Source organism: Canis lupus, chromosome 3 (genome assembly GCF_048164855.1).
Source record: "Canis lupus baileyi chromosome 3, mCanLup2.hap1, whole genome shotgun sequence".
NCBI lineage: Eukaryota > Metazoa > Chordata > Mammalia > Carnivora > Canidae > Canis > Canis lupus.
In genome coordinates this window covers 74831986-74973270 of record NC_132840.1, presented here as the reverse complement: position 1 = coordinate 74973270, position 141285 = coordinate 74831986, and the positions used below count along the sequence as shown (strand labels likewise).

The 141285-nt window shown below is 55.6% G+C and overlaps 1 protein-coding gene and 1 non-coding gene across 2 annotated transcripts; one reads left to right on the top strand and one right to left on the bottom strand.

The window, feature by feature from the left end:
- Positions 1–69533: 69533 nt before the first annotated feature.
- On the top strand, positions 69534–133969 carry LOC140631115 (nectin-1). The gene is made up of 6 exons (XM_072822365.1): positions 69534–69714; positions 117604–117954; positions 118502–118804; positions 119209–119326; positions 120730–120881; positions 129671–133969. The coding sequence occupies exons 1-6, from the start codon at positions 69636–69638 to the stop codon at positions 130216–130218; spliced, it is 1551 nt and encodes a 516-aa protein (XP_072678466.1). The 5' UTR covers positions 69534–69635; the 3' UTR covers positions 130219–133969.
- A 4486-nt stretch (positions 133970–138455) lies between these two features.
- On the bottom strand, positions 138456–138526 carry LOC140631308 (small nucleolar RNA SNORD47). Its single transcript, XR_012028946.1, has one exon. It is a non-coding gene; the product is annotated as a small nucleolar RNA SNORD47 (small nucleolar RNA).
- Between the last annotated feature and the right edge of the window lie 2759 nt (positions 138527–141285).

The window sequence follows — 141285 nt, the reverse complement described above, 5'->3', positions numbered from 1 at the left end:
GAAGCTCTGTAAACAATTTGGATACCACGGCCCCACCCCGATTCCGATTCTGTAACTCCGGGATGAGGCTGGCTCACCCACATTTTTTTTAAAGCATGCAGGTTTTCATTCAATAAACACTGATTGGACATCTATTATGGGAAGTCCAGCATGGATACTGGAGCCACTGGGCTCTGGGTGGCCTCAGGGGCTCGCTGCACCCACAGAGCATCACCTCACTTGTACACTGACAGCTGGAAGGAGCTAGATGTGTGAGGAGCAGGATGGTGTCACCCTCATCTTCTGTGTGCTGCAGAGGCTGGATGGCCTCTGGGGTCCCTGCCACGCAGAGAACCAGGGTTCACCTGTGCCTTTCACATGTTCTTCATACAGGCCTTTCATCTGTTTCCTGGCATCCCCAACCCCCAACCCCCAACCCCTACGTCCCTCTACAGCAGAGCCAAAGCTTCCGCCCTTCCAGACTATCCCCTGCCCCTGGGAGAGGGCCCCGCTTAGGGGGTGTGGCCCCCCAGGCCTTAGGCACGTTGACACCTGAGTCCCAGGCACCCACTGCTCCCCCCACCCCTTGAGCTCTAGCTGTGGAAGGCAGGAAGGAAAGCAGGTGGTGGCCGTCGCAGCACCAGCCTGTGAGTTAGCGCTGGAAAGCAGCTATGATTGCAAATTGATCTGTTGTGCACGGAGCTGGTTATCGAGAAGACAGAAAGGAAGTCGTCGATACTGCATCACCCACTGGGATCCAGAGCCTCTCCCTTGGGCTACCTGGGGAGGGAGAGAGAGCGCGGAAGAGCTGCTCCTGCATTACGCGGAGTCTTTGCAGGGCCCTGGGGAGGGAGGGTGGGACCCCAGGCTCAGTCTCCTTCTCTGCTTCTGGGGAGCCCTGAGCTCTTTCGTTCTTCTTCCAGAACTGGCTTGCAGTTCTACGTAGAACAGAAGAGCTAAAACAGCAGATAATTTTAATTTATTTCCATCCAGTTTATTAATTCTGTAGTCTGATGTGGGTCTGGGAGCAAAGGACGGACCCTTCGCCATCATTCAGCTGGCTCAGGGGCATGTGTTTGCATCTCTGCAGTGCTGTGAGGGCAGGAGGCTGGGAGGCTGCTGGCACCCGAGGCCCCGGGAAGGGAAACCCAGCCTGGGCTGCTCCTTTGGAAGCTTAGCCGAGGCGCAGTTCTGTGAGGAGAGCACTGAGAGCCGGTCCTGCCAGCAGCACCGTGAGCCTGGGTGCTCTGGGTGTTCCTGTCCTAGCACAGTGCTACGTCAGGTGCTGGAATGGCAGCCGGACACTGGGCCAGAGACCCTCTGGTGCCCAGATTTCCCCTTCCCCTTGGGGTCTCTGCCTGAGTATGGGCCACCCTGGCCCAAGCCTGGCCCTGTGACCCTCCCCTTAGGTCCCTATGGTTCAGTCACACAGGGACCCAATGGTACAGGCACAGCCCGAGAAAATTCACACCCCAAATCCCAGGAAGCCGGGTAATCAGACTCACATAGCACAGTTGGCTCATTGTCAAGGTGGAGGCCACTACGCGACCCCTCCCTCCGGTCCCCTCTGCCTCCACTTGAGCTGCAGTCACAAGCTTTACGCCCAGGCTTGAATGTGAGGCCAAGCTCTTCCTGAGCCTGGTCTCAGGCAGCTCCCTTACCCCTCTCATGCGGGGTTCTTCATCTGGGCAGTGCCAGGGCAAGCACCTGCTCTTGGAGGTTCAATGAGAGTTAAACCCCAAGCACAGGCCTAAGAGCACAACACACACCCAATTTCTGATGGCCTTTGCTGTTCTTCACAAGACGCGTGCCACCTTTAACCCCTGCTGTCCAGAAATGCTTCCCAGACACCCAAGGTCCTGCAGATCCATGCAAGTGTCCCTTGTGCCTTGGGGAGGGGGGCACTTCCCTGTTCAAGGAGGACCTCCTTCTTCTGATGACCCCCTGCCCGTGACCCCCATGTTCCATCAGGGGCTACCCCCATACTACCCAGTAGGGCGGTATTTTTAAATAAGAGACCCAGCCACTGCTGTCCACTGTGTGGCCATCTATTGAGTATCCAGCCTGCACTGAGCACAGTGTTTAGCCATGAGGGAGAAGCACTGACATGGGTTAGCCCTGCTCTGGGGGCTCCGGGCCACACGGAAGGAGCTGAGTAAGAGCTGCTGGGGTACAGCTGAGGCACCAAAAGAGCCAGATCATTGGCTGAGAGAAGGCTTCCAGGAGGAGGTGACGTTTGAGTTGAGGCTCAAAGGATGAGAGAAGACTCTCCAGGCAGCTAGAAGAGGGAAGGGCATTCCAGAAAGAAGCCAAAGCTCATGCATGAGGCTCCTGTGGCCACATCCTATGAATCCACCTCCTGCTCCATCACTGAATTCGATCAACGGCTATTGAATATCTACTACGCACCAGGTCCTGGGCAGGGGCTGAGGGGCTGGAGGCAGAGGTGGTGGGCACTGGAGATTCAAGGGGAGTCATCTGAGGTCCTTTTGTCCAGCAGGCACCAATACCCAACAGACAGAGAAGCAAGCAATGTGCAGAGGGAAGTGGAGGGGGAGGATAGCTCTGATGGGACGTGGTGAAAGGACGGGGATTTGGGGAAGCTCCTGGGAGAGAGTGTGGCTCTCCTGGGGCTTGGAGGAAGGGGGGACTGTGACAGGTCCTGGGATGGTGGGACCACTGAGTAGTATAGATAGTCCATACCTGACTTCAAGTTGTTGACGAAGTTGGGCAAACCAACACCAGTTTCCATGGGATAGCCATGGCCAAACCAATGAGGGGGGACGGAATAAAGGCACATTTTATAAATGTGTTGGCAGGGTGTTGGGGGGGAGGAGCAGAGGTACTACCCACATCAAGGTCCAAAGGGAGCAAATAGTTTCTGAAATGACATGAGGAGTACAGAGCTTCAGTCAGGGGACATGGCCAGTCCAAGGCTTCCCATCCCCCACCCCAGTGGGGGTCTGATCGGTGTCTCTGATGCTGCTGGAGCCTCCCCATTGGCAGAACCAGGGGTTCCAGGAGCACAGGATCAGCCTCCCTGGGACAGAGGGTGGAGAGTGGCCTGGGGCAGAGCACATGAAAGCTACCTGGTACCTGTTCCATCCCCGACTCTGAGAATGTTCCCCACAGAGTGGGGTGTGATCATTACAGTCCTAAGGACCCCCCAGAATTCTCAAAAGGATCAAGTGAGATAACGAAGGCAAGAGGTACCAAGAGCATTGCTGTTCCTCCTGGTGGGTATCGCCCTTCAGTACCGATGCTTTCAATGCTGTTAAGGAGATCATTTCACAGATGAGAAGACTCAGGTTCAGGGAGCTTATGTCATCTCTCTCTATTAGTCAACTCCTTGCTCTGCAAGAGACAGAGGCCCAGCTCAAACCAGCTTTGGCAAAAAAAAAAAAAAAAAAGCAACTGGCTGGTGGAAGTGAACTGTCCAGGAATAGATGTGGTTTCGTTGTTTCAGGTACGGCTGTATCCAGGCTCTCAGTCAAGGTTATTAAGTACTGTTTTCTCTGTCACTTGCCTCTGCTGTCCTGTGTTGGCTTTATTCCCCAAAAGAGTCTCCCCAGGCACACACAAAGCAGCCTGGGGTACACTTCCTTCCGCTCAGCCATGCCAGAGGAAAGAGGGCCCCTTTCAGAATTTCCAACAGACGTCCTCAGGCTGACCTCCCCAGCTCCGGACGGATCCCTGTGGCCAGGGTCATATGAGCTCTCAAGCCAACATGGCTGAGAAAGGCTGGGAAAAGGAAGAACCATCCAGCTGACTACCCAGAGCGAAGAAGATGGCAGGGATGGGACCGCCCACCCAGGGGCCAATCTGACTTCCAAGCTCTTTTTGGTTGGGTTTTCTGTTGTTAGTTTGTGTGCATTGTTGGGGGTTTTTAATGCCAGGGAGCTGATGAAAAGGCACACAGAGCACGGGGAGGGGGTAACTAGAAAGGCCAAGACAGCTGTGAAGGGTCTTGAGTCCTCAGCCGAGGAGTCAGGGCTGGTCCCAGCACCTGGGGTCTTCAGGATCCCAGCACTTAACTGCGGGGTGGTGGCCGCAGGAACAGCTCGGCGTCCCTGGGGATTGGAGGGCTGACCTATGCGGACACATGCCCCGAGGAGTCCTGGGCAGCAGCCAGCAGGCCTGGAGGGCGAGGCCCGGAGAAGCTAAGGCCCAAGTGTATGTCTCCTGCCTCACTGGCTCACTCCCCTTTATGAGCCCTTGCACTGATACACATGAAGCACCAATGTCACCTGGACCTCCTTTCTTTCTCACTTAAAGTCCTCCTTCCCCTCCCCATGAGGGGAGCTGTGCATGTGTGTGTGCACGTGTAAGCATATGCACAACTGTGTGCACAATGGCCCATGGCAATGGGTGTCACCATCCCACCTCCTCTCTGAGGTGGTGACACCCATCTGGGGACAGCAGGGGAGAGGGCATGGGGGCTCCTTGGCCCGGCCTCCCTCCAGCCCAGCCTCCTCTTTCTGTAATGGCTGGTTTTTTGAGGCCAGGACATCCAAAGAGAAGATGGGGAATGGGATTTCAGGTGAAAGTGCTTCAGGTTCAGAAGAGAGATTAGACAAGGAGCGAGAACGACGGGAGATGGGATGGCTGAGAAAGAAAGATGGAGAGGCAGGGTCAGAGGCGCAAACATGAGGTGCCCGGGTGGGCAGAGCAGGGGCCCGACGTGGCCAGGCAGGCAGCCAGAGGGAGAGGACACAGGAAACGGTCGGGTCTGGGGCCCAGGAGGCTGTGGGCAATGAGCATGTCTTGGCTTGGACTGGGGGACAGATGGCCCCCCAGCCTCTCTGGCATCGCCTCCCCCCGCCCACACTCCCCCTTCCCCAGAGGGCCGAGTTCCAGTACACAAAGCGTAAATGGACATGACAGGGCCCCTGCCCCTCTGGGCTTCCTGTCTCACTCCCAGCTGGTGTGCTTGCACCGCGGCCAGCCTCCCCTGCACTTTCCTCCGAAGGGGTCAGCATGCCGGGCTCATCTTGGGGCCCCACATCCCAGCCATATCCATCACCGGAAACTGGGTGCCAGCATCAGAGCAAGGATGGCACGCTGCTCACCCAGGGCCCTGAAATCCCTGCTGCCCTGCCATCCCGGGAGCCCCTCACCCTCAGGGGTATGAAAGGGGCAACTTTCAGGTGTGAATGAACCTGCTGCAGAGTCTCTGTTCCCTTCTGATGACTCTGGAGAAGAAGGAGCTGGACCAACACGGAGGCTTGAACGGGGTTTCCGGAGACTGCCCGCCCCAGAGATGCTGCTTCCCACGTACACCCGTGGTCCCCGGTTCCTGCACTGCCCACTATTCCAGAGATGCCTGGTCTGATGGGCACAGGAGGCTCACATGACTTGGGCCCCCAGCACCTCCCTCTCTACTGCCTGCACCTGCAGGCCTCTGGCCAGTCCATCAGCTCCGCCTCTGGGACCATGGTCAGTGAGCTGGGCAATGGGGGTGGGACAATCATCATTACAAGCCCAGGGAGTCCCCAGACCAGGTGCCAGAAAAAAAAATAGGTGGATGGGCATCTCAGCCCACACTGCACCCCCAAGGAGGAGGGAACCTTACAATGTAAGCCCCGCTCTGTTCTGTGACTCACCAGGCAGGATGGGGCGTAATCCCCGCTCCATCTCCATCTCCGCCTTTCTAGAAACGGATGCTTCATGAATTTTGCATCAGGTTCAGAGGCAGGAGACATACGGCAGACACTGCAAGACTGTGCTCGTGTTGTGCTGAGGACTGTGTGCGCGCATGTGTGTATGCACACGCACCACGTTGTGCCCGCTCCTGCACACCCTGACCCCAACACCTTAACTCTCATGCACACAGTCCGCGCATCCCTACAGAGCTCAGTCAGAACCTCAGAAGCCCTATCACAAGAGCCACACACACCTCCTCACACCCTACCTGGCACGCAGGTGCACGCCAGCGTGCAGTCGCACTCAGACTCGGAGGATACACTCCCAGACTCGGCAACAGCCAAGGGTTCCTCCGTTGAACTTCCTCCTCTTATTCAGTGCAGATCCACATCTGAGCCAACACAGTCACACCCACATTCCGACATCCACCCCACCCCGAACACCCTGCAGACGTTCCCACCCCCGTGACTCACACCACTCCACATTTGGGATGCACACTCCAGAGGGTTCGCTCTGCCTTTTTCCTCTATTCATTTAGAAACCCTGGAAAACCACGTGTATGTTTTCTGCCTCCATAGCATTCGTGTAGATTATCTTATTTCTTCCTCACCACCGCCCCAAGAACTGGCATTAGGATTGCTGCTGTTACGGTTTGCGAGGAGATGGCAAGGAGTTGGGACTTCCCAGGGCCACATGGGTTGTGTGGCGCCCAGATGGGCCTGGATCCCAGCCTGCCTGATTCCGACTACTCGGCTTCTCTTCATAGACTTGTTACTAGCCTACCTGACGCCTTTGAGCAGACTAGGAAAAGGTGCCCCCTCCAGGCAGACACAGCCCTGTGGCAGGGTGCCTGGCGTGGCAACCAGCCATGAGCTCAAGGTCAGACCCCACTCACCCCCCGGCTGGGTGCCTGGGTGCTGCTGGGCCCCTAGACAACCGCACCAGGCAGCCCTGCTCTGCACCCCCCACCTCTCGAGGGGTCCCCCTCTACAACATAGCCCTCTCTAGCCCCTGTGCCTGAGGCAAGGCAGTGCCCTCTCCCCAAACCACCTGTGGGGCACAGGTCCTCACTTGACTTTGACCCCACACCACTGGCCCTAGCCCCAGGATGCTTCGGAAACCCCGTCTTGCGGGGACCCTGGGGGAAGTTCCCGCAGTTGGCCCCAAGACCCACGGCCCCCACCCTCATCCCCACCCCCACACCGGCCTGGCTCCCTTCTCCTCTTCCCACGTGGCACCAATGTCCACGCACAGAGGTGACTGAGCCCCTTAACTTCACCTCCCTCCGTCTTTCCGGGAGCTTTCTGGGGCTCTGCATGCTGTTTGGTAAATAAATCGAGGGCAGCGGGAATAATATACCTGTCAAACAGCAGCCAGCTTCCAATTTCCGCTGTCAGCCCTGCCCGGCCGCACCACGCAAAGCCTACTGACACGCTGCCACGAGCAATACATTCCCCCCAGGTCCCCGCAGGTGGGGGGGGGGAGGGCAGGCCGTTACCAGGGGACTCCCCACCAGTCAGTGCCTGCTGCAGGGCAGACCTGCAGAAGAACTTCCCATGCAAGGCCCGATAGGAGACAGGAGCTGAGATAAGGGTGGGGGCTGTGTGGGAGGGCAGGGAAGGCAGAGCTGGGAGGGCTCTTAGGGTGACCCCAACACTACAGGAATATCTCCCCAACGCTGGTCCTTCCCGATATCAGGCAGGCTGAGGTCCTAGGACGTGCGGCATCGGTAGGATCCTGGCGGAGGGGGAGGAGGCGGTCTCGGATTCCAGCCCTCTGCCCCTGCTTGAGCTGCCACTGCAGGTGTCGAGAGGTCAGACAGGCTTCCTTCCAGAAAAAGCAGCACCCAGTTGGACCATGGCAAGCATTTTAGTTAGGAAGTCCTTCCTCTGGTCTAACCTTGCTAACTGCTTCCCCTGCTCTGATCTTGAGGAGCACATCAGCGAAGCTTCACCTTCCAGGGCCTTCTGCTACCCCACACCCCTCCCCAGCTCCCAGCCGTATTCCCCTCAGAGAGAAGCTCTGTCTGTCCTCCTGGGCCTTCAGAGCCTGCCAGTCTCGCCTCTACCCTCCCCAAGCCTGCAGGGTCCCTTGTCACCGGCTCAGCTGAGGGGTCCTCATGGACACGGCCCTCCCTGCATGCTCTCAGGGCATCTAGAACTTTTCCACACTCATTCCCTTGGGGTCTCCAAGCAGGATGTCCCCCTCACTGCCTTCTCCCTCATGTCAGCTAATTCAGGTAGGCGATGCCCTGGAAATTGGACTTGGGGGCTGGGGCTGGGGCTGGGACTGGGGCTGGGGCTGGGAAGCAGAGGTGTTGCCCAGGCAGGTGACATCCTGAAGATTGCTCATCTGTCTGGGTCTAGCGCCCTAAAGGTTGGGGCCTGGACCCACCCGGCTGATCGGTGAGGATCAAATGCAGGCAGCACTTCTCCTGGAGCCCTCTGTTGTTAATCCAAGGATGATGGAACATCCTCTGGGCTGCAGATCCTGACCCCTCAAAAGGCAAGCCACTGACTCAAAACACTGCTGCCCTCTCCCTACGCAACCCCCCCCAAACAATGTGACCACTTCAAATCAGGCCGAGCACTGGGCACGCGTGTACCCCAGGGAAGTCCTCCCTCTGAATCCCACACCCTCACCCTAGACCACCAGGCATGGAAGGGCTGGGAGAGTTTCTAATCTGACTCCTCATCTTTGCAGAGGAGGAAACTGAGGCCAGGGAGGGTATAGGACCCGCTGAGCAAGTGGAGGGAGCTCAGGCAAACCATTTACCTTTTCTGAGCCTCACCTGTAAAATGAACAAGGAATATGCGTGTCATAGAGCCACCAGAAGGTACACTCCACGGGACGAGGATTTTTCCTTGCCCATACCCCCACTGCCAAGAATGAGAGTAGGTAATTTTTCATTGAAGTATATTTGACATAAAACATTATATAGATTTACGTTGTATGGTATGTTAATTTGCTACATGTATATATCGTAATATGATCGCCCTTGTAGTGATACTCAGCAGTCCCACCATGTTATATGATCATCATTTTAGAGTAGGTACTTTTGGTAGTAAAGGTATCTTTGAGGTGAAAGAACAGAAGTAATTAGTAGGTGCTTATTAAAGTAGGTGCTCCATCAAGGTCACAGCCAAGCTAGCAGGAGACGCAGGTCCCCTGACTCCTGGCACCAGACGCTTTCCACACCTTCTCTGCCTCACCTGCGTGGCTTCTGTCCCCCTACCCACTCCTCAACCCTGCACCCCAGCCCCTGACCTTTCCTTGAAGAACTGGGATTGGGGCAGGAGACAGGGAACCTCTCCACGAAGGGGCTGGCCTGAGCCAAGCCACCAACCCCCTGTGCCACCAACCCTGTGAAGAGCAGAGACAGAGCAGCGGGATCAAGCACATTTGTTTCCATGTTGTGCAGAGGAACCAGAATAAACACAAACAAATTTGGCAACACAAGCCCAGGATGGGCCGGGCCCCCTCCACCCTCCCTGCTGAGCCGCTGCTGTTTGCTCTTGGTATGAGGATGAGTAACTCCTAGCCACCCACCGAGCTGGGAAGCCATCCCAGCCCCAGCCTCCCGCGCAGACCCAGGGGGCCTGGGAGGCAGGAGACCCACACTCCTGCTCCTCGTTCTGGGGCCCTAGAGCCTCCAGGGGAAAGGCTTTCCCTGGCTGTGGCCTGTGGGATTTAGGTCAGCCCCGCAGAGGCCCCCTGCCCCTCCGTCTGCCGCACGGCATCCAGAGAGGTTACGGAGCGTCATCAGTCGGTGGGCAGGGGGCGTGGGGGCATCTGGTGGATTTTTGACCACTGGGGGTTGGTTAAAGAGCTGTCCCGCCAGTGGCCCCCATGAATTAGCTTCTCAGGGCTGGGCTGAACCTGGGATGTGGCCAAGCAGGGCTCCCAAGCTCACCCAGAGTCCAGACCAGGAAAAGAGGAAAAAAAAAAGAGGTGCCCTCAGCATCCATGTTGGCCACTGCTGGCACACAGGATGCTTTCTCCTGGTGTGTCCTCATACCCTTCCCATTTCCCTCTCCCTTTTGCAAACACACACACACACACACGCACACGCACATGCACATGCATGCATGCGTGCACACACATGTGTGCACATAGTAAGATCAACTTCCCCAGGGCAGGAAGCTGGTTGCTGCCCAGGGAACAGGGGTGGGCCCTGCTGGGGATCAAGGGTGCCCGGGGGATGAGTTAGGCAGATGTTGCGACAGTAGCCTGCAATCTAGAGTTCCATGCACCGCCCCCACCCCAATACTGCCCCAGTGGGGGCCATGCAGGCTCTGGCTGTCAGAAGGCTGGAGGACTGAGCAGGGGCCTTCGAGTGCTGTCCACACATATGTCCTTGAGCAACCCAAGGAAGGGAACCCCCATGAACTTGGAAGCCCTAGTTGCCGCACATGTGTCTGTCCTAACCGTAGCCCCTCCCCGCATGTGCACACACACACAGTGCCAAGGAAGAAGAGGATCTGGATTAGACAAACAAAGAACTGAAGCTGGGATAGAATCAGGCAGGGCCCAGAGCAGGGCTGTGCAAGACGTGCCTTTGTGCAACACACACAAAGATGCCGCACCACTCAGCTGCAGCCCGGGCAGGGCAATCCACTTTAATTATTCTTGGGGATACCACTAAAGTGCTGCATCCTCCAGGAAGCCTCCCTGGGTCCTCTTCTGCCCCCCTCTGTGCAGGGCAAGGCTGAAGCACCACATATGGTATGGAATCTACTCAGAGCCTTTTTCTGTCTTCAAAAGAATTGTACACTCAAGATACTCATGTATGCAGACACAGACGCACCCCTGTGCTCACACACACAGCACACTCTGCCTCCTTACCGACCCAGATCCCATCATTCTACTGACTTGTCAGCATCAGTGTGAGGGTGCTAGCTTGTGAGGTGACCAAGTGTGGCCTCAGTCATCCCCTGGTGTCCACACACTGGCTCCTGGGGCGGCATGTGATTAAGGACACAGATGGGAGAGCAGACAGCCTGGGTCTCCTTTGCCTGACAGCTTCTAGATGCTTCTAGCTGTGAGGTTTGGGACCTGTCCCTGCATCTCTGGGCTTGGGCTCCTCTTCTGTCTCTGGGACCCTAGTAGGATCCGCCTCAGAGCATGATACAAGAATTAAATGAGATCACGGTGCACAGCGAGCCTTCGGTAGTGGTTTTTTTCATTATTGTCCCTCTGTAACGGGTTCAGAAGATGATGCAGACAATGGCAGATTCCAGCTCAAGAAATCAAGAGGGTTTTTTGTTTTTTTTTTTTTTTCAAAATGTCATCCTCTAACTCAGGGTAGGACAGTAGAAGCCTGGATAAGCTCTGTGGGATTGCCAAGACCTGGGACATACCTGGGACAGTGACAGTCCCCACGCCAGTTTGCTCCAACTCCCGCAGAGAGCTCCTCCTTATGCAGAGCACAGAGCAAATGGCTCCAGGCGGCTCTGGTTGCCCTCATGCCACATATGCACACCATGTGGCCTGTAGGACATTTGGTGGGGCACTAGGGGTGAGGGTGAGGGGTGGAAGAGTGTGTAGCTGGAAGGAGAGAGCAGCCCTGGTGGCAAATGCCAGGGCCCCATAGAGTCATGCCAGCCCAGCCCGAGGTCACATGCATGACCGCAGTAAAAGCAGGGCTGGGCTGGGGAGCATCTTGGTCTGACCCCAAGATGCTCCCCAGCCCGAGACTCCTCGCTGCTTAGGCCTCGGGCCGCAGCTCCGCTTTGCCTCCCTCACACGGTACAAGACTAAAAGCCATCAAGTGTAGGATTTCTGAATCTGGAGACCACAGTGAGCCTTCTGGGAAGCCTATGAATTCCCACAAACAGTGGCAAACGTGTACGTGTCCAGACACACATGCCACTGGAGAGAGAGACAGTCTGTTACCTTTAGCAGATTTTCAAAAGATCTAGGACCCCCCCAAAGCTACAAACTGCTATCCTACACTATCAGTTAAGGAAGAAGAACCCCCCAAAAAGCCATGTCTCTGCCCTGCGGACAGGCTGAGACCCTCAGCTAGGGATGCAGAGCAGACCCAATGCTGAGCTGGTCCCCCGCTCCTCTCTGCCTTTCTGGAGTGACAGCCTGTCCCCGTATCTTCCCACTCCCCCCGCACACACTCACGCACCCGCCCCTGCAGAGAGCACGCAGCTCCCCCACCAGCCATCCTGCAGGCCTCTGTGAAGGGCAGAGGAGAGGGAAGGCCTCCTGGTCAGACCCGCACCCTGCCTGCCGCCAGGCGTGGGAGCAGGGCCCAGAAGTGGGCACAGCCGCCGCCTCCCGGCCCTCCCCGCCTGCCGTGGAGAGTGATGAGTTTATCTCCACAGGACAGAGAGGTGCGTCTGACGGCAGAGATGACTCGGGCTGAACTCGTCTGTAAGGAGGCCCCGGGGGAGGGCTGGGAGAGATGCTATCGCTCCTGTTTGTCAGTCAGTCAGGAAACGGGGCTCTGTGCGGGCGCCTCCTGTCCCCTGCTCCCCCGATGGGTGCTCAACCTGGGACCCGGGGCCCCCGAGGAAGCTGTGAGCATCCCATGCAGGCACCTGGGCACCGGGGGGCCTGGGGAAATGGGAGATGAGAACTAAGTCACCCAAACCACCCCCAACACTACCACCCCTAAGAAAAGGAAAAATCAAAAGAAGCAGCAGCAGCCGCCAGCCAGCAATGCCCACTGCACTGCTCCGGGTCCTAATGCTCGAGCAGATCTCTGGAGCTCGGGAAGCGTCAGTGCTTTAGGGGTGAAGGATACATTCTGGAGAGAAGGGACACATCTAGACCATCCCCGTGGGTGTCCCACGGGACCAGTCTCCCTCCAATGTCAGCACTGGCACAGGAGCTGTGTGCATCTCCCCTGCGTCTCCCCAGCAGCAGGGCCCATGAGGCAAGTCCGGGGCTCTGGGCTGCTCTTCTAGAAAAGGGAAGGTGGGGCCTAGGAGTAAGGTGAATTGGGGACCAAGGCCCTCACCTTTGGACAGCCCAGCTGATCTGTGCAGTGACATGCCTGTCATGAATCAGGGGCCGAGATGTCATTTGGGCTCCTTAGGTGGGAAAACTGAAGCCAGACAGAGGGGTGACCAGAATGGGTGTCTGCTGACCTCCCATCCAGGCGCCATGCCCGGAAGGAAGAGGAGGTCTTGCCAAGTGCCAGCCACTGTGGCCATTCAGGACTCATCAAAGGTGACTGTGGTGGAGGGGCCCCCAGGGCTGCTAGAACCAGCAAAGCCTTCCTGGAGGAGGTTCCCGAAGTAGCTCCTGAACCCCCCAAGGGGTTCTCTCCCTTGTGCCCCATCTCCCACCTCCCACCAGGCAGCGGCCCTGGCTCCCCTTTCTCCGTGCCGCTCTTCAGCCTGCCTAGTGAGCAGCCCACCAGGGGGAGGCTGGGCAGTGCTCGGAGCCCAGGGCTGACCAGAGATCCTGGCAGCCTCCACCTGGGCTCTGGAACATTCCAAAGACCAGCCTCCCCTCCTGCAGCCCCCCACCCCCACCCTATCTCGCACATGTTCTGGAGCAGGAAGCTGTGTGTGGCGAGGCAAGGAGCAAGGTCTCTATGGTACTTGCTAATGAAGCGGAGTCAGGCAGACACTAAACATCTCTGAGCCGGTTTCTTTATCCGTGAATGAAATGGAGGTGTAATGATCACCTTGTTTCGTCGTTATAAGAATTAGAGATAGTGCATGTAAGGAACCCAAAACACCCCCCAGACGCTCCATGAATGGTTATTACTATTATATTGTTGTAAATCTCTGGGGAGAGAAAGCAGACGTGCTTCCAACCAGGCAACCCGACATGGAGCCAGGGCTGCGGGATGAAAGCCATCAGGAGGCTGGGACACATCCTTCAAGATATCAACCAATGGCTGAGACCAGAGCTCTTGCTCCTTGTCCAATGTTCTGATCACTGCTCAGAGCTAGCTGCCATCCTGAGCCTACCCAAGGGTAGACGATGACCTTCTCACTAAATTCCCCAGAAACCTGGATTTTTCTAATCCAGAAGACCACCAGAAGAGAGGCTTCTTGGGAGAAGACAGAGTAAATCAGGAACTCAACAGGAGGACACAGGTATCTCTACCCTAAAAGGCACAATGGGGAATGAGTGCCTGTTCCCCCTCTTCTAGCCCTCAGACAATCCCCCAATTCAGAAACACAGCCAGGCCTCCTGATTCTCCCTACACAGGAGCCATTAGCTGGGCACCAAGGAGGCAGGCGTGCCTGGGCACAGCGGATGCCCAGAGAGTCTCGGGGCCTGCGGGAGGGGTGGGTAGTCACACCTTGAGGGGTGATGAGGGACGCTGAGAACACAAACCCTGAGCCAGGTGCTCTGAGAAGGCACCCAGAAACAAAGGATCCCAGAGGCCAGGCACATCGCACACCCATCCCCTGCCATCGCCCCCAAGGCTCTGAGCTTCTCTCCCAGCCCTGGCCTGTCTCCAACCACCCCAGGAAGGAATACAGGTGCCAGAGGGGGGCCCAAATCAAGCCCTCCTGATGGGAGGCCTTCCTGATGGAGCCTGCGTCCTGGGGCCTGGGCCCAGCTACAGCACCGGCCCAATCAGGATTCCAAGTGGGACCTCTCGGCCCCTTCCTCAGCCGGGCGCACGTAGAACATGATAAGTCAGCCCCCTCCTGGAGGGAAATGAATAAAGACCCTCAGCCCACTAGGTGTGGCAGTTTGGGTACAAGGGGGGTTCTTGTCCGTGCGGTGACCAAGTTATCCCCTCTGGGTCTGTTTGGACCAAATAGGCCACTTTTAAACTTTTTTTTTTTTGAGCATTAGAACGCTTTAAAAGATAAATAAATTGCCACAAACAAGATGACTTCCAATGGAAATGCATTCCCTCACAGTTCTTGAGGCCAGAGACCCAAAATCAGCGTGTCAGCAGACCCACACTCCCTCCTAAGGCTTCAGGAAAGAGTCCTTCCTGGCTTCCTCCTGCTTCTGTGGCTCCAGGCCTTCCTCGGCTTGGGGCTGTGTGACTCTACTCCCTGCCTCTGCTTTCTCCGGGCCTTCCCCATGCCCATCCTCGGTGTGTCTCTTATAATGACACTTGTCATTGGATCAAGGGCCCTCTCAGGTAATCCAGGATGATTTCACCTTGAGAGCCGTTAACTTAATCACACCTGCAAAGACTCTTCTTCCAAATAAGGTCACATTCATAGGTTCTGGTGCTTAGGACATGGACATATCTTTTGGGGGGCCACTCATTCAAACCCACTACAATGATCTTATTCAAAACCCTATTACATTGTTCCTTAGCAAAGGAATGGAGTTTGAGACAAGGATGAAAGCTGGAACATTATCCCCCTTCTTCTGTCTTTCCAGCCCTTACTCCTCCTTCCCCCCTCAGGGCCTCTCCAAGGAGAGCACAAGACACCCAGGTCCCCTGTGCCACGCCATTGTGCCCAGCACAGCGCCAGCACAGGCGGAGCCCGTTTGGCAGAGCCTGGGTGGGACCTGAGCTGATCCACTCACCCGGAAGGTGCTAATTGAGCTGATTAATTGAGCCAATTACCTCAGTCTCCCAGGAGGGCTGCGAGCAGGCTTGGCTCCTGGGGACCAGGTATGAGGCTGCAGGATGGGCTGCAAGAGGGAGCCAGGCCCGAGGGGGTGGAGGCTGCACTCAGTACCCCCAGGCCTGCCCACCTGCCCACGCTCAGGACGGAGGATCACCTGATGTCCACTAGAGCAAGGTGAGGTTGGACCGTTGGGCAGATCCAGGAGAGCTGTCTGAAGGGACAGCAGGGCTGGAGCAGATGCAGGGACCCCAGGACAGGAAGGGGGTGCAGGAGGCGAGTGAATGACTCCGTGGAGAAATGAATTAGCCTTTCCTGCCGCACCTTCTGCTAATTTTGGAGTGTGAATGGAAGTGAGCGTGAACGTGAAATACGAATCATCATTGCGGAGCTTTTAGGACGTGCAGGAACGGTGCAGATTGCCTTCCGTCCTTCACCTGGGCCAGTCTTCACGGCCATCTCGAAAGCGGCCACCTTTGCTGTCATTGTCACCTTACAGAGGAGGACAACGAGCCCCCAGGGGCTGCCACTGGGCTGAGATCACACAGCTGATGCATGAGGGAAGCAGGATTCAAACCCGCACACCCCCCAGGCTGCAAAAATTCTGTGGTACGTGGCCTGAGGTACGCATGGGGCTTGAGTGCCTGAGCGTGGCAACAGGAATAACCTGGGGACCCGAGTGTCTGTGAGCTGGCCTGGCTGGCAAGGGCATGCGGGTCCTCTCACCGGGGACCAGGGTCTCCACCCTGGGGCCATGTGCCCCTACAGGCCAACACAGCCCATGGAGCTTGAGGAGGAAGCACCATGGGCGAGCCTAGGGGGTGCACAGTCTGCTCCGGTCGCATCCCGGGGCGACATCCTGGCTTCCCTGAACACAGGCAGTAATCCCCCACTTACACGCTCCCCCTCCTCGTTCGCCTTACAGAAGCTGGAGGGCTTTCAAAAACACTCAAATCTAATCATTTTTGTCTTGTTTTGTTTGTGCAAGTGGTGTGTTCCTTTATTTGGGTAATAGAAACCATACTCCTTTCGGCGAGAGGGAAAAAAACGCTTTTTTCAAAAATCAGCTTTATCGACACATTTACACTAAAACAAAACGCACCCATTTCAAGTGTCTAAATAATGAATGTTGACAAATACATATCCCTGCATGACCCTCAGCGCATCGTCCCAGAAAGTACTCTCACACCCCTACCCAGTCAACACCCTGCACCCCCACGCCCCACCCGAGGGGTCCCTGATCTGATTTCTATCACTGTGAATTAGTTTTGCTTTTTCTCAAATTTCATATAAATGGAATCATTTTATATGATCCATTTATGATCTTATTCAAAGAGCATTGATTCAAAGATTCCATAAATGGAATCAAAGAGTATGTACTCTTTGGTGGCGGGTTTCTGTCACTCAATAGCAGGTTTGGAATCCCCGCCCCCCCATCGCTACACGCCTCCCACATGCATCCGTCAGCCGCTGGTTCTTTTTCGTGGCTCCGTAGTTTGCCAGTATATACACATCACCATTTTATCTAAACACCAGATAGCGGGTGTTGGGGTTGTTTCCAGTTTGGGGGCTATTATGAGCAGTGCTGCTGGGAATGTCGTATGCAAGTCTTGTGCACACATAGTTTTATTTCTTTTGGGTAAATACAGCAAGTGGAGCAGAATCGCTGGCTGTGGTAAGTGCCCTGTTAACGTTATAAGAAATCTGCCTAAACTGGCCCTTAGGATAAATTTCGAGTCTCTTAGCCTGGCCTTCAAGGCCCTACATGCTTTGGCCTCATCTTCCCTGCCTTCACCTGTGCTTACCTGACATATGTCAACCTCACTCTTCCTTCTTTACAGTACCAAGCTTCTTTTGACCACAGGACCTTTGCGTGTGCTGGTTCCTCTCCCTGAAGTGCTTTCCCCACTCTGTTCTTCAAGTCTCATCTCAGGGAGGCTTCCTAGCCATCCCCTGCCCCATCTATATGGTGCTCCTCATGCCTTCTCAAGGCCCTCTGTGCTTTTTCCCTTATGACCCGCATCACGGTGTTAATTACACATGATCATGTGTATGGTGCATGAGTGTGTGTTCACTATTCCTCTCCTCACTCAACTCTAGGCCTGGGAGTACAGGAACCATGCCCCCAACCCCTGTGTGCCTGGCACAGTACCTGACACACAGAAGTTGCTCAATAGATATTTCAGAATATTAAATAAAGGAGGCTGAGCTCCAAGGCCCGCAGGCCTAGGACGGGGCTCTCATGCCCTGCTGAGGAGCCTGGGAGCCCATTGCTGGCAGAGAGGCCCAGGCAGCCAGGCTGGGCAGCAATTTCGCCCCAGATCTGATGACTGACCAGGGTGGGGGAGGGAGGGAGGGAGGGAGGCAAGAGAGGAAAGAGAATGACTCATCTTCAGAGACACATGGCAAGGAGAGAGGAAAATGCAATTCAGCAGCTTCTTGACCTTTCCCTTGTGTGGGGACAAATGCGCCAGCCCCAGTGAGCAGGGGGCGGCAATTAGGTACTCCCGGAGCCAGGGAAAACATTTTGCTTTGGCCCACGAGCAACAGCAAGAGGGATTTCTCAGACTCAGACAGGAGACATGTTGCCCACCCCCTTCATTCCCTGTCTCTGCCACTGCCCCCTTGTCCCCAAGCACCCCCCGAATGGTGGCTGTCCTTACCTAACCCCAGGGGCTGTGTGCAGCTCTGAGGCTGGGAGGAAAGGGTGCCCAGGAGCATGCATGGTTTTCGTCCAGAAGGACAGCGCAGAGGCAAAGGAACCTTCCTTTTCAAAAGGCCAGAAGCACATGGACTCGTGGATCCCAGGGGCACTGTGGTCCTCTGACTAAAGCATCTCTGGGAGAAATTCTCAGAAATCCCTTTTTCTGCATGTGGAAGTCCGGCCCACACAGGGGAGAGAGGGCGGACCCAGGAGCAGATTGTGAACAGGGGAGGGCTGCTGTAAGGGCAGGAGGGCTTTGTAGGAGCTGAGGCAGCGCGGCCTCCGGCTCTGGACTGTGTTGGCCTGGCTCACTGAGGTAATTCCCCTGTCCCTAAATACAAAACCTGAGGGGTTGGACAGGCTTTCAGCCTAATGGGGAGATGGTCTGAAGGCCTTGCAGGGCCACAGGTGCTAATGGATGCGGCCCTCCCTCCGGGGTCATCACCCAGAGCTTATCTCTAGCAAATCTGGCTTTTAACTTCTCACTGGCCAAACCTCCCCCTGTGGTTCTATAACCTTTTCTCCTTCACACAGGGAGCAGTTTACAGTTCTTGAGAGGCTCTGAGTCGGTTTGCGACCGACCGGGGGACCCCCGCCCCCATCCCCTTAGTATACACCCAAGAAAAAGCACACTAGGCCGGGGCATGTCACAAAGGAAGCAGTCAGGACCTTGACCTTCTCAGCTGCCAGAGCCTTTGAGGGGCAGCTGAGCAGAGGAATGAGGCAGCTCGGGGAGCTCAGGGGCCAGAGCCAGGGCTATTTGTGGAGCTCACCATTTCTCTGGATTCTTCAGGACATATTCACATTAGGGTGCAGGTTAGGAATAGTGGCAGCACAGATGGAGGATGTGAGGACTTCCAGCGAGCTGGGTCCCCTCTCTGACAGTCCCTTTCCTGATCCTAGAATGGGGACAGGAATACCAACCTCGGAATTAAATAAGATAACTATTCAAAAAATGGTAGCTCATATTCTGGATAAACCTTAAATACTGTCATAGTTTGTCTTTTATCCTCATATTTTAATCTTCACATTTGTAAGGCGTTTTATGTGAAACACTTTCCCATTTATCATCTCATTTTATCCCTGTAACAATCAGGAAAAAATACTTTTAGCTCCATTTTACAGACGAGATAACAGAACCCCAAAAGGGTTAAAGAAGCTGTGCGAATCTCACAGGACTTCATGAATATGCAAAACCAGAATTAAAACCTCCTGACATTGAGCCTGAATTGTTTACCCCACTGGACTTCTGCTTTGCTGTGCAAATCTCTGCCTCCTGGGATCCACTGGGTCCAGTGTGTGACCTAGCCGCCCAAGGAACTCTGAAGACTTTGTGGGACCCATTTCTTCCAATTGAAGGGAAGGGTTTGGGTGGACACAGCTGAAGGTCCTCGGACAATGCATAAGCCTGGGAGAGGAGATGGGGGTGAGGCCGAAGCTGCTACTGGGTTTGAAGCAAAGAATTTTCCCCCAAAGAAGTTTAGGAGGGAGGCTCATAGGAGTACATAGGAAGAAGATAACACCCACCGGAGGCTAGATAGTAACACCAGACCCTCCTCCCAGCCTCCCAGGTGGGAGGTCTTAATACAGCAGGTCAACGGTGGGAGGACCCAAGAGTGACCTCGGCCATTGGTTCTTCCCATAGCAGAAATGGGAAAATGAATTAAAGTTCTTCCCACAACATGTCAAACACCCGAGGAAGACAAGTATGGAGATGCATCAGTTGTCCATTGCTGGGTAACAAATAATCCTCAAACTCAGTGGTTTAAGCCCAGAAATATTTATCACATCATAATTTGTGAGGGTCAGGAATTTGAGAGGAGCTCTGACTCCGGTTCCCTCATGTGGTTATAGTCAAGGCTGCGGGCACCTGAAGGCTTGACTGGGACCAGGAGGCCTACTTGTAAGGTGGCTGGTTCATGTGCTGTGGCAGGAAGCCTCAGTTCTCCCCATTTCCTCATGGCCTTCCTATGGGGCATGGCGTGCCAGCTGCCTCCCGAGAGCCAGAGGACAGTCACAGGCAGTCGCGGTGCTTTTTCTGACCTAGTCTTTGGACTCACACTCTATCACTTCTGTCTTATTCTATTTGTTAGGAACACATCTCTAAGTCGCTCAAGGGAGGACTCCACCTTTTAGAGAATTTGTGGACACATTTTAAGCCACCACAAAGGATGAAAGACTGCCAGACAGGCACAAGGTGCTCAGGAGACCCAGGAGACAACCCACAGGTGAGGAGCAGCATGCTAGAAGTGCCCCAGCCACACCAGAGAGTCCCCCTCACCCCAGCCAGAGTCCCCCCGCTGCTGCCCTCATCCCACAAAGGCTTGGGCTGCTGTGAATCAAGGGGAGCAGGTGCTGTGGGGCAGTAGCTGGGGTGGAGGAGGGACAGGTGTGCCAGAGTGTGGTGGAAGCTCCCTACACTCAAGAGCAAGGACGTGGGGGAAGGAGAGATTGGGGCGTGGAAACCTACCCCTGGTCCCAGGCTACCCTGCCTGCAGCTGAGGGGAGGAGGGTCCAGCCCCACCCTGCAGGGGTTACAGGAAGGTGGCTGGGTGCACCCTTGACCATGGTCATGGCTCTGGAAAGGAAACTGCCTTCCACTGGAGCCTGGCTGGCCACGGGGCCAAATTTAGGTCCTACAAGGTGAAGGCTGCTTCACCCAGCTTCCCCTTCTACCAAACCTGCCCGCTCACAACCCTGGGCGGGCAGCACCAGGTACCACGGACCCCTGCCTGCTGGCATCGTACAATTGGGTCAAAAGTGGACACCTGACCTAGCAGGACCCAAGTCACTGGCTGACCAACAGCCAATCAGATACACTCTTTTAAGATTTTAGCACCAAGGAGTCCAAAGCCTGGGAGTCAGGTGGGACTGGCCCGGAGCTGGAGGTCAGGCAGTCCGGGCAGGCTGGGGGAGGTGGAGCAGCTATTTTAGGACCATGTGTCGATGAGCAAGCGAAGAAAGCTGATCTGCAGAGTAAGGCAGGAAAGTGGAGCTCTGAGAGCAGCAGGGATGCGACCCAGCATGGCATCAAAGCGGGGAAACAGGCAGGACGGGAAGTTGGCGGGGTTCAGGCACTTCTCCCCTCTCCCGAGGCCCAATGTTCTCTTGGAGGGGGTCCCAGGAGGCGTCCTTGCATCCTTGTGATAAACCCTCCATTCCTGAAGTGAGCATGCATGGTTTATTTCTAGACAATCAGACAATCCTAAGAACTGAAGGTGGAGGAGGAGACAGAGGGGCCATGTCCTCGTTGCCACCCCACCAAGAAGAGCCTTGGGGCAAGACTGTCACATTCACACACACACACTCATTAAGTCTGGGGAATCCAGAGAAACAGGACGAGACACCGCTCGACTCATGCACTGTGATGTTTGCTTCTGCACCGTCATCTCCGTTCCACCTTACGCTCCCTGTGGCTGGTGCCCAGCAGCCATGAGAACCAAAGTCTGACACCACAGGCCAATGATTTTTCTCTCCATCCCTCAGGGCGGAGGTGAGCAGGAAAGAGCACTGTTCACAGAGGGGGAGGGGGAGCTGGTCGGCTGGTGTTGGTGCTGGCCTGGGCAGCAACGCGAGCAGCGAGTGGGAAGTGGAGGGGCTGCGTGGACAGCCTGAGAACACTACCTCCCACGTGCATGGGCTCCTCTTGCCCTGAGAAAGTGCAGCATTTGGCTTTAAGGCAATGCAAATTCCTACCCCAGTAACCACATCCACCCTCAAATGCAAGGTCAGTAGAATGGACTTTTGAATTCTTCAGCAGTCCTTTCAACAAAACTTCACTGAGCCGTTTCTATAGGCCAGGCCCTGGACTGGGTACAGACTTGAAACCAACCCAACCCCTGTCCCTGGGGAGCTTACCTGGAGGGCACTCATTCGATGACGCATAGGAAGGGGCCTTCAGCAGCTCATGGGAAAGATGGGCAGACTTTCCAAGCATGAGAAGGACATTCTGGATGAGAGAATGAGGCCGTGGTGGGAAGACACTTGACGGGGATCCAGGAGATCTGGGTGGCAGTTCTGATTGTGTCATTCATTCAGAAGATCCCCCTACCCCTCGCTGGACCCCGGTTTCCCATCTGTCAACAAGGGAGGTTGACTTAGCAGCTTGGGCATTAGAGAGTCTATGGTGGCAGGTGCTGGGGGGAGGGGAGGGTTGGGGAGGGGGCTTTTACACAGCTTGATAGCATTCAGTGGTTTCCCAAACAGCTTGCCTGGGCCAGATGGGCAACTGCCCCTAGACCAGGCCAGGGGAGCCCCATCTGGTAAGACTCAGTCTTGTTCTCTCTGTTAATGCATTGTTAATCCTGAGTGCCAGCCTCTCAGACCGGGTCCAGGCGTGAAGGGATGGCATGCTTTATGACCAAGAACCTAAAATACGTTGGCAAGGACTAGGGTGCCCTCCAGGCAGACTTCCTCATTTCCAGCGAGGTCACTCACACTGGTCGGAAAGCAAGAAGACACCAATAGGCTGCTTCACCCTATTCCAGCTGACCAGGCTCCCAGGACGGGCTCTACGATTCTGTGCCAAAGCCTACTTCTCAGCAAAGGGGGCAATAAAGTTTATGATTATGTTAATCTGCAATTTCCCTGAAATGGTTTGGTTTCAGCCTCCCACAGCCTGACCACCTTAGGGAAACACAGACAAGTAACCCCAGGCCTTGTGCCAGGAACAGAGGCCAGCCCAATGTGACTGGTATCAAGGGTGTCTTAGGGGGGAATAAGACTGGAGGGACTCGTTGAGGTGAGACCATGGAGGATCTTGCAGGGCCAAGAAATTAAGTTCCAGGGTAGAGGAGCTGTTGATGAGAGGCGAGCGTAGGAAGATCTCCTGACAGCAGTGAGGGACATGGCCCAGCATCAGGGGTGAGAGGAGGCTCCTAGTGGTTGGGAGAACACGTGGGTGGGGCCCTGACCCAAACAGAGAGAATGGGGACAGAAAGGAGCAGGGGCCAGCAGATGGGAAGGATTATGCAGGAGGAGGAACCCACAGGACTGACCAGAAGTTGGAAGCAAAGCAGAGGTAGGAAGGGGACAAAAGCCTGGGAAATTTTTGGCTTTCCTTCCCAGCGAGGATGCAGCAAATCACACACCTAGAATCACAAACCATTGGAAGACTGGTCTACACGGCACAAAATACCTACCACTCAAAACATCAGAATGCCCCCAGATGCCATCTGGCCCCCGAATATCTGCAAAAATATTTTTCTGGCCCCTATTCTGCTTTGTGCCTAGATGCTTGCTTGCAAAGGGCATGAGCGTAATAGGGCTTCTCTGCCCCCAGGCTCCAGGGTCTCTCCAAAGCACTCTGCAGGAAGGCAGCCAAGGGCCAAGGTGCTGGGTGAAGGGGAAACCAAGCCCCTTGCTCTCATCTGAAGCCACGCCGGTATTTTTAGCGCTGCAATCAGCATCAGGCCCGCCTCTGGATTGGTTTCGGGCCGCCTGGGCCGAGCAGGGATGTGAAAAATGGAATGGCGCACACTGCAATCAGCGGTGGCGGATGGGGGCACCCAGAGGGACAGCAGCTGTGGCATCTGAAGCTACTGGCCCCAAGCTGGCAGAGGGGAGCCTGGCAGGGGGCTGGGGGGGGAGCAGCTTCCCGGAGCACATGGGGGCCCTAAGGTCATGCTGTCCCAAACCTGTGATGCCCCAGAAGCCTCCAGGTGTCAGGCCCCTCCCCGAAAGCGCTGCCTCTACCCCAGCTCTTACTGCTCCAGAAAGCCCAGCAGGAGCAGCACACCCTTCCCCTCCCTGCGGGCCTCTCTGCCAAGACCAACTCTGGAAGCCAGGGGGGCTCCGGTGCAGGGGGAGGGACCGCAGAGCAGTGGCCCAGGGCCAGAGGACAGGGAGCATCAGGAGCAGGGCAGGGCAGGACACGGATGGCCCATCCCACCCGCTGGAATCGGGGAACCAACTGTTGCCCCCTCTGCTGTCCCCCACCGCCCCGTTCCGGTAGGAAGCAGGGCAGCACTGACGGTTCCCTGACAGGCCCTGTCCCTCCCAGGCTGGGGACGCATTTGGCAGCTGGGCACCACGCCTACCACATTGAGCCCCGGGGGGCCTGGGTTTTAAGGTATGTTTAAAAACCACTCTGTGACAGCTTTAGGGCCTCCAGCAAATGACCCTCCCTCTCTGGCCTTGGTGGCTCTGTGTGTAAGATGACAACAGTGGGCAGCAGCAGCCGGCCAGGTGACCTCAGATGCTTCAGAGGTCCCGGCCACAGCCTCTGCTCTTCATCTCAGAGCAGGGGACTCCTGGCCGGGGCAGAACTGGGGCCCCAAGGACGGGCTGCACTTGGTGACCCCTTCCGGAACAGGAGCCCAGAGGAGGGGCTGCCAGGGGATGGTGGGGGATCATTAGCCTGCCCACCCAGGGGCAGAGAGCGCTCTGTGAGGGTGCAGAGGGGACAAGGAAATGGGTAGGGAACTCAAGAACCCAGGGCACTTATCAAAGTAGCAGGAATCTAGAGGCCATGCACCCTCATTTTACACATGCTGGCCTTCAAGGTGACAGCACTGGCGACCCGGCCAGCATGGGCCTGTGTGAAGGCAAGCATGGGACTTCCAAAGGCAGGAGCCAACCCCCCTCCAATCCACATCGGAGGTCCTTCAAGTGCTCCTTCCAGGGGGGTCTCCAGAACCCCGATTCACCCCAACAGATGGGCTGTGGGGCTTTGCAGCCATCGGCCAGCCTGCATGCAGGAGCGTGGGGGCTGTAGAGTTTATTGAATTCTGTAGGAGCATAAATCTGCGTCAACCTTCCTCAGAACAGTGTTCAGCAGGCCGACGTGCTGTCCTAGGAAGATGCTCCGCCACCCACCCTACTTCCCAGCAGGACAGATTCACACCCGACCAGCTGGGCGCCTCGCTGGAAGGAGGCACCTTGACAGGTCATCCCTTCCATCCCCCTGCCTCACCGCCCTGGCCACAATCATGCCAAGTCAGCGTCTCCTTAACAGCATGCCCTGGACAAATGCACTCCATAGCTGGTTGGCCCTGCAGATGTCCAGCATCTGGAGGAGTCTCCTGCCGGGCATGAGGAGCGCGGCCTTCCCGGCCAGAACCAAGCTGAGCCCGGGCTCCTGGAGCCGAGGGCAGGACAAAACACCCCAGTTGATCCCACTCATCTCTGGCTGCCCTGAAGGCATCACATCCTGCCACCTGGAAGGTGAGGACCACACCCAGGGTGTGCAGATGAGAGCACCCCAAGGCTGGCATATGGCCACGCCCCGCTGGTCACCACGGTGTGGGCTGGTGGTGAGCTCGTGATTCCTCAACAGCTCAGAAGGTGGGATGAGAACCTGAGTCTGACAGCCTCGGGCCCTGCGGCCTGCCGAGGGCTCAGTCCCCCACCTAGTCCTGCAGATGCCTGGGCTGAGTCGGGGAAGGCGCGGGGAGGGGGGACAGCAGGTGGTCCTCTCTCTGTCTGCTGCTGCTGCCACTCAGTCTAGGGGCCCCGGGGATGCCTGCCTCCTGGAACAGCAAGAGAGGAGCCGAGCTGCCTCTGTGCCCGGGCTGGCCTGCTGGACACCGGCCGGAGTGACCACTGCCCTCTCTCGGTCCCAGGGGGCTGTCCGCTGAGGGCTCAAAGGCTCCCCCTGCCCCCCGGGGGGCTGTTGGCTGTAGGAGACCAAGAGAAGGGCTGGTTGGGACTCCGCAGAGGGTAGAAAGAAAGAAACTGCATGAAGAAGAGCAAGAAGATTGGCATCTCTCCACAAACAGCTAAGGGAACAGTGGCTTCTCCCAAGAGGCAGGAGCAGCCACCTCGTTCCAAGCCAAGGAAGCATTCAGAGCCGACAGGGAGGAGCCCCAGGAGGGCGGTGGGACAAAAAGGGATGGGAAAGAGAGAGGGGGTGGGGGTAGTAATACTGCCCCCATCTTTTCCATAATGACATAGAAACCCCAAGCACTCTCACTATTCTCACCCTCCTAGGAGGAAAGAATTACTATCTCTGCCTCATAGACGGGAAACAGGCTCAGAGAAGTTGAGCAACTGGGCCACCATCACACAGCCAGTGCTCAGACCCAGAAGAAAACCCCATCCCTGATTTGGACGTGAAGCCATCAAACACTCCAGTCTGTGAGTTCATGCCCTGTCCTCCCAAGAGCCCTGACCAGCAAGCAGCCTCAGCCCCAGCCCCCAGACAGTGGGGTGGGCAGTCCCATGCAGTTCATGTGGGTGAAGAATTGCCCCACTGTGCTCTTCCTCTGCAGTGAAATGCCCTGCAGGGTGCCTCTGCCTTGGGCCGCTGGTCTCCCATGTGAAGGAGTCTTGGAAAGTCTGTAGGAAAGATAGCAGGAGGACATCCTGGGTCCCATGTGGGAGGCCCCCCAAATAAACTCCATCTTGTATGATCTTGCTCAGGAAAACGCAATGGGAAAATCCAGCTGCATGGACCAGAGTCACCTCCCCGCCCAGCCTTTGTCTTCACCCACAAAGCAAGGGAATGAGAGGAGAAGGGGATGGAAGCAGGAGATCCCAGAGGCCCCGCCCAGCCCTGACTCTGTGAGTCTGGAAAGGAAGAGCACTAGGCCACAACTCCATCCCTAACCTCTCCCTCCCGCCCTCCCCGGGCTCATGCACCATCCCTTAGTCGACCTGTTTTGTCATCTTTCTCTGCCTTCTCTTGCGTTGGCCCACTGGTTTCTGCCCCTCTCTGGTGGCGTTGCTCCAACTGAGGGTCTTGTGTAGGGAAACCCTTCGTGGATTCAAAGAAGGGAGGGCTCACATTGTGAAAGACTGGCTAATAACTAGGATCTGTTCAGTAGAGAGGACAGAGCTGGTCACTGGCTCTGTGCACAAACCGTTAGAGGGAGAAGAGAAGAGGGGACCTGCCTGCTGCCCACAGGGACCTCCTTTTCTAATGGCATAGACAAGAGCCATCCAGAAAGCAAAGAGGAAGCTCACACTGGCATGGGGCCCAGAGACAAGACAAGGCCCAAGACAAGACAAGGGCAGAGAGGCAGACGGGAGAAGCACCTGCCCTAAAGACCCTGTGGGGACCAGAACATTCTGAGGCCCAGCCATTCCCAGGACAAGATCCACAAGTGATATAGAGCCTTCCAGCAAAGGCTTGGGGCAAAGGCAAGGGAAGAGCCAGACCACCAAGGCTGAAGGGAAGGTGCTAGAGCCAGGTCTGTTTTCTGTGTCATGCCACCCCAGAAGCCTCTCCCTCCTGGACACCATGGCAAGCACAGTGGCATCAGATGCTCCTGAGCAGAAAGACATCATCCATATGTCCAGTATGGAGACCCAGACCCCAAAAGGACCTGGACATTTTGGGGGCAGTAGCCTGCACCTCCTGTGGTATCAGATAGAGGGGAAAGAGACGTTTCTGGTTTTAATGGCAAAGTTCGGCTGCACGAATACAAGGTACGATAGAACCCGCTTCTCAGTAGAATGTGGAAAACAGACTCTGAAAACCAACCTGAGAGGAGGTAAGAGCGTGATGAGGCCACTGAACCATCTAAATGTAAGTGTTTTGGGCCGAGCCGCACCAGTAGAGCAGTGGCCAGAGGAGGAAGGTCACGGTCTCGTGCTGCTGACATTCTGTGCTCAGTTCTTGGTCTCCCATCATGAAGGGACCCTGACAACCAGGTCACCTCCACAAGATGATAATCAGAGTGTGTGTGTGCGGGGGGGTGGGGGGGGACTTGTCACATAGTTAATTTGACAAACGCTTCTGTAGCGTTATACCCCCAGCACACCGCTAACTCCTTGTGTCCTCATGAGGACTCTGTGTGGCAGGTGCTATTTGCAGCCACCTGTGGGGAGAAGGAAACCGAAGCACAGAGAGCTTGATCAACTTGCTCAAGATCACTCCCCAGGTAATTGTGCAGTCAGGACTCGAACCCAGGAGATCTGGCTCAGAATCCTTGCTCTAACCCCAACGCTCTGCTGCCTCCCTTATAGAAACAGCTGAGAAGAAACGGGGGTCCTTAGCCTGCAGAGGAGAAGACCCAAGAGTGGGAGGCCATAGGGGTGCCTACGGTGCAGGCGGTGTGCAGGGACAGCGCTGGGGGCACCAGACAGCCGCCTGGGCATCCGCAAGTGTTCTGGGGGCAACACTAGTCCTCATTCCTCTCATCTCCACGTTGTGCTATTCTCAGGCCTCTCTGCTCTCCCACCATCCAACCCTCTAAGGGGATTGTGGAATCTCAAAGTGGGAAGGGACTCCCTGGCATTCTCCTGCTTGACTTCTAACTCCTGCAGAATTCCCCTTTGCATCAGCTGAGCTGCAAGAGCACATTAGTCTTGGTTACCCCTCCACTAATGCTGAGCTCAGTACCATTCAAGGCACCTATGCCAGCAGTAGGTGGGCGATTCCATTAGAACAAGAGCTTCTCAATATTCTGGGACAGATTGTGGGGGACGGGATGAGGTGTGGAAACAGGAAGAGGTGATACAAAGTAGAATGTAGGGCCATATAGGCTGAAATCTTTCATGCAGAAGGAAATATAGCACCTTCTATTTGTGGGAAGCCTGAGGTAGCAGGTTATAGCCTTCTGCTGCTATAGAGAGGAAGCAGAAATTATCCCCCACTTTTACAGGAGCAGGTGACAGAAGCACAGAGGACCAGCCCCAGCTGAGTAAAGAACAGGAGAGATGGAGTAGGAACCCAGATTCAGGCTCTCAGGGGCTGTCTATCCTGTTGACATCTAGTGAAGTGGCCTGGGTGGTGCTTTATGCCAAGTGCACTCAGGTGGCCTGTTCTCAGTGCCAAAAGTTGGCTAAATGTGCTGTCCACTCTAGCTGGGGCTACTGAGCCCTGGAAATTCAACTAGTGTGAATTGAGATGTGCCCAAAGCATAAAACACACCACAAGATTTGAAAAAGAAGAATGTAGAGCATCCTATTAATAAGTTTGTAATATTGAGCACATGTTGAAATGACACTATTGGGTTACATAAAGTATCTTATTAAATTAAAAAAAAAAAAAACTGCTTGGGGAGCCCAGGTGGCTCAGTGGTTTAGCGCCGCCTTCAGCCCAGGGCCTGATCCTGGAGACCTGAGATCGAGTCCCACGTCGGGTTCCCTGCATGGAGCCTGCTTCTCTTTCTGCCTGTGTCCCTGCCTCTCTCTCTCTCTCTCTCTCTCTGTGTATCATGAATAAATAAATAAAATCTTTAAAAAAATAAAAATTAAAAAAAATAACTGCTTAAACTATGGCACCCGAACACAGAACACAGAACCAAGACACACATACTTAGAATACAAAGTCCTTCTTAGTGCTAGGGGTCCAGAGAGTCAGAGCTCTGGCAGTTCAGGAGTGAGAGAGCTGTCTGCAGTCTGAAGGAAGGGTTGGGAAGGGGTAGGATGGTGGCCTTGGGCAAAGCCCTGGAGGATGGGTCAGAAGTCGGCAAATAAAAAGAGGGACGAGGCCTACGTGGTGTGGGGAAGCGAGGCACACTGGGGAGAGCGGCACAGTTGAGCAAGGAAGGAGCTTCCTAGTGAGAGCAGTAGAAACGAATCAGGGCAGGGAAGACGTCTCCCAGCAGAGGCCCATCCAGGGTCCTGTCTTTGTTCCTCTCGAGTTCCCCCTCCAGGCTTCATTCTCTGTGCTCTCTTCCTTTAAGACGTAGTTAATAACTAATCATTGAAGGGTGCCTACCATGGGCCAGGTCCTGGGCGAGGTGTTGGGGGCACAGCAGTGAACCAGAGTTACTTGGCTCCTGTCCTCAAGCTTACCGTCAAGAAAGCAAATGGGCAAAATTTACCAGTGCTTGTGCACTGGCCTCCCCAAATCCAATTCTAGCAATTACCATTCTGGCCACATGTCCATGAGCCCCCCTCCTCCTACCCCACTCCCACCGGAGGGAATAGCCCAAACTCCAGGACTCCTAGACAGTCAAGTCTTCTTAATATTCAGGCATGAAAGCCAGTCTACCCAGGAGCCCAGGGACTCAGGCTTGGGTCTACTGGGAACTGTTGGTGTTTGGCACCCATGACCACCAGACTCACAGACCTTGGGGGAGCGGGGGCACTAAAAGGCATGAAGGACCTTCCCACCTTCACAGCCCACCCCCCAAACCCAGGGGTGAACCCTGTCCAAGGTGCTGAATTCACAGAGAGGACTGTCTTCTCCTAAGGGAGAAGATGCCACCTGACTCTACTACTCACATACTTCTCAAGAAAATGGGGTCCGTGGAGTTTAGTTCATGCTCTCAGATCTGCCAGACCTGAGTTCCCAGTCCTTTCTCCTCTGATCTAATCTCCCCCCTCAGCCAAGTTCACCAAACCACCAGGCTACAGAGGGCAAAAAGATGGGGGCTGGGCCCAGCCCTCTCTCTGAACCTCCCAGCTTGACACAGAGGAAGCCACCAGAAGCAGGAAAAAGCAACCTTGACCCTCCTGAGTTACATGACTGCTTAGGACTCCCCAAAACATAAGGGGACATGAAGACCCATTGTCATATTCCACAAGTCAGAAACTAGGCTTGGGGTTATGTGTATTAGTACCAGAGGCCTCCCTACACAGTCTGCAGCTCTCTACCCCTCTCCCTGCCATGCACACATACACATGGACACAATGGAAAGGTCCAAGGACACAGAACACTGCACGGAGCTTGCCTCCGTGTAAAAGGCTCGGTCACATCCCAGGCCCTGTCAGTAGGCTGGTAGCCCCATCCAGTCACTATGACAACAAGACCCATCACTCATGGAGGCGGCTGGGTGAAGCTGCTCAGAGCTGGGTGTTGGGAGAGACCATTCTCATGCCATAAATATCCTTCACTAAAGACCTTTACCCTTCCTTACCTTTTACCCTACAGCTCTGAACCCTTCCATGACCATGTCCCTGCTTGCAGAGGAGAAGAAAAGTGCAGCAGGAGAAATGAAAGCTAATTTAAGAACAAACTCTGGGATAGGAATCAGGAAAGACCAGCTTGGTGTGACCTTGAGCCAGTCATTTTTTCTCTGGGCTCCATCTTACCCTTCTAGGAAAGTGAGTGATTGCTAAGGTCCCTGACAGCTTTGACATTGAAGGCTCCAGGGTTACGTGGGCTTGTCTTCTGGAGCCTGGCACACTGACAACATGCACATCAGAGCCAACATGAGCAACATATGTGCCCAAGGGTGGCAAATGTGTCTATAGGAAATCAGCCTGGCACTGCCCTCTATGGGAACATGGAAGAACACAGCCCTCCCCTGCAGCCCAGGACACCCCGCAGCATCTCCCCATACACACTGTGAAATGAGAACAAATGAAAGAGCCTGGCGCAGTGCCTGACCCAGAGCAGCTACTCCAGAAGAGCCCAGTTTCCCCCCCTTCCACTCTCATACCTTGAATGTTTATCTCTTTTCTTAGAGGATGGTGTGGACAAGGGAAACCGTAAAGAGGAGGGGAAGGACAAGGTCAGGGAGACTGGGAGAGTAGGAGGGACCACAGCTGCCATCATTAATCACCTTCCCCAGTAGCCTGTGTCCTGTGACTGAGCACCTGTGACACTGATAAAGGCTGCTGGAGGGATGGAGGTGACACAGTCATATGCAGGATGTGATTGCATGGGGGAGGAGACGGCAAGGTGGATTCCTGCTTTCAGGGTTTGATCTCAGTTGGAGACACACACACACACACGCATACACACACACGTTGCCATTCTGCAGGCTGCAGAGCCCCCTCCTCCTGCTGCCACCCCATCTGTGCTCAGGCTGCAGCCCCCTCTGTCTACTCCCCATGGCCAAGCAGGACAAGGAAGGCAACCGCTATTGAATATTTTACACGTTAAGAATTCTATGAAGCCAGGTGCATTAGAGGGGCAGGGACTGTGTAATGAGGCAAACTGGTGTAGTAGAAAGTGCATGAGGTGACCGAGGACCCATCTGCCCTCTCTCAGTCCTCACACAAGACCTGCTTGCTGAATGAGTGGGCATCAATTGGTTCCTGGCAAACCTTGCTACCAACTAGCTGTGTGACCGCGCACGGCTCACATCCCCTCTCTGGGCATCGGTTCCATCATCTATGGAATGACTGGGCTGGATTACAAGATCCCCAAAGTCCCCTCTGGCTCTAATAGTCTGTGATTCTCTGAGTCTATAAGCTATCTGCACGTCCCAGCAGATGGCCAATAGCAATAGTTATTGGTTGAGCTGGTTCCCACCAATTCCCTGTAAGAAATGAGCACATACAGCAAATGCTCTTTTTGGTTCCTATCCATGCAACAGCCACTGTTTATAATTAAAATTCTGAATTATCAACTGTTTTCATTATAAGCAAGGAAGGGGAGAGCAGAGCCCAGCGGAACAGAATTGCAGGTGGGCTCTTTATAACTCCTTTGTTCTGTGTTCATCATTCCTTCTCATCTCTGAACATCTAAATACCTCTCTGGCTCTCTCCCTCTCCAGCACCCCTTCCCGTTCAATATTACAATAGACAGAATTCTATTCAGGAACCCCGAGATTCCCACCTCCTTGTGTATCCACCCTGTATAATTCCCTTCAGTGTGAGAGGGACTCGTGGGTATCGTGAGATAATTAAGGTTTCAAATAAGTTGATTTTTGAGTTAATTTTAAAAGGAAGAGTATCGTGGGCGGGCCTGACTTAATTCGGTGAAGGCACATAAGAAAGGAACTGGGCCTTCCTGGGGAGAGAGAGACCGCTCAGAGGCCTTACAGAAGTCAGCCGCTGTGAAGTGAGTGAGCCCGTGTGAGCGGTACATGTCAAGAAACCGTGAGCTGCTTCTAGGAGTCAAGAGAGTCCCTTGGATGACAACCAACAAGCGAATGGGACTTCAGTCTTACAACCACAAGGAACTGAATTCTGGTACATGAGCTTGGAAGAGGGGCCCAGGCTCCAGAAAGGAACGCAGGCCAGCCAATACCTATATTTGAGCTCCATGAAACCCTGAGCAAAGGACTCGGCTAAGGTGGCTTGGATTCCTGACCCACAGAAACTGTAAGATGATAAAACCGCATGTTGTTTTGAGCTGCTGGGTTCGTGGAAGTCTGTTACCCTACAATAAAAAGTGAATAGAAATATCTAACCAGATAAAACTTCACACCAGCACCTGGTAACAGGGCATTGCCTGGATCTCTCTCCCATGCCAGGCACAAGTTGCCTGCCCACCCTGCTGTCTGGCAATTGTGTTAGACCCCGCCCTCTGACCCCAGTCGCTGAGATGAGGCCACAAAGACAAGTGGCTACTCTATGCAGGGAGGTGCTGCCTTCTCCCATATGAAGGGGATGACATCTGTCCAGTCCAGTGCCAACACAGGATGGCAGAGACCACCCCAGGGGACAAGTGCCCTTCCATTTCTCCCAGCCAATCTGGTAATGGCATGCAAATGACTCCATCAGCTTCCAGGCCAATTGACAGCCAAGCCATGCGTTATATAAATTGCCTCCGGGAGGGTGCTCACTCCCACCCCCATAACAGAACACCTTGCCACCTGGTGCAGGTGCCTGCCCTCTGCCCTTCCTCCTTCTGTGCTCTCCCCCGTGCCCCCCTCTCTGCCTGCCTCACAGGGCACCAGCACTTGCTGCCTCTGCCTGCCATTGCTGCTTTACTGCAGTGGAAGCCTCATCCAATGTGACACCAGAGGGCAGGGGGACAGGGAACCCAGCTGAGGCTTTGGAATGTGCCATTCCAAGGCCCAGGGAATGAGGATGGGGGCAGGCCCTCTCCCCTCATGCAAGCACCCCTCCCACTACAGGTCCCCCACTGCTTCCCTGACGCATGCAGGTTGACAGTGAGTCAGGAGACCTTCTGGTGATGAGCAAATCCTATGGTGCATTCTTAGGGCCTATAGTCTCTTCATCCTTCCCATGCCCCTCCCCTGAATCTGCCAAGAGGACAGCTATCCCCAAACCCCTGAGAAAGGCAGAATTGCAGGTGGGCTCTTTATAAGCCACCATTAATGATAAGTGGTACCACCATTAATGGTAAGTGAATACTTACCCAGAAAGAGAACCATCTAGGAGCAAGATCAGATGTTTGATCCACTTATTAGGTGATGTGGTAGTTGCTGGGCAATTTACTTAACCTCTTTCACCTCAATTTTCACAGGCATAAAATGGGAACATCCATATTACAGTGTTCTTAGAAAGATTAAAATTAACCTCTATTCGTTCCACAATTATCAACTGAGCCAAACAAACATAAAATCATTCTCTGTTCTCCTGGAGCTCAGTTTTATGGGGGGAAAGCCTAAACAAAGTAAAAAAATTAAGGGAAAAAACAAGAACATATCATATAATGTAAATGGCTGTACAAAGAATTAAGAATAGAGTGACAGCAGACTACTGAAGCTCATTCAAAAAGAAGTAAACTGAATTGCCCTCTATCTATGAAAGAAATTGAAATTGTAGTTAAAAATCTTCCTGCAAAGCAAAATCCAGGGCAAGTAGGCTTCACTGGTAAATTCTACCGAACAATGAAGAAATAAATATTACCAAATCTACATAAGTCCTCTGGACAATTAAGAGGAGGGAGTCATTCAAAGCTCATTTTATGGGGCCAGCATTACTCTGATACCAAAACCAGACAAAGACACTAGAAGAAAGTTGCAAACCGATATGCCTCATGATGATAGATTCAAAATTTCTGAACCAATTTTAGGAAATTTATCCCAACAATATAGTAAAAGGACAATACATTGCAACTAAGAGGACGATATCTCAAGAATACGGAGTTGGTTTAAAATTAAAATATCAATTGATGTAACTCACCAAGGTATTAGACTACAAAAGAAATGCCGTAATAATCATCTCAAAAGATGCAGAAAAAAGCATTTGACAAAAATTCAACACCCTTTCTTTTTTCTCTTTTTAAAAAAAAAAAAAACATTTTATTTATTTGAGAGAGAGAGAGACGGAGGGAGAGGGAGAAGCCTACTTCCCGCTGAGCAGAGAGCCTGATGCGGGGCTCAATCCCAGGACCCTGAGATCATGAAGTGAGCTGAAGGCAGATGCATAACCGACTGAGCCACCCAGGCACCCCTCAACATCTGTTCTTGATAAAAAGTCTTGGTGATCTAGAGACTGGGAAGGAACTTCCTCAAATTGACAAAGGAAGCCTCCAAAACTGAGTAATAATGCAGTGGATATCCTATTTAATGGTGAAAGGCCAGAAAGGGCTCAGGCTGGGGCAGGAGCCACACAGGTGGGAGGATGGAGAAGGGGTCAAGGGCACATGCTCGTGGGCAGGGTGTGAGGTGGTGAGGTGGAGGCTGGCTCCTGCCTACGTGCAAGCAGCTGGCCCTGGGGACGTGGTGGCTCTCTGATCTCCACACACCCCGTCAGCTCTCTCTCACCTGGCCAGCCCAGCGTGTCTAGTACAAACTTGATGTCACTCCAGCTCATCTTACTGTGATTGCTTATATCAGCCTCCCCTCTCTGGACAGAGATTTCCTCCTCCAACCCCAGCACCTAGTACAATACCTGGCATGGGGCAGGTGAACAATAAATGTTGGTTGAATAAATAAGTAAGTAAATATATAAATGGTGAATTCACTAATTAATTCATGAGTGTGGAGCAAGGGAAACATTTCAACTTGCCTTGGCCTCCCTCGCTAATAGACCTTCTGTCTTCCAACCCAGGCCCAGCAGACCCCCAGCTACCACCCTTCTACTTCAGCAGCACCCCCACCTTCTCTCTCTACCCAGAAGCGACAACCACGTGGCCAGGCCACTGGGCAGTCAGTGCTGGCTGACTCCTGGCGGCCGGCAGCAGGGCCTGACCTAGTTTGGAGCTGGCCGAGGTTGACACTGCCACAGCAAATGCAGCTCCTCAGATGGGCTTAGTGTGTTGGGCTCTGAAGCTGGATTCAGGCATGGATGACAGAAATTCGGATGGAGCAGTATGGGCTCTGAGCCTTGTCTCACCCTGTCCCCCAGGGAGGGGTGACGGGCCTTGCGGAGGGAACAGGGATCAGGGAAGACTCCTTGAGTCCATTGATTAGTTTACTAATTTGTGCATTTTCCAAACATTCTTTTGGGCGTGCATTTTCCATTTATTAAAATCAGCAATGTAGGTCAAACACAGAGCTATTGCCAAGGGTCTCGAGGTGATTAAGACATTGTCTCAACCCTCAGTTCCTCGCTGTCAAGAGTCAGAGAGAAACATCAATGAACAACTGAAATAAAAGCAGATAATAGTTACAATGAAGATGTGTGCCTCACTGAGTGGCATTTCCGTGGAAGGAGAGGCCAAGAGAGGCCTCACAGTGGAAGTGGATCTTGAGAGGAGACACAAAGGACGAGGAGCATCTCTCTAAGTGATGAAATTGGTTAACAGTCTAACGTGGCAGAGGGTCACCATGTGCCAAGGTCCAAGAAGAGAGTGAGTACGGCGTGTCTGGGGTTGCACTGGTTCCCATGGCCAGAGCACGGCCTCAGAGGAGGGAGCAGGGCAAGGCAGGGCTGAACCATGGGTGGACCACAGGCACCGAGCTCAAAAGTTAGATGTGGCCCTGTTAGCTATGGGGAGTTTGAAGGTTGGGAGCAGGGAGGAGACATGGTCAGCATTAGCCTGTGGAAGCTTCATGGGACAAGGGAGGAGGACAAGGATGTAGGCAGACAGAGCAGACTAGAGTCTGGATGAGCAAGGATGGGGTCTAGGGTAGTGCAGCTGGAAAGGCTCAGGTCAGACCCACAGATCAGAGTTAGGAAGGCCTTGAGAGGAGAGGAGGGCATGTAGCCAGCCCCCGCACCCTGGGGCTCAGCTCGCACCCAGCTCATGCTCTCTGCCTCTCCTTATTCTGAGTACCCCACAGAGCCAGATGCCCCAAAAACCACTTTATTCCTCAGGGATGTGGCTATGTGCCCTCTCTGCTACCCCCTCACTGCCCAACCCCACTGTCCTCAACCTCATGCTACACAGAGGAAAGAGGGGGAGGTGCAGAGACAAAGCAGAAACCAAGCCAAGCAGAAGGAAAACCCTGCTGATGGGCCAGGGGCTGCTAGGCATCCCTATAGGACTAATGGGGTCTTCTCCTTTTGGGAGACAAGGTCTAAATTTTTGCCCCACTGCAGTCTATCCTTTTATCCAGGCTTCGGTTCGGCATCACCTCTGAGCTGAGCTTACAGACAGGGACTGATGAGTGCTCAAAGCCTGGAGTCTCCCCACCAAACCAGGAAATAAGAGCCTGGCCCCCTGGGAACACCAGATGGATGTGTTAAGGGGTCAAGACTTCCTTCCCTCAGTCAAACCCTCAGCCCCTAGGAAGTGGCATCCCCTAAAGGCTGGGCATCCAGGAGGCCCTAACTGTATCCCCAGGGTTCAGAAATGCCATGACTATGGCATCCAGCAGGAGGAAGGGAGAGAGGGGCAGGCTCCTGGCTGGAGGGAGTGGGTCCTAGAAGCCCACTTAATGCACTATGACACCCAGGGCCCCATGGCAGCATAAATATTCTATGTCATGGTAACTGAATCTGACATCTCCTCTCTGGCACCCCCAACGAGTGCTCCCTAGTCATCTCTAGCCCTGGACCCAGGGGTCAGGACCAGGCAAGGGGGCCTCCAGCCCCACTGTCATGGCAGGTTTCCATTGTGGGAGCAGGCCTGCCACTGCGCCGGCACGGAGGTGGAGACGGAGACTCTCCCAGGCCCGTGGGTCAGCTGGGACAAAGCCGCACAGGAGCGGGAGAGGGACCAGGAGAAGACAGGACCATTGACACAACTGAGGCAGGTGAAGAAAGGTCATTTGGTGTGATAGAGCCCTGGACTGACCTAGACCTCATCCCAGCTGGGACACTCACTATGGGCAAGTCTCTTCACCTCCCTGAACCTCAGTATCTTCATTTATAAAGGGGGTAAATGATATCCCTAGCATGTAGGGCTCTTATGGAAGACAAAGTAGATACTGATGGGAGAGCTCATTGAAAAGAAAATGCTAAACAAAGGCTGGTCAAGGTTAGGAAGAGATGAAGCTAGGTCCTATAGCAGTATGAGTGGCAGGGTAGGGGACAGCCAGTCTAGGCAGGAGAGCCAAGTTCTCCACCCCAATGAACAGAGGTGGATATGGGGGCAGGGCTGAGACTGCTGTGCCCATCTGGCTCCATCCCCAGTCCAGGGGGTTCACCCTCCCCAAGTCTTTTTTTTTTTTTTTTTTTTGGATTTTATCCATCCATTCATGAGAGACACACAAAGAGGCAGAGACACAGGCAGGGGAAAAAGCAGGCTCCCTGTGGAGAACCTGATGTGGGACTAGATCCCAGGATCCCAGGATCATGACCTGAGTCTAAGGCAGAAGCTCAACCACTGAGCCACCAGGTGCCCCCTCCCCAAGGCTTAGTACACTGTTCCTTCCCATAGTCTTCCTCAGCCCTCACAACTAAAGAGCAAGCAGTGAGCAGGCATGGAGTGCCCCAGGGCCACAGACACCCATCACTGAGACCACTCACCAGGGACCTTTCTGATGGGCAGCTTTAGAATCACCTTGACCTTCAAGAACCCAACCATCCTTCTCAGGGAAACCATCCTATGAGTTAAAACATACCAAGTGGAACTAGGTAACCAAGCTAAGTACTCACAACATGTCCAGTAGTAACAGTGACAGTAGTTACGAGCATTTGGACAGCCCTCCCGACCTCACAAAGCACCTCCTTGTGTACTGACCTCCTTCATTCTCATTGCAACTCTAGGAAGTCGGTGCTAAGTTATTATCCCCATTTTTCAGGTGAGGAAACTGAGACTCAAACTGTTGCCCAATCTCACACAGCTGTGTGGCAGTGGAGCCCAACTCCGAGCTCCCTCTCCTGCCACCATAACTAACCAATCAGCCGAGACCGCCTGAGCTCCTGCTCAGGCAGGGGTGCAGGCATGGGGGCTTGGGGCTGCCCGTGATACGAAGATGCATGCAACACAGGCTCTCGGGGACAGAGCAAGAAGCGTGCAGCAGTGCAGCACAGAAGGACACCACTGAACACCAGGAAGGGGCTTTTGCAGTGTCTCAACTGGGGTCCCACGCTGCATAGATGAGGAAAGCGAGGGTCAACAGGCATATTCTGCAAAACCCGGGAGAGTAAGTATTTTAGGCTTGGCAGCCACATATGTCTTTACAGCGTCTTATTCTTTGATTATTTTTTATTTTTTACAACCCACTCCTTTAAAAATGTAGAAACCATTCTTAGCTTGAGGGCTATCCAAAATAGGCTGGCTGCAGGCAGGATCGGGCCCGCAGGCTATCATTTGCCAACCCCTGTTCTAGGGGATCACACATCCAGTTGCTTCCTGAGCTGGGGTTCAATCAACCAACCAACCAATCAATTCTTTGAGCACCTGCTATGTTCCAAGCACCATGCCATGAGCTGGAGGCACAGAGAATGTCACATAGTCCACGGTCTAAGGTTGGTGACAGTAGGTGGGTAAGACGGACAGCTAAGGAACTCATGTCACCTCCAATGTGATGGGAGGCTGTGCCGCACAGATCATCTGGAGCAGGGGCTCTCGTGTGCCCCGCCACCCCACCCCACCCTGCATGGTGGTGGACATTAATCTCTATTTACTTTTCCATGACCTTCCCCGCCAGGTCAGTGTGTCACATGGGGGCAGTGACCTGTCCGTGCTCTTCACAACCCCATCCCCAGCACCCAGGACAATGGCTGGCAGACAGGAAGCAATATTTGCTGAATGAATGAGTGAGTAATGACAACCGCAGAGCTACGGCTAGCGTGGGGTGGCTGGTGAGAGCTACCAGAGGAACCAGAGAGACTCAAGGATTGTTCACCCTGTCCCCCTCAATCGTTGAACAAAGTGGGCTGATTGAGGCTAGAAATACAGCCCCAGGCACCAGAAGCCTTCTGCTCCATTCTCTCTCCACCCCCCTCGGTCCCCCCCCACCCTGGGCCTCCGCTGACTCACAGCAGCCGCTAATCACACCCCAGTCAAGCATGCTTAATTAAGCCCCAGTTACCCACAGCCTCCTAGCAAGAGGAAAGATGGGACTCCAGTCGCGTGCCGGGCCAGAGGGGGCTGGGCCGGGTGTGGGATTGGAGGGGAGATGCGTGCAGAAGACGCAAATAATTCCCAGGGAACCTGCCATAAAAACGGTAATAGTAATAAATAATACCAATGATGCTGCAGACGTACAGAGCACCCACTCTATGCCGGCGCAGCTTTAACACGTTCTGTGTATTAACTGAAGCCTCCTCATAGCAAACTCGTGACATATCTCCATTTTACAGGGGAGGAAAATGAGGCTCAGAGCAGCTGCGTGACTTGTCCAAGGTCACACAGCCTGGAAGTAACAGAGGTGAAAGGACTCCCCTTTTCCTGTTTTCCATGTTCAGAGATAGGAAGGGCTACGACGTCCAGAGCCCTGACCCTACTGCCTGGTGTCCTGGGCTCCTCCAGATAGGAAAGCCATCCCAACTCATACACAGGGAAGCAACTCCATTTTTAACTCAACTCACATTTGTCATGCACCTACTATGTGCCACGAGGCCCTGGAGACAGGAGTTGAAGAGACGGAGTCCCTCCCACGGGGAGGAACACACATGGCCATTGTGGGAGTAGAGCTTCAAGTACAGCATTAAATGCACATCCTGGAGCCTGGGACTGAGGCTGGGGTAAAAAAGTAGCCTTTATGGAGCACCTACAAGTACCAGACACCAGTGTTATCACACTCTTACTTTGCCTTCATAAGCTATAGTTGCATACGTGTAGGTGGGGCCCTCTACATTGCTAGCGCTACTGGCACGAGAGATAACTCCCCACTAGACCATATACTCCGCGACACAAACAACCAGGAATCCCAGCATTTGGCACAGTGCTGAGCGTAAAGTTCGTGTTCAGTAAGCATTTCTAAGTAAGTAAGTGAGCATTTCTAAATAACCTATTTCCTGCCCTCAAGGAACTTGTAGCCTCGGAGGGGAAATAGAGGTGCAGACAGATGGTTGCAATTCGGTGCAATGAATGCAACAGGAAGGAGAAAACACAGGGTGCGTGGCGGCAGGGAGGAGGCATCCTCCTGGAGCAGGGGGCTGGGCACTGCATCCCAGAGAGGCGGATCCTGCAGCCAGGTCTTGAAGAAAGAGAGGGAGCTTCCCAGGAAGATGGGGGTCCTCGGAGATGAGGGCACAGCCCTGGAAAAGCATGGAGGTGTGGCCCACCAGCTGTGTTTGAGAAGCTTCAAGTGGCTTACTGAGGCTGAATTATGGGTGCGAGTGGGAGTGGGGAGGGAGACCAGAGACACAGCTTGAGGGGGGCTGGACCAGATCTCAGAGGGCACTGCTGCCACACCAAGGAGACTGGGCCTCACTCCTTCAGCAGCAAGGAGACAAGGCAGGGTTTAAGCAGTGGGGTACTTGATGGGTTAACTTCTGTTCTAGAAAACAGCCCTGGCAGGGGTGTGGAGAACATGTGGAAGCAGGTGAGCTTGGGGCAGGCCGACTGGCCAGGAGGCTGGTGAAGGATGCTGAGTGTTCAAAGGCAGCAGAAACAGTAAGGATGGGCAGGTGGGCAGGAACACTACATGTACAGAAGTAAGTGCCCGTGTGGCTGGGAAAGCAGAGAGAGGCCACGTAAGCTCATAGAGTCGGCCTCTCCCACCTGACATGGGGATAAGATGGTCCACCCAGCAAGTCACCGTGAGCCTCCACGAAGCAGCAGAGCCACGCTCGGAGGGAAAGAGCAACGCTGGGCTAGGAGCAGTCTCCTGGCCTTACGACCATACCTACGTGCCCGAGACATGTGCTCGGCAGCGGGGTGGAGCATCCAGGTCCTCCGTAGGACCCCAGGTCCCAGGCAGACCAAACCCGCTCAAACCTGGCTGCTCTTAGAGTCTTCTTTCTGAACAACGAAAAAGCAGCACATTTACTCATTCATCTCACAGAGCCCACGGAGAAAACAGAAGCCACTCTTGGCCTTCAACCAGAGGGATTGAAATCAGGGATTTGGTTGGAAGGTAACAGAAGAGGCGGGACAACCCAGAGATGAGCAACAGTGGGGAACCACCACCTTCCACCACCTTCTTCTGGAAGGGGAAGGCGGTGTTCCAGGAGCCCAGGAGCTGAAGCCACCAGACAGAAGCTGGAAGCACCGCAGACCCGCCAGAGGAAGCTGGCCCACAGGGGGCTCTTCCTCAGCAGCCAAAGAAGAGACACAGGTGCTGCAGAGCCCTGGCTGGGGATAGAGAGGGAAGAAATACCCCTGCATTTCCCCTCCTCCCAAGCTCCACCTCCTTCCACTGCCTCTGATTGGCTGGATCTACCCAGAAGCCAGTAGGTGAGGGAGTCTGGGAAATGGAGCTCCCTGGCCACAACACAGGAGCCAGAAAGGCAGGAAACGGATCTGGGAGCAACAGGCAAATGACCAGCACACTCATTCATCCTTTCACTCACTCACTCACTCACTCACTCACTCACTCAGTCAACACTGATTGAACACTGGGTGGTGGGGAGATAGTGACAAATGAGAATTCTGGGTCCTGTCCCTGCTGAGTTGAAAGCCCAGCAGTCCCTGGACTGTCCCCCTCCATGCCCACGGCACCTGCTTAACTGACCTTGGTGGGAGGGGTTGGTGCAGAGCTCCATGGGGCCCCTGGGAAGCTTCTAGTGTGCAGAGTAGATGAAGCTGGGCTCTGCTTAGGATGTGGATTTGGAGGAGCAGGAGCTCAGTGGCTCTGCCTCCGCCCCAGCTGAAAGCTCACGGCTCAGAATGAAATGTCTCCAAAAAGGGAAGAAAACCCTGAAATCCCACTGTTTGTCTTTGGAGCCTGGGAAGCGAGGATCTAATGAACATGAAACGTGCGGGCTGCTCAGAAGTTGTCTTTGAAACCTCCCCAGGCCGGCTTTGTCAAGGAGCAGCATTGCCTTTCAAAGCTGCCTGGCTCCAACTCCCCTCTCCTCCTTCCTCGGTAGCAAGCGGCAGCTAATTAGCCGGAGATGTTAAACGCTCCCTAATTCCTCCGAGAAGTCCCCAGGCTTCTGGGGGACTGGTAGCAGGGCTGGCAAGCTGAGTACTTCCACTCCCCCCCCAACCCCGAGCCAGCCCCTCCCCTGCCAGCGTGCTCCCCACCTGGGCCCTCCTGGGTCTCCTCCTCCTCCCAACCCCATCACACCGGCCTGTGCAAGAGCACCACCCCTGCGTCCTCAAGTCCTGTCCTCTGGAGTCCAGGTCCGCCTCTTCCAAGAAGACACCCTAGATGTAGCACACGAGTGCTGCACTCTAAGTCTTTGCTCTTATCGGGGTCCTCCTACACACCCCTCCCCATTCATACAGGCCTGGGGGCTGCCCTCACCGCCCACCCCTCTGTGCAGCCTCATTGAAGAAAAAGAGCTCTATGCCAGCCAGACCCTGAGTATTCACGCCAGCCCAGGGGAAGGAGAGGCAACAAATGGGCAGGAATATTCCAGAGCTTCATCATACAGACCGCTACAGATAGGTCACCCAGAGTCATAGCCTGACCATAATGCCATTTTCTAAGATCTGGGCTAAGACATGCCCCAGTCTGGAAGGCAAGGGGGTTGGGCTAGCTCAGTGCTCCTCACACTGGAACACGTACCAGAATTACCTGAGGGTTTAAGCATAGATCACTAGCCCCCCCTCAGCTCTCTGATTCAGCCGGACCAGGGTGGGGCCTCCTGAGAATTTGCATTTCTAATAAGGCTGCAGGTGGTGCTGCTGCTTCTGGACGGCACTGGAGAGCTCACCGGTAGATGGGTGGATTTTAAGCTGTATTTGTCAAAGCTCCAAGGGATTGCAGGCAAGCTCGCTCCCTGAAGGGGCATGTGGGAGTGCGGGTGGGGGCTGGGGGATGCTGAGGAGGCTGGCCGCCAGCCCCCACCCACCCTGCCCTGAGCGGTTTGGCTTATCAGTGTTGTTTATTTGCCTGCCCAGGTAAGAGTTGGTCAGAACCGAGGTTCTGGGATAACTGGGTGGCTCAGTGGTTGGGCGTCTGCCTTGGGCTCAGGGCGTGATCCCGGAGTCTCGGGATCGAGTCCCACATGGGGCTCCTTGTGGGGAGCCTGCTTCTCCCTCTGCCTGTGTCTCTGCCTCTCTCTGTGTGTCTCATAAATAAATACATAAAATTAAAAAAAAAAAAAAAAAAGAACCGAGGTTCCATGCTTTAAGTGAAGTGTTTCAAGACCTGTCCACTACATTAAGCAGTCAGGGCGGTCCCTTCCAGCACTGACTTTCCAGGGTCCCCAGCTCATCCCAAGCCCCCTTTCAGGTCTCTGCTATTTCTATTTCTATGTAGGCCTTTCATTTCTTCTTACAAGGATGGGAGCAGCAAGAGCAAGGCTGAGGATTTGGGTCTTAACTCTTAGGAAAGTGTTGTGGGGATGGTGGGGAAGCTGATGGGTGCACGGGTCATTGTCATCGGGAGGCACATTTCAACCCAGAGATGCAGCTCAAAATGGTGTGATATGTGTGTGTGCATACATGTACATGAACACACACACACACACACACACTTGTGCTTGCAGCCCCCACCCTGCAAAGGGCCTGAGGCCCAGATGAGTTGGAGAAGTTCCTGGAAAACATACAGTAGCTAAGCTGCACTTGGATGTGTGCATGTGTGTGTGTCTTCATGTTTGCATGTATGATGTCTGTGCATACAAATGAGTTAAACTGAAAGAGATTTTAATTGAAATGATCAGGGTGTAGACAGATTCTAAATAGAGCAGAAGTCTCCTAGAATCTCAACATTTTGGAATGAAACTAAAGACCATCAGTTCCAAACCCCTCATCTGATGAGAAACTGAGGCTCCTCTGGAGCTAGCACCAGGGTTCTCTGACTCCTGGGTCAGTGCTCACCCCCCGCCATGTGGGTGTCAAAGCCTCTCCCACGCACCAGAATGACATCAGCTGAAATCAATGAAACATCGTGGCAAATGGACAAAAATGTTCACAGAAAAGAATCCAAGGCAAATAAATCCCTTCCCAGCACTGCCTGCCCCCACCCACATAGCCATTCCTCAGCCAGCTGCTCCCGGGGATGCCATTGGCAGGAGGGGGTCTGCCCAGCCCTGCAGCCTCAGGGGTGGTAGGGAGTCTGCAAAGAGAACCGTGAGGAGAAAAACAAGAGGAAAAAGAGCCCAGACCCATTAAAAATTAATGGGGTTCTCCGGGACCCAGAGATGTGCATGGATTGGAGAGAAAGACCAGCTGAGAAGCAGGGGCGAGAGACAGAAGGCTGTGTGTATGTGTGTGTGCACGCACGTGTGTGTGTGTGTGTGTGTGTGTAGACACTCAACAAAGATCATCATACTGTGTGTATGTTTGTGCAAACCCGAGAGAAGCCATCAGATAGCAATGCACTATGCAGGCTGAGGTGGAACACACACACACACACACACAGACTGGATGTGGGTGGGGGCTGGGAACAGGAGAGCCAAGGTGAGTGCCAGGAAGTGAAGAGCCCTCCGAGTGAGGCAGGGCGCAGGGCTTTTTGTGTCTGATGGGATGTGTGACAAAGGACGATGGAGCGTGTCTGTGCATGTGTGCAGTTGGGACCTGCCCCAGGGACCTAGAGGGACAATGAGGAGAGCAGCCCATGGCATTGCACAGCCAGCAGCCCGCAGGACCGGATACCGCTCAGAGGTGCTCTCACCCTTCTGGCGACCAGACAGCCTCCGGGGGGAGGGGGGGGCAGCCCTTCCCTGGACAGCCTCCCCTGTGGCTGCTCAGGCCCTCTCCTGCCCTCACCTCCCCTCTCACCACCCCACCCCTCTGCTCAGGAGTCTCCTTCTTCCTCCCCAGGCATGAATGTCCTTGGCATATGACAGTCTCCAGCCTGGGACGAGCCTCTCTGCTCTCGGTACAGCAACTACCAAACACCTGCCCACTCCACACACCCACTTCTGTCTCCCAGCACCAAACACAGGCCTTGAGTTATACGACCCACCTTTAGATTTTGTCTCTCCCTCTTATATTGTGTGACCTGGGACAAGCTACTTAGGCCTCTCTAAGCTATACTTTCTTCAGTTTAAAAAAAACAACAACAACAATAAAGTTCTGGTGAGAAACAAAGGAGATAACATATGTGAAGCCCCTGGCACTGTGCCAACCATAAAGTAGTTACCAATGTTTTCCAGTGTCTCTGGCTCATGCTCCCAGGGGTAGGTTTTTTGCCTCAGAGCTCTAGGGACTTGCCAAATGGCATCACCTTCTTGAAATCCTCAAACTGGAAGTGACCTTAGAAGTCACCAGGTCCAGGCACCACCTCATGCCCACAGTACTCACAGAGGTGTAACATGTATTAATAATGGATCCAGGACCAGAATACAGATCTCCTGCTTCACTACTATCAGCCTTCAGCTTTCTGCCTTCAGCCAGAGACAGAGGATTTCACAGTGGTATTCTTGGAAGTTTGGCTCCTGCTGGTCTGAAGGTGACACTGAGACCCGAGGTATGGGCAGAGCAGAGGGAGGAGGAGAAGGAGGATGCTACAGAAAAGAGTCAGGCCTCCCTCCAGAGCCCTGAGCAATTCAGCTCTGGCCCCGGACTTGCATTCCCACTTAGTAAAGCTGAAGCTCTGCAGAGAACTGAATCCCCTCCCTGCTCCCCACACTGGCTATTTTTTTAAAGATTTTATTTATTTAATTTATTCATGAGGGACACAGAGAGAAAGGGAGAGAGACACAGGCAGAGGCAGAAACAGACTCCACGCAGGAAGCCCGATGTGGGACTCGATCCTGGGACTCTGGGATCACACCCTGAGCCAAAGGCAGGTGCTCAACCACTGAGCCACCCAGGCATCCTCACCACACTGGCTCTTAAAGGCAATTTAGTGTCCATCCATGGTCCCTCCCATATGTCTCTCGAGGGGGGTAGCCCCCTCAAGGAAGTGATCAAAGGATTTCCCCTAACCACACACGGTCCTCTCCCTAAAAGAAAGGATCTCAAGTTATTATATCTTTTCCACCTCATGATATTTCTGTAGCACAGACTGGTGCCAAGGAGCCTACAAACTTAGCCCTTTATCCCAGCTCTGTGTCCTTATCACACCTCAATCATGGCCAGCAAGATCAATAGTGCTAGGGCCGGCTGGACTGTGCTGAAATATGCCCCCTCCTAGAGGACAGAAATCCCAGAAGAGAAGCTAAAGCTGGCTGCCAAAAGAACACCAGAAGTCACATTTCTCGTGTTTGTTCATCAGGGTTCCTTGGACAGAAGACTTGTGCATGGGCAGGAGATGACTATGGCAGGGGCAGGTTTGGCCAGAAGAGAGAGCAAGACATGCCAGGAAGCCAGCAGCTGGGAAAAGGAATGCTGAAGGGATGCAGGGATATCAGGCTGGAAGTGGGTATGGCGGGGGGTGGGGGGGTGATGGGTAGAAGCATTTCCACACTCACCTTCTGCACCTCCTCCTTGCAGTGATAGAACAGTCCCCAGACCCCGACCCCATCAGCAGGGTTTCCAGGGATGGAGGAGGCCTGGGAGGAGGCAGAGACCAAGACAGGGAATTCGGGATTCATATGTCCATGCCCGTCTCCTGGCACTTCCTTAATCCTAGACAGAGGGAACCAGGAAGCATGGCAAGCTAGAGGCCCCATGTGCACAGACGCCCCCTGACCTGGTTGAGGAGGAGTGGACAACAGGAGAGGACTTCCACCAAAAGGCCCTTCACAAAGGCCCCTGGTGGCTCAGTGGTTGAGCACCTGCCTTTGGCTCAGGGCATGATCCTGGGGTCCTGGGATCGAGTCCCACGTGGGGCTCCCTGTATGGAGCCTGCTTCTCCCTCTGCCTGTGTCTCTGCCTCTCTCTGTGTCTCTCATGAATAAATAAATAAAATCTTTTTTAAAGAACAAAGCCCTTCACGGATCCCCTGTCCCTCTGCAGATAAGCAGGGGCCAGTCATGTTGTGTTCCTCAGGACCACGTGGCCACATCTACAGGAGTCACGCCATTCACTCCCTCCCCCAAGACCCATTTGTCCAAATGTAGTATACATTATAAATATGTAACGTGGCTCATCCATCCGTTCTTCAGAGAGCCAGTACAGCATCGAGCTAAAAGCATGGACTCTGGAGCCAAACTGGATGGCTTGAATCCCAGCTCCACCAGCTGCATGACCTTGGGCAAGTTACTTAACCTCTTTGTACCTCAGTTTCCTGATCTGTAAAATAGGGATAATATTAATAACTACCTCATAAGAATATTGTGAAGTTTAAATGGGTTAATATATGTCAAGTACTTAGAATAATGGCTGGCAGATAATAAAGGCTAAATAAGTGCTTGATGTTTTTATTATTTCTTGAGTCAGCAAAATGTTGCTGAGCACTGACTACTATTTCAAACCCTTGGTGAATTTAAATTTTAAAAATTTCACAAAAACCCCTAGGATCCCATGGTAAGCCATCCAAACATGGCTTCCACTCATAGGGAACTTACATTTTAGGGAGGGAGACAAATATTCAATAATTACTAAAAACAAAAATTAAAAAGAGGGGTGCCTGGGTGGCTCAGTCACTGGAGAATCTGACTCTTGGTTTCAACTCAAGTCATGACCTCAGGGTCATGAGATTGAGTCTTGGGCTCTACATTCAGCATAGAGTCAGCTTGAGATTCTCTCTCTCCCTCTGCCTCTGCCCTCCCCCAACTTGTCCTCTCTATCAATCAATCAATCAATCAATCAATATTTTTTTTAAATGAATATTTACAGGGTGCCTGGCTGTCTCAGTCAGTTAAGTGTCTGTCTCCAGCTCAGGTCATGATCTCAGAGTTCTGGGATGGAACCCCACATCGAGCTCCCTGCTAAGAGGGGAGCCTGCTTCTCCCTCTGCCTCTGACTCTCGCCCCACTTATTCTCTCGCTCAAATAAATAATAAATACATGAAATCTTAAAAAAAAAGAAAAGAAAAAAAAATTTGAAATGAGTATTTACAAACTGTAATAATAGTCATAAAGGCAAAGGATAGAGAACTCTGAGAGCATGTAACAGGGGATCCCAACAGATTTGCAGGTCAGGGAAGGCTCTTTCAGGTGTGATGTTTATCTCTCGCTTCCCCTCTGAGCCTGACCACCCTGGCACCACCACGGCCATCAGCAGGCGCCCACCAAGGATGGAGCCCACCTGTGCCCTTCACGGGTCTGGCTGCAGTGTGGTATCCACTCACTCTCCATGTGAGAAGCCCAGGCAGGGCCGAGTCCCCTTCACCCTCTATCACCACCACCCCACTTCTGGACCTGGAGTGGCCTGGGAACAGAACCACAAGTCCTGCTCCGATTCCTCACATCTTCCAGCCAGGAGCAGACACTCCTCCCTGTGGGATTTCGTGGCGAACTCTGGCCACTCTGAAGGTCACAACCATTTGTCAGGAGTCCTCCCTTCGCCCTTAGAGACGGTCCTAAATCTGACCTTCAGCCAGGAAGACGAAGCAGTGTATCGCTCCAAGTCCTTTACAGTTCATTCGCAAATGTGTTGGGCTATCATGTAACCATCGCGGCATCTCTAGGAAGCCAGTACTGTTATTATCATCATCGTACCTATTTCGTAGATAAAGACCCTGAGGCTCCCAAAGGCTAAGCCACTTTCCCAAAGCCATTCACCATTATTTGTGGAACAGCTAGGACTCCAACGGAGACCTGCTTGACTCCAGAGACTGCAGTTTGAAAGCAACAGAACACTGTCTTTTTTAATAACATGAGTAATAATAATGCATGTAATAGCTAATATTTATAGAACACTGACTACGTGGCAGGTGTCATGGTAAATTGAAATCACTCAACCCGCATGATAACCATCCGAAGTAGGTGCTATTGTTAATCTCATGTTACAGCTCAGGAAACTGAGGCACGGAGAGGTTAAGCCAGGTCCCCAAGGCCAGTCAGATGAGTCCCGAGGCAGAGACACCAAGATAAGAGTCACAGAATGGTGGAGCTGGGAGCAGCCTTAGCAGCCTCCCACTGAAGGCCCAGAGAAAGGGACAATCGGCCATGGCCAGCCCTCTCTGCAGGGCACAGGCCCATCTCTGCCTTCATCACAGGGCATGGGGGGACGGACAAGGGTGAGGGGGCAAGGATTAAAGCTCACAAAGGACCCAAGAAGCTGGAGAATTATTTTTGCATCTGTCCTTGTGCCTTCAGCACCAACCTGTCGCCCCACCACCACCCTGCTCCCTGCCCAGATGCCATGAGGTCTCTACTACCTTGGTCCGCACACTTTCTGAAACCTTACTCTCTTCTTCCCTGGGGAGAAAGCAGAGGGAAGGGTTTGTTCAGGAGCTGCCCACGGGGGCGGGGAAGTAGGGAGCCCTGGCCTCCGGCTGGGTGCTGTGGGAGCCCAGAGAGGAGGTGGGAACAGCCAGGGGGCAGATCCAGCAGCCTGCTGCCCACTCCACAAGGTGACCTGCCATTGTTGCTCTCCCTCCCCCAGACCCACGACGCTTGATTCTCCAGAGGCCTTGTGTGGAGGACAGAGCTGAGCAGGAAGAGAAAGGAGCCTGGTATGCAGCTAGGAGGGCCCCAAGAAGGATCCTGGCTCCAGCGTCCCTGGGGATGGGAAAGCAGGGCCCGTGGGGAGTTAGAGAGAAGGCTGCGGATCCTGTTGAGGTGATGCCCTGCCTCCCAGTTGTTCAGAAGCATCTAGACGAGGCCTTGTGCTGAGCTGGCATGTTTCTGCCTCCCAGCTGGACCACAAAATAGAAGGAAACATCCATAAAGTTCCTGAGCCGCCTCTGTGGCCGGAAGCCCTGCCAAGGGGCTGCTGGTTCCCCCTCTAATTGGTCTTAATTTCCATGATTTGCAGGTCCCCAGCTCACGGAAGGCCCATTCCCCACCATGATGGATGGGCAGGAATAGTCAGCCCAGTAAGCCAGCCCCCTCGGGCTCTGGGCTGATCTAGCGGGGTCCTATGGGGTGCAGGGCAACCTAGTCCTCCAGCCAGGCTCACCCAGAGCCCCGAGCCCTAGGCCCACAGGAGCACGATCCTTTCTCCCAGTTAACCGCTGCAGGACAAGGCCCATCCCCTCACACACGCAGTGATGGGATATGAAAAGAGAATGGGTTTTGAACCCGGGCTCAGACTAGAGATCTGTGCCACCCTCCTGAGAGCCCCTCCCAGGGCCCGGCACAGGGTAGATGCTCCACAAACACGTGTTGCTCCACCGCTTGGCTGATCTGGGGGGACTTGACCTTATGCCCTGTCCAACCGGCACATCTGCCTCTTCCTCTCTGGTTCTACTTTTGTCACAGTGACTCAAGTACAACTCTGGAGGTGAGCTGCCTTAGTCTGAATCCCAAACATATTAATACTGGCAAGGTAATCTTGCACAATCATTTAGCTTCTCTATGCCTTGGTTTCCTTCTCTTTAAAATGGGGGTAACAGCACTCCCTACTTCACCAGTCCATGATATTAAAAAAAGTGCAAGTATGCTCTGCTAGCAGAAAAATAGGTCCCCAAGATGTCCATGCCCTCATCCCTGAGACCTGAGACTGTTATGTCCCATGGCAAAAGGATTTTGTGGAGGTGTTTAAGATATGGCCCTTGAGATGGAGAGATTACCCTGGATTATCCAGGTGGGCCAATATAATCACACGAGTCCTTAAGAGCACAGAATCTTCCCTGGCTGGGCTGGGGAGAGATGGGTCAGTGGAGGAAGCACGTGGGAGATGCAATATTGCTGGATTTGAAGATGGAGGAAAGCACCACAAGCCAAGGAATGCAGGGAAGCTATAAAAGGAAAGAAAATGGGACCACCCCTAGAATGACCAGAAAGGAATGCAGCCCTTCATGCACCTTAATGTTTAACCCAGTGAGACAGACTTCTAACCTACAGAACTACAAGACTAATTTGTGTTGCTTTGAACCACTAAGTCTTAGGGCGCCTGGGTGGTTCGATTGGTTAAGCATCTGCCTTTGGCTCAGGTCATGATCCCGGGGTCCTGGGGTTGAGCCCTGCATCAGGCTTTCTACTCAGCAGGGAGTCTGCTTCTCCCTCTCCCTGTGCCCCTCACCCTACTTGTGCCTTCTCTCATGTGCACTCTCTCTCAAATAAATAAATAAAACTTAAAAAAAAACACTATAGCTATCTATGTTCACTTATTATAGCAGCAACAGGAAACTCATACATCCTCGTGTGTGAGCACTTAGAACAGTGTGTGGCATGTCGTCAGAACTCGATGTCAGCTCTGCAATACCAGTATCATTGTCATCATCATCACCACTGTTACAACACGAGGCAGAGGACACCCTGTGGCTTCCTTCCACCCCCGGGGCAGCTGCCTCTCCAGCGTGAGCCTCTCTGAGCCAGGATCACGCTCAACTAAGCATTGGAGAGTAAATGTACGGCAGCTAGGGAGTAGGGAACAGCCTCGAAACACAGTGTCACTTGCCACCCTGTGAGCAAGAGATACAAGATTGGCCTGCCTGTGATGCCTTTCTACCAGTGGGTACCCCCAGGAGTGTGGGATGGGCCAGGCTGGCCCAGGCACGAGGGCACACCTGCAGTCATCACTGCAGAGATGACAACACCGGGCAGGGCTTTCCTGTGCCTGTTCCATCCCCACAAACACCAGGACAGGCCTGGCCATTCTAACAGTCTGGCATCCAAAACTTGTCCCTGCTGTGCTGTGTGCAAGTGGGGTGAATGACTGAGCTAGCTAGACGGCAGGGGACACTTTCCATTGTGAAAGAGCATCAAATGCCAGATACGACGATACTTCCTGAGCAGCTGTGGGCCAGAGGCGAGGTGGCTGAGGAGGACGCATGGTCCCCAGAGGCCTGGTCTGTGATCAGCAGTGGGCTCCCCCTCACAGAACAAGCTCCCGTGGGGGCTCGTCCCTGAGTCCCCTCCTGCCCTGTCACTCACCCAACCCAGCAAAAGTGAGGCTTTCCCCTTCCCAGAACCCCCAGCCTGCAGACCTCCCCATCTGTCTCACCACCCCAACCCACCCCACCCCCATTCTCCTCCTCGGTGATACCCCACAGTGTCCCTGGGTACCAAGAGGCCTCAGAAATCTATCCCTACCAGATCCCCTTCTTCTCAAGAGCCAATGAGGCCCAAAGTCTTCAGCCTTGGGCCAGACTAAGCCCAGTATAGGCACCAGGCTGCCCAACATTGTCCACAGACTGCTCCCTCTCAGGCAACGAGGGTCACTTCCTTCTAGAGCCATGGACAAAAGCACTGTGAGGCAATAAGCTCCCTGAGGACAGGGTCCACACCTGTCTATTGAGCACAGGGGCAGGCCCAGGCTGGACCTCCATGCGCTGGGTAAGGGAATGCCTCTAAAAGTCTGCAGCCCTCTCACAGGGCCCTGGAAAAAAAAAATCCTACCCTTCCCATCTCCCTGGAAAGGGGAGCTTGGCACAAAGAGCCACTTCAAAGAGACCAGCTGCTTTGGGGGGTGACTGGAGACAGGAGTGAGTTAGGCTGAGGGGACAGGGAGAGCCACCACTCCCAGGGGTACCCTGACCTCAGCCCAAGGGCCCACCCCCTGTGGTCGCCCACTGCCCACTGACACCTCCCTTTCTGTCTGAAGATCAGCTTCCTGCAGGTGATTTCCCACTGCCCCTGTTCAACCAGCGAACCTCTCTCTTCCTCCCTCCAGCCCCAACCTATAATCTCATTTTTTGATAAAGAGATTCCCTTTACCACCACCACCCCAGCTCTGCGTGGAGACCTGGCAGGGTCACTACAGACCCCTGTGGTACCTTTGCACAAATTAGGAAAAAGTACCTCTTTCCCCAGGTGGACACAGGCCCCACCAGTGCATGGCCTCGTGAGAAGAGCCTAGGCTGGATTTTAGCCCCCATCTACCTCTTCACCAAGGGTCCTTGCACAATGCACAACCTGTCCACCTGTGCACAGCAGCCCTGTTTGACAGACTGCAGACAGTATACCCACTGAAGGGGCCTGATAGACCCCCACACACCCAGTCTTACCCCCTCATTTTAGAAGTGAGGAAGTGATCACTTCTCGGCCTTTTGGCTAAGATCAAGTGTAGAAGTGAGGATGTGGACACCCGAAAGGGCAGAGTAATTTATCCAAGGTCACACACCAAGCTGGTAGCAGACTCAAGGCCAAAGATGCAGGTGTCCTGATTCCCAGTAGAGTGCTTATTCCCTCAGCTACTCTACCCGTGCCTCACTCTTGGGGACAGATGGCAAAGCCAAGACAGCAGGAGAGCTCCTGAAAGAGGTGCCTGGGGAAGCCTTCCTGCACTAATTAGAAGAGAAGTGATAACCTCATCTCAAACTCTGTCTAGACATAAAATTGAACATAAAACTCTCTGAACCGTGTACCACCTAACCCTTGGATGGTGTGCAACGTAAATACAGATCATCCCCATTTATTTCCCATCCACCGACCACATTTATCCCATGCTACTTCACTGTGAGCATGTCCCCTATGTCCATCTAGGCTTGATTTCTTGTCCAGAGTTCCCACTAACCTCTAATCCTACTGAGCCAGAAATGCTGGTGAAGACACACACACACACACACACACACACACACACACGCACGTGCGCTCTTTCTGTCTGTCTCTCTGGGTGGTGCTTGCAATTATAATGTGACCATTAAGCTCACGCATAACCAGACCTCCTGGTTTTGAGACCCGGCTTTGCCACTTCTTGGCTGTGAGATTTTAGGCAAGTGCCTTAATTTCTCCGTGTCTCAGTTTCCTCTTTACTACAATTAGATAACAGACATGACTTCATGGAGTTTTATGAAGATTACGAGCGCGGATATATATGCAACACTTAGCACAGTGCCTGGCTAATAGCTGGCACTCAGCAAACATTGGCCGTAACTATATTACCTTGCTATTTCTTGATACTCTGTCCTGGCCCTGTTTTCCTGCAATCCAGGGCGGGAAGGGCGGTGGGGAAGGGTCTAGGTTTCTTGGCACAGTCTCCAGCTCATTATTCCAATGGATAGAGCAGGGATGGACTGCCTTGGTAAGTAGTGAGTTCCCTGTCACTGGGAGCAATCAAAGAGAATTCAGATAAGCATTTGGCGTAGATGTAGTGAAATGGGGCAGGGGTGGGGCAGAGAAGTCTCTTCCAAAATCCCTTCAAACCCAGATGGACTGAATCTGGAAATAAATCCACATCTCTAGGTACCCACATGGCACAGCTTTGCCCACAAATGGGGGCACCCATACAAGGGCACACTCTCCACAGCAGCTTTGGGGACTGCGGAGGAGCAGGAGCCTCTCAAACCAAGCAAGCCGGCAGCCCAGCCCGGCCCCTCCCCCAGGGCCCAGCCAATTCCTGTGTACACACAGGTATCCAGGTGGCAAGCAGGAGCTTTGAGGGAGGCACCAAGTGGGATTTCAAGGAGACGGTTTCCTGCCACTCCCAGTTCTCTGTTTACAAGCACCAACTGCCAAACCTCCCCCCCCCCCCAGTCCCCACTGCTGCACCAGTCCCAGCTGTAGGACTCTAAGACAGGATGGGGGCAGGGACCAGGGACCAGGGACCCAGCAGGGCCAGGGACCCAGGGCAGCCCTGGGCGGCGCTGGCCTCTCGAGGGCCAGGGGGCCGGGAATAGGGCTGCTGGGAGAGGTAAGGGTTTCCTGATCACAGAAGCGATGGAGCTGGAGTTTGTAGAAGGCTCAGAGCCCTGCCTGGCGCCAAGCCTCAAATCCAGTTCCACCCTCCAGGAGCAGGCTAGGAAGAGAGACTCGGGGAGTCCTGGCCAGCAGAACTCTTCGCGCCCCTGCCTTCCCGGTCTCCCACCCCACCTCGCCCGGCCCCCAGCACGTCCTCGGGGTGCCCTGTGCCATCTATTAGCCATCCCACAGAGAGGATGGGGGCTGACAGCGCAGCGGCGGCAGCGGCGCGAGCCTTCCTATCAGCCCGGGATGCGTTGCTGCACCGTTGCTGCACCGTATTTGTCTTTGCAGCAGCTGCGACAGCGGTTCTTCGTCCCTAACAATATTGGCTTCGCCTGGTATTAAAAAGGGCCCCTAAGTGCCACGCACATCTTTGCGGGGGGGCGGGGGGGAGGAGAGCACACTTAGGGGTGGGGATGGGGAGGGAGGCCAGCCTCTGGGATGAGCCATTCGCTGCAGCAGATTAGTCCAGAGGTGGGTGGTGGCTGCAGAAATTGGGGGGGCAGAGAAGGAGGGGGCGAGGCGCAGAGCTTTCCCCAGGCCCCGCAGCCGGCTCGCCCCCCCCCACCCCTGCCCCCGCAGAGTGCTGGGCGCTGCAGGACGCGCGCGTGTGTGTGTGTGTGTGTGTGTGTGTGTGTCCGCGCGGCCCCTCCAGCTTTCCTACCACAGCCTGGCTACTCTTCCCAATCAATGGCCTCTTTGTGGCCGCGGAAGGACGGGAAGGACGCCGCGAAGTGCGGGGGGGAGGGGCGGGAGGCCGCCTCGAGGGCGCCCGGGGCGCGCACCCCACCCCCACCCCCCCGCGGCTGCCATCGGGGCCCGGGCTCCCGGAACCCAGCAGAAGCGCGCTTCCCCGGAGGCTGCACACTCTGTGCACGTAGAGAAAGGGGCCGGAGGGGCGGTGGCCGGCCCCCCTCGCCCCCACTCTGAGCGGCAGGACAGTGGTCGTCCCGCCGGACCCGGGAAGACCGGGACGCGCCCTCCCCCGGCCCCAGGCCCGCTAGGTGGCGCTGGGCAGTCGTGCTGCTCCAACCTGGGGCAGTCCCGGCCGCCTCGGAGGCCTCCCGGGCACCTGCAGGGGGGCTGGGGTGGCAGGTGCCTGGGCGGGGACCCGCATGGGGGAGGGGGTGGAATGAGAGCAGCGTCCCTCCTCGCTTGGGCACGTCTGTCGGATTTCCTCCACACTCGGTGGCGCGTCCTCTTGCATCTTGAAGGGCTAGACCCCCAGTCCTGGAGAAACTCACGCTCAGAGACACAGGAGATGCTCCCAGGAAAAGTTACTCCGAAGGCCCAATGAGAAGCATAGCCAGTGCTCTGAATTCAGAAGCAGCCACGGAACAAGACAGCAGGGACCTCTGAGAGGGGTTATCTGAACCAATCAGGTGGGTGACAGTCACCAATTCCTTCTGGCGCTGGGCGCTGGGCAAGGCTCTGAGCACTCAGTTGTGGCCTCCTAACAACCCCTGCCCTCAGAGAGTTTGTGGACTCGTGAGGGAGAAAGACATCGGACTGATAACTAAACAAATAATCAACTGACTTCAGCTGTTCCAAGTGCACAGGTATCTAAAGATTTAGAGCGGAATATTCCAGTCACCCTGGGTCACCTGACCAGTCCTAACCAGGGTTAGAGGTAGGGAAGTTGCATTATGAAAAACATGAGCCCGCTTCCCCTTAGTCCAAAGTAAACATAAGACAGTTGCCTAACGTCCAAAGCACAATCGAGGTCAGGGAGCCTTTTGCCCTCCAGGTAAACTGAGAAAAAAATCAACATTCGCTGAGTGCTGAGTTCTACGTGCCAGGCATGGCTGGCGTCCTCTCCATCTTTACTCGGTGAAGTGTATGCGAAGCCCACTTTACAGAGGAGGAGACTGAGTCTCGGGGCGTTAAGGAACTGGCCCAAAGTGCCAAGAGCTAGTCTGTGGCAGAGCGAGGATTTGAACCCACAACTGCCTGAGTCCAAACCCCACACCTCCTCTGCTATAAAGTGCTGCCTCTGGGACCCTGTCTGGATGCCCTGCCAAAGGCCAAAGCAGGGAGCATAGAGGAGGAGAAAGAAAGAGAAAGGGGCAGAGCAGGCTAAGAAGTCACCAGATTGTCCCCCCACTACCCCCTATTCTTCACAGCCAGCCCTTTCTCAGCATCTCCTGACCAGACCTCCACCCGCTTAACATTCTGCTCAGTTTCCACTCCGCTCCAACTCCAAATGTTTATCAACACATGCTGTAATGTAATCAGCTCCTGGGAAAATACACACCAGGTAACGGATGCTGACAAGAGTGTCAAACAGATGTCCCCTCCCTGCCCCTCCCTCCCTCCCAGCCAGAGCGGGCACACCCAAGAGGCTGAGGGAGTGCCTCCTGCCACGCCACCCTTCCAGCCCTGGCCGAGGTGCAAGGAGGCCCTCCTCGGGAGACTGACTCCGTGGAGCCCGGCAGCACACCAGGCTTGGTGCAGGAGGCTTCACACACCTCATCTCATCTGGTCCTCACTGTGGCAGTGTAAGGGTGGTCTTAATGCCCCCATTTGGCAGATGCAGAAACTGAGGTGCCAGTGACGATAGACCCCGAGTGAAACAACAGCAGCAGAAGCAAAAGAAGGAAGATCACGCTTCCTGATGCTTGCTACCATTGAGGCACCTCCCCACAGAGCACAGGCCTTTGAAGAAAGCTGTCCTTGTCACCTCAGAGTTCTTGGATCTCATGCCTAAAAGGCCTGGCCCCCATGGAAGTGGTAGGCCAGGTGTTAGGGGACTGGCAGCCTGTTCCCTGTTTCTGCCCCAGCCAATTGGAGGCAGGCTGCTGGAAGTCCCACAGGCTCAGGACTGAGCAAGGAGGGAGGAGAGAGGAGCTCTGGGAGGAGAGAGGAGCTGGGGCAGGGGTGGGGGGGAACTTTCTTTGGTCTTTTTTCTCCCCCTTCTCCAAGAACCAGAGCTCATGGGCCCTGAGGCCCACCCAGACAGAGGGGAGAGGAAGTGCACAGAGTTGGGGAGCATGCAGATGGGACGGGCTCCCCCCACCCCAGGACCTCAGTGCCCTCCCAGGATCAGCTGTCGGAAGCGGCAGCCCTAAAGGACATCGGTATTTGCTTTTCCCTCCAACGCGGTCAATTGCTCCTTTCATCTGACTGAAGTTGTAAATGAGACTTTATGGGATTCCTAATGATGGCGGTTTCCCTTTATCAGCCTCCAATTCCCACTTCTCAGCCAGAGTTGACTCCGGGAAATGTTTTGACCAGGAATCCAGAATCCAGCAGCAAGCCGATGTCCTGCTTGCTGCTTTGTACAGTGCAGTGGGAGCTGGAAGTTGTCAAATAGCCGCCCCCCCCCTGGGGAAGCTCACTGCAGAGCAGTCAGATCTGGGTTCCAGGCCGCCTCCCAGATGGTGTACTTCACCTCTCCCGCTTCTGCTTCTTCAACCATAAATGTGAGGTAATAATGCCTGCTCCACCCACCTACCTCACCGGGCTGCTGTGAGAATCAAATGAGATTATAGACCTGAAAGCCCTTTGAAAAATATAAAGCAATCGCCCAACCTGGTTTTGCTATTATTATTATTATTATTATTATTATTATTATTATTATTATTGTTGTTGCTGTTGTGATTTTGTGTAGGTGCAACTGGGAGAGCAAATTAGAGTAACCTGTACGTCTAAGAGAGTGAGCCTGCTTTTGTACATGAGAGTGTATGTACCAGTTTTACAAAAGGAGTTCTTGTGTTTGCACCTGCCTTGAAAGGAGTGTCTGGGGCAATGTATGGGTGTCTATGAGTAAATGGGGACATGGGCACACATCCCAGTGTCTTAATATAATATCACACTAACACATAATAATATGCTACCTTGATATAGGGTGTGCGTCAGCATAGGTGTGCGGGCACCCATGTGAGGCTGTATATGGAGCATTTGCAACATATGTGTGTCAGTGTTGGATGAATGTAATGTAATGTAGGCCTCTTCATCTCATGCAGGCAGCAGGGAATCTCTCCGTGGGCTTGCCTGAGTCTCAGTGATAGTGTGGGCATAAATGTCAGTGAATCTGGGTGTACGTACGCCTGCATGTGTATGCATGCACACCCATATGGGTACACACCCACTTCTCTGTTCCTGGACGGATCGGTGTAATTGTTCAGTATTATCAGCTGCCTGGGCTATGTGAGCCCCCCCGCGTGCCCTGAGCTTATTGCCACGCAGCCATCAAGCCCACACATACATTGTGGTGACAGCAGCAGGCTTGGGAGAAGGGCGCCACTCTGCTCTCTAGAGTCATAGTCTGTGCCAGGCAGTGCCCCCCACCCCCGCCTTCGGCTATGGGAAGGTACAGATTGACTATACCGGACTTGGAGCCGCAGGAGCCCTCGGCAGATGGGCCAGGCTCAGGGACCTTGGGAGCAGGACAGACAGAGCTGGCACCTTTAGGTCCGGACGACCTGGCTATAACAAGCTAAAGCTGGGGACTGGCTCAGGAATGCCGTCATAGCATAATACCAGCTGCGGCTTAGCATGACACCAGTTGACTTCCATGTGGGGTGAAACACCCTTGCTCTGTTGCACCCCCACCGGGGCTCCTTGCTGCTCTGAAGATTGAATCCGAACTCCTTCAGACAGTGCACACGACCTAGCACGCACCTCCCGGCCCCTTCTCCCCATTTCCTCCGGCAACGCACCAGGTCGACCCAACTGCTCACAGTCCCACAATGCACCTGGACCCTTGGGCCTTTTTGTTGCCTTCCCCCTGTCTTATTTCTCCATATAATATCCCTGGCTAGCCAGTCCTTGCCCCTCAGGGTTCAGTTCACCTCCTCAGGAATGCTTCCCTCACTCTTCCTGACCCCCTAGAGTAGGGCAGGGTCCCTACAACTCTGACATCCCTAGAGATCCCTAGATTCCCCTATTATGCCACCTCCTTATAGAGCCTTTCTTCCCCCATTGACTTGGGCCCCAGGAGGGAGAGAGCATGTCTTAGTAGTTTATGGCTTTATTCCAATCCCTAGCATGGCACCCAGTCATAGGTGCTCCATAAACATTTGATAATGAATCATTATTAAAGCCTCGTGGGGCACAGTGGTCACCTTGAGTCCTCCACATTAAATCACAGGGTACATCTGCATGGGCTCTTGGTCTGCAAGGCTGAGGAGAACTGCCCCCTTTCCCCACTCTGACTCCTCTGTTCCATCCCTCATTAATAAACCTCACTTTTCCAAATGGAAGTGATCAAGATCATTTTACAAATGAAGAAACTGAGGCACAGACAGGGCGGCATGGCTCACGAATACGATGACCATCCCCCTAGTTTGCCCAGGACTTTCCCAGTGATTAGCACTGAGAGTCCCAGGCCCTGGGGACCCCCTGAGTCCCAGGCAGACTGGGAAAACTGGTCACCCTTGTTGTCCACAGTTAGTAAATGGCAGATCCAGGATGCAAACCTGGGAATCCTGACTCTAAATCATATACCTCCTCTCTGCAAGGCTGCCCCCCGCAAGGCTCCTCAAAGTGCAATGAACTGCATGGGCATTGCCTACCCTTTGGATGTCATATCTAGGCCACTTGACATCCTGTTGGAGCAGCTGTCCCCAGAAACATGTGCTTAAGAAGTGCAGGACATTAATATTAACCTAAATCAAACATAATTCAGAAGCTCATTTCTGGAGAAAAAGCACTTTACGTAATATAGGGGGAAAGTAAATCTAGTATTAAAGTAACTTTATAATGATGGTAAGTAAATTTTAAAATAGAAAAAACTTCACCCGCAAATTGTTTTCATTTCTCCACGCTGACCTCCCACTTTTCTCTCTACAGGTACATCTTTTTTACAGAATTGCAATGCAGTGTACATATCACGCCTCTTTTTAGTTCACACTAAAAAGATTTTCCTCATTCTGGATCCACCATGTCACTAGCATCCCTCATTAGCCCAGATCACAGGGAGTCTGGGCTCAGGGTTGCCTCCTTCCCCCAGGACTCCTTCCTCAGCAGGACTTCCTAACTCAGGGGCCCAGTGGGGCTTCTGGGGGGTTGCCATGTGAATACTATCCTGTGCATGTGTGCCATGTGCAGAGGGGGATAGCTTTCATCGAATCCTGAAAAGGCCTGAGGCCCAAAGAGGTCAAGACCTACAGCTCCACAGCGCCCTAGAAAAAAAACGTGAGGCCTCATCCCCCACGGTCCTGGGGCAAGTGTCCATCACCCCCTTTCTCTGCATGGCTGGGGCTGACCCCCGATCTCTGTTCCTCCTTGACAATCAACTCCATTTCTTGACTTCCACGTGGTCCTCCCCCCACCAGAAAAAAAAAAATCTGGTTCCTCTAGACAAGCAGTGCAGCCTGATAATTATCCTGACCACGACACCCGCCCACTCCCAATTGAAGGCACCAGTGAAAGGAAGGGAGTGGGGGTGGGACACCGAGGGAGCGTCTTCTTCCTCTCTCTCCTCCCTTTCACCTTGGGTACACTGTAGGCGGAAGCCTCCCCAGCCCCCTGCCCTGTCTCGGTCTAAGCTCTCTGGTCTATGCAGGTCCTCGGCAGAACCCTCTTCCCCAGAGCACTGTAGAGTTTTCTAATATTCCCAAATCAGGAATGCTGCCTCCACTCCCATCCAGAACTCCTAAGGATTGTGGATGTGATGATTTGCAGGGATGCATTGAGGACCTTCTGACCAGAGGCAGGGTGTAGACTAGTTTGCCTTCTGGATCCTTTCTTTCTGGAGAATTGGTTGGTTCAAGGTGGAACTGGGGCCTTCTATCATCACTCAGAGCTCCCGCTCCCAGAGCCATGGAGATCCCTGGGACACCATGGTCCATGAGGGAGAGCCTGGCTGCCCTGTTAGCCATCCTGGTACCACTCTGATAGGGCAGATCGTTGTATCTGGGGTGCAGCTGTGTTCAGCTGATCCATCGTCCCCAAGAGCAATGGCAGCCAGGGCAATAGGGAGGCTCTGCAGTGATCTCTGTAAGAATAACAATAATTAAATGTTGCTAAGCACTGTGGGATACACAGGCACCATCATAATCACCACAGCTACCAAGGTGATGATAACAGTAATTAGGTGCTGTGGTTTCCCACTGCCTGGGGTGAGGTTGGCCTGTCAGGTTAGGGAAAGGGGCACCCATGCCAGTGAGTCCTCTCTGGGACTGGCTGGGGCTTGGCCATACTTCCTCTAGGGGGTTCCTCCTCCTTTTCTCTCTCTTCTCGCTCTCATCCTCCAATGACCCTAGACGGGGTACCAGGATCACAGGAAAGGGTGACCCCATTGACCATATCACCCTAAAATATGTTCAAGTTTCTCTTCTTCTATCAGCAGATTTCTGGTTATTGGGACATCTTGGGGACGTCTTAATAGGGCTCCCTTCACATCAAAGTGAGCTTTATTAACCAATTACTAAATGACACAGAGGGGCCTGGAATATGGCCGGGAGGGGAAGTCATTATTGTATTGACTTTGGGTCTTGTCCAAACCCAACAGCTGCCTCTCTCAAAGAGCCCGTGGAAGCTGAGGGAGGGCTCTGGGACAGTTTCCTGGGGATGGCACCCTCCTCAGGGCTCATTTCTGTCTGGTCCCTGCCCCCAGCCATGGGGTCAGTGAGAACAGGGAGTCCATGTGCCTGTCCTCCAAGCGGGCTGTCATTTCCTGCAGTCATTAGGCCTTGGAGCCAGGAGGAAACATGAAATTCATGTGGGCCACTGTCCACGCCAGGGCAAGAGTCCCACAGCCAGCAACGCCAATACGTGGCCCCAGGGTCTCAGTCTGAAAAGAGACAGGGAATCTATCCCATTGACGTTTCCATCAACAGTCTTCCCAGACTAAACTAAATCTCCTTCTCCCATACATATGCCCACTGGCACTGCTTCTCCTTGAGGAAGGCACACAGACTAGGCTGGTTCCTCTTCCTTCAGGGTGGGGAAGATTGCTATTCCCACCTCCCTTCCACCTCCTTTCTGCCTCCTTTGGCCCTTCCCCTTCCCAAGGTGTGAAGCCACCTCTCTCACCTCTGGCAGGTAACTTCACCTCCAACCTCACTGCAAAGACCCGATCAGATCGTTAACTTCTCTGATCTCCACTCCAAAATTTCCATCCTCACCTCCCTCCTCACATTCCCTCCAGGCTCAGAGAAAGGCTAGGTCCTTTTTTTCCCCAGGCTGACTTCCACTCCTGTGTCACACCACCATGCCCCCTCCCGGGGCCTGCTCCGTGAAGGGCACTCTCTCATGTTCTTACACTTGTTACTCCAGATTTCACTGTTTGCTCGCTCTTTTCCCTCTGCCTGCAAAATGCTCAGTAGCTTCTGATTTCCCAGAAAAGGGGGGGGAAGTAGCCCCTCTGTCTCGGTTATGCTAAGCCTCACTCTTTTACTCATTCTGTCCACCATCAAACTTCTCCAAAAGTACCTGCTGCCTCTCCTGGCCTACCTCCCGTTTGCTCCTCCTGCCACTTTGATCTGGGTTCTGCCCCGACCCTACTGCCAACACCACTCTCACAGGTCAACCGTGCTTCTGCCACCATTTCCAAAGCCCCCCTCCCGATCCCCGCCTGCTTTCTGCAGCATCAGACACCATTGGCAACCTCCTCCTGCAAGAAATTCTCTCCTCACTTGGCTCCCATGACAACCCTATCTCCGCGCTCCCCTCCTCCCTCCCTGACCAGTCCTCCTCTGCCTGTCCTACCCACGATATTGCCAGATTCATCTCCTGAAAGCCCAGTTCCAGCAGCTCCCCAATAAGTGGTTCTCTGTTCAGAGACCTTCCATGGCTCACTGCAGCCTGCAGAAAAAAATAAATCACGGAGTTTGAAATAATGCAACTACAGTCAACCCTTGAAAAACACGGGTTTGAACTACACAGCTCCACTTATACATGGATTTTTTTTTTCAATAAATACAGTCCAGGGCTGCCAATGTATCTCCTCTTCCTTATGATTTCCTTAATAACATTTTCTTTTCTCTACATAATCGTAAGAATACAGCATATGATACGTGGAACATGAAAAATGTGTGAACCGACTGCTTACGTTATCAGCAAGGCTTCTGGTCAACAGGAGGCTATCCGTAGTTAAGTTTGGAGGGAGTCAAAAGTCATATGCAGATTTTCAACCATGCGGGAAGTTGGCGCCCCTAACCTCCGTGTTATTCAAGGGTCAACTGTGTGCACAGTACAGAATATATAATGCAATAATATGTCAGGGGGGGTCAAACTTTTTAAGCAGCAGAATCCATTAAGAAGAACCTTCCTCAAAAGTCCCATGTTGAAAGAGCATGAAAACAAAGTGCTCTCTAAACATGGCTCTTAATGAGGCAGAGAGCGAGCGGGGAATGCAGGCAATTCTAGGGCTTTCAAAATGCAGTCGGAAAGCCACTGAACAGATTCAACTCTCAGTCCGAGATGAGATGAATGAAGCCCAGAGAGGAGAAGCGATTGGTAGAAAGTGGCACAGGGTGCGAGTTAGTCAATCAACGCATTTTCATTGAGTGCCCACCAAGTGTCAGGCACATTCGAGGTGTGGGGGATGGAGCAGGCAAGGAGCCCAGGAGGGAAAGAATCAAGCCTTATAAGCAATTATGGAAGGGTTACAAGCACGCAAAGGGAGCTGTGAGAGCAGACAGGAGGGGGCGCGCCTGGTCTAGAGGGCACAGTGGGTCACTCTGGGGAAGTGACACGGGTAAACTGAGCCCTCAAAAATAAGTGTCTGGCCAAAAGAAAGAAGAGGAACATCAGGGCAGATTGAACAGCATAGGTAAAGGCTAAGGATGCGAGTTCGATGGCCTCACAGAACCTCAGGAAAGCCCCGTGGCTCCTCCTCAAAGCCCTGGATCTGGGTGAGACGAGGCCTCCCAGGCCCCGAGGAGGACTGGCCACGGGCCTCACAGGCTGGCAGGCCAAGGAAGCCTTCTCAGGTATTGGGACTTGCTCATTTGCATTAGGACACAATCCACCGCTAAATGCAAGGTGGTACTATGGATCGGATCCCCTCACCGAGAGCAGACGTTAGCAGAAAAAAGGGAAATCCAAATAAATTCTGTAGTTTGGTTAATAGTATTAAACCAAGGCTAATTTCCTAGTTTCGGCAAATATGTGATGGATCTAGAAGACATTAACACCACGGAAAGCTGGACGGAGGACACATGCAAACTGTTCCATCTTTGCCACTCTTTGGTAAATCCAAAACTTACTACCAAGCAAAACTTTTAAAGATTCATATATCCCTCTGGCACCATAGCAGAGGAGGGCAAAACTGGACGCGGGGAAAGAAATTTCAGGTATAATGATGACTGACCCTTAAACTGTTCGGTACGTACACCAGACGCTGTTCCAAGCACCTCCTGTTGCTCAACTCATTGAATCTTCACAGTTCCATGAAACAGGTGCTACTATTTCCCTTCATTTTACAGTTGAGAAACCTGAGCACAGAGAGGTTAAGTCATTTGCCCAAGGGCACACAGCTAAAGCGGGGGTTTAAGGATCCAAATCTAGGCAGTCTTGCTCCAGAGTCCCATGTGCCTGACCGTGACATTTTACCCCCACCTCTCGGTGTACAGAGGATCCATGGCCAGGGGGTGTTGCAAGGATTGGGCAGAAATTATGAGCATGTGGATAGTGCTAACAGTAGAAACAGGGCAGTCTTCTAGACTTACTATTGGAAACAGAATGAACAGTGTTTGCTTTTGGGTTAGAAGATGGTGGCTGAAGAAGAAGAAGCCAGAATGATTCCTAGGCTTCCAGCTTAAGAGGAGGGACCAGAGTCTCATCTCCTGACCCTTGGTCCTGTGCTTCTTCCCGCCACTGGAGGAAACCTTTCAGGCCTTTTGCATTCTGGTTGCACTTTGCAGTCGCTTTCTCCTACACATCCCCAAAATGCAAAAACAAAACCCTGCAATGTCCACCGTCCCCACACAGGCCCCCGGCCTCTCCCATCTCCATGTTCTCGTACAAGCTGTTTCCTCCACCAAAATTCTCTCCTTGGTCTCCCTTGGTCCAAATATGATCCACCCTTCAGGGCCTCGGGCACATGACACCTCTTCCAGAAGCCTTCCTTGCTCTCCACAACGAGAAGCACTCACTCCTTCCTCTAGATGGCTGGGTCTTGGGCCTGCCTTTGGCAGTGACCAAGCTTCGTGCTCTAATATAGTTATTTGAGTAAGGTCTTGGTTGTTCACTTTTGTACCCTCAGGACCTCGCATGGTAGATACTCAAAAAGACATCTGTTTACTCTCTGAGTAAACAAGCTCTATCTTATTTTCCTTTGTGGCCTCCCTGACTCTCTTTCCTATCTGCTGTAACCCACCACACACACACACACACACACACGCACGCACACGCACGTGCGCGCGCACACACACACGCATCCAGAGCTGGCACCTATGTTGGTGTTTTGCATGTTTTAGGGCTTGTTTAAAGGTCATGCGTGAATGACCATACTATCTCATTTACTTGCTCTCATCTTCTCCATCCAACCCATCCCAAGGCAGCCACGACAACCTCCCAGACGCCCTCTCCGGAATCTCATTTAAGAGCAGATCAGAGAAGCCTTACCCAACGATGAAGAGGTGAGGGAACATGAACAGGAAGTAGTGGGTACTGGTGCTTCTGCATTTGCCCCTGCAAGCCCCTCTGCTCAGCTCCTATGATGTGCCAGGCAGAGTCCCAGACCACGGCAATGAACCAATGCGGCTGTGGCCCTTAACTCAGGGGCCAGAGGGGAAGTGCCTGGCCGCTGGACCGGGCAACCACAAGTCAAATTTGATTGGACATTCCCCAGCATAAAACCCTCCTTGTGGCTCCCTGGCATTCACAGATCTGCGGGCCTCTCCTTCCCCCAAGTCCTAGGCTCAGGCTATCCCCTGTTTGTGGGTCCTACTCATCCAGTTACTGCTTTCTGCCTTTCCTCATGCGGGCCTCCCCCCACCTTAAATCCAGCCCCCTGAATGCCTCCCCACTCCAGCACATATCTGTTAGATGACTCACCCAGCCCGTGTCCCTTCTCCCCAGAAGCCTTCCCTGATCCCCATCTCACCCCAGGCTGAATGGGGCACTTTCTCCCAAACCTATCAAATCCCGGGTGCGCACCTCCGCGATACACGACACACATTAAATACTTGTTTATAACATCTGTTTCTATATCTGTTTTCCCCCTTAGCACCCCAACTAGACTGTGTGCCTTTAGGGCAATGACGGTGTCTCTACATCCCCAAGCCCGGCACCCTGCTTGGTACAAAGAAAGCTTGACTACATGTGTTAAATGTAAAAGATGTGTACGTGAGTGCACAAACATCCATGTGAGTGCCAAATTAGACCACTTCAACAGGGAAACAAGAGACACTCCAGGGCCAGATCCCCAATGGTGAGAAAGTGGTCCTCCCCTTGCCCGTCCTCCTTCTGCTCCTCCTACACCCAGAAACTGGAATGTATGTGTTATCAGAAGCTGGCCCTTCCCCTCGGCTCCCGCCCGCTGGACAAATGGCAGCAATGGGCAAAGGGAGCGTTATCTGGCCAGGTATCTGGGGAGATCTCCCTAGTAGGAAACCGTCTGCCTCCTCCCCTCCCCGGGGTGGAGGATGAGGGCAGGCGATCCAGAGGGAAGGCGCAGCGGGCAGGCTTGGGGCTGCCAAGGGCCCCCCGAAGGGCCCAGCCGCCTTGGCAGGAGGCCAGCCACACCCGGATGTGGTGGGTGGTGAACGGGATGGGGCGGAGAGTCCTGCCCTGGCGAGGACACTTGACTGGATGGGTCACTTTCGCGGGATTCTTGCAAATCGCACAAAACCAAGGTTCTGGCAAAGGGAGCAGAGCTCGGTTTCCCGCTGATTTCAGGAGGGGAGGGAGCTTCCGTTTGGGGGGGGGGGGTCGGAAACCCTGAAAGGGAGCGGCGATCAGAAAAGACCTTCGCCTCTGTGGCTGGCCCCCATGTCACGGACTGTCGCCCACCGCGCCCCCCGCCCCCATCCCCGGCTTCCCCTCCCCGCAGCTTCCGCTCGGTCCCGCACAGCTGCCTCTCCATCCAGCGTTCAGGCGACGCGGCCAAGAGGGGAGCTGCAGTCCAAGTCGGCCACTTTCTGCCCCGGTGCCCCCGGCGAGCGGCCTTCGCCTCCTCCCGGCCTTTGTTTCCGCATCTGTAAAATGGGGCCAAGGCCGGGGCAGAGGGCCCGCGGAGGCCCGTGCAGCCGGACTCGGCCGGATCCAGCAGTCTCCGGCGGCGCGCTCGCCCCTCCGGCGCCCCCCCCGCCCCATCCCACCCCCACCCCCACCCCCAGCCCCACCCCCACCGGCAGCCTCCCCCCGCGCCGGCCGCTAGGGGTCACTGCCTGCCTTCGCCAGGAGGAGCAGGGCGGCTGGCCCTCCGGCCCTTCCCCGGGCGGGAAGGCGGCCGAGGGGCACCTCCCGAGCCCGCGAGCCGCCGCGGCCCCCGCCGTCCGCGCCGGGGTCGCGCGTCCGCGGGGGGCGGGGAGGGGCGCGCGTCCGGGCGGGCCGCGGGGGGTGGCGGCGGCGGCGGCGGCGGCGGGGGCGCGGGCGGCGCGTCGGAGGCAGGAGGGTTAACGCTAACCCCTCCCCTCGGTCTGACATCACGGGGAGAGCGGCGGAGAGGCTGGCGCTCGGCGAGTGAGAGAAAGAGCGAGAGCGGCGAGCGCGGCGCGGCTGGGCGCCCGGGCAGCTCCACAGCGTCGCGGGGCCGGGGCGCGGGGCCGGGGCGCGGGGCGCGGGGCGCGGGGCCGGGCAGCGCGAGCGGCGGCGGCGGCGCGGGGAGGCGGGAGGCGGGCGGGTGGGGGTGCGCGGCGCCCCGGGCTCGCCCTCCGCGCGGAGCCGCACCGCCTGAGCCGCCGACCGCGCGCCCGCCCTCCCGCCGCCTGGGCCGCGAGCCCGCCGCCCGCCGCCGCCGCCGCCGCCGCCGAGGACGGCCGGCCATGGACGCCGGCGACCTGCAGCCGAGCGGGAGGGTGTGAGCGCGCCGGGGGCCGGGGGCCGGGGGCCGGGGGCCGGGGGCCCGCGCCGCGCAGCCGGGCACCGGGCAGCCGGGCGCGCCGGGGGTGGGTCCCTCTCCCCAGCCCGGCTCTGCGTGGAAGAAGAGGGCGGGGACCGGCGCGGGGAGGAGAGCGGAGGAGGAGAAGGGGCATGACTCGAGCAACTTGCGGCGGGCATCCTCCGAGCCTCTGAGCCGCCGGCGGCCCGGGGCCCGGACTGCGGCCGCGCCGCTCGCGCCGCTCGCGCCCACCCGCCCCGCCCCGCCCCGCCCCGGCCCGGCCGACGGCTGCGGCTGACCTGGATCCTCGCAGCGCCCGCCGGCCGCCGGCGATCGGCCTCCGTCTTCCGGGCTGGCTCGTGGAGCGCGGGGAGCGCCGTCCTCGCCGCCCCGCTCGCCGGACCCCCGGCCCCCGATGGCTCGCATGGGGCTTGCGGGCGCCGCCGGACGCTGGTGGGGACTCGCTCTCGGCCTGACCGCGTTCTTCCTCCCAGGTAAGCGCGACCCGCCCCGTCCGATGCCTTCCCGGGCCGGGAGCTGGATGGCGGGCACGGCTGGGTTATCGGCGGAGAAAGGAGCCAGAAAAGTTGGGTCACGGCTTAGGTAAGGGGGCGCGGGAGGCTCGGCGGAGAAAGGATGGGAAGCCCAGCTGCCTGCCCTGCAGGGAAGCAGGCGGATGCTCGTCTCCGTGTAGCCAGAAAGCACTTTCTCCGCTCAGTTTTTCACAAAGATCATAATATGTAATCGCGTTCTATTTATTTAATAACCGGCCCTCAGCCCGGGGAGCAGTTTGGAAACCCCGCATGTTACATAAATGCAAAAGAACCACGGCAGTTGCGGTCCCGGGGTGGGAAACGACAGCCGGGGAGGGCGGGGGGGCGTCGGTCTCGGGCCGGCGGGCCGGGGCCGGGCACGGCTGGGGGGCTTCGGCGCCGGCCCCGGCCCCCTTGCCAGACGGCTTCGCGCGCTCGGGCCCCCGCCCGCCCCACGCAGCCCCACGCGGCCGCCGGGAGCCGGCTCCTGCGTCAGAGGCAGCTCCTCGCTCACCTGCGGTCGCTGTCCCGGGGGGTGAGGCCGGGCGGCGCGGGCTGCCCCCCCCCCCCGCCCCCTGCCCCGGCCCTGCGCGGGCTGCACCTCGCCTCGGAACTCCGCTCCCGGCGCGGGCCCCCCCGAGGAGGCGCCGGGGCTTGGTGCCAGCCAGGTGGCTGCGTGACCCACTTTCCCGAGGGTGCCCCGCGTGTCCTTCCTCGAGGTGCCGGCGGCCGAGGGGTTAACCCGACGCCCGACCCTGGGGTGGCCCGCGGTGGCCCATCTGACGGGTGGGGTGGGGGCGGAGGCTGGGACCGGCCCCGGCGTATTGTGCTGGGGAATGAACTGGAAAATGCGTTTAGGAGGCAAATCCGACCGAGTCCCCTCGCCTGGCTTTAACCCTTTGTGTCGGCGGGAAGCTGCCCTGCTCCCTCGGCGGCTGGTGACCGGTGGGGGTGGGGGTCCTCCAGCCCTCTGGGAAGAAACCTGAGCCGGTCTCCCGCCCGGGCTAGATGGGGCTTTTAGGGGGAGGGAGGGGGTTGGCTGGAGCACGTGGTCTGGCCTTAGGGTGGCCGAATTAGGGGCCGGAGTACAGAGAGACCAGCTCCCAGTGGGGCTAGAATATCGGATCTCCAGCGCCGCTGGCAGCCGCGGGTTGGAGATGCTTGCGATGCTGCAGACTCCGCCGGGCTAGTGTGTTACCCAGGGGCCAGCCTGGCTGCCCAGTTGTGGGGCTGGGGTGCACCCCTGGAAGGTACGAACCCGGCCCCGTTCGATTCTATACCCCTTCCGCCAGCAGCTCGCTGCCAGGGCTCCACAGATCTCACTGAGTGGCAGATGGCATCGAAAGCACTTTGTGGAAGCTGGCACAGCGGTGCCCCCACCCCTACAGCCTGTGGGGTCCTGTCCTGCTAGGTGGGGGTGAGGGGGCATACAGGGAGCACTGCCCACTTCAAGGGGCCTGACTGAGTCCCTCCCTGGCCAGGGTGGTCATGGTGACCCAGAGGTCTTCCTCGCACACTGGACCTCCTGGGAAGCCAGCGGGAGCTCAGGCCCTAGCTAGGACTCCTCTGACCACTGGGGGATTGGGCTTCTGGGAACCCTTAATTGCACAGTGTCCACACCAGGATTCTAGGAAAAAGGAGAGCTTTAGGGGAGCTCTAGTTGGTGGCACACCAGGGGTTAACCTAATTCTGGTCGGACAGAGTGGGAAGGTTTGGGGGGAAAAGAATGCACTCACCCCCATCCTCCCCTCCTTTTGTTATTCTCTTCCCCCAGTTTTGTGATACATAGTGGTTAATTCCTTTGGGGGGGGCAGGAAGCCAGCTCTGCTCCACCCCACTCAGGAAGTGGAGTCAGGGAGAGATGGCACTCTCACCTGGCTCAAGTGTAGACACTCCTGCCACCAAAAATCCAGATTGAGGAGATGGGATGCAGACCAAGAACCACAGCTCAGACAGGCACTTAATGAGCGCTCCTCGATTGACTGTCATTTTTATGGCTGGCTGGCATCAGGGGCAGCCAGAGTTCCTCGACTCACCAGGCTCCTGTACCCTGTGCCTCTTCCCCTGGTGCCCCTGGAGAGGGAGGCAGGTGGGTGAGGTGGTGCCCATATGACACTTGGATGGAGGTTGGTAGGCCCAGAAGTTGCCTGCCCGCACCCGGCTTTCCACCACCCGCCAGCTCCTGAGTGCTCACTGCTGCTCCTCTCTGGGGACTTGCCAGCCTGATGCTCTTTTCTGCGTTCTCCTGGGCCAGGTCGGGGAGCATGGACCAGTGAGCAGAGGACCTCTCTGGGGGAAGCAGGTGGGGGCAATCCCCAGTGTGTGTGATAGCCCCCTGACTAAAAAGAAAAAAAGCCTCCCAATCTGGCTATTGACGCGTAAACACAGAAGTGTGTTTTTACAACACAGATTTTACCAGGCTGGATGGTGAAGCCCCACAAGCTTCTGAGATAACAGTCTGTGGTTCCTACAGGTCACCCCAGAGGAGAGGGCCAGTGGGGCCTGGGGACCGCGCCCTAAAGAGGGCCAGGAGGAGCCCTGGGGAGGAGGCAGGGAACCTGCCTTAGAAGCAGGTGCACAGAACTGGTGTCCCACCTACACCACACCCTCCCTAATTGGCTTCCCCAAACCTTTTGTCTGGAAAGAGAACACACACCCCAGGTGTCGTGCACACCCTCAGAATACCTGTCGGGCCACAGCACACCCCTTCTCTGCAGTCTGTACAGAGCTCGCAGAAGGTGGTTTCCTTCGAAACTCGGAGTGTCAGAGCTGCTGGGCTCTTTCCCTCTCTGCATTTCTCAGACAGTGATGTGCTCAGGCTTGCTGGGCAGGACATTATGGCAGAACCAATTCTGCTGGCCTGGGGATTACAGCATGTGTGAACAGCAATCTCAGTGCCCGTTTTGGAGGCTGCGCTATGGAGAGTGTCTCAGAATCAGATTCGAGGCCTAATAGTCAGCTGGAGGGGAGAAGATATTGCAGAGCCTGGGCCCAGCAGCCCCAGCCGAGCAGCCTATAAAGCATCCCTGAGCCTGAGTATCTGTGTCTCAGGGGGCCGGGTGGCCCCTTGTTGCCCGATGCTGGCCGAGACCATCATCCGTTCCCTTCAAGCCACTTAGTTTTGCACAATGGATCCACCTCGTTGGCCACTTCCTGACCCAGGACCCAGCTGAATGCTGCCAGGATGGTCACACCAGCCAGCCGAACCCTAGTGCTGACGGCCGAGCCAGCAGGCCCGGCGCAGAGCGGTGGGGTACGGGCAGTGGGTCTGCCCCAGCCGCTGTCTATGATACTGCCATTGTTTAGCAGCTGACTAATGTTCATTGTTCGGCACAAACAGAAAACACCCAAGGGAGGTGTGAATAAACCTTCGATTTTCCTGATTGTATCTTTCCTGGTTAACCTGGTGACTTGAATGGCTCCCTACCCGGGGGAGAGACAAGAGAGGGTGCCTGTATATTCCCCTGTTTTACTGATGCTGTGTGGTGTCGTTTTGTTTGTTTTGAACTTTGAATGTTAGCCAGTGTGCCAGGCCGAAATGGACACTAGCTAGCTGTGGGACTTAGGCTATAACGTTTCTGACAGTCTGCATATTGTCTCGCCATCAGCGTCGAGTGGGTACACACGCACACACATGTGCAAGGCTTTGTGCGCTTCTGTTGGTTATCTACAGTTCCTCGTGCCCCTGCAGACCCATGGGCATGAGGGCAAGGAGGGGTTGTGCACTGGTATGTGGGGTCAGCACGGGACTGGGACCATAAATATATATCAAGTGTATATTTACATATAACTGATTTCTGACGTCTTTCCAACTAGGATTTTGTGAGTAGCTCTGAGCCTTGGTAATACCTGTGTGGATGTCAGAGTGTCCGAGAGGTGATTTTGGGAAGAGACCTAGGATTCACCCTCGGCCAGTTCCTTCCAAGATGGGCTGTTGGGTCCTTGGCGGGGGGGGGGGGGGGGGGCAGCCTATACACTGGTTGCTTTTCCTATTCTGTCCTTGGCTTTAGACTGGGTCTCCACACTCTCACAGGGAGATGCTCACCTGGAGAGACTTTGCTCTCTTGTCTCCCTGGCAGAGAGCATCTGGGACCTGGTGCTAACTGGGGCCTGGCTTGCCCCAAGGCTTCTCAAGATCCCTGCAAGGCTGGGAGGGGCCCCGGGAGATAGGCTTTCAGCTACTGATTTGGCATCTTTGTTTCCTGTATGAGTACCTGGGGGAAAGGCGATCTTCTAGGGGGAAAGGTGGGCACATTCCAGGCATTTAAAAAGGGACATGAGCGTGGATTTTTGGTCCCCCGTAGATAGCCCTGTAGAACCTTATGTGTGTCCGGGTCAGCAACATACATGTGCCTGGAAACACCCTGGCTTGTGCGGCAGAACTCAGGAGCCCCCTTGGTGGGAGAGGAAGAGGGAATGAGGGGCGTGGAAGAGCCCAAGACCCTGTGCCCCAGGATGGCTGGTTGTTATTTCTCCCCACAATGCCCGCCCCTCTCCATAGAGACCAGGTCTGCATAGAGACCAGGTCTGCAGAGCCAGCAGCAGATGTGCTGGCTGGGGCAAGAGGTAATTTAAGATCTGAGCAGGGATCACCTTGCAGAGGGAATGCCCTGAGTTGGAGATAACACCCTTTAGACCAGTTAACCCTTGAAGCTCTGGATTCCATTGTGCTGATTTGGGAGATGGGGAGAGAGAAGAGATGGGAAGAAGACAGGTGAAGCCTAATATCCAAACCCTGACCCATTCCACCAGGAAGGGTGAACTTAGTGCAACAGGAGACACCCAGCAAGGACACAAAGAAAGTCTTCCTGACAACAGGCTATAGGCTCCTTAGGCCAATGGATAATCCCAAGGTTTATCCTTGGGGCGAGGGGTGGGGAGGGGGGTGGGGGTCATTGGTATGTATTCTCAGTTGCTCATGGGATCTGTGCTTTTATGGTCTCTAGGGCGGGGCAGCAGCAGTGGACCCAGGCCCTAGTCAAGAGAGAATGGCAGACAGCTTGGTTCCTTTCCCTACAGCCTGGAGAGTACCCCATCTTGGCCGCCCAACAAAGTGAGACAGCAGAGCACAACCAGGTGGACTGGGTTTGACTCCCAGCTCTACAAATTGCTAGCTGAGCAGACTTGGTTAAGTTTACTTCGTAAGCCTCAGTTTTTCCCATCTGTAAAATGGGTTTCTGTTAATACAGATTTCAAAGGAGGTTGTAAAGATCAGATTGACCGTGATGTGTGAAAAGTGCTGAGCGCATTGCCAGGCGTGTGATAAATGGGCAGTGTGGTGATAGCTCCTCCTATGCTCTATGCCTTTCCTCTGAGTGATCCTGGCCCCCTCTGCCTCTGCCAACTGGGCAGTGCCACCTTTGTACTCCCTCGAGAAAGTGCCACTCAGCTGCCTGCCCGGTGCTGACCTCACTGCCCTTGGCGCCGACCAGGAGGTGCTCCATGAGCTCCTGCCTCCACCTGGAAATGGTGGAGGAGGCCGCAGCGTCCCAGGGGCTCAAGTGGCCTGGTGCGTTCCAGGCACCTGCAGGAGAATGACCCTGGTGGTCGTGTACTCTCGAGCAGCAGGTGCTGTGTGGCCTTTGTTCTGCAGCATGTCACCAGGGGCTCTCCCAGGCACCCGCCTCACTCCCTGGCTATGGCCCAGCTGGGCTCCATTGCCCATCTGGAGCTCTGGCTGTGGTAGAAGCCGGGGCTGGCAGGGAGGGCCTGGGACTCAGCCCCTGCTTCCCTTCAGAATTCCGCATTTGGGGGAAGGGTGGGCAACGGGACCCTCTCTCCAGCAGTCCACTCATCTGGCAGGATGGCACAGCCAGATCGAGAATCCCTTCTGGCGTCACCCCCTTCTTGCTGCTAGAAAACCCTCTTCCAGTTTCTCCTGCTGCAGATGGGATCCTTTTGCCACTAATAATAAAAATGTCTGTGGCACTCTTGATAGCTCATGGTTCCAGCTGATCCTCCCGGTAACCCCATGTGAATGGTATTCCTGGTCCTTTTACAGAGGAGGGAAGTGAGTCAGCTTAGTAATTTGCTGACCACCTCAAGCCAGTGTGGCCACGTCAGGTGCCAGGTCTTCTGACTCCAAATCCTGTCCATGAGAGAGATGAAACAGGCTGAGATGGACACATACAGCAGAGGTTGAGCCAGGCCATGGGATAAAATGTGTCCAGTGAAATGGTCCTTCACTTTGCCAGCTACCACCACTCTCCCCCTACAACAAGCTGGAGCTCCCTGGGGAAGCGAGGGATAAGTTGAGGATGTAGGTTGGAGGGTGGCCCAGCCAGAGCTGACCATGGAGCAGCCCAGGTTTGCACCACAGTACAGGACGCCCAGCTGTGGGAGGGAGGGGGACAGGGGGAAGGATGTCCTTCTGGAACCTAGAGCATCACCCACTGGAGATCTGGCCCGAGACATGGGCAGGGCCCTGAGGGGTGAGCACGGAGCCCCAGGGCCCAGGCAGTCACAGAGAGAGCTCGTGGACTGGACTGGGCCACAGAGGGGGAAGGGAGGCAGAGATTTGGCAGGCAGAGCTGACTCCCTCTCCTGGGCCACTCCCCACCCGGCTCTGGTCTGCACAGACCCCAATTTCATTCCCAGTTTATGAGGAGTCTCATTACCAAGCCACAGACAATAAAACCCGCCCGGCCACTCTGGCCCGGATCTCATTAGAGGACATTAGTTCCGCTGGCTGGTAGCTCCACTGGGACACAGCTGCAGGCGTGGCCCAGGAAGCTAAACAGGCCAATAGCCATGGGCACAAGAATGTCCCATTGGGAGTTTGAGTTGCATCTCTGGGCTTAAATGGAGTCCCGCCTCGAAAGTGTGCTCCCTTCCTCGAAGCTGGCTGGAAACACTCCTTCCCGCCCACTTGAACCCCCAGTTCTATCCCCTGCCTGAAGGGGAGAAGGACACAGCTCCCTCCAGGGCTCTTCATGGGAGTCCGCTTTGTTTGGCAGGAGCTGGCCAAGAAGCTCAGCGAACCAGCATTCTGGGGAAGAGGGACTTTGGGGGACAGCAGCCCTCTCTTATCCCTAGGTCTGAGAGACACATCCTAGTAGCGGAGTCTGGACTCCTCACAGCCACCCTGGCCTGAATCCTGGCCCATCTTTCTGCCTGGAAGGTGGGGGTAGTGACCTGGGGACCTCATGGTAGAAACCTTTTTCAGCCCCTAACGATGCCTTTGTGCCAGCTGACAGCCTTAGCAGGGGCTTGCTGGTCTCACATCCTGCCGAGGTGGAATAACTTGCCCACAGTCCCTGTGATGGACTGCCAAGGGCGCCATCTTGGGGCTCTTCCCACCAAAGATGGGATTATTTCTTGCTTAGCAGATTCTGGTGCCTGTTGGTTAACAGCCAGTCTCCTCTCTGCCTGCACCTTCCCCTCCTGCTTTATCTCTCTTCCCCCACCATCCTGCATACACTGGTCACCAGAATACCACCAGGGCTCAGTGGATGTCACCAGGAAAAACAAGACCAGAGCAAAGGAAAGCTCACGCCTTCTTGGACCTCAGTCTTGGGGAGGAAAGTGAGCAACAGGCCTAAATAATTGATTCTAAGGGCACACGAGCTCACTTGTGTGCTCCCATGGAAGGTCACACAGGCCAGCCCACGCTTGGCACATGAGCTAGTGTGCCCGCCAGATGAGTCAGGGGAGATGGGAGGGCCAATCTGTTTGGGCCGACGTGAGGCAGCCTTGCTTGGGAGGAAAGGGGTTGGAGACCTGCACGGACTCCTGGAGCTCCCCGGTAAGGCCCTGGTCTACAGCTGGTCTGGAGTGCACACCCCAAGAGGGATTGGCTGGGCCGCCTCTACATGCTCCATTTTCTGGGCCCTGAGCAGTGCCCCAAGCACCCCCTCCCTCAGTCCTGGTGGCTTGTGGGCAAATGCTGGCAGCTGCCAGGACAAAGGAGGTTAGAGAAGGTGCTCAGAGCCAAGCCAGCCTTGCCACCACTTGATGTGGGCCCCACCTCGGGAGGGGCTGCTTGCAACGCCCTTGCTCCTAGGACCATGGCAGCGGCCCCTGACTCGCGGCTCTCTGGCTCCCATCTGCCCACACGGCTTCTTGGATGGACGTGCCTAAAGTCCGTGTGAGAAAGACACTCACAGGCCCAGGAGCACCTGATGGCTGCCCGCTGCCTGGCTCATCTCACGGTGGTCCCCCGCATGCCAGGCCTGCCCAGCCGCACACCTGTATTTATGCCCCATGTTTTCCCATCTCAGTGCCTTTGCAAATGCCAGCATTCTCCCCCAAAGTTCTGCATACTTCCTATATCTAAATACTGGAAGTGAGGGATGTCTGGGTGGCTCGGTTGGTTGGGCATCTGCCTGGGGCTCAGGTCATGATCTCAGGGTTCTGGGATCCAGCCCTGCATTGGGCTCCCTGCTTAGCATGGGGAGCAGAGGGGTCCACTTCTCCCTCTCCCTCTGCCCCTCCCCCCCTCTCGTGCTCTCTCTTGCTCACTCTCTCTCTCTCTCTCTCTCTCAATAAATAAATCAGTCTTGGGACGCCTGGGTGGCTCAGCATTTGAGCATCTGCCTTTAGCTCAGGGCGTGATCCCAGGATCTGGGATCGAGTCCCAAATCGGGCTCCCTGCATGGAGCCTGCTTCTCCCTCTGCCTGTGTCTCTGCCTCTCTCTGTGTGTCTCTCACGAATAAATAAATAAATCTTTAAAAAAATCTAAATAAATCTAATCAATCCAATCAATCTAAATAAATAAGTACATACATACTGAGGTGAGAGCCACTTCTGCATGAAGCCTCCTGACTCACCCCCACCCCCCCAGCTGGGGATAACCTCTCCCATCTCAAAGCCCCCTCACACTTCATCCGTGCCACCCCGTGGCACTAACCACTCTTCGTCTTGCTATATGGTTATTTGGGCCTGGGATTTATCTTCTCCCTGAGACCGAGAGCTCCAGAGGGACAGGGTCTGTTACTGATGGATCTCAGTGTCCCCGGGGCCTAGTATAGGGTTAGCCACATCATGGGCTGCTAGTACATGCCAACTGAATACACGGTTGGTTGTTTGGAGAGTTGATGACAATGATAGTAATAACAAACTTTTATTGAGAGCTCTTGGGTGCCAGACACTGTTGTAAACATCTTACATGTAATAACTTATTTAATTTTCATAATAACTCTTAGTCTCCCTTTTTTTTTTATACGTGGAAAGATGAGGCCCTGCAGAGGTTAGGTAACCTGCCGGTAGTCACACGGTTAGTAAGTGGCAGAGCCAGGAAGTCGGGCCCAGTGTCCATAATCATCCCACTTAGCTAAGCAGCCTCTCTCCTGTGTGGACAGGCGATGGAGACAGACAGCTTACCAAGCGTGGATTAACATAGGACCTTGCTGGGCACCTGGGCGACTCAGTGGTTGAGCGTCAGCCTTCGGCTCAGGTCATGATCCCGGGGTCCTAGGATTGAACCCCCATGTTGGGATCCCCACAGGGAGCCTGCTTCTCCCTTTGCCTGTGTCTCTGCCTCTCTCTCTGTGTCTCTCATGAGTAAATAGATAAAATCTTAGAAAAAAATAATAAAGCATAGGACTTTGCATCCAGAATGCCCACCACCCTGCATATATCACTTATACTCCTCCCTTTGATGGTGTGGGGTAACCTGGTGCACCCCTAGAGCGTGTGGGGAGTTCTTAGAGCTTATCATCAGAGTCTCAGTGGTCCTTTCCACTATATCCTTCCAGGTACTGGAAGTGCAATCATTGCACTCCTGGTGGATCCCACTGCAGTCACTGTTTCGTCTTGGGAGTATTGATGTGGCTATCTTGGCGAGAAATGTCTCGATATCATCATTCTTTCATCCCCTGAGCTTTGGGGGATCACTGGTGCCACGTGGGGGCCTCCTCCCATGGTTCACAGTGAGACTAGGGCCAGGTGTAATAGCTTCTCCCAAGAAAGCCGCCTGGAACTACCCCCAGCAGGCATTCCCAGGCTGCTCCTGGGTCCTGGGCGGGTCCAGAGCTCAGCAAGCTTGATCCTTTGCCAGGGTCCATCCTCAGCTTCTGGAAGGTTCTGGCCTCTCTTGCCCACACCCGGAGATCCCAAAAGATGGCAAGGGAGGGGCCCTTATCTGGGGAGGTGAGGAGGATATAGGGTGTTCACCTGTACTGGCTTCTTTGATCCCCTGGGATGAAAGGGCTGGTGCTTCCTCTGCCCCAGGCAGGTTCAGAACGGGGAGCTGGGGACAGAGGCGTGCCAGCCACGCAGCCACGCAGCCTCGCAGCAGGGGTAAAGAACTATCCCAGGGAAGAAGGTCGTGGGAGCAGAAAGATCAAAAACACTTTCCAGTGTTGTGGCTGAGGACTAAGTGACCTCCAGATGGCCCACATGCGGATTGTCCTCTCGACGGTGACCCAGGGCCGATGCTCCACTCAGCACACCCTGACCCTGCAGGTCACCACGCGGGCTCGGGCCTCACAAACTTGCTTAATTAGGAGGGTAACTGGGCTGCAAAACAGTCATCTGATATGTTTCGACGCCAAAGAGAAATTCCTCCTAGACCCTCTGCTGTTCTAGATTATCCATGCTCCGTTAGCTTGAATTACGGTGGAGCCTCTGCGGCCCAGACACAGGCCAAACTCTGTGATTGGTTCCTGGGGCTGGAGTCTGCCCCGCGCCCAGGAAGTGCTCGGAAGCAATAGTAGAATGGAGGACTTAAGACCCATGTGACCCCCCGTGCAAACCTAAGGAGTGCACAAAGGGTCCCCTGTCGCCTAGAGCCTACAGATGCCCACCCGCGCTCTTGGGCCAAGCCACTTTCCAGCCCCTTGGGTCAAGCACCCTGCAAGAGTTTTGAGTCAATGGCAGAAGCTTTCTGCAGTGGCTCCTGGGTAAAAATTGGAGCAGAGGCAGGGACAGGCTTCTCCCGAGTGTAAATAAGATCAGAGCAGAACAGCCACACTGCACTGGATTATTTTATTATGATTGCCCACCTCCCCCGCCCCCCGAACTGTCCTCATCTCATTGGCCTAGATAGCTACATCTCTCAGAATGATGGATGGGCCTCCTCTCCCTTCCCAGGCAGGGTGGCCAGCCCTGCTACGGAGACACCCTCCTACCCGGCCCCTTCCCAGATTTATTCCCTGTGTTTATGGTGCCCAGAGAGTAATCAGTGTCCTGGGCCGGCTGAGCACTCTGATTATCTCCGCTCGATTGATGGATGGGCCTTTGGGGAACTTAAGCGACAGTCCTTGCTCCCTGTGCCTGCTCCTGAACACCCAGCACCCTCTCCAATCTGAATCACCTGCCAGGAGTCAGATGATGGGCCTTCCTGTCTGTACTGGGGTGGGGGTGGGGGACAGGGGGAGGAGGGAGCCTGCAGCATCCCTAGCACCCACCTCTTGGCACTGCGGCAGTGGTGGTGGCAGTAACTGGGAAGAGTCTCTGTGGCTCCCCCTTCCCTCCAAGGAGCCTGGAACAGGGGCCGACAGGCAGTTTGCCTGGGAACCAGCACCCCCTGCTCTGCCCAGAAGCACCCTGCCCGGGAAATGGCTCGATTCCCCTCTCCCATCCTCACTCCATCACTCCTACCCCCTCTGCACTTGTGTACACAGCTCAAGCCGTAATGATCATTTGTGCTGCTTTATGTGTTTCTTTACAAGTGTTTTTATGTCCTCTGTGTGTGTATGAGAGAGGTTTATGGTTTGTGCGTGTGTGTGTGTGTGCGTGCGCACGAGAGAGAGAGAGAGAGAGAGAGAGAGAGAGAACATGAGGTCACGTGCTGTGTGTGTGTGTGTGCAAGAGGTGCTGTGCTGTGTGTGTGTGTGTGTGTGTGTGTCTGCTCCTGATTAGACTCTGATTGCCATCTTTTCCCCCACGGAGGTGGGGGGCCCTCACCCAGTTGGGAGAGGCGGGAGTGGCAGAGGCTGGGTACTGGGGGGGGGGCGGGGGGGGGAAGAGGCAGGCAATCAAAGATGATGACTGTCCATGGCAGGGTCTACACTGCCCCCCAGCCGCCAGTTACAGAATGCAGAAGGTCAATCTTAGATAATTGTTTTGTCTATAGGATCACAAACAACTGGCTTGACTATTTTTTTCCCGGCAAATTGAATGCACTGTTTGTTTTGAAGCCAAGTGGTCTCTGTCTCTTATTACTTACGTGGGCCCATGTGTATGTCTGTGTCTCGTCTTCTCTGAACTTTGGTTCCTTCCACTGGAAGGCGGGCACGTGATCATGAGAGGTTTAGAAGAGGTAAATGGTGCGTGTGTGTGATGAGCACAGTGCCTGATACGGAGGGAGTCTTCACACCACTTGGTTATTATCAGCAGCTGTTGGCCCAGGGAGCCGACATCTAGAGGAGGGTCCGTTCCCTGGGGCTGGGCGTCCCTCAGCTGAGGTCCTGTCACCTCTCAACTTGGACAGGGTGCATCACCCACTTACACCCCTGGGCTCCTGGAAAATCATCTCCACCTCCAGATGGTCACCAGAAGATGCCCAGTGGCTCTTTGGAGCCGTCCCATGCTCCCTTTTTAAAGAGTAGCTGGAAGCGAGAGTTCTATGCCCTCAACCAAAGAACCCCATGTGTAGGCTTCTGGGTGCCAGCACTTGTGGGAATCCCACTGCCCTGGGTGTGTTAGGGCAGGAGGGGTAGACGGGCACCTTCCTGCACTCACTCACCAGTGTGGGCACTGGTGCCTCCTGTGGGCCCCGCACTGAGCAGGGAGCAGGGGCTGAGCAGTGAACATAACTTCCCTGGCCTCCTGGAGCTTCCAGTCCGATGTGGGATGTTATCTGTCCTCCAGCCTCACACACAGTAGGTGACAGCTGAGGGTGCCATCTCTAAATGCCTGCAGGACAACAGCCTGGCTAGGAGATGTCGAGAGGAGCTGGGGCCCTTGTAGGCTTGTGCCCAAGTAAACCTGTCACTTCCTAAGGCTTCCCTGCTTGGCTCTGGAGGAGCAGGTGTGACAGGGCCGGGACTGCATTCTCCTACACCCTTAAAGGCAGGCTAAGCTTCTGAGCCCATCTGTTCCCCTCCCATCCCCTGGTTTGGGAAGAGCCTCCCAGCTGGGCTGTCATCCCCAGGCAGGGGATGGCAGCAGAGCAAATAATGTAACACCCATTCACTTAAAACCCCTCAACCGCATCCCTACCGGTTGGTTGAACATCCAGCTTCAGCATGAGTACCTCCAGTGACGGGGAACTCACCACCCTACATGGAAGCCCCCACAGCTCTGACTGCCCCAGATTCTTCCTTGCACGGAGCTGAAATCCGCATGCCTGGAGCTTCCACCCGCTAATCGTGTTTCTGTCTCCTTGGGATCGTGTGGAGCGCATCTGACCTTGCACATGATGTCTCCTCGGCGCTTAAAGAGGGTCTCCAGCTCTCACTCTTCTCTCCCTTGAGTGCTTTTGACCAAGTCTGACCCACATTGGCCATCTTGGGTGCTCTCCATGGAACCAGGTTGTCTAGATCCCTAGTAGCTGAGGGGGGCCCCAAATGACCCAGGTTTTTTGGTCTAGGGTTCCCCAGCCACTACATCCATCCAGGGATCCGGGAAGGGGCAGAGCGGGCTGGCCGCCTTCATGCTTCCCTACCTCCAACTCACCCCTTCCGAACCCTGTTTTCCTTTGGATTAACAATAAATTGCAGTGAAAGATCCGCTTATCTCCAGTGGGAATTAAGGAATTAAGTTGGTGATGGGGAGAGAAGGGCCTGAGAAAGGGAGCATATTGCACAGATTCAGGGCATAGAGAGGACAGTTGGGGGAAGGGGGCAGCGGGGAGGGGTGGAGGAGCAGGACCCTCTCTCTGCCTGCAGTCTCTTAACTCTAGAGACTGTGGGAGCAGCCCCTCATTCTTCCAGCAGCCTGTGCTCTGATGGGGACGGGTGGAGACCAGTTGGAATGGGTGGGGGGCCCCGTGGGAGGTAGTGCACCGCACCCACGTGGCGTGATCTCCTGGCAGCCTCTCCGATCGCCGATTAGTGCTTTGTGACACGGGGCAGTGGCTCCGTGCATGTCGTGGCACTAGGAGGGCAAGCCAGGGCATGTGGCAGGGTGAGGCACCCCGCTGTCAGCCATGTGCTGTCGTCCACCACCCTGCAGGCAGCTCATCACTCCATCCAGACACTGAAATGACCCTGGGGCAGACCCCGGTGACCCACTCTGCTGCTCTGATACTCAGCCACAGATTCCGTGGCCAGTGCTTAAAGGACTCTTTTGCCCCTGGAGAGTCTGGGCTTCTCCTTATCCTAAAGGTAACCCAGAAGCCTCTTTCCTGATCCCCAACATGCCTCTGCCCTATTCAGCCCAGCACCCCTGCCCTGAGCCCAGGAGGCTCAGCTTGGAGCCCCTTCCCCCACGCCCCCCAGGCTTGCGGCTCCTAGCCACCCTCCAGCCATCAGACCCCTCCCGCCATCAGACCCCTCCCTTCCATTTCTCTGCTCCTCTGGCCTCCCCTTGCCAAATCCTGAGGCTGAACAGGGAGACAGATAAGGCCCAGTGCTACCCTCCAGAGGGTGGGGTGGGGGTTGGGGTTGGAAATGAGGAGATGGATCCCAAGGACGGAGGAGGCTGCCTTTGGGTTGTCCAGACCCAGCCCAAAGTGTAGTTTCAATCACTGTCATCCCAGTGTCTCCCTGACCCCTTCCTGAGGTGGGGAGTAGGGTTGATGTTCAGGAGCAGCAGCCACCAGGGAGGGCACTGGAAGATAAAGAGCAAGGCCAGGCTGGAGATAGTTTCTGGGGGAGGGGGAGGTGCAGGGAGGCCTAGGGACGCTGGGGATTCGACCCTGGCGGATGGGTGAAGCCAGAAATGGGGTCCTCAAGTCCAAGAGTCTAGCTGGTTAATAATTAGTAGCTCTGGTTAATCATTGGCGGTTTTCCCCAATTTCAGCTCCCTCACCCCCCACCTCCACCCCTGCCCTGGGCCGCCCCCTCCCCCAGCTGGTTTCTGGTCTCCAGAGCCAGGGTGGTATTTAATCTTCAAGAGAGATTAGTGGCCTGCTTTAGCTGGCCTCCCCCCACCCCACTCCCGCCCCACAGGCTCTTTGGATGCCCCTGGATATTTCCTGCTCAAGAGCAGGCCCTGCGACCACCCCAGAAGGCATCCCCAGCTGCTCTCCTTGGCAATGCCACTGACCCCTGTTGACTCACTTGGCTGACCTTGCTGCTGGCCAGGTAGGGTGACCCTGCAGGTAATGCTTCCCTAATCTGTTAGGTGGGGTCAGTTAGTCAACAGATGTTTATCTGCATCTGTACTTTAGCTGCCAGGTACTTTATTGTGTTGAGAAAAAGTACTTTAAGCAGCTCAAACTAAGGCTAAAGGCTTTATTCAAAGGCAAATGTGCCTCAGGGGGCACTTGCAGACCAGGTAACTCCCCCAGCAGGAACAGGGTTGGAGAGTCAGGGTGAGGAGCAGATGAGGCCATGTGTCCTTGAGTTTGGGCTTTGGGGTGACATTTTCATCCCTGACTGCTAGGAAACTTGCTCTTGTGTTGTGCAAGCTTCCATGCCTCTCCCTCAGGATCCCTGATGCTGTCCTACCCTGATGGCTACCAGAACAGTTCCTTCTAGACTTGTTTTTAGAAGTCGTGTGGTCAGGAAATAGGGAGATGGGAAAGGAGGCAGGGTCAAAGCCAGGGAAACGGGGAGCCTCTTGTGCCTGTTTTAATTCTTTGCACGAGCTGGCAGTGAGGCACTGTCCCCAAAACAGGTCCTCCCTGCTCTTTGGACTGATGCACAGAGTGGTCCAGAGAACGTTCTGGGCGATTCAAGTGTTCACAGGGCTGTGAAGGGGCCAGCAAGGCCCTAACCTAGGAGAGGCTTCCCTGGAAGTGACCTTGAGGCTGAGACCTGGAGTTGGAGCAGAAGTGGCTGCCGTGGCAGAGGGTGACCAGGGCAGCCTGAGGGTGGCCACACATGGGCACCCATGGAGGACGATGGCATCTTCTAGATTGTCTCCTGGATGGGGAATGGGACCCCTTGGCCATGGAGGGGCCTGGGAAGGCCACATGGAGGGTTTTGAACTTAAGGAACAACCCCCCCAATCTGTTCCATCCAAATTCAGCCTCGCCTGCACCCCAGGCTGTCTTTTCTGGGCCTTCCTGCTTCATGCCCTGTGTGCAGCCCAAAGCCACCCTCGCCCCCCCCAACCCCCCAGGGCAGCCCTCGCTGGGCTCAGAACCCCAATTCTGCTGTTCTCTGGAGCTGGGACTCCTTCTCCTTCATCCTCTGTACCTGGCTTGTCAATTTTTTAGTGGTTCCATATCTGTGGGACCCCTCCGCATCCCACTACCATCACCCTCTGAGCCACCCTGGGGGCCTCTCCCCATTCCTGCGTAGCCCGTACGCCACTGTCAGAGCAAGAGGTTTGAGCGTGTCATACACCTGCTCTGTCTGAAGCTCTCGCAGGGTCCGGAGTGCTGCTCACTTAAGTGCAGACGCCATGCTCTGTGCCAGGGCTTCTCAACCCCAGCCAGCACTATTGACGTTTGGGGCCAGATCATTCTTTTTCATGTGGGGCTAGCTTGTGCACTGGAGGGTGTTTGGCCTCTACCCAGTAGATGCCAGCAGCATCCTCCCCCACCCCCACCACGTGATAATAAAAAATGTCCTTAGACATTGTTGAATGTCCCCTGCCTGGGAGGCAGAGTTACCCCCAGTTGAGAACCACTGGACTAGGGTCTCACTGTAGCCAGAACCTACTGTGTTGTCTAGTACTTTCTTTCTCTCCTCCCCTCACCCCAGACACAGCTCATTGAAGGAGAGGACTCAGCCTTAGGATCTCTGCAGGCTCTAGCTCAGTACCTTGTACACAGTAGGTGCTCCATAAGTGCACAGTAAGCTGATGGGAGCTGGCCGGCTTCCCTCCTTCTCAGCCCCTCATAAGCTATGAGGTTTCTTCTTCTGCACACCTCTCTGTTTTCCTGGCACCTTGTGTAACTGCCGTAGCCAAGATGTGCAAACTTGTGACGCTTCCCTTTCTCCCAACACCTCCCATATCCACCTCATGTTGTTTGCAGCAAACAAAAGCATCTTTTCTTCTGTAGTTCACGTTTACTTACTAAGTATCTCCTATGCATCGAGCTCTAGGGACCAGGGGGGCTCTGTGGCTGTGCGTGTGAAGTTGTGCCTGGGTGTGTGGTTTCCACAGGCAGGTGTGTGCTGACACGTCTGTGTGTGTAGCATCCGGACCCCACTCACGCTGGGCTTGTGCCCTCCGCACGCTGTTTCTCACCTTTCCTCCCACCCGGCCTTTGTTCCTGCTCTCCCTCCCGGCCTGGCAAGCTTCGTCTCATCCTTCAAGACCCTTCCTTCTCTAATCCCCCGCCCCAAATTCATCATTTCCTCCCCAGTATTGTCACGGCACTCGTGAGCCTTCCTGCCGTAGCACAGTGATCGTGTTATTAGTTAATGTATCCTGTGTGTCCTTGAGCCTGGGACTGTATTGTGCATGCGTGTGTGTGTGTGTGTGTGTGTGTGTGTGTGTGTGTTTATAATTCCCATTTTCTTAATACATGTTTATTAAATAAATTGAAATAAATTGCCTATTTTGTCTTTCAAAGCATTTTCTTTGCTTTGTTCTAAGAGTGTGCCTCTGATTAATGGCTTTGCCTAACCTTTCTGCACGTGCCCTCATGTGTTTCTGTGCCAGCAGATGGGCACGTACGTACACGTGTGTACACACAAACGGCACTGTTGGGTCGCACATGTGTAGTCGTGTGAACATGAATGCATGCGTGTGTCTCTGTTGAGGTATCTCTGTAGATTTAAGTGTGTCCCCAGTACTGCCCTCCAAGGTGGCATTCCCTCAACCTGCAGCCTTCCACTTTCCACCTTGAGAAGGGGTAAGGAAAGAGGGGACTGGGTGGTGACGCTCCTCTGCAGAGCTCTCCACCCACCTCCCAGAATGTCCTTCTGACCCCGGCCGCTGGGCTGCCCAGGGTGGTTAGGCTGGGTTTGGGGACAGAGCCCTCAGTGGCCTAGTCACATCACAACCCCTTCTCGATCCATCTCTGCCCTGTTTAATTGGAATTTGGCTAGTGGAGACCATCTGTTCTATTCTGCTTGTTTCCATGACAACCAAGTGGCTTGAGACTGAGGTTTGTGGTGAGAGAAGTGGCCTGGGGGATGCTGGGAAAAATCAGTGAGGTCCTCCCCCTCAAACCTGCACTGCCTCGCCTTCTCCTCTCTGCCCTGCCCTGGTCCCCAAGCCCAGAGGAAGAATAAAGTTGCCCACTGGGGAGTTGGGAGCCCCGGCATCACCCTGCTGTCCCAGCCCTGCCATCCCAGGCTGCTCTGGGCTTCCACCCACTTCCATTCAGAAGCACTTGTGCCCGCGTAGACCTGGGGAGCTGGCCCTACCCTCTGCCCTCCCCGGGACCGGAAGGGAACTCTGAGGACGTCAGAGGCTGCAGTGTTTGCCTATACTTTCAAGCCTCAGCACCCCTGCCTCCAAGCCTCTTCCTCACCCCATCCGGGCATTTCAAAATCTTGAACCAAGGACCCCCCCCCCCACACACACACACACACACACACGCACACACCACTGTACAAGCCTCGGAAATTTCAACCCACTTGTGATCGCCGGTGCACTGCCCCCCCATGCCAGTATCCAGGGAATCTCCGTCCCCAGACCTTCCAGGTGACAGGGCTTTGAGAATGGGGTCCTTGGGAATGCATGCTCCCTCACAGCCCTGCTGTGGATGCTCAGGACCCCACACAGAGGACTCTCCCTCCATCCCTGGTGCACAGAGTGGGCCCCCAGCACATGCCTAGTACCTAAAAGAGCTGGGAACCCAGCAGAGAAACTGTGGCAGCCCTGCAGCCGGACAGTCCCTGGGTGCCCAGGAGCTCAGACAGGCCCTCACACACTGGGATGTAAGCAAGCCTCCTCCTCTCCTATTTCTGGACACTTCTGTTTTCATGGTGTTATTTTCTGCCCTAATTTCCCCGTCTATGGCAAAGCCTCTTCCCTGCCTGCTCTATTATCAGGGGACCTGCCTGTCTTCAGAAATAAGTGGCGTGCCTTGTCAGGTGACCTGTCTGCCGCTTAGGTCCCAGGCCTAAGATGCCAGCCACGCCCCTTGCCCCTTGTGGGGGGGTGGGGAGCCTGCTCCAGGTGAGAAGGTGGTCCCAGGCTCTCTCCCATGACCTCCAGCCCCGCAGAATCCATCCTGAGCAAGGCAAGGAGGAAGATGAGAGGCTGGGGCCATAGGTCATTACTTCGAGCAGCTGTGCTGAGGAGGGTCCCCCCACCTCTGGGGGTGCTGCAGCCTTGGAGAGGTCCCTCCGTGGCCAGCCCGCCTCATCAGGGCAGGGGTGGGCTCCGGCTCACCACCATCCATCCTTCTCCATGGGCCTCAAGATAGAATGCACCCACCATAAAAGTCACCCTTTTAAAGTATATAGTGCAGTGGGGTTTAGTATGTTCACAGAGTTGGGTGACCATCACCACTTGCTGACAGAGAACATTCTCCTCACCCCAAAGAGAAATGCTGCATGCATTTACAGCCACTCCCATTCCTCTCTCCACCCCACCCCCACCCCAGCCCCTGGCAACCACTAATCTACTTCTGCGTCTCTGGATTTGCCTGTTCTGGACATTTCATATCAATGGAATCACACCATGTGGCCTTTCTGTGGCTGGCGCCATGCTCTGTGTCACCACCCTGCTTAAATAAAGAATGTCGGTGGCTCCCAGGCGCTACAGGGGGACATGCAGTCCCTTGTCTCAGGCAGAGCTATTTTTAAACTGGTGCACATCTCCCTTGCCATTCACCTCTGCACCAATAGGCAACGCTTCGTGGCCCTCGGGCTTTTTTTTTTTTTAAGATTTTATTTATTTATTCATGAGAGACACAGAAAGAGAGAGGCAGAGACACAGGCAGAGGGAGAAGCAGAAGCAGGCTCCCTGTGGGGAGCCTGATGTGGGACTTGATCCCAGGACCCCAAGATCACACCCTGAGCCAAAGGCAGGTGCTCAACCACTGAGCCACCCAGATGCCCCAGGCCCTTGAGCTTTAAGAGACACTTTTCTCTTGTTGCCTCTTCTCTCTTGAGGGACTCTTGCTTATCCTGTAAGACCCAGCTAAAAATCCCACTCTTCTCTGATCCCACCATCACTCTCAGGACCACTTCTCCTTTTGGACTCCCGCCACTTTGGGTTCATACTTTTAAAAACAAACGAAACACCAAACTTAACTCGGTAATTATTTGTTTTCATGTCTGAGTTTCCTGCTAGACGGAGCTTCTAGAGAAAAAGAAAATGCCTTATTCTTTCTTATCCCTCTGCTCTCCCACTCTCACCACCACCCCTGTCACCTCTGCCCGGAGAAGCTGGCACGGTGCTTGACTCACAGTATTCACTCGGCGATGGAAAGTAGGAAAGTAGGAAAACCTGGGCCAGCAGATTTCATCTGGGAGAGGTGACCCCGGAGAAGGGCCTGGAAAGGAGGGGAGGTTTCAGCGATCTGACCTAGCAGAGACTGGGTGGGTATGGCTGGGTCTGAGAGCTGCCTTTATGGATGCTCAGAGGTGAGAGAAGGTGGGGAGGGGTCGTTCCCTCCATTAGACAGCCCTTGTGAAGCACCTCCATGGTCGCTAGCATGAGAGATGGGGTGGAAGGTTTGGCAAAACTGTGGGGCAGGATGGGGGAGGGGCAGGGAGGAGAGCAGAGGGTGACCCTTAGCTAGAAAGGGGAGTGATGGGTAGAGGAGAGGACAGTGCCCCGAGCAGACACAAGGGCTTGTGCAAAGGGGCACCTGGGTGGCTCAGTGGTTGAGCATCTCCCTTTGGCTCAGGTTATGATCCTGGGGTCCTGGGATCGAGTCCTACATCGGGCTCCCCACAGGGAGCCTGCTTCTCCCTCTGCTTGTGTCTCTGCCTCTCTCTCTGTGTCTCTCATGAATAAATAAATAAAATCGTAAAGAGGAGAAAAAAAAGCTTGTACAAAGACCCGAAGGCAAGAGAGAGCCTAAAATATCCTGGAGAAGAGAGCTCAGCATGGGAGAAGCAGAGGGAGGGGGCGCACGAGGTTTGGGCTGGTGGGGGGAGCAAGAGCCCAGTTGCCCAGGGAGCTTTACGACAAGCTAAGCATGATGGTGGCCTTTGCACCTGTGTCTAATGAAAGCCTCCCCCGTCTTTCAAGGGCCACTTGTGGATGGGTGGACTTTCCCTGACCACCCCGGCTGGCAGGGGTGGCAGTGATCCTGCCGTCCTCATCAAACAAACTACTGGAAGGTGAAGGATGGATTCTAAAACCCTCCCCTTCCTCAGCCAGCCCCATGGGGAGGAGTTGAGGAGCGAGGTGGATTTGGGTTACCCACCACCTACTAGCTTTGTGCCCTTGGAGAACCTCCTCTGCCTCTCTGGCCCTCTGTTTCTGCTTCTGCGAGTATAGGACAACTGGGCATAAAAGCAGGGTAATAAATACTACCCACTCCGAGGATTCCATGAGATGGGACTGTGGATGCTCTGAAGGGGCTGTGTGGGCCTTAACCCCACATGTGGTATCAGCACAGTTAACCAAGTGAAGAAGCCGAGCCCCTTCTCTCCCCGCCTTTTAGGTCATTTCCAAAAGATTGGAAACCCTGATGGGGGGAGGGCAGGTCCATGCTATTTGAAATAGGCCTGAAAGCCATCAGTGTGGTATTTTCGGGGTGGGGATCACACAAACTTTGCCTTAACTCTCTAAAGGCAAGGGTACGCAGAGGAAAACTACAGTAGTGCCTTGCTGGGGGTCCTTCCTGTCTCTGGGGGCCAGGCTGGGGGTGGGGGACCCAGGTCTCCATCAGCCGCCTCCTCCATGGGGAGTCACCCGAGTCGCTGGCCCTCCCTGCAGTGGGATCCGGTTCCCAAGGAGGGTACCAAGCAAACCTTCGGCCCCTGCAAAAACAAAGCTGCCTAATTGCCTTTTAATCTGGGGATGTCGGTCTGCTGGTGTTGGTGCTGAATTGTATGGGGAGATAATATCGTTCCCTTTGAGTGAAAAGTTATTTGATCTCTGTGTCAGAGGAAAGCCTGTGCCCAGGGAAGAGGTGCGGATGGAAGAGAAAGGTGGAGGTGGGGGTGGGGGCTGGCTTTATTTCTCCCAACAACTATCATAAATAAAGGGGAACAAGCATCTCTCTTGTCTTGGCTCAAAGCCATTGTTTTGTGCAGGGCTTCCTCCCCAGCCCTGCCCCCCCACCCCCCACCTCCCTTCCAGGCCCAGGGTGGGAAGACAGCTTGTCTGCAGGTAGAGGGAGTGAGCTGCCAGCTGTCTCACCTGGAGAGGTAGGAGGAGTGGGCTCCTGAGACCTGGTTGCACCCCCTGCCCCACCCCGTGGGACCTTGGTTTCTGCCTCCAGTCCCAACAGCGTCTTCTCAAGAGTTGTCAGCAGGTTCGCTCAAACCTAGCCTGGACCATGTTCCTCCTGTGCTCTCCAAGGGCTCTACTCCCATCCTGCTCGGAGGACCCTGGGCCCTGGTGCTCTGGTCCCTGCACCCCTCCCCTCTAGCTGCCGGCCAGACTTCCTAGGCACACCCCCACCTCACGCCTCTGCTCCTAGAATGTTCTTCTCCAAGGCAAGACACACGGTTGGCATTTGGTTCCTGACTCAGAAGTCCCCTCTCATTGAGGCCTTCCTGGCCACCCTTCATCTTAAATAGTCCTCTGCTCATGCACGCGCGCACGCACACACACGTTCTCCTTGAAAATCCTGCTCGCCACAGCCTGCTCCAGGAGCTAATGCTGACCAGCCACCCTGCCCCCTGACAGTGCCTCCCTTCTTGCAGGGCTTTATAGCATCTATGAAGTGGTCACCTCATCCCCTTGCAGCCTCCAGGGGTCAGGGGTGGTTATCCCTGTTTTACATTCAAGGAAAGTTCGAGGAGAATCCCAGTTGGAGGGGTAGGCTCTTAGCCAGAGCTGTCCACATTTGCCACAGAAACTCCTGCCAGGCTGGGAGTGGAAGAAGTCCGAGCCCTCCCCCAGCCTCGGGTCTGACACCAGGCCAAGGATGCATGCTGTCTTGTCCTGTGAGTAGCTTTCCACCCACAGTCAAGGGCAGTCTGGGTCTTGGCCTGGCTCCTGCTGACCGCCTACTGCCCGTGTCCCAGCTCAGTGGGGTCTCCTCCCACCTCCTCACCTCCCTCCCTGGCTTGCACATGGACACAGCTGAATCTCCAGCCCTGTTTCTGCATCCGTCCACCCAGCTGGGCGTGTGGCAGGACATGCCCAGCACCTCCAGAGCCTGCCCTTACTCCAGCGAGTGCTCAGACCCTCTCTGAGCCCTCACAAGGCTTAGTAAACCAAATTGTGGATGGGGAGGTAGAAGCTGGGAGGACCCAAGGGACCTCTTTTTACACCGAGGATGACCCTCTATCTCTGGAAGCCCTTCTCTCGTGTCTCTGGGCTCTCTCCATCTCCAGAAACACTGGAGTGGTCCCAAGAAAGATCCAGAGGGAGGAGGGAGACAGCCCTGCCCACTAGCATGAGTGCAGGAACTTGATAGCAACCAGGAAAACCAGCTATGTGCCTGAGTGAGCCACTCCTTCTACTGGGTGCTAAGGCAGGGTCCCCGAGCCAGGAGCTGGTGGCACTTGCAGGCGCCAGCTTCCTGAAGGAGCAGAGTCTGGGAGGTTTGGGGGGCAGGGATCAGTGACCAGTCTTGGAGAAGAGGCGTGCATGCAGTGGAGTGGACGGTTTGGAAGAGCCGAGCACACATTTCTTTCACCTGGCAGTGAGACACCTCACACCGCATGTGATTGATCCTTTGGGGACCTCACTCAGAGCATCGTATGGGCGGTTACTTTAAACTTTAACAGTCATCAAGGGTGACAGGAATCAAATGTGGGACTCAAACAGAAAGCAGATCTGCTACCATGAGCTGAGCATGCTTTCAGGGAAAGAGTGTCAGCCTCAGAGTTAGGAGTCCTGCCTCGGCCTCCTTGGCAGTGTCTGGCCCCAGTAGCCTTATCTGTGCTCCAAGAGGGTCAGATCAGCTGTTCCCATGTGGTCCCTTCTGGCCCATCCTTGGTGCACAGTGGACACATACATGCAGGACCCATGGCTTCACTCCACCACTGGGTCAGGTCCACGGCTGCTCTCTCAGATTTAGAGATGCCTAACTGCCTTTGCGGTGAGACGTTTCTCTGCCCCTTTGGCATCCAGCAGGAAAGCACTTCCTAACTGCTCCTGGGGCCTCCAGCATGTAGGACCCCGAATGGAATCAGGCAGGAGAAGGTTGTGGTCCAAACTGGCCCCCTCTATCCCTGGCCAGGAGCATTTCTCGAAACTGCTTCAGTCCCACAGACCGTTTCTACTGGGGCAGAAGAAGCTGGGATGCTCCTTGGCCCCACCGGCCGTGCCACCTGTTAGTCGACTTTGAGCTGGCGGAGCTGTGTGTGGGCCCTGGCAGGGTGCTGGGACCCAGCCTGAGCGGGAGAGGGCCGTCCGTGTTCTCATGGGGCCATGGTCTGGTAGGGGACAGCCAGTGAACAGGTTCTTACAGGTGTGGCCATTCCCAAAGGGCATGGCCTGGGGGGAACACACAAGCAGCTTTGACCCCATCTAGGTGGGTTTAAAGGATGAGAGGCGCTGGAGCAAGAGGAAAAAGGAGAAGGAAGAGCAGGTGTGGGGGCCCCGCATCAACAGGAGCCGACGTGCTTCAAGGGGTCTGGAAGGCACTGCGGGCGGCAGCTCCACGAGCTAATGCTTGCTGAGCACTTCTTCTTTGCCAGGTTCTGCTCGTGGTGCCCTCTTACAGAAGTTCATTTCATCTTCCCAGCAACCCATGAGGAAGTTACTGTTGTTGCCTTTTTATACACGAGGAAACAGAAACAGAAAATCTCAAGTCACACAGCAGGCCAGCGGCCGAGCTGGGATTTGAACCCAGGGGCCCGGAGCTAGGGCCTCTCTGCTATCCAACTAGAGAGAACGGGAGTCTCCAGCAAATGCCACCAATTAGTAGGACCAGAAGGGTGCCAGTTGCCAGGGCCAAGCCCAGCCCAGCCAAAAATGACGAGGGGAGCCCCGCTCTCTCCGGGCACCAGAGCTGGCTTGCCAGCGCACGGATAGCCTCTTTCCCTAACCCGGGGCTGGCCTGGTGGTGCCTGGCAGGGGCTGACCCTCTCCCAGATTCTGTATCAACAGGCATGGGGAAATGCACTTGCTTTGCAGCAAAAGGGATCAAGATTAAACAGCAGGAAGAATTTCCGAGCTGTCATGACCATACGCTATTAAAACAGGCAGCCAAGGGGGGTGGAGGCCCTTGTGGAGAAGGTCAATGCCTTGGTTGCTCAGCGCTGCAGAAGAGGTGAGTGGAGGCAGGGCAAGCTGTAGGATGACCCCTCCTGCTGGCATTTGGTGGAGCACTCAAGATGAGATAATAGCAGACGGATCGGGGACCCTGTCCCGCAGAAAGAGGACACTCCCCGCCATCCCCAAGCTAGTACCGCCCTCTGCCTAGGACCCTGTCTGCCCCAGCCCTGCCTTTGGACTTCATTAAATTGCATTTTCCCAAGCAGGGCAGGCCGGTGACAGAATGAGTCAACGCCAGCTTGCTACAACTGTCGCCCCTGGAGCCGGCGGGCATAGAGGGAGATAATTGGGAGTGGTTTGACAGCTTAGTGTCTGGGGCTGGCTTCCTGGAGCACTGGAGGGGAGGGTGGGGGTGGCCGTTGGGTAGCCAGCGAGGAGGGGGCAGCTTGATCTGGGCCGGACCCGTCTTCGGATGACCCCGCCGCCGCCACCTTTCCCTCCATTTCCCGAGCAAACAGCTTGTTGGGCAGGAAAAGAAAGCACAGGGAAGGAAATTAGATCCGGAGAACAAATTAGGCTTTCTTTATTAATTTGTCAGAACTAATTAACATCTCCCCCAGATTTGTCTCCTCTGCAGATGCCCCCCTGAGCAGAAGGAGGAGAGGAGTCTGCAAGAGGCCAGACTTTGGGGCCTCAAGGTCCCAATCTGGGGACTGCCAGCTGAGTAGGACCCCACGAAGTCACTTTGTCCTTTTCCCTGGGGTGCCGGGTCCCCTCACGAATGGCACTGATTGGGGCTGGAGCCCCGCAACCCCAGCACCACAGCTCTGTTACTCACTTGTCTGAGCTTCCAGACCTCAGTGAGACCGAGTCAGTCCCTGCCTCCTGCAGGGCTGTGGGGAGAGCTGCCCACTGATGCTCGTCCCTCGGCCCATCAGTGCTACTGGGGGAGATGGAGCCCAGGCATCGTAAAGGTGTTCAAGTTCCGTCATGTTCAAAAGGCATTTTGGTTTGACCCTAACAATAATAATCAGGAAGCATTAAGAGCAGCCACTGGTATTCCTATGTCATGGGTGACAGGAAGGAAACAGAGTGGGCAGGTACCTTACTGAGACCACAGCATGAATCACTGCAGAGGCAGGATCAGAACTTAGCTGGCTGGGCAAGGGCTCTGTTTCCTGGCCTGTGCCCCCCGCCCCGGGCCCTGCAGGGACCTAGCCCCTGAGTCACTGCCAAAGTCTCACTTACTAATAGACGCCTCACTTCCTGGGTGTGAGTTCAAGAGCTCCAGCCCGGGAGCCTTCCCAGCTACCAAAGCACAGGCACTTGTGCAGGCTGCCCCTCTACTTGGCCAAGAGCCTGGGTTCATGTTGTGGAGTTGGTGGCTTCCCTGGTACACCCACCCCTGTCCCAGAACAGGGCCCGGCCCTGCCATTTCAGCGACTAACCGGCTCTGAGAAACACTTCTCCGCACCACCTAGGTTCATGAGAAGTCCTTGAGAACCAGCCACGCCTTGTTGGCAGGGCCTCAGAGAGTTGCAAAATCCAGTCTGTTCTCTGTCCCGTCATGCAGAAATAGCGTCCCAGAGGTTCCACGTCTGCCAATCGGCAGCTCCCGGGGCCCTGGGAAGACCTGGAGATGAACACCCCCATCCCAACAGCATCCCCTTGAGGCCCGAGAGCCTGTTGCCTTCTGCACCTGGAGCCTGCACCTGGAGACTCCCAGGCCGGCCAAGCTAGAGGGAACCTGAAGGAAGCATGAACTGACTAGTTCCTGTATTTAAATGAGGAAACTGAGGCCCAGACAGAGCAAGTCACAGGCTTCACTGGCTCATGGCAGCACCAGAATGAGAATCTAGGTCTCCCGACTTCTAGCCCAGGCCCCTTTCATGAACTTGGTGTTAGTATATTTGGGAAGTGACATCAACACAAAATAAATTTGTTGCATGAGGGACCCTCAGAGCCAGAACAGGCTGAGGAGCTGGTGGCAGCCAGACAGTGCGGTGTCGCTGCAGGATGGGACATATGCCAATCTGGGCAGACCACAAGGCCCAGGTCCAGGGGCGAGTCAGTACTCCCACCCCCTCCAGGTCTCCTGGCAAAGCTCTCAGGAGGGGCCTTGCCCTCACAGGGGACACAGTCCTGTCCTGTGTCCCCCCACCCTAATCGACGAACAGTAGTAGCTAGGCACCTCTTGTCTGGCCTCATGGCTCTCTTTGCAGAGCTTGTCTTAGTGGATGTCCCCAACAAGTCTGCAAGAGCAAGTGTGCTAGTGGTTGCAGTTCCCACTGTACAGGCAGGGAACAGATCCAGAGCTACTCTGGGTTTTCCCGAAATGCAGTCTCCTCATTCCAGAGGCCTTGCCCAGGAGGCATGAGCCAGGGGACAGACTTGTGTTTTCATTCTGACTCCAGCACTGAATGACCATGGCCCCGGTGCTGCCGAGCCTCCACTTCCTCAGCTGTCTCCTAGCACCTGCTCTGGAAGGTCATGCTAAGGATTTCTGAGCCAGGCAAGCCAGTGCCCAGTGAGTCCGCCCAGTGTCTTTCAAAAGGCCCTACCCCAGGCTCCTGCCACACTCCCTCTCGCATCTGTGGGTGACGAGCAAGCAGGGAGCACTGTTGGAATGAGGCCCTCCCAGCTATCCTGTGACTCCAGGCCCAGAGGCCCGGCCATGCCTGCCGGCCAGAGGTACTAAGGTGTAGGGGTGTGGCAGACAGCTGGGATCGGGGCCTCTCCTCTCCAGGACTCAGGCTGGGCACTGCCAGAGCTGGGTGTGGCTGGCCTGGGGTAGTGGGGAGAAGGACACAGGGAGAAGGAGGAGCTGACATAGTTGGCATCTGCCGGCCGGATGGGTGAAAGTCCCAGAGTTCCCATAAGGACACTCAGAACTTTCTTAGACTTCTAGACCTGGGGAAGGAGGTTGGAGGAAGCCCCTCGGTCCATGTCAAACCTCTGGCACTCTGGTACTTCTTTTCTCTGCATCCTCAAGGCCCATGGTGTGAATACAGGTCTGTGCTGGCACCCACCCAGAAGGCCGGCTGGTAGAGGCACAGGGACGCCACTGCTAACCCTCTGCAGGGAGCACACGGGGGCACTTTGCAGAGCACTCCTCGGTCCCTACTTGCCATAGGACTCCAGGACCAGGCCAGGCATGATAGGCCAGAGTGAGGGTGCTGATTTGGGGCAAAAAGCAATTAGCTGACTGAGATTTGATGTGGAATTTTAAGGCTGCTCATTCTTCTGTGGGAGGGCACAAGGCAGCTTCCATGGCCTTTGGGGTGCTAGAAAGGACCTGCCCAGGTCCTGGGGAGGGATCTTAGCTTGTTAGCTCTGTCATGACCTCCCAGGTATCTACATACCAGCTGCCATCTCATGATCACCTTCCCCATGTCACACTCACCATGTCCATACATGATTTCATTGAATCCTTATAGCCACTTGTCAATAAAAGATTTAAGTCCATTTCACAGATGAGGATAGAGGCTCACTGAGGCCCACTACCAGTGAGTCAATGAGCCCAGCCCAGGTCTGTCTGGCCTCCCTACCCCTCATGTTCTCCGTAAGAGGAGGACCTGCCCAATCTCCACCTCTGGAACCTGAGCCAGCAGCCCCAAGCACACCACAGGACACAATGTGCTTCCATTGCAGCAACAGAAATTGAAGACAGAGCCCAGGACAAACTTGTCCATCGGGGAAGAGTATAGAACTTAGCAGTTTCCCAGGCAGGATCTCCTGCTATGTAGACCTTGAAAGATTTCTTTAGTCTCCTGGGTGAAGTTGTTTCGGGTAAAACCTTGCTAGGGGCAGAGGATAGTATATGCCAGCCCCTCTGTCTAACTTCTGCTTGGGTGGTTCAGAGGCCCAGGCCCCCAGCTCTGGCTGGGCATGCCTCTGCTGCTGCCACCTGGCCCAGAGGGTAAAGCCTGATGTCGCCTTTCCAAGGACATGCTTTCTTGCCCAAGTCCATTTGGTAGCCCTTTGCCAACTTGGGCAGCATGTTGGGCAGGGCAGGGCCGGGCCTGGGCAGGTGTGGTCCCCAGCTACCTGTCCAGGCACCAGTTGGCTCTGCAGCGAGAGCTCAGCTACTTCCAAAACCCCAGTCTTTGCTCCCTTTCCCTTCCCTGCTCCCAGAGGGGCTGGGAGGAGACCCAGGCTCAGCAGGTCTACCAACTCTGATGCCCGCCCTGCCCTCTAGGGAAACTCATCCTCTCCTCTTAAGCAAATCTACAGATTTGCTGGCTGGGCCCTGAGTTAAACACTGCATGCATAGAAAGCTGGAATCTGGTCTTAGGAGAGGCTGTAACTGAGCAGACAAAAACAAGGGGCGTTCTCCTTCTGAAAGGAAGTAACAGGGTACGGAAGCCAGAAGACGGCAGCTCAAGTTCAGACCAACCACTCTTTAGTTATGCAACTTGGCAACCTTCTCCATCCCTGGGCCTCAGTTTCCTCCTCTGTGAAATGGGAATATCCATCCTGGCTCCCAAGGATGGGAGCGAGAATCGTAGGAGACCCGAAGCAGGAAACACTTCCCAGTGCCTGGTACAGAGGAGGTGTTCGGTCAACAGGGGTGGAAATAAATAACTTGCCGCTGGAATTCTGGGAGGCAGGGAGCACAGATATTGTCCACCAGTGTTTATTATTAGATTGAGGGAACCTACAAAGGAAGGGGGCTGAGCCTTGTAAAAACTTGAGGACACATTCCATCGGTCCCATCACTTCGCAGATGAAAAAGGTGACTGGAATGCCAGCCATTCTGAGGGCACCAGAGCTAGATGGAGCAAAGACGAAGAGATACAGCAAGGCAGATTGTGTAAAATAAAATGAGTATTTTTAATTGCTTGAGTTCACATCTCATAAAAGGAAGAAAACAAAACAAAACAGTACCAGCCCTGGCCATCCCAACCCTTTCTCTGCCTTGAGTCAAGAACCAGTTCCCACCAGGCTTTCTTGGGTTCAAAGCATCTCCCCGCCCTCATCCCCACCTCCCACATCCACTGTGGGCACTGGCCCTCCTGGGGCCGACTGGCAGTGCTCAGGGCAGCACCCAGAGTGCTGGGAGGGGGCTGGGAGATGGGAGGTGAGGCAGCCCCCCACCCCTGCCTGCCAGGCCTCCTGTTGATTATGGCTTGTTGTCCAGGTTCTTCCCCAGACGGTCCGGCTACATACTTCTTCCCACCTTGCCCCCATCTGCAGCCGGCAGCCCTGCTTCCCGAACCTGTCTAAGCCTGTGACCAGGGAGGCGGGGGCCTTGGGCCAAAGACCCGCTGAGCCAACAACACTGCTTCATCAGCATCCCCTCCACCCCTTCTCAACCCACCCCTGCCCTGGCTCCTTACCAGCCCCTGTCCCCAAGTCCCCTGAGGTGGCACAGACCACCCAGCCCCCTGCCTGTCCCTCTCTGCCCTCCCTCCCTTTCTCTGCATGCCCCCCCCCCCCCAACTCCTGGACTCACTCCCTCACTTCCCAATCAGGCTGTTCCCTGGGACGTGTCAGGACAGGACGCCTGGGTTCTGGTCCTACAGGCTCCGGCTCTGCCCGCCCTCAGTGGGGGTGGGACATGTGGAGAGGATTTGCTTTGACCTGCTTCTTTAGGGTTCCCTCCCTCCTCTACCCTCTTCCCAGGGAGCAGGCTGGGGTGAACTCCAGAGCACCTCCTGATTATACCCACCCAGGGGCCCAGCCTGGGGCTGCTGAGGGTGGGGTGGGGAGGGTGCCCATTTCACCTTCTTCTAGGCCAGCCTGGTCCCTGAGCACTAGACATGGGACACCGGCCTACCCTCCCTCAGCCAGGGGCAGCTTCTACTCTGTCTTCCTCATCCTTTTGGAACCAGGAAAAGGAAAAGAAGGGGCAAGAGACTTGGATTCTGTCCTTGGCTTTTTAGTTAGTAGATTGCATAGTCTCAAGTCACCTCACTGTTCTGGGTCTCATTTCTACATCTACAAAATGGGTGGCCCCTTCCTTAAATCATTCCAGAATTGAGGATCATCAGGTTAAAGGGGGCTGGGAGAGCCAAGCTATGGGATTAGCCCCAGCTGGCCACACTGGAAAGCTGAGGAGGGGGCCTCCCGCCTTCCCCACTGGGGGGAAGTGGAGCTGGATGCTCCTTCCACGCGTGGGGCCTCTCAGCATTTCTCTTAACAGAGAAGCCCTCCTTTGCGCAGTCATGGCATTCTCCAGGGAGTCTGCTCCTCCTTTGATCCTCAGCTTCCTGAGAAGTCTTGATTAAAGAATCTGAATGACTGGAGAGGTTGACAGAGCCCCACGTCCCATCCCCCGAGTGTGCTCTCTGAGATTTGACTGCAGCCTGGCTCGCAGGTCGCTGAGCAAACACGGGTTGAGGTCCTACCCCGTGCGGGGCTCTGGGGCTTCAGAGATAGTGTGTCTCCTGCAGATCCCCTCACCCGTACCCCCGAGAGCTGGTGGCCGTGTGGGTGGGAGTTGCCCTCGGTGGCTGGTGTGGAGGGCGGGGACCTGGGAGGGACAGGAGAGGAAGCTGGGGACACAGACAGGGACCCATGGTGAAGGTTGATGAATAGCTCAGATGTGTGACAGGATCAGGTTCGTGCTCAGACCCACTCAGCAGCACGGACAGACCCTCGGCCAGGTCTGGCTCTGTTTCCCAGCAGCACCACTGAGACCTGTCTCCTGGAGGAGGATTTTTATGAGAATGAAAGGAGAGTTGCTGCCTCACAATACTGCTTAGATTGTAAGTGCTCATGAAAAACTTCACCCTTCTTGGTGTACTTGGTGCCAGGATTCCGGATGGGACCTGATACGGGCCTAACCTCCCAGGCAAGAGGCTGTAAGAATGGGGAGGCCAAGGCTAGGTTCTGGAAACTCAGAGGAGGGAGGCCACGAGATGGAAAGAGGTGACTGATGCAGTGCAGCCCAGGAAGAGAAGGGGGGTGAGGGAGGAGCTGGAAGGAGAAGAGCTCAGTGGGGCACGGGGAGGGTGAGGTGCCCAGTTGGCAGACCGACAGGCTGGATTCAGGGCTCTCGACGCGGAGGCGGCCTCGAGGCCGTGGGGCATGTGGACCCACCCTACAGCCCAGCAGCCAGTCCTCTCCCACCCGCTTCTCATCTCCTGTTCCAACCCCGTCTCCTCCCTCCCCAGACTGGTGCCAAACCTCCAGGTCACCGTGAAGTTCAAGGGGCAGATATCTCCTCCATCTCTCCCTCCTCCCCATCAGGTTCGTGGGTACAGGCCAGGCAGGAAAGATACAGATGGTACCTCAAGAGATGCCCCATCCAGCTCTTTCCCTTAGGACAAGAGAGGAGAAAAATTTAGAGCCAGAGGTGGGCTAGAGGCCATGGCCTTCCAGGGCCTTCCACCACCCGCCCACCCCTTTGCCTTTCTACACCTGGCTGCCTCCTGGCTTGATGAGCTATTTGCTTATCTACTGACCCAGAGGCAAGGCCTTTGTAACTACAACAAGAGAAACAACCACAGTACATTTCTACGGCTGGCGTCTGGCTGATAGCTGTTTCCCAGGTGCGCTCACGTCCATTATCACATTATTGAACCATCGAAGGCTGAAGTCACACGCTCCCACCCCTATTCTTCTGGGGCCGAGCTCCTGCCCCATCCCTACCAACTTCTTGGCCACCTGCTGTTGCTCTGCCTTTTTTTTTTTTTTAAAGATTTTATTTATTTATTCATGAGAGACGCACAGAGAGGCAGTGACACAGGCAGAGGGAGAAGCAGGCTCCCTGTGGGGAGCCCAATATGGGGGTTCAGTCCTAGGACCCCGGGATCACGACCTGAGCCGAAGGCTGACGCTCAACCACTGAACCACCCAGGCGTCCCTGCTCTACTTTTCTCTGCACCTCTGTTCCCTCGTCTATAAACGGGGAGCTCTTGGGCCAGATGGTCACCATCTAAGGGATCCAGCAGCTGAGATTCTCAGGCTCGCCTTGCCTCCAGCCCCGGTCTCTCCCAAGGTCTCCTTCTGAGTTCTCTGTCCCTTTGACTTCCCTATCTATTTATACACAGAATTCACCCACAATATTTCAGTTTTCCAATAGAATCATTAATTACCCTGGGAATTAAACCCAATTAGCATTGTAGGGGCCTTTCTGAGCGAGGAGCCATTAGCCAGGGTGAAAATGCATAGGCGCGAGGAAGAAAACCCACCGTTTCCCAGCATTAAAAATGAAAGCAGGAGACAGCACAGCAAAGCAGAGGGCCCCAATTAAAGCTGGGGCCTTGCTCATTAAGCTAATTTGACATGCTATCCCGGCAGCCTCTGGTGGGAAGCCCGCCGGCAGAGGTGGCTGGGAGTTCTCTGTACATCTTAGGCACTGAGTGGGCCCCAAAGTACCCCCCCTCCAGGCCTCCAGTCCCCTGCTCAGGGAGGGGTGTGAAGAGTCTCCTTAGATTTTTCATTAGCACCTGCTGCCCACTTCCTGGGCTTCAGGGTAGCTAATAACCCAGAGCAGGGGTGGGGGCTGGGCTGGGGGTACAGGGCAGGGATGAAAAATGAGAATAACCATCCATTTCTGGAGTTTGGGGAAAAGACAGAGGTTGGCAGTCCCTCTCCTCTTTGGCCCTGGAGCTGAGGGGACTCCCCTCATGGGATGGTTGTAAAAACCGTGGGCTGGTTATCTATGTAAATGACTGACACGCCATAGGTGCTTAGTGGTAGTAGCCATTATTTGCATTTCTGGAGCTTTGGCATACCTGGCCCTCCCAGGCCCCAGGGCCCCAGAGGCAATGGGGTCGATGTGAGCACCAGCATCTCTTAGTTGGAGAATCCCAGCTACAGAAAGAGGAAGGAAGATCCACAGCCGGAGATTGGCAGAGTTCAGACTAGGGGTCAGGTTTGTAAACTCCTGGATCAGGAGGCAAAGGGAACAAGGGAAGAATGGAGGCTTGATGCGTTTGAGATGCCCAGTAACATCCCATTGGCTGGGAATGCCCTGGTCCCAGCCAGCCCTGTCATCCTGACAGGTGTAGGGATGGAGGGCTCAGCCTCACCCTCACCTGGAGCCAGGGTGAGGGGATGGCATCTGCCCTCCCAAAAAAGAACCCAATCCAACCCCATCACCTTGGCTGCCGACAGGCAAGGGTCCCACGTATCGAGTCTCACCTTTACCTGTGATTCTGGGGCTTGGTAAGGGTGTACTGGCCGCTCATCCCCCAGGAAGGGGAGAAAGGGGGGCCCTGGGCAGCCCATGTGGTGGTGAGGAGCATATCCTCACCCTGAACAGAGCCTCACGGAGGCTGCGCGTGGTGAATCGGCTTCATAGACTGTGCAACTTAGGCAGGTGACTTGACCTCTGTTTCCTCATCCCTGAAATGGAGACAGTAATGCAACCCAGATCCCGGAGTTGTTGTGAGGATTAAGTGAGTTAATATAAGTAAACATTCAGGAACACCTAAGCTATACACATGTGTTTACTGTTCTTGCCATCCGTTGGCAAAGGTCTGTCAAGGAACATCATCCTGTCCTTTCTCCTCTAGGGAGGGAGGGGAGTGCGTGGGACGCCCAGCTTCTGCTGCTAAGCGGGTAGACCCAATCTTGAGGCAGGCAACACCCTTCTCAGACAGTGGAACCCCCACACCTCTGCCACCAGCTGCTCCCCAGCTTTCAGGGGCCATTGTGAGCAGTGCGGTGGGCAGGGCCACCAGGGCATGAGAATGGGAAGGAGAGGGAAGGGGGGGAGCAGGTGGCCGGGAGGCTGGGCTGCATCCCTGCAGCTGGGCACCGTGCCCCGCTGCCTACGTGCGCGCACTCTCTGCAAGGCAGGACGGGAAGCAGGTCCTGGCATGCTGGGCCCCTACCCAGTGACTCCTGAAACCCCAACAAGTCTCTGAAACCCCAACAAGTCTGAGCTGGAAGCAGGTCTGGGTGTGGCTCCTGATAGATTGGTGTTGGGTAAAGGGATGGCAGGGAGGAGGGGAGGATAGTAGGAGAAAGACACCCCCCCTTCCTCAAAACTCAGACACTCCTGGTGGCAAAGGAGCTGGGGGAGAGTGGGCAGGGCTGGGAGGAATGGCCAGGACTTGGGGTTTCCCCTTCTTGCCTCTTAGGTCCACTCAGCCGCTGCACCCCTGCCCTGTGGAGCAGGAAGACAGGCTGTGGCAAGGGCAGGGACCTGCGCCCCTCAGCATTTTGCCAAGAAGAGGGTGATGATTTCAGTGCTGAGAAAGGAGAGAAGGGAGGAGGGAAGGCAAGGTGAAAGCCTGAGGCCAGGAGCAGTGAGGCCAGGCAGGACATGTCCCCGAAGACCCCAGGACCACGGAAGTCATTTTATATAGATGCCCTCCCTCCCTCCTCACCCCAACCAAATGAGGTGGCCTCGCTTTAGGCCCATTTTATGGGTGGGAAGGCTGGGTTTCGGGAAGGTTGTGGGACTTGTTTGTGGGTCCTACTGCTAGTAAGAGCTGAAGCTGAAATTAGCAGCAGGACAAGCTACAAAGCGTGGGCCTGCCCACCATCCCCTTTCAGCCTCCCGGGCGCCAGGCAAAGGCACAGCCCAGGGCAGACTTTCCAGGGACTGCATATGTCCACAAGGCCCTGCCGTGGGAGGCACGGCAGGAAGCGCAGGACTGCGTGGGAAGCTGGGTGCCCCTGTCAGGTGGACCCTCCCACACACACAGGGGAGCCAGCCACACCCTGCAACATGATGTCAGGATCTTTTGGAGACCCCTCTTCCTGTGGCCACCCCAAGGGGGAGGACTGTCAGGTAGAACAAAAAAAAACTGCTTCCTCCTGGGGTGCCATGGAGCTGAGGCAGATTAGGAGATTAGGACAGAAACGATGGAAGGTTCTGACTTCTGTGGTTAAAACCAAGAAGAGGTTAGCATGGGAGTAGAGTCATAACCCCGGTCTTGTGGTCTAGGTTGGCATTGACATTGAGATCGGACTGGGGCTTATGTTGGGGTTTACACTGTGGTTGAGGAGGATGCTTCTCGGGGTTAACACTGGGGTTGATACAGTGAGCTGGGGGTGTTACAGCTAAAGCTGGTGCTATCCAAGAGGCTGGAAGGGTTTGAAGAGTTCAACACCTTGTGGCTTCTATTTGGAAGAAAAATGTCCGCTTGAGCCTTGGCCTGCGGAGAGAATCGGGGCGGAGGTGGCAGCCGAGCCAGAGCGGGCTGAGTGTAGGGGTGTGAAAAAGAGGCGGGTTCTGAAGATGATGGAAGGGCCCTGGCAAGACTCCCCCTTCCCTTTTCCCTAAGCTCTCGCTCGCCTCTGTTGTGATCCACTGCACCCCAGGCCCCCCCGGGAGGCCACCCAGACGTAACCTGAATTTCTGAGACATTGGGAGATGCTCTCATCTGCAGGGCTTGGGTTCGCCCATCCGCCCAGGGAGCTCGAGCACAAAGGATTTGCCTCCCCCGGCCTACCTCCAGCCTCCTGCTGGAGACCCCGTAGGTGAGGCTTCTGGGGTGTCACTAGCTGCAGAAGGTCAAAGAGGAAACGTGACAGACCCCGAGACTTTGCCAGTTTTGGTCCCCTCGTGGGCTCCCCGGACCGTGCCCAGTAAAGAGGTTGAATGCCGCCGCCTGGAGTGCAGAGAAAGCCCAGAGCCCGGAGCAGAGTTCAGAGGGCAGCAAGGAAGGCTTTCTGCGGGATAGAGACAGCAGGGCTGGGACCAGGTTGTGGCAACTAGAGATGCTGCGGGAGGGGCTTCATGGAGGAGGGGGCACTGAGCAGGGGAGGGCTCCTGCCCCATCTCGGACCTCCTGAGGCCAGGCCCCGAGCCCCCATCCCAGCGCCGCCTGCAGAGTCTGCGGGAGGAGTCCCAGGAGTCCAGGTCGGGGCTGCTTCAAGGTCTTGTGAAGGGCAGCGTGGAAGACCCAGCCCTTCCTGCCCTGCCCGGGAATGTTCTATCTAACCTAAAAGTGAAATAGGTGTGGGGCCTGCAGCCGGCGGCTGCTTCATAGGCCGCATCGGATGCAGGTGGAGGAGAGGTTGTCTTGGGCTCTGATCACGGGCGACCCGCCCTCCTGCCCAAGGGCCAGCGTCCCCACTGTGCTGTGGCTGCAGAGCGTGTGCGCCAGCCCGAGGGACCACTGAGACCGAGGCCTTCCTGTGTCTGTGAGGGGAGGGGGCTCACGGGGCGGTCTCCACCCCATCCCATCTTCCCCCCGAATGTGCGAGGGCGGCCTCCTGAGCTCCACGGTCGCTCCTTGCCCGGCCAGCAGCGGTGCCCCGGCCCACACCCCGAAGCCCCGTCGGCTGGGGACAGTCAAGCCCTAGGAGGAGCCCCAGAGGCAGGAGAGAGAGCTGCCGGCCACACGGAGGGGCCTGGCCCGGGGACCAGAGGGCTAGGAGCGACACATGCCAGCCCAGGGCTGGACGGGCACGGGGGCTGAGGTCGTAGGGTCCTAGTGCCACAGGGAGGGGAGGTGCGTGCACCGCGCCTCCTGCGGCCCAACGACCGGCAATAGGCCGCCTGCATTAAAAGGGAAAAGGAGAGAGCCAGACCCGGGGTGAGAAGAGCAAACGGCAAAACTTAATGACTTTAATATGAAAGAATTTGCCACTAATTAAGTACAAACACTCCACTAATGCAGGGAACACATGTTGTGGATTTCACTTAAGCAGAAACCAAATGAGGTGCAAACCTTCCGAAATGATAGCGGTTTACCAGCCGGAGAAAGACGCTGCCCGACCTCGTTTCCGCTCGTAGGAACACGCTGCCTTGTCTTCGCAGCCTCTCCGCCTCCCTGTGCGAGGCGCCCAGCCGCACCCCCACTGCTGTGTCTCCGCTGCCCTTCTGTCCTCCGAGGACCCCCACTACTCCATCACCGTGTTCTGACAGCACAGGGCGGTGGGCTACAGGCTCCCCGGGGGCCTCTGGTCCTCTCCACCTGCCTTCCCCAAACACACCTCATGCACCCCCTTCCTCCTATACAGCCCCCAGCAGGCTCTCCAGGCAGGAAGGCCTGCACCCCTGCTCTGACCCGCCGCTGGGCCCCAGGGCCCAGGACAGTTCCCCTCCCGAGAGCCCACCAGCCACGCCGAGGTCTGCCCTGCACATCCCCACACCCTGCAGCACCCCTGCCTGAGCTCCCCGCCCTTCCCTCTAGGCCAGTGGTCTGTACTGGAGGCTGTTTTGTCCCACAGGGAACATTTGGCGATTTCTAGAACTATTTCTTGCTGTCCCAGCGGAGGAAGGATGGGCAGAGGCCAGCGATGCCACTGAACACCCTGCAGCACGTGGGATAGCCCCCACGACAGAGAATTATCAGGCCCTAAATGTCAATAGCACCAAGGTTAAGGACCTCTGCCCCGGGACCGCGGCCTCATCACAGCGATGGCTTGCGCAAGATCACGCGGAGGCTGGCAGAGCCAGAATAGAAACCAGCTTGCCTGATTTCTAGGTGGCTTCTTTCCCCGAGCCTGTAATAACAATTAGACAACCCATTATGTAGCATAACTATGTGCCAAGCACTGTGCTAAGAGCTTCTATGAATTATCTCACTTAATCCTCAAATCGACCCTAGGCAACAGCACTATAATTGTACCCATTTCATACATGACAAACTGAGGCGCAGAGAGGGTGATGCAGTCACCCAGCCAGTAAGGAGTGCGTACAAGCCCAGGCCCGTCTGAACTCAAAGTCAGTGCTCGTGGATGAGTTACTGTCTTCTGCACCCCCACCCTGGCCCTCTTAAGGCCGTCAGTCTCCCACCCAACCCTCCGCTCTTAGAATGAGCCTCCCGGGAAGCAGACAGGACATCCCTGCCCCATGCCCACCCCTCGCTGCCCCTCCCCACACAGGCCCAGCCCCCAGGCTCGGGTACAGACAGCCGCCTGGAGCCGGACAGGGCGTGGGCAGAGCTGGGCACTGGGGTGGTCCGACAAGTCCCTTCTGGCAAGAGGCAGATCTAGAGACTCCACTTCCAGACAGGCGGCAGGACGGAGACAATGCATATGTTGATACGGAGCTTTCAAGAGGTTCTCCTGGGGAGGCCTAAGGGATTCTCCCTCTGTTTTCATGGCAGCCCCCCGCCTCTCCCACCCCCACACCAGCTCTCTGGAGAGGCTGCTGCCTACACTCCCCAAAATGTGTCATTAAAGACGCACCCTTGCTGAGGGGGGCCCTGGCTGCCGTGGCTGTCTGCTGGGAGGTGTGTCGTCTGTGCAGGTGGGGTGGACACGGTTGGCGTGGGCTGCAGAGATGGGACCTGTGCGAACCCCAGACTTCGAGCCCGGCCTTCCAGGCTCCTCCAGGCCTGAAAGGGCTAAGCCAGGAGGAACCCAGGCTGTGCTGGGAGGGGTGCGGAGCTGGAGGGGGGCGCGGCGTGCAGGCTTCACAGGGCTGAGACCTTGGGAGCAGGGCCTCCTCTGCAGCTTGCTTGGGTGAGAAGAATATTTTTCACCTCTGGTCTAGAGTGAGGAAGGAGGCAGGGCTGTGTGCTAGGAATTGGGGCAGAGGAAAGAGGAAAGAAACCGAGACGTGGCAAGTGGGAAGCAAGCAGAGGATGTGGGGTTGTGGTGAGACCAGCAGGATACCTTTTGGGGTACAGCTTCCTGATTTCAGTCAAGAAGATTCCAGCCCTGACCTGCTTGTCTTGGGTGCAGATGGGAGGCCTCGCTTTCCAGCTCTGTCCTCCTACCCTACCTGCTGACACCGTGCTGTGTCCTCCTGTGTAGGCCCTGCCCTTGACCAATGTGCGATTTCAGACCCAAGATGTGGCTAAGCCTGGCCTGGAACCCCAGCTGGCTCGGAGCCTCCTCCACCAACCACGCAGGGCTCCCTTCTGCCTACCGTATGCCTACTCTTTGCCCGCACTAGGAGAGATGCTATGATACATGTATCGTACTGGGGCCCTCAGGTGCTGGATCCCTCACTCGGCGGGGGGCAGGTGCTCCAGGAAACCTCCTCCTCAAAATCAAGGGTAAGGTCACTCAGGAAGGATGAAGGGGACTGGGGCACAGGTAACAGGGTATGGGCTTGCAGCAGAGGGAGTAACTTGGCAGGCAACGGATGATGTTCCCTGTGGCGGGAGAGAGACAGAGCAGGGAGGAAGGAGGTGGCTGCGGGCTCCGGCGCCCAAGATGAGGTCTGGAGCCCAAAAGGACTTTGCACTTGATCCCGAGGGCTGCAGGAAACCCATGGAAGGATTTTAAATAGAAAATGATTTATGTTTTAGAAAGTGGTGAATGGGTTGGAGGAGAGCCTGGAGGCAGGTATGTGGACTTGGCTGTGGCCTGCGCCTGGGCGGAGCTTGGGGAGGAGGGGACGCGGTGGTAGCAGTGGTGGCAGCGGCGAGAATAAGATGCTGAGTGTTAAGTTAAGCCATGAAGGGAAGGGCTTAGGATTTACTTAAATGGGGGTAGGGGTGGTTAGAGTCCCATCTGAGGGTGTTGAGAAAATAAGGAAGTGAGACTCTGCTGGAGGTGGGGGGCGGGGAAGAGACTGCGCTAGTTGAGGGGGGAGGCTTATGGGGAGTCTGGATGGGGGCCAGTGGGGATGGAGAACAAAGATGAATTCCAAAGCGTATAGGAGCTAGCATCCACCCCGCTCTGCTGCTGTGCAGCCTGGATTTTCCACATTCTGCCTAATCTGGGAGGTCTTCCTGGAGGAGCTGGGCAGTAGACAGAGGTGGAGCAGCCCTTTGATGACAAAGTCCTAGAGTCTGATCCTAGAAGGTGCAGACCTAGGGCAGAGAGACAACCAGGCAGTTGATGTCCGAAGTATAGTCTTCCAGGGTCATGGGGTCCAACACTCTCATTTTACAGAAAAGGACACTGAAGCCAGAGAGGGAACAGCCCTACCTGAGGCCACATAGAGACATGTGACCGGGTCATGGGGACCAGAGACTTCCTCTCCTGACCTCCAGCACATACTCCTCCCCACCACTGGGCCAGAGGAAATGCTGCAGGTGCAGGGCGAGCAGTCCAGAGAGGATCAACAGGTGGAGTCTGAAGGCTCGAGCCAGAGAGCCGCAGAACTGAGAAGGCCTCTCTGTTCCTGGGACGTCCTGGGGGAGTCGGGGGCTGCTCTGGCCTGGCCCTGCCCTGGGCCCTGGGGAGGGGGCAGCCAACAGGAACAGGCCTGCGGGAGAGGTCCAGGTGTCCCTGGCCACTTGCTCCCCAGCGGGAGAAGGCACAACCTAGCTCCCTGATTCATCCCGGTCCCCCAACCTGTCCTGCTAGATTTCGGAGAGAGCTGAGACTTGCCGGAGCAGCCCCCACCGCCACCACCACAACCCCGGGGCTTCCACGCTGCTGGGGCTGCTGGGGCTGCTGGGGCTGCTGGGGCTGCTGGGGCTGCTGGGGAGCGGGCCGGCCCAGCCTGTCTGGAAGCTCCTGGGCTCCTTCTCCACCGAGCTTTTCCCAGGCTGCCGCGCCCCCTCCTCTCCCACGCACTGCGCTCACCCGCCCAAGGCTCCGGCGCCAGCCCCACAGCCCATCATTAAACCAGCTCCATGTCGGGAGTTTGAGGGGGGTCATCAGCCAAGAAGAAAACCTCGGCAGTTTTTCTGTGACCCCAAATGAGGGGCGGAGGCGCCTGGGTTTGGACAGTAGCAATTAGCCCCTGACTGTGGGATGGTGGGATGTTATCACCTCTGCTGGCAAGGTGGATGCAGCAGGGACTCAAAGCCCCGGGACACCTGGAGCCATCCCAGCAGGCACTGCTCCCAGAGAGAGTCCCCCAGGGCCCACTCCCACCGGGCAGAGCACCTGCAGTGCAGGAGGCACTCAGCCTTGGTGACCGGGGACCTAGGGGGATGGGGACAAGGACTGGGTCAGCTGCTGCTCCTGGGTCCTCACTGAGCCCTCTGACCTGGGTCACCCTGGACGCCGTCCTGGGCATGGAAGGGACCTCAGAGGGTAGAGATGCAGCCTGGGCCCTCGGGGGCTCCCGAATAATGGGGAAACCTGCCTGGGGCATAGATACAAGATGAGACAAGTTCAAAGGATCTCGGTGAGAACCCTGCTCTTGTGGGTTCTTGCTGGCAGACTGGGTCTGGGCAACACTGATTGGCAAAACCTTCCCAGAGGAGGGGACCCTAGAAACGGGATTCCCTTCTGATCATACCCTCTTCCTTGCCAGCCTCTCCCCCAGGTCGATCGGCCTTGGCATCAGAAAGTGAGGAGCTGGCCAGCCCTGGGAGTTGACATTTAGGGAAGTAGCTGCCCAACTGGGAGGAGGGGCCCTCTAACCTTTCACTGTGCTGACTCAGCAGGGTTTCGGCTGGAGGCCCTACCCCACCCCCCACCCTAGCCCACCCTCCCTCCCCAGGTGAGTCATTCCCACTTACCACTAAGCTGGTTGCTAACCGGATGTCCTCTTCCTTTCTGCCAGTTCTGGGGTGGTGGTGGTGGTGGCAGGGAGTGAGATCCCTGGAAAGCCCTAGGGATGGATCCCAAAGGATTTGGGGCTCTGAGAGGGCGTAGGTGGGGAGCCCAGAGCTCCTCCCACAGTGGTCCTCCCAGCCGGGTCTGTGCCTGCTGTCCACCCGACTGAGGGCACCCAGGCCGAGTCTCTGAACAGGGATGGGGGCCAGAGGAAGAGCTGGTCTGTGCTAGAAATCCCAGAACCCCCTCCTTTTGCCGGTGCCCCCCCACCCGCCCTCATGGGCCCAGTCCCAGCCTGCCTGGCCAGAGAGGGGCGGGGGGGGGGGGGGGTCTGATGTTTCAAAGGGTGGGAAGAGAAACTGCTCAAGGTGGGTGTGGGGAGCAGATGCCCCCCATTCTGGGCCACACCCCACTGCGTGGGAACCCATGGCCTCAGCTTCGGATTAGCTCCGTGGCGGGCAGGGCAGGGGGCGGGGCCCTGGGGAGCAGGTCTGTCGGCCACAACTGAGGAGCCTTTGTGCTTTGTTGCTGAGCTCGGGCTTTTACAGGTTCCTGACGTCTGGGGGGGCCGGCCGATGCCTGGCTCAGCACTTCTGCGAAGCCATGAAGGCAGTCCAAACTGCCCAACCCCAGCTCTGATGGGGAAACTGAGGCACTTGCACCCAGGCCCGCAGGGCCCTGGATCCCAGACCCTGGCACAAGCTCACAGGGTGGTCAGGGAAAATGTTGAGGTCAGGAAAAGGAAAACACATTCCTTGATATCCGTGGGATACCAGAACCTCTCTGCTGAGGACGGAGGCTCCCATGGATCTCTCTACCCTTCACTCCCGCCTCTCTGGGTCCTTCCTGCTCTGTGCCTCCTGCAGGTGCCCCCACCCAGGCTCCCACTGGGCTTCACCCCTGGCCCCCAACCTCTTGCCCCACCCGCCCGCTGCGCCCAGCGCAGGGTGACCTGCAGGCACCGTGGCTGCATTTTATAACTGGTATTCCTGCCATTTATCAAAAGGAGCAAGAGAGGTTGTGAGATCACATTTCAGGAAGGACGGATGCCACCCAGTATGGCACCCTGGGGTGTTAGATGAAGAATGTGAGTCCCTTATAAAAAAGTAGAGTGGGATCTTCCCAACCAGCACTGGGCTGGTTGCTGCTCTTCTGTGTCCCTGAGCAAGTGAGCCAACCCCTCCGGATCCTGGACTCCTCCTTTGTAAAATGACAGATTATGTGGTCCATGGAGCTCCAATCTGCTACCATTCTAGTGGTCCCGTCCCCGACATGTGGGACAGCCCCTGCTTCTCACGTAAGAGGGGGCCTGTGCGAGAGGACAGATGATGCTTTGTGTGGAGCAGCCCTAATGGCCTGGGGAACCAGAGAAGGTTCGAGGGCTAGTCTCTTGAGTCCTGGATCCTGCCAGCGAGCCATGATGCGGTCAGCTCAACCCCAGGCAAACCCGTGCCTTCCCTCTCACACAGGGATTCACAATCTGCTGGAAGCCAGGCAGGACACAACACCAAGAGACACACTAGACACACACACCAGGAAAAGAGAAGTTAAAGGGATACAGATGACGATGAAGGCGGTGGTGATGGTGATGGTGGCTACTACCGTTTACTGCACACTTAATTTTGTGCTAAGTGCTGCTTTCTAGTTTTGCATGTACTCGTTTAATCCTGAGAACGACTGTATGGGCTAGGTATGACTGTTATGCCCATTTTACAGATGTGCAATCTCAGTGCAAATTGAGGCACAGAGAGGTCAAGTCACTTGCCCAAGGTTTCACAGCTTGTACGTGACAGAGGGGGGATGCAAATCCCCACTGTCTGGCTCTTTCCAAGCCCATGTCCTGCCCGAGGCGGGGAAGAGATGGGACAACCCTTTAGAGAAGGGGAAGAGCTCAGGCAGTATTGGGGAGACACAAGGGTCAGCTTCCAGGTCATCAGGGCCTGAGTGGTTGATGGAGAAGCTTGGAAAGGCCTGGCCTCCTGTTTCCGCCCCCTCTCCCGGGCCTTCCAGAGGAGGTTTATGGCCCACCTCTTCCTGCGTGGAGGAGGGCCCTCTTCCTGGGTCACTACCCTGATCCAGCCCTTTCTCCGCCTTTGCAGCAGTGATCCCCGCTCCCCCATTCCCTGCGACACTCTGCTCCTGCCTCTCCGATCACTGGAGGTGTGCCCCCCTCTCCGAAAGCCTCCCAGTCTGCCCAGTCAAAAGCATGAGGCACATCTCCCCCACCCTGCATCCTCAGGCCAAGACTGGCAATCCCAAACCGGGAGCTGGGTTCTGAGTTTCTGAGCCTGGAGTGGGGTGGAGGGCTTAGGGAGGGTCTTCAGACCTTGCCAGTGTCGTCAGCCCCTCCCAGTTCCAGGACTCTGGGAGCGGGGAATGACCCCAAACCCTGTACCCCAAGGGCTCCCTTGTTCCCAGTGGACTGTGGACAGAGAGGTCAACATCAAAATGAGTCCACCTCCTCCTTAGAGGCCCTCCCCCACTCTCACCTGCCCACTCATCACTAGGAGAGAAGGGGCAAGGGCTAGGAGAACTGGCTTTGTGTGCAATGAGCTGACATGCCAGGCACTCTCCTTGCTAGCCCCCCATGGGGCTGCTTCTGGAGAGGAGAGAGGGGCCTTAACCCCAAAACAGACATCAGGGTGGGGAGGGCTGCCTCGGTCTGGTTAGGCAATGATGGACGAGACAGGGCTGCTGGGGCGCCCGAGCCCCTGGCGGCACTCGCCCCGCCCCCATGCCCAGGCCGCTGTCAGCGATCTTCCCTCCTGGCATTCACAGCTCTGAAGGGTGAGGTCACCGCTGAAGACACAGCAAATGAATGGCAGCGTGTGTGCCAGGCACTGAAGCCTGCCCGTCCCCACACCTGCTGAGGACTGAGATGAGAGATGGGGTCGAGGCAGGCTTGGTGAGCTGTGTCCCGCTATGGGCCCCACCATGCCTGGGCACCAATCCCAAGACAGCTCCTGGTGCCCACACCCCAACCCCCAACCCCAACCTATGGCCCAAGCCCTCCCAACTGGCTTTTCCTGTTTTCTGGCTTTGTGTGGTGAAAGTTCCCCAATTATACCCACATTATCTCAGCTGCTGGGCAACCTCCAGCAGGTTGGTGAGTGGCGACTAGGGGGGTGGGGGAGGGAGCACCCACTTATCCTGCTGGGAGGGCCTAGGGCTTAACCGCTTGCCAACTGGCCAGTCAGCAGGAGCACTAGGCTGTCTGGCCCACTGACCTCACCGTGGGACTCGCTCTGGGGTGGGGCCCCAGCTGGGCTGGGCTGCAGTTCAGGGAAACAGACTCAGGGCCAGAAGGGACCATGGGAACTGGGGGAGTCCTGTTCCCTTACAGAGGAGGAAAATAGGGCTCAGGAGGGGGAAGTGGCTGGCCAAGGTCCCAAGGTCCATTCAGGAGGGAGCCGAGAGAACCCAGCTCTCCCGATTCCCTGATGGATGCTCCCTCCATTGTACTCCCACCAGCCCACAGTGCTCTCTGCCCAGGGACATGTCAGAGCCCCATAGACCAGCCGAGGGGACAGCTGGAGGGGTAGGGGTGGGGTACCCCAGGTCAGCTTTGCAGGGCTGTGTGGATATGAATAGAGAATAGAGAAGTGAGGAGCATCAGGGAAGCTTTCAGAGCATGGCAAGGGCCTGGCTCAAAGGGGCCAAAGATCTATCCATTCAGCAAGCATTTTTGAGTACCTACTGTATGCCAAACACAGAGGATACTACAGTGACCTAGGAGACATGGCCTGTGTACCCTCCTGAAGGCAGGAGTTGGGGGCAGCAGCTTTCACCTGCTGTGGTCTTCCAAGCCCCTCAGAGGAGTGTGCCCTGCCCATGTGCAGAGGGACATGTGAGCCCCACGTTTCCAGTCTTGAACCCCAGTCTCCCTTGGGAGACCCTTAAGGCCATCCCCCTGCCTCTGGGTCAGTACAGGCCTTGGCATTCATATTATCAATGGTGCTCAATAAATTGAGTGCAGTAAAGATGTGACCAAACAAAGTGTGCAGAGGCACTGCCAGTAACAGAGCTCAGTAATGAGCCGGGGCCGGAGAGACCCACCGGAGGGGATGGCTGCCCTGAGTTTCGGGGTAGAGCAGAGCTCAAACAAGTCATTCTAGTGGGAATAAAGCAATCGGTGAGGAGACTGGGGGGAATTGATTCATTCATCCGATGCCACTGATCACTCCCTGTTTCTTGCAAATCTCTATTCTCACGGGTTCCGTTGCAATTTGTCTGGCAGCAAAGATCTACTGAGCATCTACTGTGTGCCAGACGCTGGGCTGGGCTGGGCAGCGCATAGATGCTGCTCTGGTGGAGAAGTCAGAGGCGCGAACAACCACATGCCGAGGCAGAAAAGATCTGTAGCAGAGGTGGCGGGGAAGGTCTGGGAAGCTTCTTAAAAGAGGTGGCCTGAGTGGGAGATCCTTCGGTGGAAAAGGGGAAGAGCCTTCCAGGGCCTTCTAGGGTGCTGCATGAGCAAGAGTCTAGTAGGAGTGTTAGGAGGAGGGACAGAGGGAGGAAGGGAACACGGGAACATGGCGTGTTCTGAGGAGGGGCCCCGTCTGACACAGTTGGAAGGCATCATGTACGGAGAGACGTGGACCAAGAGGCAGGGCCCAGATAACCAGGATGCCGAATGTCCAGACATTTTTAGGCTAGGTCGGTAAGGCAGTCAGGAGCCAGCCAGTAGGGCCTTGCACAGCACCTACTTCAACCTGCCTGGCTGGGTGGCAGGGACGGAGCCGGTGCCCCCAGGGCGTGGGCACCCAGTCTTAAGGGAGAAGACCTATGGGGGTGGCCATCATGGCGGCCACTGTGAGCCATGTGGGCAGCGCTTCCTGTCTCCTGACACACTTTCTCGTTAGTCCCATTTGGTTCTCCTAGCAACCCCGGTGAGGTGGAGGACTGGATCTTTATGCCCCATTTGCCAAAAGGGAACTGAGGCCCAGGAAGGCTGACGCAGTTGGCGGCTCCTAGGAGAGCAGTGCCCTCGAGCCTCCTCAGAAACCAGGGTGGAGGTGTATATTCCTGCCATGGAGAAAAGGCAACGTAGGAAACAATACGTGCAATAGGATTCTGACTTTGTGTAGGGAAGAGACGGTCATGCAGAGACATCTAGAGAAAGGATGTAGAGAGAAGGAAGTAGAGGAGGAATGCCGCCTACGAGGTTAGCGGTGAGATTTCTGAGCAGCGGGATGGATCATGGGTGGTGCCTTTTCTTCTCGGTAGTTTTCAGTATTGCCTAGAGTGCTTTTATTACAAGCAGAGTACTATCTTTATGATGAGAATCAAAAGAGAAATGCCGCCAGGAAGAAAGCGGCAGCGCCCCGGGAGCCTGGGCGGGGGGCCGAGCCTGTCACTGACCAGCCCCGCGTCTCCTCCGCCAGGCACCGACGCCCAGGTGGTCCAGGTGAACGACTCCATGTACGGTTTCATCGGCACGGATGTGGTGCTGCACTGCAGCTTCACCAACCCGCTGCCCAGCGTGAAGATCACCCAGGTCACCTGGCAGAAGGCCACCAATGGCTCCAAGCAGAACGTGGCCATCTACAACCCAGCCATGGGCGTCTCGGTGCTGGCTCCCTACCGCGAGCGCGTGGAATTCCTGCGGCCCTCCTTCACCGACGGCACCATCCGCCTCTCCCGCCTGGAGCTGGACGATGAGGGGGTCTACATCTGCGAGTTTGCCACCTTCCCCGCCGGCAATCGGGAGAGCCAGCTCAACCTCACCGTGATGGGTAAGCTGGCCCGACCCCTCCCTCCCTGCTTGTGCAGGGGCCTGGGGCCTGGGGCTTGGCCATCCTCACCGTGTGCCTCAGTGGCCCCAGACCTTCTCCCTGGGTTGACATGCTCCCAAAGCTCCGGGCTTGGTGCTTCCAGTCCCTTCCAGCCGGGCTGTCCCACAGTTCACTGGGGGTCGGGAGCAGGGCCTTAGCTGTGGACAGAGCTGAGGATTAGGAGTCAGGCTGGAGGCCCACCTGGGTACTTCGTGGATGACCGGGAAGTAGCCAGAAGCTTCAGACACCAGGTAAGGAAAAGGGCCGCATGAGCCACTTGCCTTGAGCATGCCAAGGCTCTGAGAAGGCTTCGGCTTGACAAGATCGGCTACCAGTCGTAGAGCAGGAAGGACGTAGGTTAGATATGAAGCAGTCCCATGAGAAGCGATGGGAGCCACTCTGGTGCAGCACAGCTGAGAGGCAAGGATGGCGAGGGCCACATCCCGGGCCTGCACACCTTGAGCGGGGCGGTAGAGCTGGTGCCATGGCTCTCTCTGCTTCCCCGCAGCCAAACCCACCAACTGGGTGGAGGGTACCCAGGCTGTGCTTCGAGCCAAGAAGGGGCAGGACGACAAGGTCCTGGTGGCCACCTGCACCTCCGCCAATGGGAAGCCTCCCAGCGTGGTGTCCTGGGAAACCCGCCTGAAGGGCGAAGCGGAGTACCAAGAGATCCGGAACCCCAACGGCACAGTGACCGTCATCAGCCGCTACCGCCTGGTGCCCAGCCGGGAGGCCCACCAGCAGTCCCTGGCCTGCATCGTCAACTACCACATGGATCGCTTCCGGGAAAGCCTCACCCTCAACGTGCAGTGTAAGCAGGGCACGGTGTGGGCCGGGTACCCGGGGTGGGCATCCCTGTCCCTCCCCCCACCTCCCCCATGCCAGCCCTCCCTCCTCCTCTGCTTCTCTCCTCCTGCCACTCCCCCCACTCCTTCCTCCTCACCCCTCTGACCTTCCCCCTCCCTCTTGCTTTTTGGGGGTGCTTTGTCCTCCCTCTTCTCTTCTTCCATCTCCCTTGGCTCATCTGTCCTTGTCCTTCCTCATCCTCCTCGCTCCTTCTGCTCTGAGGGCCCGTGATCCCCATCCACCTCCTCCCTCTCCCCCTCTCCAGCTGTCTCCACGTCACTGCTACCTCCTATCCCTTCCCTGGCCAAGGTCCCCTCACCCTGCCACGGCTGCCCTTACCCTTCTCAAACATCATCCCCGGCCCCACAGATGAGCCCGAAGTGACCATCGAGGGGTTTGATGGGAACTGGTACCTTCAGCGGATGGATGTGAAGCTCACATGCAAAGCCGATGCCAACCCCCCTGCCACCGAGTACCACTGGACCACGTAAGTGCTCTGGGGCTGGCTGGTCACAGGGAGGTACCCACCCCTCCCCCACCACCTCCAGGAGCATCGTGTCAGGAGGAAATGAGGATCCTGGTTCAGGTTTCTCAGCGAGATGGGGAGATCCCAGGCACAGACACCCCATGTCTGGCAGCATCAGGGTCAGTGGGCCAAACCATTCTGCCAGAGGGGGATTCCCTCATAATCCACTTGCCTTCTCCCTAATAAAGAATGTTATCGTTTCCCTTTGGTGATTCAGTCTGAGTCACTCCCACCCCAGCCCCCGCTATTTATTTTTATCGAGGTGTCCCCAGGGAAGCTGGCTTTCTGGAGCATCCCAGATCTTTCTTTGTTCCCGTTCCTTCTCTCCGGCACCCCCAGGTTCTCAAGGAGAGGGCAGCCGTCAGCCCAGAACACCAGTGTTCATGGAGTGCTTGCCCCACATCCTGTCATCTTGTTGATGACAGTCTCTGAGCCTGGCTCTCACAGGTCCCGTCTGCCCCTCCAGCCTGCTCTGATTGCCTGAGCCAAGGTTCTTCCCAGAGAAGAGCTGGATGGAACACATAGAAAGATGGGCGTAGGGAAGCCAAGAAGCAGGTTGATGTTGATGGCCAGAAGCTTGTGCCCACATTGTGTCTATAGTCTCTGTCCACTTTGTCCAAGTGGAAGGTGCTGGCATGCCCTAGCTAATTCTCACCCTCCATCCACTTCCTAGAACCAGAAGTGCCTCTGAAGGTGCAAGTGGCTGTCCAGGGTCTGCTTGCCAATTTCAGCAGTGTGCCTGGGAGCTGCTAGGTCCAAGAGAATAATAGCTTCGAGGCCTCGGGGATCAGAAGGATGTTCCCCAGGAAAAAGGCCTGTGATAACACCCACTGAGAAAATGAGGTAGTGAAATGGAACACGATTCCTCGACATGGGTCACATCGTGTTACCCGAGCCACTTGTCAAAATACAGATTTCCAGGCCATGGCTCCAGCAGTCCAGGTTCAGTAGATCCGGGGTTAGGACCCAGACATCTCTATGATGAACCAGCAACCCAAGAAACCAAAGAGTGGTCAGAAGAGCACCGTGCCAGGAGTCCAAGACCTGGTTAAGGCTCCAGTTCTATCACATAGAGCTGTGTTCCTTGACCTTGAACGTAGAGTTTCTCACCTGTTCAGTGGGACCAGTCCCTTCCTGTCCTGTCTACATTTTAGTGCTGGGACCATCAAGCATGAAACGCTGAATAATAGGAAACTGTGAAATGCAATAGGTTATTGCTGTGGTTGCTTCTCCTCCTCCCAAGACAGACCCTGCCTATTATTAACTCGGCCAAAGGGTGGGGACCCTTGGAGGCAGGTGGGTGACACCAGGGCAGCTTCTGAGCCAGAGTCATAACCATCTGGCCTGTCTCCCCATCCCTACAGGCTCAACGGCTCTCTCCCCAAGGGCGTGGAGGCCCAGAACAGAACCCTCTTCTTCAGGGGGCCTATCAACTACAGCCTGGCGGGGACTTATGTGTGTGAGGCCACCAACCCCATCGGCACGCGCTCGGGCCAGGTGGAGGTCAATATCACAGGTAGGAGGCTGCGCCCGGCCCTGCCTCTCTCTCCCCACCACTGCTTCCTCCACTGTCGACGCAACGCAACCTTCGGGTTCTGTTATTGCAGGAAGTTTGTGTCTCCTCTTCCTCTTCTGGATCCCCCTTGAGCTCTGGCCATTCATTGGCCTTGCTTTTGCTTTTCTCTTTCCCCTGTTATAAGGCTGTGTGTGAAACAGGGTGACCCCCGATCAAAGAGGGGTCAGAGGGAGGCTCTAGCAGGGAGGAAGGAAGAGCTATCTGGGAGGATGCTGTTGGGGTTGGGGAGCGGGGGACGGTGGAGGACAGGTGTTAGAGCCTGCCTGCATCCTGTGATGCTGGCTTGGCGTGGGGGGCTTGCAGGTGGAACTCAAATCCTGCAGCTCAGGAACCCCACGTGGGCAGAAGGGCGAGGCTTATCCCAAGCGGGGACCCTGGGGGGAAAACAAGGAGACAGCCCAAAGCCATGGCAGTGCACCCTTGACTGAATTCCTATCGTCCCTGCATCTCTCTCTGTGTCAGTGCAGATGAGGAGAATCAGCCACCTGATGTCTCAGGGCAAAGGGAAGGAGCACAGGAGCTAGCATGTTCTGGGAGAGGCTTCGCACAGGGCCACGAAAGGAGCATAGGCTTCATTGTCAGGCAGCTGGCACGCGGACAAGCCCTCCTGTGAAAATGGGGATGAGACAAGGTGCCTTAAAGGCTTGTTGTCAGAATTTGCATATGTGGGCCCAGTACCTAGCACAGACCAGTCTGTCAACAAATGGCCCGTGCTCTGTGATTATCATCTTGATCTCTATCATTATCATTATTAATGGAAAGGTCGCAACAAGCCAATAGAGGGGTACAGTAGCCATCACAAGTTCACAAGCTGGAAGAGGGAGTGTCTTTAGCATCGTAGCTGAGCTGGCTGCAGGATAAGAAAGTGACAGAAAGAACCGCCCGGGACAGGAAGTGTGGTGTCCAGGGTACGTGTCATGCGCAGGAAGTGACCTCAGGGAAACGTCAAGCCAGGCCCTGGAGTATCAGAAGTTGGGCAGGGCAAGCACAGTTCTGAAGACGCACTAGCTCTGGGCCAGCGTCTCAGAAGTCAACCATGTTTGTGGGTACGTCCAAGGCACAGCTGCAAAATGAGCCGCCTGAAGGCGTCCAGGATTTGCACCACCTGCCATTGGGGCTGTTCCATCCATCCTCACCCAGGGAAGGTGGAGTCTCTGGTCATTGGCCACTTTCTTCAACCCCCTGCCCTTGGCCCTCTGACTGGTTAAAGTAGTAGAAGCATCCGAGGTGGAGCCTGGGAAAAGCTAAGGCCACCCATCCTCCAGGCTAGGCTTTGGGGTGGAAACGGGGTGGGGCAGTGGGTAGAGTCACACACGTGTCCCCTCCTGGAGAAAATCTGGGCCAGATTTCAGTAGGAGCCTCATGGGTGCCCAGGCTCTGGCCGTGGGACCACGGAGCAGACAGGATGAGAAGTATTCATAAGACTTAGAGTGTGACCGCGCCACTGCGAGGCATGTCCTACAAGGGACAACACACACTTGGCCTCACTGTGCACACATCCTGGCTCTTCCTGGCTCTGTGGCCTTCACTTCTCAGCCTGTAACACAGAAATAATCCCATTTACCTCCGGCCAGGGGCATGGGCCACTGGCTGCACACACTGAGCCCCCCTGTGTGATGGTACCTTCCCCAGTGGTGGGCCACCAACACCACTGCTGCATCACCCCCCAACTGGGGGGCGACGGGAAATCAGGGAGGAGGTCAAGAAACTGGGAGCAGTGATTCCCCCATGATTCTACCCCTGGCATGAGTGGACTAGTAAGGGGCCCTTTGAGGCCTATGGGGCCAGGTGGTGCTACCCAGCCCTCAGGGCAGGGTCAAAAGAGCCAAGTCAGGGCCTCTCTTTTCCCAAAGCTCAGGAGGACGCTGGATGACCAGAGTCCAGGACTGCTCATCTGGGAGTCACATCAGGTCCAGGAGCAGGGAGGAAGGGAAGGGGGCACTTCCCAGGCCCAGGCTACAGAACAGAGAGGAAAGAAGCCAGCCATGAAGGTGGGCTGTTTCCTTGGGGCTGATGGCCGCAGTGGCACCCTGCATGGGGTCTGTGGTCAGGCCTAGCTGGCCTTGTGAGCAGGTAGGCCACGCTGCCTGGGCTCCAGCTAGAAGAGGCACACGGCATATCCTCCTGTGCTCCCAGAGGCACGGGGAGGGACAGGGGTGGTAACCAAGTCACACACATGGGTGGTGAGAAGGGCCTTGCATAGGCCACTCTTGTTGACAGCCCAGTGAGGCAGAAGCCAGAGAGGCATGACGCTCACTGAATCATCGATGTGCCCAGGAGCGGTTTAGCCAGCCCGTCCCAAGGGAAGGAGGGAAGCTCTCTCTGCCCCCCTGGAGGGCCCATCCAGGAAGTCTGAGCCTTGCAGAGCTGTGTGTTCTTGAGCTCACAGACAACGTCTGAGCCCCAGTCCCACCTCACCTCGTGTCTGTCTCTGGGGGCCCAGTCCAAGGGACACGGCCAGGCCCCAGGCTCCAAGCCCCCCAGTCAGGAGGGAATGCATGAGTGAGACGGATAAGTGGAAATTTAATTTTTCATTCTGGCCATCCGTTCGGGTAATAGCTTTGCCCTGGGCGCATCTGGAAAGGAAAATGAGGAGCAGCTGGGGCAGGAGGGGGAGGAGGCATGTGGTGGGGTGTGTGCCAAAGATACGTGTGTGTGCAGGGCACACATATGCGAGGCATTGCACCTGCACAGACACACTTTAGCACGGGCTTCTTGGGGCCCCGGATCAAGGTGGAGGAGGTGGTGTTTGAGTTGTTCCTATGAGGATGATAGAAGGTGGGGTTTGCAGGCAAAGGAAGCTCATAGGAAGGAGATGTTGGGAGCCAGGTGGGCAGGAATGGGAGAAACCAGCCTTTCTCTGTGTTGTCAAAGGCAAGTCTCTGAAGGGTTCTCAGCGGAGAAGCAGTGTGGCGAGGCAGGTCGTATAGACCAAGCATTTGGGAGGCTGTGTGGATGGCACCAGGGGACCAGTTAGGGGCTGTATAGTGAGGGTGTCCCTAGTGGGAAGTAACAGGCCTGGGCTGTGGCCATGGGGACAAGGAGACAGACTCACCAGAATTGTGTGTACATGTCCTCAGGGCCTGAGGCCCTCAGAGAGGCCCATTTCCAAGATCCAAGTGGCCAAGAGCAATTTCATGGGGTCCGGCCAGTAGTCACAAAACAAACCAGTGAGCTCCCTTCCCTTCTCCCTCTAATGTAGAGAGTGGGGAGAGGTGCTCAGGGTATGGCCTTGACCAGAGTAAAGGGTCCAAATGGGACAGCATCTATCCCTGGGACTGGGGCTGTGGGGAAGAGAGCATCCAGGCCACTCAGGGAGCAGAGCAGGGAGGGTGTCTGCCCCAATTCCTATTTCCACTGAAGTCCTGGGCTCATCCACTGGGGATGACCACTTGAGGGTGAGGGTAACAGGTCTCTCTCTTAGACTGGGAATTCTCAGGAACAAGTGTCAGTGAGGCTTCGGGGTCCATCTGGAAGGGAGGGTGTGTGTGAACCTGCCACGATGCACACCGGGGCATGAGTGTGGGTGTGTGGTCCTGAGTGTGTAAATGTGCAGTGGCAAGCAGGCGGGTGCCTGTCTGCATACTGAGTGTGCAAACGGGAGCCCTGGCCGTGCCATGGGCAAACATGCCTTTCTCCAGGCTGGTGAATGGCAGTGTGCTGCGGAGTCTGTGTGAAGGTAGCTGCATCCTGGCCCCTGGGAGGACTCAGTGCTGCTCCAGCTTGATGAGGCCCTGTCCAGTGGCCTGACTCGCTGTGCAGCTGCCGCAGCTCCTACAGGACAAGAGGGCTTTCAGAGTCCAACCTCGGGCCTTCCTACCCTCCCTGCAGCCACAGCACTGCACACTGGGAGGTGTAGTTCTCGCAGCTTCCTGGCCTCATCTCAGGATGCCTGCCTGGGGAAGCCCCAGGCATTGGTTTGGAAGCAAGCCCATACATTCTCTTTGACCCCAAACCTCCTCCAGATCCTAGATCAAACAAAAACCCTAAGCTGGTCTGCCCACAGCCCTTGTACCTGCCTACCCCCTCACTCACAGCCCCCAAGGGAAGCCAAACTCTCACCACCTCCAGGGGCCCGACCAGCCTGCCATCCCAGAGGGGAGGCCATGGTCTTTCAGGAATGGAGGCCAAGCTGCACCCTTCGTAAGACGGGGGGTGGGGAGTGAGGTGCTCCATTCCACACCACACAGCCACCTCCACTTGCCAGTGAATGAGACCCTCCTGTCTTCTCCTCCTGCACCCTCACTCGGCATCTGCACTCTGAAATCCACAGTGCCAGAAGGTCGTCTTAGCCATTCTTCTACCTCTGGGCAGGCCTGGCCCTAAAACAGCCAAAATAACCAGCGCTCCCTTTGGGTCCCAACAGATCCCCAGGGAAGAGTAAACCTTCTTAGCGGGTGGGGGGGGAAAGTTAAACAGAAAAAAAGAAAAAGAAAAAGAAGAGACCTTGAGGAGGAAAGACACCCAGAGGCTCACCTCTGAGACAAGCTTTGCCTTAACAGAATTCGTTCAACAAATATTCTTGAACTCCAGCCACATGCCAGGCAGGCGAGATGCTTGGGAATATATCAATGAGCCAAACAATGTCCCTGTCCCTCTAGAGTTTATGTTTTAATACAGAAGGACAGATGGCAACCAACAGATGAAATACATTGGAAAAAATATATGATCATTTTGAAAGTGGCATGGAAGGGCACCTGGGGGGCTCAGTGGTTAAGCATCTGCCTTTGGCTCAGGTCATGATCCCAGGGCCCTGGGATTGAGTCCTGCATCAGGTTCCCTGCTCTGCAAGGAGTCTTCTCCCTCTCCCTACCCTTTCCCCTGCTTGTGCTTTCTCCATGTCAAGTAAATCTTTAAAAAAAAAAAGTGACATGGAGAAAAGAAGAACAGGATCAAAGGGTCACAAGTGCCAGGGTGGGGTTCGTGAGCTGTGGTTTGAAATAGGGCAGTCAGGGAGGGCCTCAGTGAGAAGGTGATCTCAGAAGTTTGAGCCAGGCCCTGAAGGAGGTGAGGGAGGGACCATGGGACACCTAGGGGAAGAGTCTTCTGGGTGGAGGGCAGCCAGTGCAAAGGCCCTGAGTAAGCCTGGAGCAGAGTGAGCCAGGAAGAAAGCAAGAGATGAAATCAGAGGTAGGGAGTGGAGGCACAGGTCATGTAGGCCATTTTAAACTCTCCAGACTTAACAGGGCTCTGTGGCTGCTGTGTTCAAAATCATCTATAAAAGGAAAAGGTTATAATCAGGGAAGCCAGTTATACAGCTACTGCAATAATACAGGTGACAGGTGATGGTGGCTTCGATTAGGGGCAGAGCGATGGTGGAAAGTGGTCAGGTTCTGGATTTACTCTGAATTCGAATTTATGGACTAATTTGGGACACAAGCCACTCTCATGAAACAGGTAATACAGCAAACTCTACCATACTTTGATTAGTGGGGCCCCCAAAATTCAATCTAGTCGAGTACGATGTAGGAGAGCTTTATTTTTTCATTGGGTCTCCGCTGTCGCAGAAAGCATAAAAATAAATGCATCAGAACTTAGACTGCACACAGCCGTAACACCCTGACTAGAAACAGTTCCGAATTATCCTGAGGCTGCCACTTCCCCAGCCCCTCTCCTCATTCCTTCGAGAAAAGGAGAACCTTAGCCATTCGAAAACTGAAAGAATGGAAAGGAAGGAATGAGGAAGGGCATTTCTAGCAGTGCCAACAGCATGAGCAAAGATTTGCAGTAAAGAATGAACTTGGACAACAAGGCGGACAAGTTAGCCAAAGCCAAGATCAAGTGGCATGATGGAAGCTCTGAAGCCCAGACTGGCACTGTCTAGTGGGCGGTGGGGACATCACTGCTCATCTTTGAGAAAGGGAGTGGTAGTGTCTACACAGTGGAAATTAACTTCCTGACCGTGGATAGAGTGACTGAAAGGGGACAGAGACCAGATGGAGGTGGGAGAGTCGGGAATCAAAGACAGTAAAATCTGGCATGAAGTGATAAAATATTGAATAGGAAGAGTCAACAAGATTTGATGGAAAGATTTGAAAGGAAAGGTAGGTCCCCTCATTTGCATGCCTGTTTTATTCTCTTGGCCTCTCCAAGTCCTTGCCATCTTTCAAGGCATGGCATAAGTCTTTTCCAAGGAGCCTGGGCTAACTCCAGTCCACACTGTTCTCCTTCCCCTGAATCCTGAGGCACTTCTCTGCCAGTGCCCTTGAATGTCTGTGTGCTGCTTTGTCCCTAAGGGTGTCATTTGGTTCCCCAGATAGGCTATGAGTTTCTTGTATCCTGTGACTAGCAAAATAGATGCTCCGTAGATGTTTTTTGATTGCATAGGTGGATGGATGGATGGATAGATGGATGGATGGATGGATGGATGGATTGGTAGACGGGTAGATGGGTATATAGATGGATAGTTGGGTAGGGAGTAGAGGGATGGGTGGGTGGCTTGGTGGATGGATGGATGGATGGATGGATGGATGGATGGATGGATGGGTAGATGGGTGGATGGATGGATGGACGGATGGATCGGTGGATGGATAGATCCGTAGATGGGTAGGTGGATGGGGGAAGTGATGAGGCAGGTTAGAGAGGAGAGCACTCAGATCTGGGCAAGAACTGAAGAGGCAGCAGGCAGGGTAAAAACAGCAGAGGCTAGGTTCCTGCTAGCTGCCTTTTGGGGCACGCCTTGTGGAGGCAGCTCCCACTTCGTGGGGAGCAGGTGTGCGGCGCTTTTTAAAGGCAGTAAACAGATGGGACCTGGTAAAGCAGGAGAAGCTTGAGGTTTCAGGGAAACTTCTGGAAGTAGGCGGTGAGGACAAATATTCAATAAATATTTATTGGACAGCCACTCGCTGACCTGCATTGAGGACACAGTGGTGACAAGTAGTTGTTGCTCGCTCTGCCAACTCCTGCATGTGGAGAGGCCAGGAACAGGAGCATTTGGGTGGTCCCTGCTCAGCCATGTGCCTGCAGGCAGATCGCCATCCCTTCTTCGGGCCCCCGTGTTTTCATTAGCCCTCCCAGCCCGGACTCCCAGAAGTCCTTTCCTCTTCTAGAGTCTCTGCGCTGCTCCTGCCTGCTGCAGACAGCACCCCACCCGCTCCCACACGGGGCTAGCTTCACCTCTGGGAGGAGGGAATGGGCTTCTAGGAGGAGCAGGATTCCCCTGGAGTGAGTGATGCTCATTCAGGGAGTAAGCTGACAGAAACCGATTCCCAGAGACCGGAAGGAATGTCCAAACCGTACACCTTTGCCTTGGCCTGAGAGAGGAGGGCCTAGAACAATCGGACAGCCCTCCCAGGCTCCCCCTGGGCCTGCCCACCAGGACTCTTGCCCTGACCGTGGTCAGCCGTGGTCTCCGGTGCCACCCTGTGGTGGTGCTGGGAACCGCCTCCCTCACCCTCCCCTTGGGGGAGGAGGGTGTCCTTTGGCCTCTGGCTGGGAAGGAAGAGGGAGAGTCAGGGGCAGCACTGACCAGAGGCTGGCACTCACCCACCCGGCCTTCCCTTTCTCCTACCTACTTCCCTTCTCTTCTCTCCACCTTTCCTGCCTCCTGGTTTCCACCCTGTCCTCAGGGTGCAGGTTGGTACACACACATCGGGCCCATCAGCATAGGCATGCGGGCTGGCCGAGACGGCCAGGGTGTGCCCCGGCACGTGCTCCCTACACACCATTGTTGCCATGGATTCACGCGTGCTCGTGCCCCCTTCCTGCACAGCCATGCTGAGCATCTTGCTCACAGCCCGGGCTTGCCAGCACCCTGGGCACCCACCTTGCCCTGCAGGCCAGGCGGCAGCCAAGAACCACAGCCCTGGTTTCTGAGACTCACAGGGCTTCAACGGGGCCGCTCTGGGAACCCATCCTCTTCCCTGTGTACTGGGGAGCAGGTGGAAGCAGACGTGGGGCGCCCAGTGAGCAGCAGGGTCGGGCAGAGGGGCAGGGGTAACGTTTACACTGGTTTTCCGTGCAAAAGAACCAACGTTGCATCATTGGCTGGTGGCCTCGGGCAAGTTATTCAACCCCTCTAAGCCTCCTTCCCTCGTGTGTTGAATAGAAATTAATAGCACACTTACTTCCCCGGGTGCCTGACGGTGACTGGCGGCTAGGGGACACAGGGACCCGGGTGGGCTGGCACCACAGCCAAGGAGAAAGCCAGCATGGAGGCTCCCAGAGGGTGGGTTAGGGGGCACCCAGGAAGGGTGGGGCGCTGAAGGGTGGGGGCTCTTGGAGGGCATGGGAGCTCTCGGAGGGAGTAGGGTCTCCCGGAGGAGCGGGGCGCCGAGGGGTGAGGGCTCCTGAAGGGAGTGGGGGCTCCTGGAGGGGCGGGGCGCCAAGAGGTGCAGGGTTCCTGGAAGGGTGGGGGCTCCCGGAGGGGCAGGGGCTCCTGGAGGAGGTGAAGGCTCCCAGAGGGCAGGGCGCCGCACAGTGTGGGCTCCTGGAGGGGTTGAGGGCTCCCTAGAGGGGGAGGGGTCCCTGGAGGAGGTGGGGGCTCCCGGAGGAGCAGGGGGCTCCTGGAGGGGTGAAGGCTCCCAGAGGGCAGGGCGCTGCGCGGTGTGGGCTCCTGGAGGGGTTGAGGGCTCCCTAGAGTGGGGGTCCTGGAGGGGATGGGGGCTCCCGGAGGGGCCTGCGGATCTGGAGCTGCCCACGCCCTGGCCTTTCCCTCCCCTGCCTCCCTGCCCCCCTGCCCCCCCAGCAGACACTGACACTGTCCCCCTCCATGTCTTTTCCTCGCCCAGAGTTCCCCTACACCCCGTCTCCCCCCGAGCACGGGCGGCGCGCCGGGCCGGTGCCCACGGCCATCATCGGGGGCGTGGCGGGGAGCATCCTGCTGGTGGCGATCGTGGTGGGCGGCATCGTGGTGGCCCTGCGCCGGCGCCGGCACACCTTCAAGGGCGACTACAGCACCAAGAAGCACGTGTACGGCAACGGCTACAGCAAGGCGGGCATCCCCCAGCACCACCCGCCCATGGCCCAGAACCTGCAGTACCCCGACGACTCGGACGATGAGAAGAAGCCCGGGCCGCTGGGCGGGAGCAGCTACGAGGAGGAGGAGGAGGAGGAGGGGGGCGGCGGGGGCGAGCGCAAGGTGGGCGGCCCCCACCCCAAGTACGACGAGGACGCCAAGCGGCCCTACTTCACGGTGGACGAGGCCGAGGCCCGGCAGGACGGCTACGGGGACCGGACCCTGGGCTACCAGTACGACCCCGAGCAGCTGGACTTGGCCGAGAACATGGTTTCTCAGAACGACGGGTCTTTCATTTCCAAGAAGGAGTGGTACGTGTAGCGCCCCGTCTCCAGAGCCTCGTCTGCGCCCTTCTCCCCGAGCCCCCACCCGCACGCCCCCCGCCCCCCCAGCCCGCTCCCCCAGGAGCTCAACAGAGACTCACCCAGCTGCCCAAAGCCAGCCCCACACCCCTGGGGAGCGGGGAGCCCAGGGCAGGTGCGACCTGGCTTTGTTACAATTTCCCCCCTACCCCCCACCCCTGTCCTCCCCATGGTGTTGTGTTCACTGTGGCTTTGGTGTTGCTGTACCCTCCGCCTGCCCTCTGTGCGGGGAGCCCTGTTCTCGTCTTGTGTACCTGGGCGTCCCAGCAGGGTTTGGGGAGCCCGCCCTCCCTCGCCCCCAACACTGGAATTTGTTTGTGTCTTTTCCACTGGGGGTGGAGGGCCCGGGGGCTCCAAGGGGAAAGCCCCACCCCACCCCCAGATGCTGCTCCTCTTTTCCCAGGGAGAGGGACCCCAGCACCCCCTGCCATGAGCAGCCGGGGCCTTGGACCCCCAGTCTAGACAGCCATTGCACCCGAGAGGCAGGGAGAGGCTTCTCCAAAGCACCCAGGGTTGTCTCCTTTCTAAAGTGAATCGAGTGGAGGTCCCCACCCAGGGCCTTGAGCAGTGTATTTTCCTGGTGAGGTTGGTTTTACATTTTTTTTCCTCATTGGCCAACAGAGAGTGAAGTTGGCCCAGCTCTGGTGTGTCTCTCCTCTTGACCCCTGTCTGCTCCCCACGTAGTGGGATTCCGGGTGGACTCTGGCCCACACTTCCCATACACCTCTACCAACACAGACACCTACATGCACACTCCCCACTCATGTCCACCCCTCGTTCCCCTGGGGTCACACGCCCTCCCAGGCTGCACACCGCCGGGGCCCACCCCTCTCTGCTCCACCTCTTCCCCTCCCAGCTGAGGGTGAGGCCAGCCTTCAGAAGTTTCCAGCGACTGCTGAGACCAGGGCCCCCTGGTGCCCCTATCCTAGGAGTTCGGGCTGGCCCTAAATTGCTTCTTTCAGCATGGGAGTTTCTCAAGATTTCTCCCTTATCTGTCAAGTGCTAGCAGCTCTTGATTCTCCTGGGGAGTCAGGGCTGGGCTCCCTAGATGTCCAGGTGTCCGAGGTGACCGAGTACCACCACGGAGGGCAATGGGGAAGGGAGTCCTCCCCACAGAAGCTTGGCAAATACAGATGCTGAAGAGCGCGGACGGGTGGCACCTCACCTGCCAAGGCCAATGTAGATGTTCTGGGCTTGCCAGAAAGTGCAAGGGGAGTGGGGGGGCCAGGGATCCTGACTCAGAAGCTCCTGCTCGCCACTTTCCACCCCTTGCTCAGCTATATCTGGTTTCCATTCTGGGATGGGGGGGCAGCAGGAGGGGACCCTTGGGGAAGCATTCCCTTTGAGTTATAATAGATTCCCTCCTTGAACGGGGCTCTGGGCTCCCATCAGTCCCCCAAGACGAGGGCTTCCTGTCTGTACAATGGGGGAAAGGCCCCTCCCAGCCCCTTCCGTTCCCCAGCTCAAAGTGCCTCAGTCTCTCCATCTGCTCACTCTGTCCCCCCCAGCACTCTAGATAGGAAAGACCCTGGGATGGGAGAGGCGGGCTCATGCCTGCCCATTAGGGTTCTAGTTAACTCAACCTAGGCTGTCAGGGGCTCTGTGGGATGGCAAGTGTTGGGGGGAGGGGGGAAGCAGACCACTCTGTGCCCCACGGGCACTGACCTACCCTGCCATAGGCTTCCCAAGGGAGCCCCAGCCCCCAGCCCCACTCTTCCCCGCCCTGGTGCTGCTCTTGAATCCCCAGCCAGCCCTGTCTCTACCCTGGCAACCCCGGGGCCCAGCAGCTGGGCCACCCTCCCCTGGCCCCCACTGCCCTAGCCCCAGCCCTGGCTGCCCAGTAGCCACGTAGCAGAAGTCTGAAGCCATGCCAGCCCTGGGGCAGCTCTCCCCTCTTGGCATTGGGGGTACCAGATGGGGTGGAGTTGGGGGAGAAAATTCTGGGGTCTTTCTAGCCAACAGGGCAGAGGGGGGGAGCAGAGGATCTGGGCTGCTTCTCTTAGCAGTATTAGTGTCTCCCCTCCCAGGGCAGAGGACCTTTCCCATGTTACATCACTGCCCCATCCAGTCCCACTTCACAGCGCTCTGGGCCCTCTGTTTGGTCTCCTTGCCCCCAGGCAGGAGGAAATCCCAGGGGCCTGCCTGATAAAGGCATTTTGTCTCCTTGAAACCATGAAACTGAAAGAACTCTCCCCTCCTGTGTCTCCCTCATCCCCCACTGCCACCCGCTATTCCTCATTCTATGATGTACTTAGGAGGGCCCCTGGGCCCAGCCAAAGCACTGAGTCCCCCTTCAGACACCTCCAGACCCTCCCCCCAAGCAAAGCACAAACTGTGGAGTCCATGCCACGAGCGTGGGCCATGTGGAGGCTCCTGCCTAGCCTGGAGCCCAACAGCACACCCAGCAGAGCAGTGAGGCAGGCAGGGGGTGGCACTCCGGCCCGGGGCGGGTGGGGTTCTCGGCACCCCAGTCTGCGGGAAGCTGGGCACTGTGCTCTCGGGCCCTCCGACACAGCCCAGCTGGCCGAGGGGAGGCCTGGCCCCGAAGAGAGATAAGGACGTCTCGCTTCTTCACGCCCCCAGCATGAGCTGAGCTTCTGCCTTTGCTGGAAATGAAATAAACTTGGTATTCCTCGTGCCAAGGCGTCCCCCAGTTGTCCCCCTGCCTCTTGCTACCCTCCCTGTTCTGGCCCCCCCCCACTCCCTTGACCCCCCACCCCCATTTCTTTAAGATTTTGATATTGTTCTAATGTGTACACAAACCACCCGAGTCCCCTTTCATCAGAAGGAGCTGAAAAGCAGCAGAATGGAATCGGTGATCACGAGCAGGCAAGCGCGGCCAGCTCAGGCCCAGTCCACGCACCCACGGGGCACACCCCCACACACGCAGACCCAAGCCCAGGTGCGCACCCGCAGACGCACAGCCAGCAGAGGACCGGGCTGGTCCTGCTGGAAGAACACAGGAGAGAGGTGATTTCCCCATGCCCAGGCCACCACAGAGACTCACAGGGGCCTTGTTTCCTGGGTGTGAGCCCCCTCTGCCAACCCCCTCCCACGTGCCCAAGCCACTGGTGCAATAATTTTTCTGCCATCCTCTAAGCAGAGGAATCGGGGAATTGTGTTGGGGGATATGGGCAGCTCACTGGGGGGAGGGAGCGCTCGCAGGCCTCTGGGGGCCCAGAGAGAGTTCTGGAGGCCGACTGCCACCAGGAGCCCTCTCCTACTGCGGAGCAGGTGGGTCCCTCCCAGGTCCCCGCACCCACAGGGAGCCCTGCACCGGCCCTGAGCACCTGGGGGACAGGCCTGTGCCTCTGCCCGGCCCGGGGCTCCTGGGCCCTCATGGCCCCGACTGGAAGACCAGAGGGGCTCCTGCGCCACCAGCCTGCTGCTCTTCCAACTCCTGCTGTGAGGAAATGGGATTCTTGGCCAGAAACAAACAAAAAAAAGGTTTTCTCTTTTTGTATAAATGGAAACAAAATCCAGGAGAAGCTGCCACCCCTCACCTCTGAGTGCGACGCTCTACCTTGGCTTCGGTTTCTTTGTCACCGTTTCGTCTTTGGTCCCCGGGGACAGCCCAGCGCAGGTTCTCCTGGTTCTGACCCAGGGGGTGTTTGCATCACCCCCTTTTACTTGTATAAAAAAAATGATGGGTTGAAAAATGTACTGAGGAAAAAAAATGTACTTTTTTATAAATAAAGTGTTTAAAACAACCCTGGTTGCCTGCGTCACTCGTCATCTCCCCGCAGTCGCTGTGCCCTTCTCACAGCTGTGGGCACGGGGACAGGGTGGAGCCGGCATGGTGGGGAAGGGAAGGGAGCCTCCACCCTGTGCCCAGGTCCCCCAGTCCTGCAGACGCCTGTAGGGGTTCGCCCCGGGGTGGGGTGGGGGGTGAGGGTCCTGCCTGGGACCTCACCCCAACTCACAAGCTGCCACAAAGCTTCGCCCGCACACCGGAAGACCGTGGGCAGTAGAGGGCTTGGGCTCCGCAAGCACAGGCAGGGAGGCCTTCAGGGCAGGCGGCCTGGGAGGTGGGGGGCTCACTGAGACAGTACCCCCCCACCCCCCGCCCCAGCTGGCCCGAGTCCCTGCCTCCCTGCCCCACAGCAGCAGAGCTCAGCTCAGGCTGCTTCCAGTTCCCCCTTCTCGCCCACTCCCTGCTGTCCTGCTCCTTCCTGCCAAGTCCCCTCCTGCGGTTGTTTGGAGAAGAAAACCAGCAGTGTCACACCTGTCGTGTCAGACACACTGGGGACAGAGAAGAGATGGGGAGTTTTATCCTTTCATCTCCTGTTTCCAGGAAACTGCCAGGACCTGTCCCCTGCCAGTTCTCTCCCAGAGACCCGGCCCCTCATCTCTCCAGAGGGCTGGTTGCAGGGAAGGGCTCCTTCCTCGTCCCTTGTTCACCTCCCCTCCCCACTCCAGCACCATCTGCTTCCCATCTCCTGGGCTGGAATGCAGGACAAATCGATCCTGGGTGGGAGTGGCAGGGGCTTCACCTCCCCCTGTCACCCCCAGTAGCATCTCCTTTCACTGAAATCCATACCATACGCCCCTGAGGAAAGGGGGTAGGGATGCTGGAAGCCAAGGTGGCCGCTTAGCAGAAAGCCCTCCTACTCATCTGGGGCGAAGCCCATCCTCCACACCTAGGATGGGGTGGGGAGGGGAGGCCAGGCGGAATCGGGGAATTGGGCGTGGAGAAGAAGCCAGCAGCTGTTGGCAGCTGGCTGGGCCCCTCACTGGGAGGCCAGACCAGCACCCTAGACTGTTTGGATGCTGATTCTCGAATGAGATGCAAATTGGTGGCGTAAGTGGTCACTTCCTCAGTTTTCCAGGCTGTCCGTTTAAGTTAATTTTTAATTTGCGCAGGCAATAAATGCTTAATTATATTATTAATATATTGGAAGAGAGCAGTGGACAGAACGTCCTAATTGGCATTTAACTAGAGCGTTCCGGCAAATTAGCCAAGACTTTCTCCAGCAGCAGAAGGAGGGCCAGCCAATTAGTCCCAGGCACAGGCTCTCCGGGCCAGACCAGCCAGACCTGGCCCCTTTCCCCCAGGGTCCCAGGAGACACACCTAGGGCACACCTAGCTTTCTAGTTGCTAGTTGAGTTAGGTTCAGCAAGAACTTTCCCCTTTAGGCTCCTTCCACCCAAACCTCAACCCTCCACCCTATCCCCGCATCCCCACCCTCAGCACAGCACAACGCTGGATGGCCTGGGGACAGGACCCATCTGAGTGGCTAAGGTCCCCCTGGGGTATGCCTGCCACTGCCCTACCTCAGCTGTGAGCCCAGGATTAAGATAGCTGGGCAGCCAGAGCTCCCTTCTGGATACCACAGAGGCCTCTCTCCTTACTTGACCATTCTGATCGTAGATGGTGATGAGAATGAACTTGACAAACTGAGGGATTCATTTTTTTACTCATGCATTCATTCATTCATTCATTTGGCCACTGTGGGCCACGCTCCATGAGATCCTGTGATGGTCCCACCCAGAGTCTCTGCTTTCAAAGAATTCAGAGCCTCCAGGAGTCCTGAATTCCAAAATAACCAGTGCCTGGTGGCCACAGGCTGAAGCAGAGCTGTGCGTAAAGCACTATGGCAGCAGCACGGAACAGGAATGGCTCATTTTGCCTGGGAAGGTCTGAAAGCCTTGTGGTGTTTCCTCTGGGCCTGAAGGATGCGTAAGAGTTCTCCAGACCAGAAGCATTTAAGAGTACCCCAGGCTAACGTGAGAATTTAGCATCTTATATCACTTGTTCTATAAGAGATCACTCTAGTCCAATGCTTATTCAGCACAATGAGAACTGAAGCCCAGTGAGGAAACTGAGGCTTAGCAACCAGACCATCAGAAAGCATGCGCTCAACATGCTCAGGGCCAGAGGCAGGTCTTGAGCCATAGGAAGGGGAGGAAGCCAGGGAAGGTGGTGGTGCCAGCCTAACTCTGGAGAATGAAAGACCTGACACCAGTTTCTTTTTTTCTTTTTTCTTTTTTTTTTTTTTTTTAAGATTTTATTTATTTATTCATGAGAGACACACAGAGAGAGGCAGAGACACAGGCAGATCCCAGGACCCAGGGATCAAGGCCTGAGCCAAGGGCACATGCTCAACCACTGAGCCACTCAGGTGTCCTCTGGGTTTCAATTCACCCATGGAGCAGTGTGAACCCCCGTGGGGGATAAATTGGGTTTGTGGGAGCCACTTTTGGAGTTGAGTGGAAAAGATGGTACGATTCAGATACCAGTTCCAATGTGCATTTTCTTCCATGCCACCAAGTAATAAATCAGTCGGATACTATTGACCTGGAGGGAGCATCAGATCCTACTAGCTAAGGACTCAGTCCCACAAGACTGTCCCCCACCTCAATGCCAGGGTCACATCCAGGTTGTCACCTGTGATTTTGACCCACTGACCATAAATCAGAGGTTCCTTGGGTTCAATTAATTTGCTGAGTGGCTCACAGAACTTAGGAAAACAGTTAACTCAATAGATCACCTATTTATTATAAAAAGAATATAACTCATGGAAGAGCCGCATAGGTCAAGGCACCTGGGAAGGGGCTGGGAGCTTCCAGGCCCTCTTCAAGGCAGGCCACTCTTCCAGCACCTGCGTGTGTTCACCAAGCTGAAAGCTCTCCAAACCCCATCCCTTTGGGCTTTTAGGGAGGCCTCAGAACACAGGTGTGATGGACTAAATTATCGACACTGGTAACTGAACTCAATCTCCAGCCTGTCACTTCTCCCTGGAGGTCAGAGGTGGGGCGGAAAGTTCTAACCTTCTAATCACACAGTCGGCTCCCCTGGCAGCCAGCCTCCATTCTTAGGTGTTTTCCAAACTTCATTAACTTAAACCCAGGTGTGGCTGAAAGGATTCCTTATGAGTATCAAGCCACCTTTAGAGCTCTTATCACTTAGGAAATTCCAAGGGTTTTAGGAGCTCTGTGCCAGGAACCAGGACAAAGACCGAACACATGCTTCTTACTATAAATCTCAATGATCACAGGTGGTATCCGCCATGCTTTTGAAGAATGGGAAGTAGGTGTTGGGCGGGGAGGGAAAGGTGCACAAGGAAAGGCTTCTGTGAAAGCCGGAGGGGGAACCCTGCTCCTGGAAGCACCTCGGCCCTGCCCCCATGGCCCGACACTTCTGTGTTGCAATCCTTGGGTTCCACCTTGGTACTGGCTTCTGTGGCCCCCAGACTGTTTGCTGGTTTACAGCCTTGATGGCAGAGCCAGGCCATTCCCCACTCTGCCTCCATGCCACCAACAACTAGATGGGTGGCTGAGGCACTGCCCCCTCCTCTCCCTCCCCTCTGCCAACCACACACCCCCTGGCACACACACTCCACTGCCTGGGGCCTCATCTGAGCCGGCCCCTCCAGGCCGGCCGGTGCATCTAAGCTCATCTTGAGCTCCTCCAGGAAGGGCACAGAACAGCCTGGCTTGGCTGGAGAACCAGTTCCAGGGCATCATCCACACACATCACAGGCTCCATTGAGTCAGAGAACTGAACCCGGGACACACACACGGCTGAATCGATTAGGACTTTAAAAAATCAAATACCCAGGCCCCACCCTGGATTAATAGAATCAGAGCCTCTGGGGTGCTGACCCAGACAGGGGACAGATGCATGCACAACAAGCTACCCTGGAGATTCTAGTGGTGTGGAGCAGAGGTCATGCCAGGTGCCTAGCAGGAGGAAGAAGCAGGCCCTGAGATAGAATGAGGGGTGGCTAGGTGGGTGACTTGGCAGCTTAAGCAAGTAAGAGCTGGGGTGCCAAACATGCTGTTTATTGTCGTTGTTTTCTTAATTTTATTTAAATTCCATTTTCCAATGTACAGTATAACACCCAGTATTCATTCATCCCATCGTGTGCCCTCCTTAATGCCCATCACCCAGTTACCCCATCCTCCCACCCCCTCCCCTTCTGCAACCCTTTGTTCGCCAGTGTCAGGAGTCTCTCATGGTTTGTCTTCCTCTCTAATTTTTCCCCACTCAGTTTCCCTTCCTTCCCTTATGGCCCCTTTCACTATTTCTTATATTCCACATATGAGTGAAGCCACGTGATAATCATCTTTCTCTGACTTATTTCACTCAGCATCATACCCTCCAGTTCCATCCACGTTGATGTAAATGGTGGGCATTCATCCTTTCTGAGGGCTGAGTAATATTCCATTGTATACATAGGCCACATCTTCTTTAACCACAAAATGGAATGGTTTTATGAGTGATAGCATTCTATGTCATCTGGCAAAATCATACATCACTGGTTACGTGCTGTTTATTGTGCTCCCCATCCATCACCTCTGCCATCGCCGCCACCATCACCTCAGACACCTGGGACCCTGGCTGCTGGTGGTGGCGGTGGAGGCCAGGGAGGAGCCAGGATGGAGCAATACCTGTAGCCCTCACGAGGCAGGCTTTCTGGCTTGAGGCCATTCCTGGGCACCTGGTCTCCAGGTACATGCCAGAAGGCAAAGCGGGATTCTGAGTTAAAAGCCCAGGCCAGGGATGCCTGGGTGGTTCAGTGGTTGAGCGTCTGCTCAGGTCGTGATCAGGTCCTGGGATCAAGTCCCGTATCGGGCTCCCTGCAGGGAGCCTGCTTCTCCCTCTGCCTGTGTCTCTGCCTCTCTCTGTGTGTCTCTCATGAATAAATAAATAAAATCTGAAAAAAAAAAAAAAAAAAAAAAGCCCAGGCCAGAGGTCCAACAGGCCCTCCTCCAGTGGAAAGTCTTGCTCCATTGTATTACCACCTTGGAAGAAGTAGATGTGCTTTTTTTTTTTTTTTTTTTTTAGTGAAGGCCACTAACAGTCCTCTTAGATAAATGGGACTCTCTGAGAGAGGCAGAGGGGAGAAGGGCAGGCCTGTGCCCTTTGTCTGAGGACCGGCCACAAGGACCCATAGAGGCCTCTCTGAGGAAGGTCTTCTATTCCACAGGGAGCAGTCCTTTGAGGAAGGGATGGCTGACTCAGACATCACACACTGGGGTCCCCTCAGCCTGAATTCATCACACCCATTCCCCTCACTCAGGGGCCAGTTCCTTTCCCTTGTGCAATGCTCCCAGGACCCTGAGCCCTCCAGGGCCAACAAGAGTCAGCAGGTACTAGAACCACACAAGCTGCCTTCCCTACTCTGCTGTGAGCCCCTTGAAGGCTGGGATCATGTCTAATTCATCCCCAGCACCTATCCCAGGGCAGACACGCAGTGGGTGCCCAATAAAGCTTAAACCAAATTTATCAAAGTGAGAGTCAAAAGACCTTGCAGGTGGAATGGACCAACCTCCCTCAAGGCAGGGCTTTCCTTCAAGCATCCCAGGTAGCTCTGATGACAAGTAGCTCACTACCTCTCGAGGTAAGCCCTACCATTATAGGGCAACTCCTCTATTCAGATAAAACTCCCCCCCACTAAGTTTCACTCGCTGGTCTAGGTAATTCCTTGACCTTCCTAGGACAGTCCTTCAAATATTTGGAGATGGTTGGTCCAAGCTAAACCTCTTCTTCATATATTTATTCCTCTGCTCTCTTAGCAACACATCTGTTAGGAGCCTGAACTTGAGTGTCCGGCAAACCTGGGTTCAAGTTTTGGCTCAGTTGACCAGTAGTTATGGAAAAGCATTATCACAATGCCCAGCACAGAGCAAGCTCTCGAAGCCACATCAAAAATCCCAGTTATCTATGGACTTTGTTTTTTTTTTTTTTTAAAGTTTTTATTTTAATTCCAGTTAGTTAACATACAGTGTTAGTAGTTTCAAGTGTACAATATAGTGATTCAGCACCTCCATATATCACCTGGAGCTCATCACCACAAGTGTGCTCCTTAATCCCCATCACCTATTTCACCCTTCCCCCACCCCCTCTACCTATGGACTTTGGGTGGTCATAATGTATCAACAGAAGTTTGTTGAATGTAACAAAATGGATTGTAAGAAATGAACCACTCTGGTGCGGGATTTTGATAGTAGAGGATGTTGTGCATAATGGAGCCATAGGGTATATGGAAAATATCTTTGCCTTCCATTCAATTTTGCTGTGAACCTGAAACTGCTCTTAAAAATGTTTTTTTTTTTTTTTTAAAGTCCCTGTTTGGAAAAACAACAACACATAACCAGCTCCTTCTCATTCTGAGGACCAGGGATAAAATACTGTTCCCTGGAACTGATCTGACCAGCAGGGGATGGAAGATGGAAGGGTGGGAGGATTACCTGCATGTCCTCCCTGAACCTGCCCTATTCTCTCTTACACGGTGGATACAGCCACCCCATCTGACCTCAGTAGTGACATGGAACACCTGATGGCATGGGCTCAGACCTGGTGGTTACATTTCTGGGTGGAAGGATGGATGGATGGATGGATGGATGGATGGATGGATGGATGGATGGATGGATGAATGGGTGGGTGGGTGGGTAGATGGATGAGACAATGAGTAGATGAGTTGATGGATGGATGAATGGATGGATGAGTAGATGGAAGGATAGGTGGAGATGGATGGGTGGGTGGATGGGTGGGTGGGTGGATGTGTAAATCTTTATCATGTGTGCTACTACTAAGCAGATCTCCCTCACCCAGTACTTGAGCTGTCAATTTTTCCCCTAAATGTGGTAATTTTCATTTTTCTCTGCTATCCATTTATCGTAATGATCGGGGTCAGTATTTCAGCCCGTTGCGGTCCTTTTAGATGATTCTAACAGTTCAGTTCACAGCAGACATTTGTTGAAACCCTGGTGAAAGGAAAGAGGCAGACTTTAGGGTCCAACTGACCTTGATTCCATCCCTAGTTGTACCATTTATCAGCTGTGTGTACCTAAGGCAAGTTGCTTGCCTTCCCTGAGCTTTATAATTCAAGCTGTAAGAATAGACTGCTGAGATGAATAAAAACAGTTGTATATAGAGAAAGTTATTTGTAAAGCAGATAATAGTGGCACCTACCACAGAGGGCTGCTGTAGGGATTAAAGACGAATCATCCCTTTGTAAAGTACTTAACACAATGCCTGGAACAGAGCGAGGGCTCTGTCGAGTTAAGCTAGGCTAGA

Excerpts from the sequence above, each read along its gene's own strand:
- LOC140631115 (XM_072822365.1), top strand. The coding sequence starts at position 69,636 with ATGGCTCGCATGGGGCTTGCGGGCGCCGCCGGACGCTGGTGGGGACTC. Across the intron at positions 69,715-117,603 it reads GACCGCGTTCTTCCTCCCAG|GCACCGACGCCCAGGTGGTC; the intron begins GTAAGCGCGACC and ends CTCCTCCGCCAG. Across the intron at positions 120,882-129,670 it reads GGTGGAGGTCAATATCACAG|AGTTCCCCTACACCCCGTCT; the intron begins GTAGGAGGCTGC and ends TTCCTCGCCCAG.